At 41.1% G+C, this 140,513-nt stretch overlaps 13 protein-coding genes and 1 pseudogene across 21 annotated transcripts in view; 8 read left to right on the top strand and 6 right to left on the bottom strand.

The window, feature by feature from the left end:
• Window positions 1–199: 199 nt before the first annotated feature.
• On the bottom strand, window positions 200–9,678 carry pi4k2b (phosphatidylinositol 4-kinase type 2 beta). The gene is made up of 11 exons (XM_058077635.2): window positions 9,140–9,678; window positions 7,622–7,773; window positions 6,617–6,697; window positions 6,420–6,539; window positions 6,173–6,304; window positions 4,400–4,553; window positions 4,254–4,315; window positions 3,110–3,212; window positions 2,684–2,817; window positions 2,505–2,564; window positions 200–1,331 (listed from the first exon to the last, which is right to left on the bottom strand). The coding sequence occupies exons 1-11, from the start codon at window positions 9,492–9,494 to the stop codon at window positions 1,158–1,160; spliced, it is 1,527 nt and encodes a 508-aa protein (XP_057933618.2). The 5' UTR covers window positions 9,495–9,678; the 3' UTR covers window positions 200–1,157.
• An 899-nt stretch (window positions 9,679–10,577) lies between these two features.
• LOC131136531 (cysteine-rich protein 1-like) lies at window positions 10,578–12,452 on the bottom strand (annotated as a pseudogene).
• A 9,734-nt stretch (window positions 12,453–22,186) lies between these two features.
• Window positions 22,187–43,956, top strand: rnf38 (ring finger protein 38). The gene is made up of 13 exons (XM_058077191.2): window positions 22,187–22,295; window positions 23,318–23,961; window positions 30,461–30,522; window positions 38,621–38,823; window positions 39,627–39,975; window positions 40,048–40,209; window positions 40,417–40,587; window positions 40,670–40,849; window positions 41,876–41,979; window positions 42,061–42,145; window positions 42,231–42,352; window positions 43,417–43,516; window positions 43,715–43,956. Exons 2-13 carry the CDS (start codon window positions 23,415–23,417, stop codon window positions 43,775–43,777), a joined length of 2,148 nt encoding a protein of 715 aa, XP_057933174.2. The 5' UTR covers window positions 22,187–22,295; window positions 23,318–23,414; the 3' UTR covers window positions 43,778–43,956.
• Window positions 43,957–45,612: 1,656 nt separating this feature from the next.
• LOC131131727 (interleukin enhancer-binding factor 3-like) lies at window positions 45,613–56,653 on the top strand. 4 transcript variants are annotated; one of them, XM_058076937.2, is made up of 20 exons: window positions 45,613–45,751; window positions 46,091–46,222; window positions 46,781–46,892; window positions 47,930–48,123; window positions 48,234–48,396; window positions 49,545–49,695; window positions 52,038–52,129; window positions 52,503–52,598; window positions 53,166–53,277; window positions 53,338–53,435; window positions 53,520–53,628; window positions 53,713–53,847; window positions 53,931–54,121; window positions 54,285–54,389; window positions 54,487–54,618; window positions 54,684–54,833; window positions 54,909–55,035; window positions 55,132–55,170; window positions 55,522–55,893; window positions 55,973–56,653. In XM_058076937.2, exons 2-20 carry the CDS (start codon window positions 46,122–46,124, stop codon window positions 56,080–56,082), a joined length of 2,589 nt encoding a protein of 862 aa, XP_057932920.2. In that variant the 5' UTR covers window positions 45,613–45,751; window positions 46,091–46,121; the 3' UTR covers window positions 56,083–56,653. The 4 variants fall into 4 exon arrangements, with proteins under 4 accessions (XP_057932920.2, XP_057932696.2, XP_057932837.2 ...); XM_058076713.2 differs by having other exon boundaries at window positions 45,664–45,790; window positions 46,043–46,222; XM_058076854.2 differs by having other exon boundaries at window positions 45,669–45,751; window positions 46,043–46,222.
• A 2,895-nt stretch (window positions 56,654–59,548) lies between these two features.
• Window positions 59,549–62,284, top strand: acp5a (acid phosphatase 5a, tartrate resistant). Its single transcript, XM_058078224.2, has 5 exons — window positions 59,549–59,863; window positions 59,926–60,125; window positions 60,205–60,329; window positions 61,377–61,722; window positions 61,787–62,284. The coding sequence occupies exons 1-5, from the start codon at window positions 59,767–59,769 to the stop codon at window positions 62,024–62,026; spliced, it is 1,008 nt and encodes a 335-aa protein (XP_057934207.2). The 5' UTR covers window positions 59,549–59,766; the 3' UTR covers window positions 62,027–62,284.
• A 927-nt stretch (window positions 62,285–63,211) lies between these two features.
• LOC131132786 (uncharacterized) lies at window positions 63,212–68,888 on the bottom strand. The gene is made up of 4 exons (XM_078793171.1): window positions 68,754–68,888; window positions 67,997–68,152; window positions 67,657–67,909; window positions 63,212–66,438 (listed from the first exon to the last, which is right to left on the bottom strand). The coding sequence occupies exons 3-4, from the start codon at window positions 67,886–67,888 to the stop codon at window positions 66,152–66,154; spliced, it is 519 nt and encodes a 172-aa protein (XP_078649297.1). The 5' UTR covers window positions 67,889–67,909; window positions 67,997–68,152; window positions 68,754–68,888; the 3' UTR covers window positions 63,212–66,151.
• Window positions 68,889–68,901: 13 nt separating this feature from the next.
• On the top strand, window positions 68,902–70,947 carry syce2 (synaptonemal complex central element protein 2). Of its 2 annotated transcripts, none has more exons than XM_078793170.1 (6): window positions 68,902–68,923; window positions 69,349–69,421; window positions 69,749–69,833; window positions 69,961–70,022; window positions 70,124–70,238; window positions 70,342–70,947. In XM_078793170.1, exons 1-6 carry the CDS (start codon window positions 68,917–68,919, stop codon window positions 70,546–70,548), a joined length of 549 nt encoding a protein of 182 aa, XP_078649296.1. In that variant the 5' UTR covers window positions 68,902–68,916; the 3' UTR covers window positions 70,549–70,947. The 2 variants fall into 2 exon arrangements, with proteins under 2 accessions (XP_078649296.1, XP_057934635.2); XM_058078652.2 differs by lacking the exon at window positions 68,902–68,923 and adding an exon at window positions 69,041–69,062.
• An 868-nt stretch (window positions 70,948–71,815) lies between these two features.
• slc44a2 (solute carrier family 44 member 2 (CTL2 blood group)) lies at window positions 71,816–84,061 on the top strand. 3 transcript variants are annotated; one of them, XM_058090971.2, is made up of 23 exons: window positions 71,816–71,923; window positions 72,289–72,456; window positions 73,266–73,314; window positions 73,387–73,460; window positions 73,904–73,982; window positions 75,130–75,214; window positions 75,291–75,392; window positions 75,986–76,043; window positions 76,124–76,232; window positions 76,795–76,878; window positions 77,000–77,112; window positions 77,397–77,525; window positions 77,589–77,688; window positions 78,079–78,171; window positions 78,671–78,749; window positions 78,824–79,071; window positions 79,160–79,254; window positions 80,420–80,523; window positions 80,602–80,675; window positions 81,090–81,160; window positions 81,246–81,334; window positions 82,463–82,547; window positions 82,655–84,061. In XM_058090971.2, exons 2-23 carry the CDS (start codon window positions 72,420–72,422, stop codon window positions 82,885–82,887), a joined length of 2,190 nt encoding a protein of 729 aa, XP_057946954.2. In that variant the 5' UTR covers window positions 71,816–71,923; window positions 72,289–72,419; the 3' UTR covers window positions 82,888–84,061. The 3 variants fall into 3 exon arrangements, with proteins under 3 accessions (XP_057946954.2, XP_057946946.2, XP_057946925.2); XM_058090963.2 differs by having other exon boundaries at window positions 73,946–73,982; window positions 77,397–77,688; XM_058090942.2 differs by having other exon boundaries at window positions 77,397–77,688.
• Window positions 84,062–85,699: 1,638 nt separating this feature from the next.
• On the top strand, window positions 85,700–91,530 carry odad3 (outer dynein arm docking complex subunit 3). 2 transcript variants are annotated; one of them, XM_058077170.2, is made up of 13 exons: window positions 85,700–85,955; window positions 86,058–86,179; window positions 86,262–86,339; window positions 86,972–87,145; window positions 88,152–88,253; window positions 88,976–89,101; window positions 89,224–89,340; window positions 89,432–89,581; window positions 89,656–89,816; window positions 89,986–90,142; window positions 90,233–90,379; window positions 90,638–90,725; window positions 90,794–91,530. In XM_058077170.2, exons 1-13 carry the CDS (start codon window positions 85,880–85,882, stop codon window positions 90,907–90,909), a joined length of 1,614 nt encoding a protein of 537 aa, XP_057933153.2. In that variant the 5' UTR covers window positions 85,700–85,879; the 3' UTR covers window positions 90,910–91,530. The 2 variants fall into 2 exon arrangements, with proteins under 2 accessions (XP_057933153.2, XP_057933163.2); XM_058077180.2 differs by lacking the exons at window positions 85,700–85,955; window positions 86,058–86,179; window positions 86,262–86,339 and adding an exon at window positions 86,445–86,552.
• Window positions 91,531–92,819: 1,289 nt separating this feature from the next.
• On the top strand, window positions 92,820–107,261 carry rgl3a (ral guanine nucleotide dissociation stimulator-like 3a). 2 transcript variants are annotated; one of them, XM_058088840.2, is made up of 18 exons: window positions 92,820–93,142; window positions 94,040–94,298; window positions 97,877–98,166; window positions 99,016–99,060; window positions 100,170–100,339; window positions 100,748–100,890; window positions 100,978–101,289; window positions 101,397–101,500; window positions 102,174–102,258; window positions 103,157–103,225; window positions 103,466–103,546; window positions 103,623–103,655; window positions 103,740–103,861; window positions 103,949–104,044; window positions 104,417–104,543; window positions 104,653–104,904; window positions 105,854–105,968; window positions 106,064–107,261. In XM_058088840.2, exons 2-18 carry the CDS (start codon window positions 94,110–94,112, stop codon window positions 106,216–106,218), a joined length of 2,388 nt encoding a protein of 795 aa, XP_057944823.2. In that variant the 5' UTR covers window positions 92,820–93,142; window positions 94,040–94,109; the 3' UTR covers window positions 106,219–107,261. The 2 variants fall into 2 exon arrangements, with proteins under 2 accessions (XP_057944823.2, XP_078649292.1); XM_078793166.1 differs by lacking the exons at window positions 92,820–93,142; window positions 94,040–94,298 and adding an exon at window positions 96,859–97,024 and having other exon boundaries at window positions 106,064–107,260.
• Window positions 107,262–115,816: 8,555 nt separating this feature from the next.
• LOC131138458 (uncharacterized) lies at window positions 115,817–123,145 on the bottom strand. Its single transcript, XM_058087384.2, has 2 exons — window positions 122,814–123,145; window positions 115,817–118,509 (listed from the first exon to the last, which is right to left on the bottom strand). Exon 2 carries the CDS (start codon window positions 117,964–117,966, stop codon window positions 116,212–116,214), a length of 1,755 nt encoding a protein of 584 aa, XP_057943367.2. The 5' UTR covers window positions 117,967–118,509; window positions 122,814–123,145; the 3' UTR covers window positions 115,817–116,211.
• A 3,822-nt stretch (window positions 123,146–126,967) lies between these two features.
• On the bottom strand, window positions 126,968–129,080 carry LOC131134941 (uncharacterized). Its single transcript, XM_058080674.2, has 2 exons — window positions 128,987–129,080; window positions 126,968–128,255 (listed from the first exon to the last, which is right to left on the bottom strand). Exons 1-2 carry the CDS (start codon window positions 129,046–129,048, stop codon window positions 127,337–127,339), a joined length of 981 nt encoding a protein of 326 aa, XP_057936657.2. The 5' UTR covers window positions 129,049–129,080; the 3' UTR covers window positions 126,968–127,336.
• Window positions 129,081–131,007: 1,927 nt separating this feature from the next.
• Window positions 131,008–135,969, bottom strand: klf1 (Kruppel like factor 1 (erythroid)). The gene is made up of 3 exons (XM_058079505.2): window positions 135,780–135,969; window positions 133,184–133,904; window positions 131,008–133,115 (listed from the first exon to the last, which is right to left on the bottom strand). The coding sequence occupies exons 1-3, from the start codon at window positions 135,840–135,842 to the stop codon at window positions 132,940–132,942; spliced, it is 960 nt and encodes a 319-aa protein (XP_057935488.2). The 5' UTR covers window positions 135,843–135,969; the 3' UTR covers window positions 131,008–132,939.
• Window positions 135,970–137,527: 1,558 nt separating this feature from the next.
• Window positions 137,528–140,513, top strand: part of lg9h22orf23 (linkage group 9 C22orf23 homolog) — a 3,564-nt gene continuing 578 nt past the window's right edge. The window contains exons 1-5 of the mRNA XM_058089043.2: window positions 137,528–137,843; window positions 138,093–138,233; window positions 139,353–139,415; window positions 139,833–140,003; window positions 140,104–140,241. Of these exons, the coding sequence (XP_057945026.2) occupies window positions 138,140–138,233; window positions 139,353–139,415; window positions 139,833–140,003; window positions 140,104–140,241 (466 nt within the window). The 5' untranslated portion in view covers window positions 137,528–137,843; window positions 138,093–138,139. The remainder of the gene's footprint in view (window positions 137,844–138,092; window positions 138,234–139,352; window positions 139,416–139,832; window positions 140,004–140,103; window positions 140,242–140,513) is intronic.

Below are 140,513 nucleotides of genomic sequence, written 5' to 3'. Positions count from 1 at the left end.
TATTTTCCCTTTTTTGTTGTTTATTTCTACTATGTATGTATGATATTTGTTGAAAAAAAATGCTGTCACCACATTACATAACTTACAGGGAAAGCTTGTTGAAAAGACAAACCAAAATATATTAAAATTGTACAGTACAAGATATTCTACTTTGGACCACAAACAGAAAAATAGCAAAAAGAAAAAACATTACACAATATTTCCCAAAGTTTATTTATTTTGTTAAATATACAGCTCTGCTCATACAATCGTTATGTTGCAATAAAAACGTCAAGATGCATACATATAAGAAAACACCATGGCGCTCACCCTCCTCTTTATGTAGTATTCCACAAGGGGTGCATGCTGCAGTGTAAATACACGTCAAAAAACAACACATACATTCAGATTGTTTTGGATAGCATTTACTCGTATTGAAATGTTTTCGGAAAAGATTCCTAACAAGAATCAAAGAGTAGAAAGAGTAAACAGATTACATTCAAGCAACACAGTTTATCCCAAGTCCTCCGATGGAGGTTCATATTCAAGTTTCAACAACAGTATTTTTTCTTCAAGGTTCTGAAAACTCCTTCTGCAGTTTTTGGCAGTAGCGAGTGTTGGAGACACAGGCTTTGTGTTTGTTCTACAGATTTCACAAAGGACTGCTGGGTTAAGGGCAACTCACTTAAGTGGAACTAGTCATACACTCACATTTTAAAAAGGTATTCATAAAAAAGGCAAACAAAGTGACTGTTTTTGGACTTTATATTCTCAAAATGCACTTTCTGGTGCAATGACGGTGGACCAAGAGGGTGGGGTTATTTTTAGTGGAGCATGTAAGTGCTGTATATACTTGGAGTAACTGCAAAAACAACAGAAAAACTCATTTGTGTGTCTAAACAAACACAAGCCATATAAAGTAGCATCCAATTGAGTAACCATGGCAAAACCTCCAAACTTTCTCTGAGACGCGAGTGTTCTCTGCAATCACATGACTATTCTGGGTGCAAGCTGAAGCTCAAGTTCTTCAAAAAAAAAAACATTCTTCATTAGCCAGATCTTTCTTACATCAAGTTAAATATCATCCGTTTCCCTCACTTTCTGCAACTCGGGCAAAATTTTCTGAAGAAAAAAAAAAACACAAAAAAAAAAAACACAGTGGCTGATGTTCCTACTCTCTACCAAGAAGAGAAAAAAGGACGTTTGCAGTGAAAGGTCTGAGTGAAGGCGTTTCCCAGTGTGACCACACGACCCTGTCCGCCTGATCGGCTGCGCTCCACCACCACTCTGGGCATCTGCACCAGCTGGAGCGGACTCTTGCCGTCCTTGAGTGCCTGGCTGAGGTTCAGCACCTGATGCAGGCAGGGTTCAAGTCAATGACGCGCGGGGAGGACCACAATCAGGCAGGAGAAGTCACTTTTATTTAAAATATAAATAAAAGTCCAGCGAGATGAGTTATTGTGACAGGGCCTACTAAACAATTTCTTATTTTATTCAACTTTTATTTATATTTTAAATATTATATTATATTTTATAAATATTTATATTTTTAATATTTTATTTAAAATATAAATAAAAGTTGAATAAAATAAGAAATTGTAAGTCCAATAAGATGAGTTATTGTGACAGGCCTCCTAAACAATTTATTTTATTCAACGTGTATGTATATTTTAAATATTTATATTTTATATAATATTTTATACAATATTTTATATCGTGTTTTATATCGTGTTTTATATCATGTTATATTATATTATATTATATTATATTATATTATATATTATATTATATTATATATTATATATTATATATTATATTATATATTATATTATATATTATATTATATATTATATTATATATTATATTATATATTATATTATATATTATATTGTATTATATTATATTATATATTATATTATATTATATTAGGGGTTAATGTTAGGGTTCTATTATATATTTATAAATATTTATATTTTAAATATTTTATTTAAAATATAAATAAAAGTTGAATAAAATAAGAAATTGTAAGTCCAGTAAGATGAGTAATTGTGACAGGCCTACTAAACAATTTCTTATTTTATTCAACTTGTATTTATATTTTAAATTATTATTTTTTTATTATTATTTATTTTATATTATATTATATATTTATATTAAATTTTTTAAATATTTATATTTTATATTTATATTTTATATTTATATTTTATAAATATTTGTATTATATTATATATTTTATTTTATATTATATTTTATATTTATATTTTATAAATATGTATATTTTAAATATTTCATTTAAAATATAAATAAAAGTTGAATAAAATAAGAAATTGTTTAGTAGGCCTGTCACAATAACACATCTTGCTGGAGGATAATTGTCCTACAAATGAATTGCCAACTGTCAACATTACTTTTAGACCATTTTATCATGAATCTAACGATAACATTCCCACATTGATTATAAGAAAAAGAGACAATAAACTGACCAGACACAACAGAAGAAAGATGGTAAAAAGGCAACAACTCACCTGGCCCCTCATGACGGACATCTGTCTCTCAAACATGGTCTTGTCAAAACCTTTATCTCTCTGACAAGGCGGGAAGAAATGAATATTAGTGACGGTACATCCTTACTGTTTGGAGGTAAAACTCCATACGGTCAGCTCTCTATTGTTCAACTTAATAAAAAAGTCTTACTGCTCCGTACCTTAAACATCTCGTAGAGGTCCTCACAGAGGTCCTGCACAAAATTCATGTCTGAGAGACGGGACAGCACCAACTCTCTGGTCTCATGGGAGAAGGCCACCTTGGCCTGGGGGAGCCACGCCCAGTGAAAGGGGTCTTGGATGCGAGGACAAAGAAATCATGAGCTCACAGTACTTCAATGTCTAAGTTGTATATATTCTGAATATGCAGCTTAAAGCCAAAATATATACATAGAAAAAGTATGTGCATTGTCACTGAAATCCAGCAGAAGAAAAGTCAATTATACATGACAAATAACTTTTTAACAACTTTTGTTGGTGTGTGGAGCTGGTCACTGTACATATGTATTACTATTAATCATAGTATCATATCGTATATAAATCAATAACTGTGATTATGAATAAATGCTCCGTAAGCGCCAACATACAGGCTCTCCATTCGTCGGGGTGTTTGAAGGGAAAGGCCAGGCCGTTGTCGATGGCCGCTATCTTGATACAAGTCTCCGGACTGTTCTCCGGCCACTCTGGAACCTGCGGCAAGAGGAGAGAGACTGAATGATTAATGGCTGATGCCGCCATCATTTATTGATCTTTGTCCAAAGGGCTGATTAACTAGCCAGATAGATGACAGCCTCGTGCTTGTTAATCAATATGCGGCAAATAATGATTGATGGCTGGTAGTCCCGACAGAATCAGAAGGCTCACTTTGGCGTATTCCGACATTTATAGGGATGTACCATACATTTATAGTATTTGGGACTGGCAAAATATAAATGTCAATCAGACTTTTTTTTTTTTTTTATCTGCTTGGTGGCAACCAGAAAAGGTAGAATTACTTCAAGTTTGTTAACTAAAACGGTTGCAGAAAAAATAAACTGCAAAAATGAGTACTGCAGCTGATTACATCATAGACAGTCGTACTCATGCAATGTATTAATAATATCGTACGATAATCGGAAAATATACGCAAACTGAGGGCGTGATGCTAGCTCAGGTTGCGCTGTACCAGCCTTTGTTGTGGTCCATTTTGAAATATGAAATAAAGTTGCTTATCTCCGATACAGAGCGGCATGGTGGACGAGTGGTTAGCGCGCAGACCTCACAGCTAGGAGACAAGTGTTCAATTCCACCCTCGGCCATCTCTGTGTGGAGTTTGCATGGTTTTTCTCCGTGTACTCCGGTTTGGCGACTCCAAATTGTCCATAGGTATGAATGTGAGTGTGAATGGTTGTTTGTCTGTATGTGCCCTGTGATTGGCTGGCGACCAGTCCAGGGTGTACCCCGCCTCTCGCCTGAAGACAGCTGGGATAGCTTGACCCTCGTGAGGAAAAAGCGGTAAAAAATGATGATTATTTTGTGTTATGTTCTAAATCTGCGAATAAATGTAGTTACTTTGTCATCAAAAAATATTTTTTTCCTGTATTGTTTTTGTTGTTTCATCAAATTAAACCACATGTTTGAACCCTAGTAGTGACGGATGACTGTATTAAGCATGTACGTTATTTTGTATGTGCCTATAAAGTCCAGTTAAAGTCTAAAAGTAAACCTGAATAGCTCAATTTTCAGTGTTACCTTCAGTCCCTCGCCATCTCCTGGGTTCTCGTACTTGATCAACCAGTTGTCATTCCCCCGATCTGAGGATTGAGCGAGAAGGTGATCAGCAAAACAAAAAAAAAGGTTCATTATCCCATATATCAACAGAGACACGCCCTCCTCACCTGTGTTTCGGATGACATAATCAAGCACCACCAGCCGCTCAAACTGGGACTGGAGCTGCTTCCTGATGTTCTCGGGCAGAGGTTCCGCCTCGAAGCGTCTCAGCCAATAGTCGGCTTCACGGTAACCCTCCACAAAGAGCTGAAATGAGCCCACCTAAGCGACACACATTGACAGTTGAACAAGTGTGCTTTGCGGCTCCATTTCAACTCTATTGTGCATGTGGAATTACGTCAAAAGGAGGAAATGTCAAAACTTCCTCGTTCTACTTCCTGACAACTTGCCTGGCTGGATATACAAAACACACAATCCAATACAAGAGCTGCAGCAGTAGTTCTACTACATTACCAGTTATCTGTATTTTCATCAATAAGATGGGTAATTATTAAAAAAGAGCTCGCTGTGTGTACAGTAACATACTAATATACTGTTTCTGAAACACATCTATGACCATGTCAATCAGAATCGAGCACTTTAATCTTTTAAAATGTTGCTTTTTTTGGTGCGGTTTTTACATTGGTTTGTGTCAACCTACTGAAGTGTATACATACAAATGGCTTCTACTACAAAGAGAGGAAAATCAACCATATAGGTGAATTTAAAAAAAACAAAAAACACTATTTATAGCAATGATGGCTAATGATTCTACTGACTAAAAAAAAAAAATACATTTTATTTCAGGCAAGATTAAAATAGACACTTTGTAGTGACTCTTTCAGTCAACACAGCTACATCACAATCAGAATACCATGTACTAGTACAATTAGTAATAGTACATTTTTACATGATTAAGTATTTATGCGGGCGGCACGGCGGTCGAGTGGTTAGCGCGCAGACCTCACAGCTGGGAGGACCAGTTTGCATGTTCTCCCCGTGCATGCGTGGGTTTTCTCCGGGTACTCCGGTTTCCTCCCACATTCCAAAAACACATGCTAGGTTATTACTGTCCATAGGTATGAATGTGAGTGTGAATGGTTGTTTGTCTATATGTGCGCTGTGATTGGCTGGCGACCGGTCCAGGGTGTACCCCGCCTCTCGCCCAAAGACAGCTGGGATAGGCTCCAGCTGTCCGCGACCCTCGTGAGGAAAAAGCGGTAGAAATAAATGAATGAAAATAAATGAATGAATGAATGTTTTTGATACGGCCACACAGCTGGGAGACCCAAGTTCAATTCCACCCTCGGGCCATCTCTGTGTGGAGTTTGACAGCTGGGATCTCGCCCGATGACAGCTGGGGTAGGCTCCAGCACGCCCGCGACCCTCGTGAGGATAAGCGGGACAAAATGAATGAATGTTTTTGATACAATGTACCAATTTTAACACATAATTCACTTTAATAGTTGAATGAATGTTGTCAATATTGATTATCAACCAGCCCTGTGATTGGCTGGCGACCGGTCCAGGGTGTAACCCCGCCTCTCGCCCGAAGACAGCTGGGATAGGCTCCAGCTGTCTGCGACCCTCGTGAGGAAAAAGCGGTAGAAAATGAATGAATGAAGTATTTATGCTTCACCGATGTGTGTTTCATTCATCAAGCTTGGTGGTCCTTGAACACACCATAGTCTGTTCATTGATCATCTTACATGATACTTCATTAGCGGTGAAGGAGGATAAATGTTATACTTCAAATGGGTTCAGTTAAGCGTGTGAAAGCGGCGGTTCGAGAGCTGATTCTTGTCTAATAAGGCCATCAGTCACTTCTATTGCAAATGAAAATAATAGAACATTGTGTAGTCTAGAATATAAAATATAAAATATTTGGCAGATATTGTTACCTTCGGTGGCAGACCCACTCTGTGAAAGCGCCGTCCCACTTTGGGAACTTTCTCCAAAGCATACTTCTTCCCTCTGGATTTGGCTCTATCGATGGCACTGTAATGGAACGTCTCACTAGCCAAATACACCACCTGATAGAACGCGGGGAAGAATAGTGCAAAGAGTGCCCAGTTCACTTTCTGCAGCCAGAAACAGTAAACAAATGACAATACCATATAAAGATATACACAAAGTACAGGGGACAACCTTGGTTTTCGGCACAACGCCCAAGCCGAGTTTGCTATCAACCAACGAAGCAGCAGCCTCCGAGAGGTAACCCTGGTTTGGCAACAAGCACCCTCGCCCAAAACAACATGGACAGCAGAGCTACAGAAAAAGATAAGTACAGCGGTGATGTATCCGTTTCCATCTGATTTATATATTATTCAGATATTAAAGCGTACCTTGTGAAAGTATTTGGTCCATTTAGGATTGAGGTGACCGTAGGGCTCTTCTGACTTTGGTTTGAAAACACCGATGACTGTCTGTGAAAGAAGAACGATTTAAGTCTACTTCCATTTGGCGTATTATTCAAAACTAAGAGCATAATATGTGGAGCTTTTTAGCTCAGCACATCCCGAAAGAAAATACCAATAGGTAAAGTTATACCAGCTCCATTTTCATGCACAGTCATTTTGTGTCTGTTATTGGTGCCTGCTGCATTAAACGGCAAGAATACATACAGTATAAAGTGGTACCTCAGTTAAAGTTTTTTGGTTGACATCCATAATTTGAGCAAATCTTTTGACTTGGCTTGCGTTCGCCCGCATGGTTAGCATGCAACTGTGGCGTGTAACAAACTGCTGTATCTGTGCTTGGTTTGTTTACGCAGCCATCTTGGATCACGCCCCAAGACAGAATACTCACAATACTTCATAGTTCAGTACATGTTATCAGTACATGTAATGCAAAAATAATGGCGGGCCGCTATGAGTCCAAAGGATGGCATCCATGTACTACTAAAATATGTACTACTACTAAAGACAACCATGCCTCCAAACGAAGGGCGCCCACTAGAGGTAAAATTATGTTAAATGCTAATTTCTCAATTTCTCAAATAAATTTAATGTCAGGCTTGTGGCATTGTTATTTGTAAAAAAAATATTATTGTCCATAAAATGTGTTTTATGTTTAAATTGTTGGGTGTCTGGAACAGATTAATTGGATTTACATTATTTTGTATGGAAAAATTTGCTTTGGTTAGTGTCCGTTTTGGTTTCAGTCAGGAATAATGATGCTAACCAAGGCACCACTGTAAATCCTTGTGTATTCCCCGCGTTTTCAGTGAAGGCATCTGGGCTGTGATTTGGGCACGAAAGGTGCTTTATAAAGTTTTCGTAATTATATATTTCATCCCCAGTCTCTTGCTTTCTTCAACCTATCTGACATTCATGTCACCAAATCCTCACCCCCTTTGGCTCTTTGACGAAGTAACTCCCACTGGAACCCTGGGAAATCCTTTCTGGAAAGACACCGCTCTCAATGGCTTGTTCCGCCCTTTGGATAATATCCGCAAACTCGGGATCACCAGGGAAATGGTTGAAGGCCTCATTGTTGGTACCTAAAAGGTGAAAATTGTTATTTCCTTTGAAGTGGGGTTTTAGGTGGAGTCAACGCTGAGACATATGGATGGAGTCCTGCACGCTCATGGAAGTCATACACAAATTGTTATTCTTCTTACCAAGGCACACTGACTTTATACTATGATATTTTTGCAGCTTGTTTGTGTTTTCAAAGGACTTTATTTTGGTATGCTATGAGACTTTTGTCCATGCACAATTTGACCTTTTGATTCTGATTAAGTAAAAAAAAAAAATAATACAACACTTTATTTTGCTATAATATGCATAATATAGAGACTTTTGCCTTTCACATATTCTGTTTATGATTCCAAATAAAGCGACTTTTGTCAGGCACTGTAGGATCCCAGCTGAAGGGGCCATGAAGTGTTCAAATAAGCAAGTGAAAAATGAAGCTTAGACCATCAGACTGAAAGATAATATGATAACATGCAATAGAGCGTGAGAGTGAACAGATTCATTACATAAACACACGTCAGCAGTGTGTACAATTGTACTGCATCTGTCCTCTATTGGACTCCAACAGCCCAGAAGCAGGCACTCTCAACCAAAATTCTGAATTTGATCAAAATATTGATTAACAATTCAGCTAAGCAACTAGTTAAAGGGGAAGAAAGATGATGATGATGATGATAATGAAAATGCAATGTTTTCTTGCTGCTCTGTACAAAAGTATCAATAACAACATTCATAATGTAACACTGGGGCGGCACAGCGGACTAGTGGTTAGCGCGCAGACCTCACAGCTAGGAGACCAGGGTTCAATTCCACCCTCGGCCATCTCTGTGAGGAGTTTGCATGTTCTCCGCGTGCATGCGTGGGTTTTCTCCGGGTACTCCGGTTTCCTCCCACATTCCAAAAAAATTGGCCACTCCAAATAGTCCATAGATATGAATGTGAGTGTGAATGGTTGTTTGTCATTTTGCACATCCCGCCTCTCGCCCGAAAGACAGCTGGGATAGGCTCCAGCACCCCCCCCCCCCTGAGGAAAAAGCGGTTGAAAATGAATGAATGAATGAAAAAAAACAACACAAAGCAGCTTCCTGTTTAACATGAAATGGCAGAAATACATTTAAAACATTTTCCCTTATGAATGAATGAATAATGTAACACTTAGAAAAGACAGTGTGCAGTGAGCCCTCGCTCTATCGCGGATTCGCGAAAAAAAAAAAGAACATTAAAAAGACACCAAAGGAGTTAGTGCCTCACCTTACGTCACTGACTGACTTATATGGGACAAAGCTGGGAACCGGTGAATACTGTATTAATACCTGTTATACTACCTGTTATTATGCCTATTTACGTCACTATCCTAAGATCTCAAAGGCCTTGATTGAGAACGATTACCTGGAGAGGCTAAGGAGTCCTTATCCGACGATGAGCTGTGTCTGTTCCGCTTGCTCCTCTTGTCTCGGGCTCCTCTCGGCGGGGACGAGCCTTCAGTGTGGCAGGGAAGCAGCAGAGTGTCTTCACCAGAGCCTTCTGTTTCAAGTTCGATCAAGACGCTTTCACGCGAGTCCGAAATTCGAACAGCGACTCCCGGGGTTCCCTGGAGCCCCGACCCTGTCATGTTCTTGTCAAATAAAACGCTCGGAGGTCGCACGGTGTGGAAGTTGGACTCCAGCGTAGACACCTCGGCTGTTGCCGTCACCGCGTCCGACATTGGCTCGCATGTCTCTGCCGGATCGCATTCTGACATCATTGTCGCGCAACTTGTTCACTCTTTAAATTAAATATATCAAACGCTACATTCGGTTGGAGTTGTCAAGAATCCATTCTTAACATTTCAACTATATAACAACGCCCAAAATATTGCTCCGTGGCAGCTTAACTCACCGACAACGCATATCGACTCGAACAGACTGCTGAGCTTCCTGTTTCGCTCAACACGCATGCGCACCAGCGCTTTCGTCACTGTTGCCTTCGAGTGCGCTTTGTAAAATGTAAAACCTTTTACGAACGGTATTGTTTCATCATTGAAATAAATCAAAGCTGATTTCGTAAAGGTTTGATCGAGTCAGCATTTTGTTTATCGCCATCTGACAAACATGAATGCAACATTTCGGGAAAAAAAAGTGACGTCAATTGTACGTTAACCGCACACACAACTGTACACACCTGGTCTTGCAGCCAGTGGACATTTTTTTTTTAATTGACTACATATTAGAAAGGTTTCACTTCACTGTGCAAATGCTGGATGAAAGAAAACATCTAAAAGGACTAGGACAATTAATAAATAGTAATATGTAGTAGTATGCAGATATCTCAAATGTTAAAATGTGTTTTATTCGCTGCACATTCATTTCCAATTCGATTTGTGTAACATTCAGTGATTTCACCGCTAGATGTCGATACTAATACACAAATACAGACGTGCAAAGTGTTGTGTCCTGGAGAAATAATAATAATAATAATAATAATAATAATAATGTTCTCGTTTGGGTGCCACATGCTTGTCTATTATGCCATTGGATGTGAATTATACTATTACAACCATTACAATTCAACTTAACTATCCATCTCCCCAACTTTACTTTCAGTGCTGTTTTTGCCGAAGCTTAACATTCACCGGGTCTCTGCCTGGCTTTGAATTCAGACTGTGCAGAGGCCTCAATCATTCTATCCTCGCTACAGCTCCTTGCCAACCCCTGGCTCCTCTCCACCTCCATCCCTGCCCCTTCATCACCATCCCTCTCTCTAATAAGGCAGTGTATTTGAAACACATGCAAATGAGCAGTCAAGCAGCTGGTTTCACAGCAGTCATGTGATCTATCAAGGTAGGGGGTTACGAGGTGAAGGACACACGGGTGAGAGAAAGGGAGGAGAGAGCCGGGAAGGAGTGCTTCTCCTCATCTTGGGGGGATGAGAGGAAACAGTGGCGTTCAAAGGCATTCTGGAGACAAAGGCATCATTCAATCAAGCCAGCTCTCTCTTTGCACATTAGATGAGCTCTCTCCCCGGTTGTGATGGTTGTGATAGCAAAAAAGCACGTACTTGAAATATTAATTGTGAAGAACATGACTATGCAGAGATGACTTGGTGTCTAACCCTCCTGCATCATTTAAGGTGTGATGTCCATCATTCGTACCTTCCTCCAAGCTGACCATATGAAGGATGAAGGAGCTCCTCCATTAATCCTAAAGATGTCTGTTCATACTATTTATTCATTCATTCATTCATTTTCTACCACTTTTTCCTCACAAGGGTCACGGGGGATGCTGGAGCCTATCCCAGCTGTCTTCGGGCGAGAGGCGGGGTACACCCTGGACTGGTCGCCAGCCAATCACAGGGCACATAAGTATGGATTGAATTAGAATTGTAACTATATCATCATCGTTTGTCTCCTTACTAAGTTAGACAAGAGGGGCAAAATATTAGAAATAGCTTTGCACACATGAATGCTGTCAAACCTCAGTTTCGGTACGCCACAGATTCCGTTTTCATAAAAAAAATTTCCCCCAAAATGTTGCCTTGGTGGAACAGTCTCAGTTGCACGTATTGTACATAATGAAATCAAAAGCATTGCTGACACTGTATTGAGTAAATAACCCGCCATGGTGCCAAGAGCAATTTTTGACATTTTTTTATGCATGTAAAACATAAATTATTCTCTATAAAATGTATTTTTGTTAATAGTGTTGGATGTCTCAAGCAAATTAATTGGATTCATTCATTCATTCATTCATTTTCTACCGCTTTTTCCTCACGAGGGTCGTGGGGGATGCTGGAGCCTATCCCAGCTGTCTTCAGGCGAGAGGCGGGGTACACCCTGGACTGGTCGCCAGCCAATCACAGGGCACATATAGACAAACAACCATTCACACTCACATTCATACCTATGGATAATTTGGAGTCGCCAATTAACCTAGCATGTTTTTGGAATGTGGGAGGAAACCGGAGTACCCGGAAAAAAAAAACCCACGCATGCACGGGTTAAACATGCAAACTTCACACAGAGATGGCCGAGGGTGGAATTGAACCCTGGTCTAGCTGTGAGGTCCGTGCACTAACCACTCGACCGCCGTGCCGCCTCATATTTATTTCTTTGTAAATAAGAACCATCTATCCCAAAATCTTATAAATATAGCATAATGCATTTCTTACAAGTAGATGATAATGACCATTATTAGAAAGTACAATCTGGTTAAAAGTTGTCAACTCACAAACATATTTATATGATTGCTAAAGTTGATAAAATCAAATGCCGTGGGAAATTAATGATGTCAGTCAGTTAGGGTCAACAAGTTCATGAGTTGTTTTCAAGCTTGTTGGGTTCCTCACCTTTTCCCTATTGGGCAAAATTAACACGGGAAAAAGAAGGAAATTCAGTATTTGGATGCCAATATATATGTTTTTATATTCATACTAAGGAGAAACTATACCTCTTGGACCAAACATCTTCATGTAGCAATATGAACAGAATGGCTTGTCATCATACTGAAATACAATCAATAGGATGTATGTATTTACATAATTGATATTGACTTGTTTTCTCATACATTTCCAAATTGATTACCCTCAGTTACCTGTGCATGCTGTCCAACCATGAGTTGTTTTTTTTACAGTTTTGACACTTCAGACACAGAAGATGGTAATCCCTTCCTAAAGACCTCTTCTTCTCCAGGGTTCCAGACCAGGGTTCAATTCCACTCTTGGCCATCTCTGTGTGGAGTTTGCATGTTCTCCCCCGTGCATGCGTGGGTTTTTTTTCCGGGTACTCCGTTTTACTCCCACATAAACGGAGTTATAAGGGACGGCGTAGTAGTAAGGGACAATTTTCGGGAACATATTTTTGAACGATTTGTTCAAGAATATAAGCTTCTTTGAAAAAAACACAAAGCAGCTTCCTGTTTAACATGAAAAGGCAGAATTACATTTAAAATATTTTTCCCCTTATTACCCTGAAAATTGGCAGCACGGTGGTCGAGTGGTTAGCGCGCAGACCTCACAGCTAGGAGGACTAGGGTTTGATTCCACCCTCGGCCATCTCTGTGTGGAGTTTGCGTGTTCTCCCCCGTGTATGCGTGGGTTTTTTTTTCCGGGTACTCCGGTTTCCTCCCACATTCCAAAAACATGCTAGATTAATTAGCGACTCCAAATTGTCCATAGGTATGAATGTGAGTGTGAATGGTTGTTTGTCTATATGTGCCCTGTGATTGGTTGGCGACCAGTCCAGGGTGTACCCCGCCTCTCGCCCGAAGACAGCTGGGATAGGCTCCAGCACACCCGTGACCCTAGTGAGGATAAGCGGAAGAAAATGAATGAATGAAAAACTCACACGAGCTGTGAGAATAGAATTGAGAAGAGATATAAGACACTTGTTTTTTTTTTTTTCCTAACCCTCTGTCTCTCTCGTTCTTGCTCACTCAACACAGTCATGCACAGACAATCCTCAGTGACATCACATTAACAGGTTGCAGCCAAAAAGCAGGAGGAGAGGCAGTGCGAGCTCAAGTAGGAAGAGAGAAAATGAGTAAGAAAGAGAGCGCAGCCGACTCTTCAGTCAGTGCGGAGGCGGTTATTCCCTCAAGATAGGCATTGGAAGTGGACCTCAGGAGGGACATTTGTGAGGAGAAGGCATCAAGAAAGGAATGGATTCTGATGAACTTTTGCTGGACTCGGCCTCTACATTCATCGTGGAGAAACCACAATCGGAGTGTTTAAGCCAGGGGTCTCAAACACGCGGGCCGCGGGCCAAATGTGGCCCGCAGGACACTAGTTTGAGGCCCCCGCCTTGATATGAAAGTTTAATGTTTAAGTTTGATATGGATGCTGTATGGTATCATGTACCCAGAAAAAATTATTACATTTGATTAATGTTCATGTTAAAGCTTAAATAACTGTTAATAGTTATCCTCCCTATCCGTGTGGAAGTGGTAAGTTTTTGGCTATTCAAGTTTAAAGAAAATAACTTGAAGGCTACCGTTCAGGTCGCTAGCTCTCTAGTTTGCGAGTTAGCATGTGTCTCAAGACCCTGCAGTTGCGCAATATGTTGTAAATAAAAAGAGTATAAATGTGACTATAGTCGTGTTTTGTCATGTCTACAGGGCTCTAATAATGCTTTGTTCATTTTAATTTGAAAAAAATAATTTGCCAACTATATGTGTTTTCTTAAGTGTTTATTATTTGACGTTTTATTATTATTTTTATTATATTTATTACTGATTAATTAATTGTCTTTATTCTTGATTATTTATTTCTTGTTTATTTATTTTTCATCTTATTTTGTGTAGTAAAATAAAAAGTAAGATATTTGAGAACAGTGGAATGTTTTATCAGAGCTTTTATTGTAGAAAATCAAAACCAAGGCAAAGTTTATTCATTTTTCTGTTTTTAATAAATGCGTTTTTTGGGGGGGTTTTTTTGGAAAACCTGATGCGGCCCAGTCTCGCCCAGACCCTAGCTCCAGTGGCCCCCAAGTAAATTGACTTTGAGACCCCTGGTTTAAGCAGACATTCATCCACATGGACAAGCGAATACAATTCACGCATGCAAAGTATGTTGTCTCTGGTCTAACTCATCATTTCAATCACTGATGAATCTCAGAAGGTCACGAAAGAGAGGCATGTCATCATTTGCATATTTTCCAAGATTCTTCTTCTTTGTATCATGATTTGGAGAGGTTGGAATACCAAGTAGCTATCACATCTGACCCTATTGGATAACCTATCATGTTTCTGCATCAGCATTCATTGCTTCATATAATCCACCGTGTGCTTTGACGGTAAGGGAGTTGTCATAATTTTAGTACGGCATAACACTAAAAAATGGGAAATGACAGTGAAAGTAGAAGTAAAAGGAAAAGAAGAAACAGGAGCAATGTTGTTGAGAAAGGAGCGAATGAAAAGAAACAAGATGAGGTATGAGAGGGAGTGTTAAAACCACATTTCCCAGTGGATATTTTGGTTAGCCTGCCTTGAAAAAAAAAAAAAAATGCCAAAACTCATGACAAACACATTCCTGCTCTGGCACGTACAAATACAGGTTTCACTTCTGCCAAATAATACTAAATACACCAACACGCTGGATGGAAAAACACGCGGGACTATCTGTGTGCAGGATTTGTAGTAACATTGAATAAGCACTGTAAACAACCAGAATGAGCTTGCAGGGAGAGGGAAGGTCTGGCTCTTCTCCTTCGCCTCTTCTGGTGGGTTGGATCTTGCCAAGGCCGAACCCTCCAGTGCCGGATTTGAGAATTGTTGGGGGGGGGCAGGGGAACCGCATTGAAGTATTCCTTCTGCCCACACATAAATGCGCTTTTAATGTGCATACACCATGGAGGTATACTCACATTTGTGTACGCGTATACTGCAAAGTCTTGGAAAGTCTTTTTCTTCTCCATTCAGCCAATCACACCCACACTCATCATCGGGTTTTAGGTCTTGGCATCCCATTCTCTGCTCTGAGCCCAGTATATGGCGAGGATTTGCATCTCTGCTGCATACACACAACCAGCTCCAAAAATGGAAAACAAGCCAAACAAGAGAGATTCAACTCAATGAAGGACCGCATGGTACCGTAAAACGGAGTTATAAGGGACGGCGGGGTAGTAAGGGACAATTTTCGGGAAAATTTTTTTTGAACGATTTGTTAAAAAAAAAAAAACACAAAGCAGCTTCCTGTTTAACATAAAAAAGCAGAATTACATTTAAAACATTTTCCCCTTATTACCCTGAAAATTGGCGGCATGGCGGGCGAGTGGTTAGCGCGCAGACCTCACAGCTAGGAGGACTAGGGTTCGATTCCACCCTCGGCCATCTCTGTGTGGAGTTTGCATGTTCTCCCGTGGGTTTTCTCCGGGTACTCCGGTTTCCTCCCACATTCCAAAAACATGCTAGGTTAATTGACGACTCCAAATTGTCCATAGGTATGAATGTGAGTGTGAATGGTTGTTTGTCTATATGTGCCCTGTGATTGGCTGGCGACCAGTCCGCCTCTTGCGCGAAGACAGCTGGGATAGGCTCCAGCAACCCCCCCCGATTACCCTGAAAATTGTCCCTTATTACCCCGCCGTCCCTTATAACCCCCTTTTACGGTACATTACTTTTGGTTGAATTGAGTCCTTAATGCGGTAGAACCTGTTTATATCGATGTCATTTACATTATGTCATTACCGCTTATCCTCACGAGAGTCGCCCATCCCAGAGGCGGGGTACACCCCGGACTGGTGGCCAGCAGGGCACATATAAACAAACAACCATTCACACTCACATTCATACCTATGGACAATTTTGTTTTTGGAATGTGGGAGGAAACCGGAGTCAGACCGTTTTGCCTTAACTTAAGTGGGTTCCACTGTATTTAAAATAGCAATGTTGCCCACATTAACAGGCTCAAAAGTAGTTGGAGAATTGGACATACTTAGTCTGAAGTCTGGAAATCTGGAGTCCATTCACATCGGCAAATCGGTGCTTGTTTTTGTCTTGACTTTTGCCCCCTCAAAGGTATACTTTAATGGCAAAATCCTTATGGCACTTTCCAAAATTTCACCCCAAAAGAACCTTTATGGGGTATGTTTGTCACTATGTTCCCGCTGTGACCATCTAAAGAATATAATCCTCTACTTCGGCTGTCAGCAGATGGAACAGTAAGAAAAATAAGTCCTTGTTTTCCACAATTAATCTGGGAAAGCCTATAAATCCCTTAGATGGTTCTATATGGTGATATTATCATGGTGGCTTCATGCGTTATAGTTGATGTGAACGTTGGTTCAGTAAAAACAGATTGCATTACACATTATTCTTATCTTGTTTGTCCACAGGATACGGTATACCAGGTGGAATTTTCAACAATAGCTGGGATAGGCTCCAGCACCCCAATGAATGAATTAATGAAAATAAATATACTAAATCATTGCCTCCAGAGCTATAATTTGCAATATACAAATTTAGAAACACTTATACAATTGTAGTTTTATTATTTTGTAGCATGCACATCATATTCACAGACTCACCTACAAGTAACACAAACTGAAAACAAAAATGAATTTAATTTTAATGAATGGCAAAACATGCTGCCAAACAAACTGTACACTGACTACTCTAAAGTCTCTCATTTGTCGCAATGAGTCTGTTCTAGTTATTTGTAAATTAAATATTTTCATAGTTAAAGCATTACGGTTGAGCATGCGGTTTTAACAATATTAGAGCCCTGTAGACATGAAATAGCACCCCTACAGTGACTTTTGCACTCCTATTACAAAATGTAGTTGACATAATTAGAGGAAAAGGGTGGGTGGGGGGATTGGGTGGGTTGGGTAGGTGGGGGGGGGTCGGGTGATTGGATGGGTTGGGTGGTTGGGGGGGTGATTTGGTTGGTTGGTTGGGTGGGTGGATGGATGGATGGATGGATGGATGGATGGATAGATGGATAGATGGATAGATGGATAGATAGATAGATAGATAGATAGATAGATAGATAGATAGATAGATAGATAGATAGATAGATAGATAGATAGATAGATAGATAGATAGATAGATAGATAGATAGATAGATAGATAGATAGATAGATAGATAGATAGATAGATAGATAGATAGATAGATAGATAGATAGATAGATAGATAATTTATAGATAATAAAGAATATTTCATTACACAATCGAGATAAGTGTGGCACAATCAAAGAGGGAATCCATATGCAACCAACTTCAACATTCTCTTGGCTGGCTTTTGTCGGTCATTCCTATTGTTTAGATTTGCTTGAGGAAACAGAGAGGCAGAAGGAACGAAGCTAATGTGTTGCTTCATGTCTGTGCATTCTTGGCATAGTTCTTTGCCCTTTTTTATATTTTGGACTGTGTGATTTTTCTTGCTTGCTTTAATAGTGAAGCCAAGGGTTCTCAGTCAGCCAAGTCCATCGCTCCATGTTGGCAAAGCCTTAGAAAGCTGGGTTTCTTCTTCTCTTATTTGATGATGTTTCCTTTTCTATTGCTTTTCTTTGTCGATTGGCATGATTTCAGCTTTGTTTTTTTTTCTTTGTTTGGAACGGTCAATCGGCTCCATTGTCTCAATTTCTCCTCAATTCTCCCTCATTCTCTTCTACAATGAAACACACACACACCGTGATCTCTGTTTCCCTGTCAGTCATTCACAGTCAGTGAACTGGTTTAGCAGGCAGGGTTCAGATGGCCTCCAGAAACACATGCTTCACAATCTGCCTTCTGTTGTGAGTGGGAATAATATTTATGTTTCTGCGAGCATTGTGTGTACTCTTTTAGAGGCATACTATGCAAATGAAGTTGCAAACATGCGCAATACCACCACTGTGTTTCTTATTGTAAGACTGTGTTAATTCATTTAGCAAATATATTTCAATACAACATGAAATAACTACTATAATTCAAGTTACTGACTGCCAACCAATATTAGGTACACCAGCACTATCTAATGAAATACAATCCATGTGCTGTCTTATTTTTGTCAGAGCCTTCACTAAGATAATAATGTTCTCCTTTGAGTATTCAATATGTTCATTATTGAGGTTGTCGTTTTCACTCGACATTTAAAGGGGAACTGTTGCCCATCATTCACAATCCTTATGTGAACACATATTTCTCTTCCTTTTCTGTGCATTCTAGTGCAAGCTAATATGAGCTAGCTTACAAATGACATCATGAGGAATACCGATTTTGACAAAAACACAATAAATTTACATTTACATTACATAACTGACTTGTATATTAACCAAGCTGTGGTGATATTATTATCACAGCAGCTAACATAAAAAAATATTTTTTATATTCTGCGGACTAACACAACACGTTGATAACCGATAGAAGGAAGAGTGGATACCCGGCGCTAAATTTCACAACAAAAACTCAACAAGATGCTTGTTTGCAGTTAGCATTTGTTTACCTAGGGATTGGAGCACACGTCTCGTGCTGGAAGACACAGCCATCAGCGGACATCGTAAATATTGTATCTAGCATGGAACTAGCATAAGCATGTGTATCAATGGGGAAGTAGTTTCGGTGTTTAATGCATGATCACAGCATGTATATCAAACCATGCAACATTGTTAGAGGGTTTATTTAGAGGGCTTCATTGTCAAAATAGGTGTGTCCTAATAGCATGCATTGTTAGCTACCTTATGTTAACTCGTTTTCTTGTTCTATTAACTCCTTTTAATGCACAGAAAAGGGAAAGAAATATGTGTTTGTGAACAATGGGCAAGATTCTAAAAAAAGTTCCCCTTCTAATATTCTAATATTTTATATCCTTCTAATATTGTGGGTACCTGGCCCAGGTTCCAGACTATATATTTTACACGTAACAGTCCACCTGGAATTATTGTATCTGTAAAAGCGTCATGCAATCTGCTATATGTGTTTGTGTCCCTTTTTTCAGGAGCACTTTGTAAACAACAGACTACATCAAATAACCAAATTGATAAAACAGCTACTTAAACCATCAAAAGGTTGGCTGAAGCCATGATGCCAGATTGTATGTTAGGTTGAAATGAAATACTTTGGAAAGACCGGACGGTCCGTATTCAAACACTTGGCGGGCCGGATGTGGCCCCCGGGCCGTAGTTTGCCCGCCCCTGGACTACACGCTACGTTTAAAGCAGAACTAGAGGTTCCAACACCCTGCCGTTGGAAACGTGTAGTGTTGCTTTTTTAGCAAGGTTGCGTCTGGAAGGGCATCTGGCAACCCAAAAAATAGGCCCTCCAAATCATGCAATTTACTTGAAATGGTGACCCCTGGTGGGAAAAAAAATTTGGCCACAATATTTTGACCACGACAAGGTCAAAATATTAGATAAGAGCTCTACATATGGTGCGGTGTAATTCTATATCACTACAAACTACAACAATCATAAACGTATTGTTAAATTCCTACGTACCTGACTGTGTCATTCAATAGTGAGCATGAGATTGTTTATTGGATCTCATTAGTGTCCGGTTGCACCTACTTTTGTGGATGGTGGCAATATGAAACAGTAATTTTCTCCTTTCTATCTCTCAAGTCAATTTGAATAATAGATCAAGAAGCCATGCGTGTGCAAAATTCTTCCACTCCAACAAAAGCCTGCTCCTTTGTCTACTACGTGCTTCTATCTGATCAGCGCCATTCATTCTGCCTCTTAGACGGGAATTTAATTAGACGAGAATATCAACATTAAAACACATATCTGCAACCCCCCCTTTCACACTCTTTGTTTCTAGTACGCACTTCCCTACAGCTGGTGAGAGTATGGTTTGTGGCGGCCCCTCCCCAAGCTTTGAAACAAGCCAATAAGAGAGCGCGTCAGCAAAATAGACCCCCTTCCTCCAACACACACATCCCTCCTTTTCCCTTACTACTCACTCCATCCATTCCCTACCCCATCCCCCAGAGTCCTCTGTACATCCCATCCCCCTTTTCTACCTACTACCCCTAACCCATTTACTCATCCTGCACCCCGTCCCTTCACATCCTCCACTTTTTTTCCAGCTCCCCAGTCCTCTTCCCTTTGCTTTCCTCCCACTCACCCCTTTTCCTGGACACCCTTTCTTTTGGCTCCCTCCCCTTCATTACACCCACTCGCCATTTTCCTTATTCCCTTCTCTGCAGCGTCTCCTCTTCCCTCTCTATGGCCTTATCTTGTGAATATCGGTAGCACACTGGGTAAAAAATTGATCCTCCCCGCCTGTCTGTGGCCACTGCCACAGCACATTAGCCAGTGTGTGATGTGTGTGTGATGTGTGCATGTGTGTGTGCGTGTGTGTGTGTGTTGTTGCTTGAGGGAGAGAAAAGTAGAGGGAGGGGTAAGAGGGCTTATTTGCATATCATCAAAGTAGGAAAGGGGAGCATAATGAGGAGAGAATGCCTGTGTTATATGTGTATTAGGCGTGGTGCTGATGGGTTAAGGTTGAGTGTGAAATTACTGACCGAAACTAAAAGTGTTGGAGTGTTGAGGCGGAACGGTCCGGGGTTCAGTATACACACATAAAGTCATTTACAGTAATAAAATACAACAACATACATGCAAAGTACCAAAGCAGTACTGTTTTAATCTTTTCCGATGAGCACACATGCCAACACGCCTTAACAGGCGTGCAAAATCATGTCAGGGGTCTCTAAACCTTTACCACCTTTACCGAATACAACAAAATGGAAGGATGGAGGTTCACCTACAGCCTGCATCACAGCTTTGTGTTACAGGTGACAAATGAGGTCACTGTTATTGTTAATTTTGGTGTCAGTCCAATACACAGTCAACAGAGGACCATTATCTACAAAACTAATACTGCTACCAATACTTTTTTCTTCACTTTAAATTCTCAATTATTTTCTGGGACAGAATTCTTTTTGTTTTTTACTAGAGGAAGTGATTATATTTATTAATTTATCTGTACTGTACAGACTGAATTTGAAACTGAAACCAGGAAAATGCAACAAAATAGAGAGCATTCAAGCGTATTCAAGAGGCAAATTGTATGTTGACTACTATAAATTTGTATATGCTGGTAGGTCTGCATTTAAATGAAAGCCTCTAGCTTTATATCTAATAAAAACAATATCAACAAAACAATAGTTTTATTCACTTTTGTTAGATACAATTGTTTGAGGAATATAAAATCATAAAACATAGCTAATCAAAAGCAAAACCTATTGTTGGCTTTTTGACCTTAAAGCCTTCCAGTGTCCAGCAACATATTCCCAGACTTTTTAAACACTGCAACACAACACAAAAACAGAAATCTGTGAAAAACAGATACCAAAATCAATGAATAAATACATAAATACACATACTAGTAGAAGAGAACTGAAAAATGTCAGTCTCATCACATCGGTATTGTTCATATGCCGATACTACCCTGGGAAATTGATATTTAGATTGATCCACCACCCCCTTGTGACAAAGCTAATAATTTTTTATTGTTTTAATGTGAATTTAAGATTAATACTTAATGCTCAACATATGATGTGTGCCAACAGAAAGCCACAAATGGCCCCTGGGCCGGACTTCTGAGACCCTTGCCATAAAATGTGACCAAACTTTTCAAATGATTTAATTTTAACAACCACATTGCAATTGTTTGTACCCATAGAAAATAACAAGGGACTTCTCCAAACACGGCGAACTTTCAGCACTGAATAAAACCGCAGCAGTGGGTAGGTAGGTAGCTTGGTATTTGTAAATAAATAATTTAAAGCCCCAATTTTAGCCTGCCTCTTTGCCATCCAGCTTCTGTTTTAACAGGCACTTCTAATCAAACGCAGATCCAGACATTAGTTTTAGTGGCCTCTTACATTCATTCTTTGGACCTGGAGATAATATGGCAGTCATTACTCGGCACAATAACGTCTAATCATTTGTGTTATTTCACATTGAGGAAGTATTTAACGAGAAATGATGTATGTGTGCTTTGACAAAGCGGGGATCGATTGCTCTAGTCTGGTACAATCCAACTTGAGCGTAGAACGTTCTGTCACATTTCACGCTGACACCGAGAGCTCACACACACATGCTCTAATATCGACAGATTGGGAGCAACGTGTGCTCACATTACCGGTAAGTTCAAAACTCTAACATTTTAGAGAACATCTTAGACCCTGAACAGAGCTTATTTTAGCATAGATTCTGCGTTTGTAATTGTAGATTGGTCACTTTAACAAAAAAAAAAATCCCACCCTCCTTTGCTGTTTTTGGCTCCGAGGAGAAACAGGACCGGCTGGCAAAGTCAACGCTGATAAAGTTTTTATTCTCACGAATTTCATTATTTTTCCACTCACAACCACGCATTTTAAAGGTATTCTAGGCGTGGGTGGCAAGCAACTGGATTTTCTCCTCTTCGCTGTGTGTTGGTCGCTGTCGGAGGAGGAGGGGGTTGCTATAGCTTTTCAAGCTAGCGAGCGGAATTACGCAGGCGGGTTGAAACAAGTTTAAATTATTACAAAAGTGGTCAAAGTTGTTCTTAACTCAATTCGGATATTAACCGGGATTGAAAAGTGCCACAGTGTGTTTTCTTGTGTGGTAGAAAGGACCTTTACCACACACTACGTTCCGCGCACATACATCAAACATTAGCCGAGTGAGAATGGCTACATATAGTAGCTAATATGTGTTTTTAATGTGTTTAAAGTTGCTCGCTTTGTCATTTTACCTCTAAGGAGGTGGTGAGTTGTCGTTTAAGTCCACCCCAACCTCTTGTAGCTGACGAACGCGAATTCAATAGGTCAGTGGTGTCCATAGTGCGGCCCGAGGACCATTTGCGGCACGCCGTTGCTTTATTATTGGCCCACAGCACATTTTTGAAAAAAAGGGGGCGGGCATAGAATAACTTCATGTAAATATAAGTGGAAATATTGAGACTAATTAGTCATAACACTAAGGTTTATGTTCCACGATACATAGCCATTTTAGCCAGAAATATTTTATATAAAAATATCAAAGTGGTATCTCTGCATTCTTAGATTTTTCTGTAAGCGTTGCTCTGCTTTAGATATACCGGGGAAAGTAATAGATGTTCTTTAAGTAATAGATGTTGTGCTGCAGCTCAACTGAACTGTATATATATTTTTCATTTTAATCAGTGCCTATACGCCTACAAGCATCCTCTGTGAGTGCAAAGCAGTCAAACGCAAAAAAAAAAAAAGAAGAGAGGAAACCAAGGAAATCCCCAGAAAGGAAATGCCAATCGCAGCCACTGGACAGCCAACGACTCAAGAGCCCAGAGTTTACCCCCGGCTGCCCTCCACCCCGGAGCCGGTCCCTAAAGGGGCTGATTTATTCGATGAGGCGGGGGCCGCGGAGTCACCGGAGCGAACAGAGTACGGGGGCGTGGAGGGGGGCAGAGGAGTCGGGGGCTACAGTTACAGCCACAGCAGCACACGGAGCCTACAGCCCGCATCCATCAACAGTCCTCCACCGCAGTCTCCAGCCGCGTCCTCCTCTTTTCTTTTCCACTCCCTCCACGGCCACCAAATGGCAATGGAGCCCCCTAGGACTCGATCACGTTCTCGATCTGGATATTACCAGCAGTATAATGGTGGGAATGGAATTACTGGCAGCGGAGTCATAGGAACTAACCAGCAGCCGCACGGTGCCGGTGGTTGCTTTCCACTTGGGGCTCACAGCAGCCACGCAGAGAACCAGCAGCGAGCCCCGGGAAGTAACGCCTCTCCGGTCATCCAGAGACTTCACTCGGTTCCTGGTGCTCACCGCATCCCGGCTGAAGGTAAACAGTTTAGTGTCTCAATCAATGTGTACAAGTAAAATGTTTCGTTAGCTGCAGTATGAAGAGAAGAGTCTAACTCGAGACCAGGTTTAGGTACAGTACAGTCCAGTACCATCTTGGCTATGATGTCAGGACAGGAACACTTTCCCGGAGCCAGATTCAAAACACATGTAGCCATGAACTCAAAGCAAAGTCAAGAAAGTGACATATACACAAAAATAATACTATTCACTGATATTGTGTTGTGAGGAGTATGCAAAAAAAATGGCCACAAGTACTCTCTGTGACACTGACAGCTCTGTGCACACTGCAAAATGCGTGTCCAGGGAGCAGCGCTCGCTGCTTATTTAGCGCTGAAATAAAACCCCAATACAATTATTCCAAGTAGGGATGCTACGATCGATGGGCCACCAATTGGTATCGGACGATTTCCGGAAAGAAACATGTGATTGGCATTTGACGATAAATGCCTTTTCAAAACGGGCGGCGACGTGACGCGTCCTGACAACACAAACATGACATGAATGTGCACGTGCCGTTTTACGTCGTGTTGCTAATGCCCGTATTGAGCCGACAAGGGACGCACTCGGTCCCGTATTGCTTCGCTAGTTTGTAAAACATCAATGGTTTCACTTTGACAGCTTGACACAGGCTATGTCAACTGATGCCCCTTGTCAAACCTATTGGTGTTTTACTTTTCTCACATCTTTCTTTACACATTTTGCCTAGCTCTCAATGGCAGCAGCTAACCAGCCAGCTAGCTAGGATTATTCGCCGAGCTTCTCGTCTTCAATTCCAAATGCGATAATGGTAATGGTTTAATTTTATTTGAACATGCATCAGGTTACAATTGAGTGCATCACATAATCAATTCCCAGTTCCACATGTCCAAAAGGAAGAAGCAAAGCTTATTGTATCCTACCCCTCCATCTGGTACTTTTACAATCAGTAACTGTTACATTTGTTCACTTCCTGTCTTTCTCATATAATTTTTAATTTGTATTTATTTATTTTATTTAAAATTGTTTTATTTGTTTTATTTTTTTTGACACATACCAAAGTATGAGGTTATATGACCATAGCCAGTTACAACACTGCATTATTTCTGCCGGGGTACTGCAATGATGTCAGTCTCCCTCTAGGCTCCTTTGATTGACAGAGGCAGCATTTCAACGCCCCAGCAGCAGTAACCAATGAAATGCTTTGCTAGGATGAAATGCACTTTGGCATGAAGTTAAAATAGCTGTGTTTTTATTTTAAAGTCATATTGGTACTTACTTCTTACCTAACTTTTCAGTGGTAAGTTGTTGTTTGATGAGTGAGCGAAAAGCAGAAATACTTAGTCCTGTCCTGTGTGGTTGCACGAAAGCTAATGTCATTTAATGTAATTCCCTCCCTTTGTCTCAGTTATTTCAAACCCTTTTGACGCCAATTCTCCTTTCATATAGTGTGATACGTTTTGCTCTATTTCTGGTTTATTGTCATTTTTGTATATAACTTTACCTCCCATTTTGGATGATTAACAATTGTCCATACCTTTTTTGCCTGGAATACAAGATCCAAAGTGAAATGGATTAGAACATGGAACAAATGCTTCTAGCAGCCGCAGCAGTAGTCCAAATGTTTAAGAACATTTTTCTCAGCTGGTCATCCCAATTCTGGACCATTCTTCACCACAGTCATCTCTTGGTCCCCTTTGGTTCAAGCAACCCTCTCTGTACCCCTCTGCTCTATTTTTGTTGGCCTCCTCCTGCACATTTGTCTAATGGAAAGATCATCCTAATGGACTGCCTGGAGCAGCAGAGGGAGAGACCCTTGTGCCACTTTCTCTACCTTTATCCCGCCACTCTGTGCCTATCCACTCCATCCTTCTGCCTGCAACAGAATCGGAAACATGTACTCTGTTTTGTACTTTCCTTTGTCTTGTCGTCCAGGCAACCCCCTCTTGTTTGGAAAAGAAAATCTCCTTTGCTTGGGTTGACCATGTAGCCAGGGTTCCTGTTATCACTTCCAATAAACAACAAAGCATCTCGTTGGTCAGCAACAGTCACGGGAGAGGAGGTGAATGACCCTATGATTGCGTAATTGGCCAATATAAATGAAATCTACTGTTAAATGCGTGAAATAGACATAATGTCAGTGAAGTTGATAGGTTTTTTTTTTTATGCAGTAATCCCCCCTGGACCCACAGGTGATGAACTGAGTGAGTCACCAATGGGGAAAATAAAATTGTAATCTAAATCATTTGTTGTTGGTATGGTATGATTTGGTTATAATTAATGGATCCAAAATAAAGTGAACACATTTCCAAATATGAAAAGTTTACAGATACAATGAAATATAATGAAAAAAATCAAGGCAAGGCGAGATAATCCATGGTAAGGTAAACCATTGCGGAAAAAACGGCCCTACATTAGCCCCAGGTCCAAGGTTTGGGCTGCGATCTGGTTGGGGAGAAAAGAACTCTTTTAGACGTGACGGAGTGACTGCCAAAGGTCACTAAAAAGCCTTAAGCCAAGGGGGAGAAAGAAAGAGAACCAGAGTTAGTGGAAAATTGCAGTGCGTGGGTTAAGGCGAGGTGAATGTAAAAGAGGTGCCAAAGTCGGGGATAATAATGGAATGAAGGAATGATTAGTGCCAAGCTCTTCCAAAGGGGAGCAACCTTTTTAATTGAGATGAAGATGCAAAATAAAACTGTTCAGCCTTGAAGAGGTTAGGATACTATGATTAGGGAAAGAGCGGGAGTTGAAAATGATTTGCCGGAAGTGGCAACAGACATCACGGATTGTATAGAGAACGGAGACAGGAAGTTTTGTTGCACGGAAAGGCATGTATAATTGTTAAATGGGTTGAAATGGAGGAGATTGATTGTGATTTTGCAACTTGACTAATTAGGGAAGGCTCACCATATTCCCATGCATATGTTGGCCGCACAGTGATCTAGTGGTTAGCATGATGGCCACACAGTCAGGAGATCGGGAAGACCTGAGTTTGAATCTCTGCTTGGAGTTGGCATGTTGTCCCCATGCGTGGGTTTCCTCATGTTAGGACAAATATGCTCGAATGGTTGTTTGTCTATATGTGCCCTGCTGCTAAAATAAAGTGGGCCATTCTCCTTTTTAAATAAATATAGAAAAAGGCAACTCTCTATACAACAAACCTTCAGCTATACTCAAATCTTCAGCTATTAACAAAATATGGAGTGCCTGTTCAAGAGGACATTTAAAAATGTCTGCAACTCAAAAATAAATTAGGCAAATGTTTTCAGAAGACACAGGCACATCCTTATTTTGTGGCAGGACTGCCGACCTGTCAACTGCATCAGGCTTCGCAGCTGTCTAACTACCTTGTACATTTGTATATACATACATTAGATCTGGTTATGTAAATAATAATGACTTGAAAGTCTCACTGGACATCGCAAGTCCGTCATTTTCAGCAGGTTTTTAAAGCTGGTTTTTCCACTCTTGCAATGGGGACCATCTATTAGCAATGTGATAGGTTGCTTTTCCTTTTAACGAGGAACACAACAGGAGCGCCGTAGACATCGCACACATTCCTCACATTTGAATTACAAATACTAATATTTTCATTTGAATTACATAACTGTAGAAACTGTCTTGGGCCTGCACTTTACTCAACAACCTGACAGAAGGTGAAGTGAGAGAACAGTGATGGATGACATGCAATAAGTTATGAAAGGGACACACCAGTGCAAATCTAATCAACTAAGAGAATTTAGTTGACACTGGGACACTCAATGTTGTCAGACAGGTAGCTATAGCTCACGTCGGCTTTTCAAGTAGATGCCATTTCTTCAAAAGCTTAGTATTTGTAGTAGCAGTTGTTAAGCCAGTTGTTGCTGCTTCATCAAGGAAGTGGTTTTGGAGGCGAAATTTGACATAATGTTGCTGTATGCATGAATAAATTAAATAAGTGACTTTTCACCAAGTAGAATTCAAATTCAAATGGACCATACTGTATAAAGCATCACATGAAATAGAAGTTTATTTGCATAGCACCTTACAACATCCCTATGGTGCTTCACAACAATAAAAACAACTGAAAACAAATAAGAACATCGAATAAAATGTAACCAGAGCTCCGTGATAGACCGTAGCGCAGGTGGAAGGGATTTCCCTCAGCTTTGTATCATGGCTATTGAGAATATCTGACCCTTTCTGGCTACCAATTATCTACTGCCTGTCACTGACATTAGAGAGAGGGGCATTTTAATGGCGGGTGGCTGCAGGAGAGAGGGTCCGTGAAGATCATGGACACAGATGATGTGATAGGGAAAAGCATGAAAATGTGGATGCTGTGAGATAAAGCGGCAGGGATGTATGAGAGAGAGACAGGATGGCAGATAGGGAAGGGGGCTGGTGTCAGGGAGGGAGGGTGATGAAGTGATGGGGGAGTGCGAGTAGGGGGGGTGTGTGTGTGTGCAAGAAGTACGTCTGAGGGGAAGAGCAGAGGGGCCAGAGAGGAATGAAAAAGGGAGGAGAGGTGAAGGAAATGGATAGAAATAGCTGATGCACTCTGAGGCTTACAGAAAATCAATAGCAGTCAAGGGGGGAAGCCACAACCCCCACCCTGTGCCCTCTCTCTTCTCTTTGCTTAACTCGTTTCAGTCTCGGATTTTTCCCCTCAACTCATCCTTTCCCTCCTCAACCGTCATTTGTCTTTTGTGCAATTTGTCCTCTCCATCTCTTCCTCCACGTCGTGCTCTGCTTGTATCACACGTTTCCCATTCCCTGAACCTGTATGAGTTCACATCACACTTGTAGCGCAGCGCAAGATGTCTGTGTCAACACTCGGCGCTGTCATTTCTCCGAGATTGGACACTTTTGTATAATCTTTGTGAAAACAATCCTTGTTTTTCTGCTGCAAATGAGTGCCAACTGGTAGAAATGCTGTCAAGAATTGGCTTGCCGGTGGCCAACTCGTTTCACACACACAGTTGGTACCGGCTAAACTGACTTTGTGCCGGTAGCTGGCAGGATGAAGTGTGTTTTTCTCAATTGGAACACGCTGGTGCGTGTTTCTCACAAGCAGCTCCTACTTGTGGATAACATAGACATCAGACAGTCGAATGTAAAAATTTAGTTCACTGATTCTAAACGAATCCATAGCATAATCCTACTATACTACCTACCATCTACAGGCTCGTAGCAGAGAAGCTAAAGTGTGTGAAGTATGCAGTCCGTGTTCATCCAACAGGGACATGATGTCATCCAAACATTTTAAACCTGTACTCTAACTCCTCTGTTGTGCTTCCGAGGGTGGCTGCGACTGAATGACTGGCCTCTGACTCTATTTACCGGACTCTGACAATGTGCAAGCAAGACCTTATTCAAGAAGGGAGTGAGATTTTTGCCCATTGTGATTGGTGAATGAGTGTTCCGCACAAGAGTGCTATGCAGCGGCTCGATCCCATGAATACATCACCAGTCACCACCTTCCCCAAATCATCTCAATAGAAATGGGCTTTTAGTTGGTTTGCTGTACACTGTTACTGTTTACTTACCTCAACCTTTTCCATTCATTTACTTTTTCTTTTTTTCTGATGAAAAGCTCTTTTAAGGCTTGACAAATTCAGTGGTTCAAACCCTCACTCAGACAGCCTCTGCACCCCCCCCCCCCCTCTTTTGTTTTCAATCATGGATTTTCTTCAGAGGAGCACTGTGAACAGGAAAAAAAAATCAGCAAACCAAAATAAACTGTCTTTTTCATAGACATTTTTTGTATGTATTCCTTTTTTAGTTCTCAATTTATATAGTAAAGGTGGCCTTGTGTGGAGTGCCCTTGGGAGTGCTTACCCTTGGACCGTACTAATGCCACCATCTGTGGTGAGGGCGTCCCCAGCAAAAGGCGCACTCATGACAAAGTGGGAGGAAAAAAAACTAGCTATATTGAATAGACAACCAAGACAGTGAAAAGATGAAAGAATTGTGGATAAAAACAAAAGAGTAAAAGTCTTAGCCATGATGCAACTCCCGTTATCATCAGAAAGCTCTTCTAATCTGGGATTATTGTTTGTATTTTTCATGTGTGCACGGATGCGCATGCGTCTCCAGTGTCTCTGATCTGAAGCAAGACTATGCCATATGTGTTTGTCGCTTTGGTGCACCACAAATAGACATTTTGCACAAACATGTTTTTTTTTTTTTTATTGCTGTGGCCTACGGTATTATTCTAACCCTGCATGAGAACAATAACAACAAAAGGATTAAATGTACATCTGTAGATGGAGATAAACAAGAGACCCCCCACAGTGCTTGGCTATGACAGTGCTATCAGTTTCAACAAATGGTCTCATCACCATCTTCCCATACAGTAAACCTCATGATATGTAGAAGTACATTTTACATCTTACCATAAAGCCACACCACACACGTACTGTATGGCATTTTATAAATGTATGAAAATGCATTAAGCACTGGGCAATTTCAGATCTCCTGTCTCACTGTGTTTAAATTCTTCTTTCCTCTTTTTTTAGGAGCCTCAGGTGGGTCGTACCACTGCCATCCGGAACATGCATACGGAGAGGAGAGTGACAAGGTAAGCCACTCACCTTCTTATTATTTTAGTTAAATCAATTAAAAGTATGATAAATAACAACAAGCTCAATCATTTTGCTGGCCTTGATATATCAACGTGTGCATGCGTGTTTGTTTTCCTCCTCTCGCTCTCTACTAAAAAGACTGGATGACAACACACGGGTATGTTGGTTATATAGTGGAATGATCGGAGTGAGTGAACCCTCCTGCGAGTCAGTCCTGAGAATTATTATTTATTGGCGGGTTGAAAACAATTTGCATTTACACTGTGCCGGATTAGTAAATACGTAATTTCATCCAAACTGGAATGGATCACTGGTCGAAAACCATGTAATACACAAGGCACACGCAGATGGAAACATGTGACACACTAAACCACAGAAGAAGAAATAACATAAATCTGTCTTCCACATTCCAACGCTCATGTAGACTTATGACAAAGTGGAATTACTTCTCCAAGTCATTTTGGAGTTTAGAACAACAAAATATCAGGGAAATCGGTTGTTTCCGAAAGAGGTGGGTCGCTTGTCACATCAATCCGATATTGTCACGAATCATATGAATAAGTATAACTGATTTCGCCATGTGTGATGTTAGAAAAGGGTTGATGAGTTGATACTACTCAGAGAACAATAGTCATCAACAGGGGAGGGAGGTGTCTGTGTCGTCTTGCGAAGATCACTTTTTAATGGTGCGGCTTGGGATGAACGCAGGAGTTGGTTGTGATGAACTTCACTGCTTCTTTGCGATAGCGTGGTACTTGTCCAAGGATGGGGTTTGCCACTCCGTAGCGACGTCTGTTTCAGACTTTGTCGTTCCTGATAGCACATTAGCACATGTTATAGTTGTGATCACATGGGCTCTATCCGGGCGCTGCTGCGCGAGTCTGCTTGTATCAGAGTACTGATATCAGAGTTTTTAGATGCAGGTCGATAATGTTGATATCAGACAGATATCCGATATCAGTATTTCAGAGAACAGTAGTGTGTGAAATGGAAGACAATTGGTTATTTGGTCAGGACACAGGAAAGTACATTACGCCGATATGACAATCACAGAAGTACCGCATGTGCTTCTAATGCGTTCTCTCAAGCAAGTGCTAAAGTCTTCATTCACACATTGCGTATTTCATATGCCAGCCAAGGGTATTCGAAAGATAGTTTAGTCTTGGAGGACAAAAAGTTGTTGTACATCCACCTCGTGACATATTACTGCATTTTCAGTCAGAACAACATTGCCTGTACATGGAAAAAAGTGCATTTTTATTTGGTTGTAGTAAGCTGCACTGAAATGTCTTGAAACATTGGATGTCTGTTTTTCTGTGCTCTGTAAAACAAAGGTGAGCTTATTGTACATGTGTGCTATAGTTTTGGTTTGTAGCTCTTTTTAATATCCATATAATAATAATGTACCCGAAGCTGTATATTAAAAGCAAGCAGATGAGTTGCAAAGGAGTGGAGAAGAGGAAGGGAGGCAGGATGCTGAGGTGTTGCAAAGAGCTTGCAGGGGAGGGGGGAGGGACACAAGGCCAAAAGCAGGGAGGGGGTTTTGCTAATGATTTCACCTCCAGCTGTGGGGCTTGCTTAGAGTGAGAGAAGGGAAGGAAGGGAGAAACAGTGGCAGATGAAACAAAATGTGCTTTGAAATCTTGTTAATAGAAAGAGAACGAGTGGGGGGGGGGGGGGGGGGGTAGAGGTGTTTGTGGAAGCATACCTGTAAATATTAATGATTCTGTTCAAGCAAATAACCACATTTGCTTAGTGTGCTACACCCACAATTTTTTTTTAAGACTGTCAACTTGGACCTTGTGCTATGTGGAAGGTGTGTCTTGGCATTCATTCTAATTTGGCTATCTGCACTGACAGCGATGTCTCAACAGCTGCCTGCTACAGTAAGCCCACGTATGCCAGTGTGGACATAGCCAAGCAGAACATGGTAGGGTAGGGTAGGGTGTGTCTCTTCTCATGCTTCAGGATATCTTTCATGCCTGATGTTTGTTCTCAACTGAATGTGGACGCAGCGAAAGCAATGAGTGGAGTGTGTGTGTGTGTGTGTGGTCCTCATACAGAAGAATGTGCTGTACTATCACCACAGTGTAGTAGTGTTTCTAAGATGTTCCGTAAGGAACATTGTTGTTCTTTTTCCTTCATGTACCTACCCTGGCATTTTGGGACCAGTGGAGACGTGTTTAGACCAGACGTGTGTATGCGTGCATGTGTGAGCATGAGAGAGTTCTGGTACAACGTAAGGCCACGTTAAGCCCTATTGCTGGAAGATGCGCGCACACACACACACACACACACACTCTTTGTCTGACAACACTTCCCTCCCCCTAACATTGTCGGACAGGCCCATCAAACTTTCATACTAATGGGCAATAGTGTGTGTGTGTGTGTGTGTGTGTGTGTGTGTGTGTGTGTGTGTGTGTTATCTAAAAACCTCTTGACTTGTCCCCTCAGATTTCAGGCCGGGGTCTCGGACAGGACAGGCAGATGTAGCAAAAGGGGGAGGTATGGGAGACTGTTGTAGAGTTGAGCTTATCTGGCGTTATAACGGTGGTGGGAGAGATGGGGGTTGTCTAGTAGGGATTGGGAATGTGTGTGTGGCAGGGGGAAGGACAGGAATCTCAGGCTTGGGATGGAAGAGTCTTGCTTGGATATGAAAATGGGCACAGTGGATGTCCCAGGGGTTTTGGGGTTGGGGCAAGCTTGGAATAGGAAGAGAGGGGGGTTTTCTAGAGGCACATGGAGATTTGAGTGTGGGGGTTGAATGCGAGTGGCTTCTGTAGATATCTCAATACATATCAACTGTAATAAAATAATATTGCACACTTGTAGTATTGACAACAATATTATACTACTGTAAGCACATATCTACAGTGGTGTGAAAAAGTGTTTGCCTCCTTCCTGATTTATTTATTTTGCATGTTTGTCACATTTCGATGTTTAAGATCATCAAATAAATTTAAATATTAGTAAATGACAACAGAATTGAACACAAAATGCAGTTTTTAAATGATACTTATTATTAAATCCAAACCAACATGACCCGGCGTCGACAAATTGATGTTCCCCTCGTTAAACCATAACTGAGATTAATGAGATTAATTAATTGATGATCCCCAAAATCTTTGGGGAAAATACTTGAACTAATGCTGAGCGATATGGACCAAAACCCACATCCACAAAGTGAGTTTAGACATAAGTTAAAGCCAAATATGCATGCAAAGTTTTATTAAAATGTAAACAATCCTATACAATTCAATAACCGCTGAAATAAAATAGTATATTTAAATAAATATCGAAAAAAATTAAGCTAAGGTTAAATCTTTAGTGCAATAGTCTTGTAATTGTATCAGAGGCCAAAAAAGCTGATTCGGAAATCCCATTTGCTGCGCCTTCTCACTATATCGCAAAATGTTTTCTAATATATTGATCTGATTTGAGTTTCTATAACTTTTAATATATGTGGACTATTTAGAGGTGTCGCACAGTGCTATTGGAGGAGAAATTAAAAGTGGGACAGTGAGAGTACTTTATAGTTTTCCTACAGTGTTGCCTGCATACTTAATAGATAATGCGACTAGAATATATAAAAAGGCCACTGCAGAAGAGCATGGTCTCATTTTCCCCCTGAATTTCTGTTTTACTTCTTTGTTTTGAAGACAAATCAGTGTCTTTGTGTAATGACTTTAAACCTCAATTACAAACTGTTCCCAGGACATGTACATACAGATATTGTAGCACCTTGTGAGACTATTTTGCAGTGTGACACATACACAGTACAAGAAGAATTTTCTTTTTTTAAGTGAGTTTGTTCCCTAAGAGAGTCATTCTGTGTCCCTCCCCTGGTACTGGTTTGTGTTTTGCAAGGAAACAAGAGTCTCTTTAAACAGGCAAGACAACCATTACAAACAAAGTAGCAAAGCTATAAAAAATGTTCTGTCATTGGAGATGCCACCCACTACAGATCTGCACATCTCCACCCACACCAAGTAACACCAATGACAGCCTGGACCTCTGCCTCAGTGCTTCACACTGCGCTTTTATTATTTTAGCCTCACTTGCGTTGACCTGCTGTCACAAAAAGTGCTCTTTTTTGGGGGGGGTTATTTGCTGTTGAAGGGGTTTTGTTGGTTATTTGACTATTTGTTGCCGTCTGGTGTTATGTTACACTTAAAGGGGAAGTGCACTTTTTGGGAAATTTTGCTCATCATTCACAATCCTTATGTGAATCACAAACATATATTTATTTCCCTTTTTGTGCATTCTAGCACGAGACAAAAGTTCATATGAGCTAGCTAACAATGGGCGTCATGGGAATACCTATTTTGACACTAAAGCCCTCACAAAACAAATAAAAACATCAACAGTGTTCCATTTACAAAACTGCCTTGTATAACCAAGCTACAGCAATATTTTTATTGTAGCAGCTAATATGGAAAAATATATTTATCTAGCGGACTAACACGACGCCCGGCTCGCCGCTCACCTCAGTGACATTCACAGATGGAAGAGTGGACACCTAGCGCTCAATTTCACTACAAAGACTCAACAAGATGCTCGTTTGCCGTTAGCATTTTTTTACCTGAGGACTTGAGGACAAGTCTTGTGCTGGAAGACATTGTCAGTGTTGTCGCTGTATCTATGCTGTGGTTGTTGACGGAAGTATCAATACAAAAGAAGTTTCAATAGTGTTTTCAACAAAATACAGCAAGACATTGCAACTGTTACATGTTATCATCAAGCATGTTAATGCTTGATCACAGCATGTATATCAAACGATGCAATATTGTTAGAAAATTTTAATAGAGGGCTTCATAGTCAAAATAGGTGTCCCAATGATGTGCATTGTTAGCTAGCTCACCGTAACTCATTTTCTTGTTATAATGCACACAAAGGATTGTCACGTAAGGATTGTGAATGTTGGGCAAAATTACAAAAAATATTTGCAAACAGTTCAAAAACAAATGCTGATGCAAACATTAAAGTGGGGAAAAAGTAGACTACGAAGAAAATAATAACCCAAACATGCACCATGTTACTAGACTTAACACAGGGGACCAAACTCCATTTTATGTAACAATGTAGCTGGTTTCAAATCATAGAAAATTCCAACTAAATGGATTGCATTTAAGAAAAATAATTTAACAAAGGCATTAATTTGGGAATATATGAGACCCTGTAAATCCAGCATGGAAGTATGAAGTGAAGCGGGGCGCTGTGTATATCCTTATTTCACCTTTAAACGCTTTATAATAGTCTTATATTAGATAATGGTGGACAAGTGAAATGAGTTGCATCTGTGTTTGTTTATCTCAGAGATGCTACTTGCATGATGTTAAAGCGCTGTAACACGTTCTTGAAAACTTGCGTGGAAAAAAATGGAACGTTCTGTGTTCCTGTGTTCTATGTTTTTACAAGGTCACAGCTTACCATGGTGTAAAAACATGAAGTTTCTTTTGCTATTTGTCTCACCATTTCTCGGCTGCAGTCAAGTGAGAGAAACAGGAAGAATTGCACCTCGCTGGTCTGTGTGTTTGTGTGTGAGGGGGAGGGGCCAGGTACTCGGGCAGGGAGCAGTGCAGAGAGTAGCAAAAAAGGTGAATTTAAAATTTGTACACTGTGTGGCTATATTGAATTATTATTTGTTTTGTTTTTGCATCGTATAGTAACTTGTGTATGTAGATTGATATCAGAAGAGATGTACAACCCTACATTTTACTAGGAATAAACTGAATGCATGACAGTATGTATTTGGGTGTAATATGTCTTTACGTAGGGCTACACGACGCACGAGTGGTTAGCGCACAGCTAGGAGACCCGAGTTTGATTCCACCCTCTGTCATCCCTGTGTTGAGTTAGCATGTTTTCCCCATGCTACAAACAATGATTGTTTGTCTATATGTGCCCTGTGATTGGTTGGCGACCAGTCCAGGGTGCACCCCGCCTTTTGCACAAACACAGCTTGGATAGGCTCCAGCACCCCCGCGACCCTCGTAGTAGAAAATGAATATTTACCAATATTTACCTTCTACATTTGCCATAGGCTGGTCAAGCTTAGCTCTCAACTGATGGGTGACTGTCACAACACTGCTGCGTATTTGACTCTAGGCCAGGGTCGGCAACTTGTGGCTCTACAGCCTCGTTGTTGTGGCCCCCTTCTTAATGCACTTTTTTTTAAAACCATTAAAATATCCATCTTCCTGTAAGACTGTGAATGCATGGCTGAGTTCTGACTGGCCTTTGGATGACTGCGAAGAAGGCAGAGGAAGTAGTTTTTTCGCCTGCCAGTCCACTGGTTCGAGCAGCGTTAACACAGTGAACTAAAAGGGAGAGGCTGTCGGTTCACTGTGCTGCACATTTTTTTGGGGCCTCCAGTCGTGAGGTTTAACAAAAGTTCTATCATTTATAACCCCATTGGTTGGCATCTGTTACACATGTACACTCTACTTATGTTGTATTCTATTGTAACATTAAGGAAGCTTTTTAAAGCTTATAAGCTATTATGTTTTGCAGCTCCATACAATTTTTTTTTGCATGGGCGAGGGGGGCAAAATGGCTCTCTTGATAATAAAAGGTTCCTGACCCCCGCTCTAAACTGACAATACATTCAGTTCAGGCTTGTTCGAACAGCGCAGCGAGCCTCCAAGCAGGTTCAGTAGGTATTGTTCTTTACAGGCTGGAGAACACAAACAGTGGCAGCTGTCCATGTGTGACTGTATGTCTGCAGGCGTTTCCATAACTGTGTGTGTTGTGTGTGTGTGTGTGTGTGTGTGTGTGTGTTTCTGCAGCCTGCTCTCCAGCTGTTTCCTTTTAGCTTTCACACTGCTCTCAAGGTTGTTGAGTTGTGTGCGCGCATGTGTGTGTGTGTGTTAAGCCACAGCCGCGGAGTCATTTTTTTATCACACTTTACCAATGTGTCTCTCCCATGAAGGGGGTAGAGGTGTAAGCAGGGGTTGAGGAAGAGGCGGTGAGGGGTATACGTATGTCAAACTTGCCAGCCCACATTTTTTTTGTTTGTTCATGTGATCAAACATGTGACACCTGGGTCACACACGGAAAAGTGGAATCTCGTTGAACACACTACTCTACTGGTCAGCTTATACCTGTACATGGGGAAAAATTGTGAAACAATAAAACACTACTTTTGACTTTGATAACCAGAGACTTATGGGTTGCTGTGCTCTCCCATCCCTCTGGCCAACAATTCATACAACTGCTGAGACGGCTAGACGCAACTTTTGTATATTTTCTTGCGGTCTTGCGGTCGGTGCATTGTTTAAAAAAAAAAAAAAAGGTACCAAAAGACAAATAATACATCATACATAATACATGCTGAGATCATGACCTCATAACAATGGTTCAAACTCTTTTGTGTTTCTTTTTTTTTTTTTTTTTTTTTTTTAAACTGTGTCAAATTGTATGGCCTCAGAGGTTCCACTATATTCAAAGTAACACAGCAAAATACGACAGTAGTTGTACCGCAATTGCTGCCTGGCTCATGCACTGGCGGGATGACTCTGCGCTGACACATGAACTTGTGTGACTGTTGCTCCAAAAGTGAGAGTCACTGCCTTACAGTAAGTGACGTGAGTCACTGATGACTTGATAGTGCTGCTGACTGACCATTTATATTCTCAACCTGGAGGACTACTCGGTGTGTGTGTGTGTGTGTGCGTACGCAACAGGCGTGAGAGTGTCATGTGTCGCTGTCTTTTTGTCTTCTCTTTTGAGAAAGACGAGCCATCCAGTTGAGGGTGTGTATGAATGACTCCCTTATGGGGCCTGTGAGAGCCTGTCTTGCCTCTTGCATTTCCGCACTGCAAGAGGAAGTGACTCTGAACCCCGAGGGCCTCTGAGCACTGATGGTGTAATGTGCCCACGCTCTTGCGCGCACACACATGCACATAGAAGCACCAACATAGAGAGGTGTGCACATACAGGAAATACCATGAGTCACAAAGACGCTTAGTGTCTCAGCATTTGTACGGATTGTCGGCCAGAGGGATGGGAGAGCACAGTGAAATGGATTTCATTGGAGCGCTACGGGTCACTAACCGCAACAACCCAACCACTTTCCGACCCCTCCCTCCCCAGAGTGAAGAAAGCCCCAGTCCAAAGCGCCAGAGGCTGTCCGGCCAAGCTGTCTTGGAGCAGCTAACCTCTTCCGCCTCACCACCGTCCACCCCTTCTCCCCCCATCCGCCCCTGGGAGTCGGGGCCTCCAAGCAGGAGACCATCTCACCCCCACACACACTACCACCAAGAGAGATCTCTCACGCCTGCTCGCCACAGACGCAGGTACCACCTTACAGATTTCTACTTATTCCTTCTGTTAAAACGGCGCAAGTCAGGGGTGCTCACACTTTTTCGACCTGAGAACTGCATTTAAAATGACCACATCCCAAAGATCTACCTCCTAGTATAAACATAGCGAATATATTTTTTTTGTATATTTAGAAATGGGAGTTTTTACGTATGTACATTTTACATCTATATGTAAAAGGGTGCACACACTTTAGTTACAAGACGGAATTATATACTGCACCTCTTACACATATGTGTTTAAATATAATGTGTGTGTGTATATACGTATATATAATATACACACACACACACATACATACATCCAGTTAGCATTTACTATCAGACTTTATCCAAAATACAATGCAGCCGAAGTCGAGGCAACTGGTTTCAACAATGAGCAGATTGAAATGGTAGTTTCAGATACAAAAGTATAGAAAACAAACGCAGCCACCAAAACTAATTAATTTGATTTCTATATAACTAGCCGCTACAGATGAATGGATCATTTTTGTATCTGCCGCTTACCGCCGAGTTAGGTTTATCTGTATAATCTATAATAATAAAAATGAAAGTTCCATATCCATTTTGCTGGAGACATCTGTTCACCGCTTACGTTGGCGCAGAGGCACAAGAGCGAATCAGCAGGGGCGCTTGATTTCAGATGAGTGATGTCATATGACATCTACAAAGTTTATGTGCTATCGAACCACACTACCATCACAATCGACAGGTAGCTCGCAATCGACATAATGGACACCCCTGGCATAAATGATTCCTAAATGTGATCCTCCTCTCAGCCCCCCAGCCAGACGTCAGCGTGGCCGCATCTCGAGAGCTCCTCGCCACTTGCCTCCTCATCACCCCTCTCCTCAAGGACCTGCGCCAACAGAGTTCCATGACGAAAACTTGCACCACGGCTCGCATCCGTCGTTGCACCAGACCTACCCAACACACACCCCCAGCCCCTACAGCCAGCCCCCCACACCTGGAACTGGTTCAGAGGATCCCAGAGCTTTCCATCCTCCCACCATGTCCCCACGGCTACTGCACCCGGCTGCACACTCCCACCATAATCATCAGCAGCAGCAGCAACAGCATCATGCAACGTCGCAGCAAGATGCCATGGTCATGGATTTACATGAACAGGTATGCCTCATATCTGCTTATGTTGGCGTGTCCGTGCGTTCATTCGCTAACTGTTGCATGGCTTATCTCCAGCTCCAGCAAGGCAGTGTACCCGTCTCCTATACTGTGACTCCAGTTGCACCTCATGGCCTTGCAGCACCACTGTGCAATGGTCACCTTCCCCCCAGCTGCTCTACACAACAACAAGTTCCTGCCTGCAGTGTGGTCTTCAGCACTGGACAACATTACCACCCGGTGAGAGCACAGTCGACTGTTGGAGTGTGGGTGCTGCTTATTTAGGAGAAATTAAGTCTGCAATACTTAAACTACTGTAGAACATGGCAATGCAAGCAATAGTTTTCTTGTTTGACTTTGGTGCCACCTTGTGACAGAATGTGGTACGTCAGGATCTTGTGCTAATAAAAAAAATGTTTTTCCCTCCCCTCACCTTCCTTTTTTCAGATGTTGCAGGCATGTTCAATGCAGCATTTGCCCGTACCCTATGCCTTTCCTTCTCTACTGTCCAGCGACCCTCAGTTCCTTCTGCCCCCCCCACCCCATCTCTCTCATCACCCGACTCACCTCCATCCCCATGGCCAGTTCTTGCCTTTCCAAACGCAACAGCCACGATCGGTAATACACTGACACTTTTTTTAATGAGTCATTCTTGATGATTTCAGTTATGTTTCAAGGATTTATATTGTTTGTTTCTCAGCCCTTGCAGAGGATCGAAAACGAGGTAGAGCTTCTAGGAGAGCAGTTGTCAGTTGGTGGAGGATTCAGCTACGCACATCACCACCACCACCACCACCAGCCTCCGGCTACCCTCCCGCCATCCACACCACTCCACTTTCTTTCACACCACGACCACCTGTCACAGGAACTCTTCACAATGGTGAGTATGTTGATTTAGTACTTTCATCATCATCATCATCAAGGCCTCAAAAGGGTTGGGGTGGAGTAAGCGAATTACGAACGAGATCCGCCTTCCACCTAATATATATATGGATGACATGACCACTATGTAGCATGCACCAGGTGGTACATCAAGTATGCCAAGTGGGCCTGGAAGAAAATAAAGTGGATTGCGATGTTGTCTGTCTTACCAAGCAAGGACGTGCAAGGATGTATGACGTGGGAATGCTTAGACAGAAGAAAGGTCAGCTGGCCGGAGCTCTTGGAAATGGAGACAAAACATCAGCTTCACCATCAGCGCTACCTATGATGTGCTCCCACTTCCAAACAATATTACACAACATATTCTGACCAGTTGTGAGACTAGCCTCATAGAAGGCTGTGACACCTGGAGGCACAATCAGGTCCTAAAGAGTCTGGCTCTTCAGTACTCTTCAGAGTAAGCAGTGACCATCAATTTTTACCCCTTTGAGCAGGCAATTCCAGAATGGCATCAACATTCATTTGAGAGAGTGAGGGAAAGCCAAACCATCCTCCAACCAAATCAGGATCTTGGCCAGCAACTAATATTTCCACCGGCGATGGCAGCCACCACTCTTAGACCAGACATGGTAACCTTCACCGAAATCTGTATACATCAGACATCAATCCCATTGAAGAATTAATCTGAAGAGGCCTATGAGCACAGGAAATTGCACACACGCAGCAAGCAGGATGGAATGGAATCTATCCAGTTGAAGTGGGATGCAGAGGATTTTTGTCTTCCATCGTCAAGATGCAGAAGGAGCTTGGTATCCAAGGTCAGGTTCTGCGGCAGACAATTAAATCGGTCTCTGAAGTGGCCGAAAGAAGCAGTCAGTGGATATGGATTAAGGGGAAGAACGGGATGGGTTTGAGGAACACAAGATGACCCGCTCACGCGCCGCTCCAGTGTTTCATTACTCTCTGTGTAATTTTGGTCAGAATCATGAGGAATCAGTTTTCTCTCTCGTCTCGTCTTTATCAGCCATATCCCCACTTCATGCCTCGGCGTTTCACCAGCCGGCGCTACCGCTCCCAGCAGGCTGTGCCATCTTCAAGCTACCATCCCAGCTTCCTGCCTTACTTCTTGTAAGTAATTTTAACTTCTGATCGATCAATTCAGGGCAAAACGAGGAGAAAACAATTACATTACTCTTCTTTTCAACCCAGGTCCATGCTTCCCGTCCCACCAAATGTAGCTCCCACCATCAGTCTAGAGCTGGATGTGGATGATGGAGAGGTGGAGAATTATGAGGTAGTTGTGAATCCACACCAAAACGGTGGTTCATTCCTGAGTATTTTGTAAACATCGACCCTCTTACTGTACGTGCAACTTCCAGGCCTTGCTGAACCTTGCTGAGCGTCTAGGAGAGGCCAAGCCACGTGGTCTTACTAAGGCGGATATAGAACAGCTCCCATCGTACAGGTTCAACCCCAACAACCATCAGTCTGAGCAAACACTGTGAGTACCTAAAATCAATGCACTTGTTAGGGGCATCACAAGATCTTTTGTCACAAGATTAATTTGCAATCAATCAATTAATTAATCACAGAATAAATTCAAATGAACTCTATGCCGGCTTTCCTTTTTTTGAGGGTTCACTCGGTGGGTGGAAGTGGTAACATACACAAAGGGTGCAAGGGGGTAACATAGTAGAAATTAATTTAGTAGATTGCAATATACTGTCTTATGTTTATAGGGCTGTCATATGCTTAATTTCAAATTGTAATGAAATTAATCGGTTTACAAATTAATCGCGATTAATCACCATCTGAACTATGTGTGAAATATTCCCCATTACTGTATTTTTTGAACAAAAAGATAAATGACGGGACAAAATGTTATATATTTGCATCTGTTAACAGCTCCAAATCAACGGAAAATGTATATCATGCTAAAAGATACTACACATCTCTGAAAAGCTAAACCACTAGCCTCTTAAACAGTAGCAAAACATCTGAGACATACTTTAACCTTGTCATGAGCCACGATGGGTTGCGTTCAAAGACATCACAGATATCTTCAAGTTGAACTGTTTTCAGTAGATGTGCTTTCCAAGCATACTTCAATGTAGGAAAATGTACTTCGGCAGTATGAGTTACGATAGTCAGCGATAAGAATATCTGCACACTCACTGCAGAATATCATACACTCTAAATAAAGACATTTTTCCGAGTGCCCCTGAATGTACCTCACTGTTGTCCTGTGACAATGAGTGTAGTTCCAAGGAGGACCATAGATTTGTTTGTGAGTTGAAGATACATAATATATGGTGTTGGAATTACACCGCTGTTGATGTGTTAAGTTATAGAAGAACATTAGACACTAAAATTTTAACGTCATTAATTAGATGAAATTGTTACTGCCGTTAATGCCCTACTTTTGACAGCCGTAAATATTTGTAATTGTACTCTCTCGTCTCGACTCGTAGACCCAGGCTTGTGTATGGTCTCGTGTCTCCGCCAGCACTCGTGCTGAATAACTCTTCTTCTCGTGGTGTGACATGCTCCAATCTTGTCTTCCAGATGTGTGGTCTGTATGTGCGACTTTGAGTCTCGCCAGCTCTTAAGAGTCCTACCGTGCAATCATGAGTTCCATGCCAAGTGCGTGGACAAGTGGCTTAAGGTGAGTCAAGATTTGAATGCGCTTAAAATGTACCAACTTCTTGTTTCCACCCAACACGAGACACTGACGATGAGATGAATAATGTTGTAAGGGAGCTAATCATAGTGTTCCTGTTTTTAAAGCTGAAAGCTTTACTCCTAATGTAAAACTGGTCTGGACCAGCTTTTTTTTAATTGCATTATTCTGTCTTGTGTCCAGGCTAACCGGACTTGTCCTATCTGTCGAGCTGATGCATCGGCGGTTCAACGGGATTCTGAGTGACCCCAATAGACAATTGACACTCTTTTGGGTGCATCATCATGGACTTTAATGGGACCAGTATTCCTTTGTCGCACATGCAAGAGGAAAATAAACAGTCCAACTTTCTACTGATTGTTCCATCTTGGACTACTGTGCCCTCCACGCTGTTCTGCCTTGTGTGCACACTCTTTTTTTTTTTTACAATAAATGGCCTTTTGAAAACACGTATGCACAGCAGACTCACAGACACCACACTTCCACTTGAACAGGAAAGACTTATTTTGAAAGCTTCCATGTCATTGTCGGAACAAATTTTGTTTATCTGTGCTATTCTAGTGGAATGTACTGCAAGTATTTCCACGCTCCTCCAAACTCGTTTTAATTGACAGTCGGTTAATTACATTTCTGTCTGTGTTCCTCGGCATTCCTCGGTGGGAGATCAATTTGTACGGGGTGGGAAAAATATGTTGCACTGTGACTGAATGCTGAAGAAGACCGACTTTCCAACGGCAAATAATAATGTACTTTACTGTCTGTAAGCACGCGTGTGTGGTTCTGTCTTCCTGTATGTACACACACACACACACACACACACATCATCTCTGTAAGGCATAATGTAACTCATTCACCCCGGACACAGGAAAGGCTTTATGATGTAACTCATCACTATTTATCACGTTATTTGTCTCAATGTGACAACCAAATGAAGGCCTTACATAGAATGCACAGGTGCATCAGAGGTGATGTGAAATGATTTTTTTTTTTACATTATTTGCAGTACAACTTCTACCACACAGTGTAATCATAATAGGGTGGAGCAAATATAGTTTTACAAAAAAGAACAAAAATAATGAACTCTGGAAGTGTTTTTTTTCTGTATCATGTCATCCATGGAAAAGCAGGATATTATTTTTTTGCCCTGTGTGGTCAAAGGTAACTGGATGTATCCATTGTGTCTTTGAATAGTTTTTTTTTGTTGCTTGGTACACTAGCAATTACCTCAGTCTCTATTTAAGGCTTCCCTAAAATGTTATGATTTATTGCATTTTGCTTACTTTTTTTTCCCCCTCCATGCGAGTTTTTTATTTTTATATGAAACACCATTGGTAGTTACATGGTGTATTATGTGGGTAACCAAAATCATTTGAAGGCTGTTGATGAAATTTTTAACAAACATTTGTACATTTTGTATGAGAGTTATTACTAGTAATACTTTATCAAGTAGTGCAATGGACTTCTTTAATCCCCTGCCCTGCCTTTTGTATTGCAAAAGCTGGTTCAATAATAAATGTATAACATCGTCTTCTAAAATGTGCTTAATTTAAAACTGCCTTCGATGTTTGTGAAGGATTTCAAGGTTTTTGCTATTTTGCGTATTGCATTTTCCGCAGTATAGGTGGCGGTAGATGGACAACGCCTGTGTTTAAAGAGCAATGTTTTTTACCGCAAATAATGCATCCTTTAGAGATTTCATTTTTAAGAGTAACACGTTGGTATATATTCATATCTGTGAGACCTATTTCGTTTTAAAAGTTGATTAGTCCTAAAATGTCGTCTATTTGTAATTTGAATTAAATCGATTACACTGTTAATGTAGCTACAGTATATGACGACAACATCACTTTCGACAAAGTGGCCTTTAATCTCAAAGATGTTATAAGGCACAACGCGTACTAACAGCCATAATTTTGTTTTAACGTCATTGTGAGAATAAAACCTTCCATGTTTTCTACCTGCCCACATCTAAATCTGAAGAAACTTTGTTTTAATGTTCATTCGTTATGCAGAGAAGTGCACAACTGTACAACAGCAAACATTGTTATAACTAAAACTACAATTTGGCAATGTTGACGCCCCTATAAGAGTTTGATGACTATTACAATCTTTCTTTTGAGAATGTCTCTGACGGTCAGGCTGTTTTATGACGTCAAACGTGAGCGACCCAGCGTCGACTTGCAAATCGACAAAAAAGATAGGAGAACTCCCATCAAAAAGGTCGGCACTGTAGACTCAATTATTGGTTTCTTATCGACGGTAAGACCATGAAACGCCAAATAAAATGTAATTGTCTTGCAGCGATGGTAGTGACATACTGGGAAATGGCTACATTTTACAGCAACTTGACCAAGATAACCGTGATGAATATTAAGTCAGCTACCTAGCAAAAATATACGCCAGTGCTATCGTTAGCCTTGCTAGTTTCGAAGAAGAATATATTTGTTGCTTGCATATTTTGAATTAAGTCAACACATGAGCAATCATTGTTTGCTTTGAATTACACAATAGGAATACTATTCAACCACCGGTTCGACTGAAAGGACTTCTCAAATACAGGCGATAGCTTCAACAAGGAAAACGTGCTAGCATGGCTGCTAGGTGGGACGAGCACCAGGCTTATGAGGAGCTTTTGCACTGGGACAGCCTCATCAAACAAGGTCACCGGCTCCATCCGCAGGAATTTGACAGGTACAGTACACTTAAAGCAATTGCGCAGATTTTTCACAATAAAATTAATTGGAGATGTCACATGTGTTGCACATCAGCAGATTCAATCAAACACAACAGTCATGACCAAAAGTCTTGAGAATGAAACAAATATCAAGTGCCACGAAGTCTGATACCGCCATTTTTTACAGTTTGCATACACAGTACTCCAGAATTTTACTAAGAGTGATTTGATGAATTGCAAAGTCCCTCTTTGTCATGAAAATTCACTTAATACCCAAAACATCAATTCCACTGCACTGCACAATAGGATCAGCCAACATCATGTTAGTGATTCTCTAGTTAAGATATGACTGTCATGCTGATTGAGTTACAATAACAAAGTATGAAATGCTTAGAATTATGCTAACGTATATCTAAGTAACATCTGACAAAAAAATAACATACTTGTCATTCTCAAAAACGTTTGGCCATGACTGTACACCCCTCCCAGTATCAACATTCCCTTTAGTAAGATGTGCCAAGTAACCTTGGCAATGGAGTCACATTGGATTCATATATATTTTACACATTGTACAGATATGAGGAACTGCGTTACTGGTATGACTGCCGGTGCTACGAGGACGAGCTGAGACAGTACCATGACTATATTTCTGCAATGGAGACAGCGGAACATCCACAATATCACAAGGTACCTTCTTTACCTGATGAACATACCTCAGTCCTGTTTTTAGCTTCGACTTCCGCAAAGGTAGTCAGAAATGCACAATATGGTTCTTGGGAGACCTTTGGGGTTTTTAATTCCTTAATGTTAGAATTACAGTGGTGCCTGTAGTCATTAATCTCTTCCAGAAGGTCAGACTCGAACCAAAACAGAGTCTGACTAAAGCAAATCTTCCCATAGAAAGTAATGGATCCTTCCATTTTCAATGCTGGAGCCTATCCCAGCTGTCTTTGGGCGAGAGGCGGGGTACACCATGAACTGGTCGCCAGGCAATCGCAAGGCACAATCATGTTAATGAAGAAAATTATGTAAATCCATGATTTGCCGATGATTCTCACCGTCGCATAACTTGCATACCCCTGAAATTATGGTATGTACGTCTTCTCTTTAAGCACCAAAATTTGGAGGTCTTGGTACAGTCCAACGCCTTTCTCTTTGCTGCGGTCCATGTGTTTTGTTACATCGTATATCTCTCGACAACTCTGATGCAAACATCTGAAAATGGCAAGTATCGTGAGATTTCATTTTGCGCTCATGATCCAAGATCAGCGGCATAAACAAACCAGATAGTGACTGTGTTTGGATTTGGGGTCTGGATCCTAAAAGTGCACATTTGTAGGCTGCATGACGTCATCGTGCTGGGCGAAGGCTGTCCGAGTTGGGAAGTCCATGAAGGCTCCTCCAAATGTGTCCTCCTCTTGCATTGAGAAGAAGTCTACATTCAAACCAACCTTTGTGGCCCGTCATATCCCAACATTCTTTGCGTGCTTCTGTTCAGCCCTTAAAAAAAGTCCACATCTTCGCTGCCAATTGTTCCAGGAGTGTTCCCTGCATGTGTTTCAACCCTGACTGGGGCAGATATAGCTTTCCTGTGACCCTCAGGAGTGAAACCCATATAGAATATGAGTTGGATGCAATGGTTAATTAACGGATGCAAAATAAATGCATGTTCCACAACACGGCTAACTTATTCTGCTTGTTTTCCCCTGCCTCCCATCCCAAAGGATGCTTTGTCGAACCAGATACACGCGGGGCCAAACGATCGCCGCGTGATGGCAAAACACTCTGAGATTTACCCGTCTGCAGTGGAGCTAGAGGCGGTGCAGACAATCGTGTCCCATGTGGAATGTGCATTAAAGACTGTCTCCGACCAAATAGATGCTCAAAATTTGGGCAAAGGAAATCAAGAGTCCAAAAGGTAAGTTAACAAAATGGTAGATTTCTTTTTGATTCATGTGATAGACTTGAACCTTAACAGATTTTTTTCCCCTCTTCCATGTTTATGTTTGCCTTCCCTCGTCACAAAAGTGCAAAAAAGCGTGTCCTGCATGGCATTATGAGAGTGGGCCTGCTGGCCAAAGGACTTCTGCTCAAAGGAGACATGAACCTGGAACTGGTGCTCTTTTGTTTCAACAAGCCTACCGTCACTTTGCTTAAACAGGTGGCTGAGAGTCTAACTGCCCAATTGGAGGTACAGTTACACATGCTTGAATCAATTGTTTGTTATAAATGGGAAATGAATATGTACAATGACATTAAAATGACATTAAAACAGATTTGATTGAGTAGGTTCAAACTAGGAAACCTGCGCAAAAAATTGGGATCTCCTTTCTACTCCTCTGTGCCTGATTGGCTCATGTAAGGCCATAATGTCAGACACATTCTGCTTTTAAGTTTACTTTGAGACAAAGATGCACAATTTAAATATTTGTATCGTTTTAAATCTTTAAAGACATACATTAGGTAGTTAAAGCCTCGGTCCCAACCCAATATTTGCAACTGTGGGCAAATATTAGTGATGAGAACCGCCTCTATGGCTTTGGGAGCATGCAGACATACTGTATGTACCACTTTTCGTGCAGAAGGAACTTGCCTTGTGTGTCGGGACGTGGGATGCTTGTGCCCGCTGCAACCACTTCTGACTCGCACGTCGGTCTTTGCATTTCCCTAATTCCGTTGTCCGATGAGTGTGCACAGCTCAATTGGAACGTGACGAGTCAGCGTTTGCGCCGCCCTTGAAACACGCGTTGTACACACTGATATCAGCAGTGGTGCCAAGGTGATGTGCATTTCGTCTCCCCTCCGTGATGCAGAAGAGGGGGTCGGCTCCATCTGCGGTTCAGAAGGCAGCGGATGCAGCTGAAGGGGCACAGCAGAATGGGGCAAACCTGCTTTTCTTTCAGGTTTAAGTTAATAATATGAGAAGACTAGAAATAAATACATTGTGAAATACTCTATGTGAGTTGTGGATACCAGCATTTTGTTAATGTTTTGGTAACACAAGCATATTTGCTTTGTTTGGTTTGAAATAAGCTATGAAAATAAATGTTACAAAAACGAGTAGCACAAGAAATAACTTTGGTGGCCTCCAATATAGCTAGTAGTACATTTAAACAGTTACACTTCATGTATGTGATCGGTATCTGTATCGGCTGATTTCACTCATGGAATAACGGGATCGGTATTGTCAACATAAAACCCTGATTGGAACATCATTACAAATTTAACAAAAAGGGAGCAATAGCAATATATGTTTTTAATAGATATGCTGGTGTGGACATGGCTTTAATATGTGAGTCCATATTTGGCATTCTAATGTGTTGTTCCTCTTTGTGACAGGCTGAGGCTGCTGGGTTGTACACCGTGATCCCAAGTCCGACGGATGCAGTCATCAACGTGAAAAGCACCAAAGAGTTAGCCCTGACTCTCACCCTCCACCTCACGTCACCCCAGGTCAGGGTGGAGCATCAGAGTGAGCCCTCGGAGGAAAGTGAGTGTGATCTAGAAAGATCTGATGTGCGTGTGCATCGCTTGCACTGCTCCACAGATTTTTGTCCTGAAAACGCCACCTTTTCCTCAGGTCGGTGAACGACCAACGAACGTTGGCTGTTCACTTGCCTGAGAATTCTGCACCATTTGATGACAGTGCCCCCAGTCTTGTACTCATTCTCATGTTTTTATTCTTAAATGAAAGTTTTTATAAGCGCGCTCTGCACTGTCCTTGGTGCTAAAGCTTTGTATTTGCGCCCCACTGCAGCAAAACTGATCACCAAACAAATGGCCCAAACGGGGTACTGGTAGAGCATGAGTCAAAGGACTCTGCAGTCTCAAGTTCAGCTGAATTATTTATTATTATTTATTTTATTTATTATTATTTGTATTGGTTAAAGAGGGTTTACAGAAGTGGCATTTTAGGTGCACTCACGTGCACTGTATCCCACAAAAATTATTGTGAACTTGGTGCTCCCTTCTATGAGTCAGACTTGGAGCAGATGGTACAAATCCCCGGAATGAGTTCTGATAAAGATGATTATTAGTTATGGATAGTAACTACATTAATTGTCCGCTACAGAAGAGTAGAAATGTCCAAACGTCTGTCTGCATCTACCTTGGGACACCAAGGTGTTCCCAGACCAGCTGTGAGACAGTCCCTCTTAGACAGTGAGTAGTACTAGTAGTGGGTTGCGAAAATACCCCAATGTCACTGAATGCACCATGTGTTCCTGTGTGTGCTATTGACTTGTTATGGCGCCACGAGGTGCGTGCCAGGTTTAAGGGTGACTTTGTCATGCTTGAGCAGGACGGGGAGGACATGGAGTGGGGGGTGTTAAATATGCTGTCTGGCTGATACAAAAAAATTCTAAGGCTGCGGGGCCACTTTTATATTTTGAAACCATTTCTATATAGATATGCAAATATGTTTTGTTTTCTATTTCAAGAAAAAAGCCTGCATCACAGCTTTGTGTTATCAGTGGCAAAGCGTGCTATAAATATGTATGAAGATTTTTCATTGTCTTTTGACTTTTGACTACTATATAATATATCATATTATATGATATCATATAATGATTTGATATCAAATCATAATATAACTTGAACATAAAAACATTTTTCTAAAATTGACTATAGTCACATTTATACTCTTTTTATTTACAACATATTGCGCAACTGCGGCGTCTTGAGACACATGCTAACTCGCAAACTAGAGAGCTAGCGACCTAAACGGTAGCCTTCAAGTTATTTCCTTTAAACTTAAATAGCTAAAAACTTACCACTTCCACACGGATAGGGAGGATAACTATTAACAGTTATTTAACCTTTAACATGAACATTAATCAAACGTAATAATTTTTTCTGGGTACATGATACCATACAGCATCCATATCAAACTTGTGCGGGCCGCACTAACATTAAACTTTCATATCAAGGTGGGGGACCTCAAACTAGTGTCCTGTGGGCCACATTTGGCCCGCGGGCCGCATGTTTGAGACCCCTGCCATACAGGGTCTAAAAGGGAAATTGCACAGAATTTTGTCCATCATCCACAATCCTTATATGAGACATGAACACATGTCTGTCTCGTTTCTGTGCCTTTTAAATAACAACCGCTAGCATGAAGCAGCAATGCACATAATGGGATGATGCATGTAGTCCGCCTATAGCATCTTCTATTAACGTATTCAATCCCAGCTACTTTTCAAATATAGGTAAGTTTCAGCAAAATATCGATGTTTTGTTATTTTTACGGTCAGCGGCAATCCTTACATAGTGTTGTCAGTGCCGGATGTTCAATCTTTTTTTTGATTGCCCTGTCTAATCCACGATTGTAGAAAATGAGCTACAACGTTCTCTGTTTTACCAGGAAGACCAGGATGTGTTCAAAACTTTGTTCTGCCATCAGTTTTGCTGCAGAGTGGAGCAGACGTGAAGGTTTTTATCTGTGATTCACCTCTGATTGACTCCCTAGTTTGTCAAGTTTTTTTTTAGGACAACTGGACCTTTGACCAACTGGACACACTGTCTCAGGATGGGGGGAAAGCAGCCAACCCAAGCCAAGGAGCTGGGGGAGGAGTCTACGGTGTGAGTAGTTAACGGTGGGAGCCTAGTCATCAATTTGCTGCAAAACCGGATGTGCAATGAAGGCATAATTGCACTTTTAATGTCAGCTGTGTGTGCACATTTGGATAGCCTGAACATGTACACACAACTATTAAGACCTCCTCCCCCTGCTGCTTTGTGGTTTGCGGAAAGCTGCTGCTCCCTGAGCTGCAAGACAGAGCCAACCCCCTTGGTCAAACTGTACCTTTTCTTCTAACTCCACCTCGTCAATAGAATCGCGAACAGACAACGATCTGCCGGACGTTCTGGACAGACAGAAATGCCTAACTTCCTTGGCGTCTCTCCGCCACGCCAAGTGGTTCCAGGTTTGCATTCACGTCATTATTTGTACTACGTAAGGTTCAACTGTGTCTTTGAATGTCTTTGGGTTTTTCTCCTTAGCGAGGAAAACCAACATTTGAGTGTCAGTTGTTGATGGAAGTCATGAGAAATGATTGGCTGTTTCCTACCAAATTCCACACCGACATCAGTCATCACTCACTAGTCAATTTTGACCTCCTGGATCTATTTGATAACTTGCAGCGCATCCTCACATTAGCAGTCATTTATGTCAACGGCTCAATATTTTCGGCCTCTCTATGCTGCTTCCTCTCTCGGGGTGTAAATAGTAGAACAAAGAATGGAGATAACCTCGCATGCTTTAGCTCCTTAAGTCAAATATTGTGTTTGTGTCTCCAGGCAAAAGTCAATCATCTGAATTCTGCCGTTATTGTCATCCGGGTCTTGAGGGATTTGTGTATTCGTGTTCCTACATGGGCCCCACTCTCTGGATGGGTAAGTAGACTTTTTTTTGTAATACTGATTTGTTACTTCTGTTGGAAAAAAAAATAGTCGACTATCACCATCAAACCTTTGGGTTGCGTCAATATCATACTAGCCTGAAGAGTCGAGTCTCATATAATAATAATAATAATAATAATATAACCAGGCGGCACGGCGGTTGAGTGGTTAGCACGCAGACCTCAGGGTTCAATTCCACCCTTTGCATGTTCTCCCCGTGCATGCGTGGGTTCTCTCTCCGGGTACTCCGGTTTCCTCCCACATTCCAAAATCAAGCTAGGTTAATTAGCGACTCCAAATTGTCCATAGGTATGAATGTGAGTGTGAATGGTTGTTTGTCTATATGTGCCCTGTGATTGGCTGGCGACCAGTACGGGGTGTACCCCACCTCTCGCCCGAAGACAGCTGGGATAGGCTCCAGCAACCCCCGCGACCCTTGTGAGGAAAAGCAGTAGAAAATGAATGAATGAATAATATAACGATAATGCAGGCCGTGGAAGGTATGTGCAATGTTAAGAGTCCTGTATTTACATTGTGGTCTCATGCATTATTACCTCACAGCCTCTTGAACTGCTGGCAGAAAAGGCCATCAGTACATCTGAGAGGCCACTGGGCCCAGGCGAGGCGTTCCGCAGGGTTCTCGAGTGCATTGCCTCTGGAATCCTCTTGCATGGTGAGCCTTGATCTTTCGCTTGAGCATGACAATGCAACTACGAATAACATTTGTGCTTAGATGGTCCTGGAATTAAAGATCCCTGTGAGAAGGAACCTGTTGATGTCCTTGGATGTCTCACCTTACAGCAGCGTGAAGACACCACGCAGAGTGCACAGGTATGATGGCGTCACAGCTGGAAGCACAAGCACAAGCACAGCTAAATGTCTACTCATGTTATTCTGTAAAATATGTTTCATTAGTTGGCATTGCGACTGTGTGCATTTGGAATGATGTACAAAGTTTTGGGGATCGAGGCCAAGCCCGGCAGGCCCTGGAAAGCATTGGGAGCCAGTGCAAAAATCGTACCAGGTAATATTATCATTTTATGTTCTTCATATGGTTTTTATCTTCCATCATAAATAAGTTTGAACTGTTTGTCTTCATTTAACACAGACCTGATGAAACCAGCTGGACCTTCTTTACCAGCTAAAAGATCCTTCAGCGAAGTGGCCAAAGGAAAGGAGGACTCAATAAATAGCAAACAGAGGAAGTTCCTCAAATTTCAGAAGCGTTTTCCACGGAAGTCATGTTAGTAATAATTCTCAGATGCCAGTCTTTTTCCACGCTTCCACACTTCCAACAAAAAAAATCTTTCCTTTTTTTTGCACTAGTGACTGATGACTTAAGCATGAATGCTGTCATGCGTCTGAACCAGTACCGACCCGGTCTTGAGTACCGGCTCACCTCCCAGACTGGTCCAGTCCATGAGCCGGTTTTCACGATGGCTGTGGACGTAAATGGGAAAACGTACGAGTCCACCGGGCCTTCGAAAAGAACAGCCAAGCTTAACGTAGCCACCAAGGCAAGACTGTTTCAATATCATGTATTTATTTTTATTGTAAAGGTCACTGACACAAGCAATCAAATACTCATAGTGTACATTTTTTAGTTTTAATTACAATTATTACACTAATTATAATTATTCTAATTATATAATTCTTATACTATTTCTTTTTCTTTCAAAGGTCCTGCAAGATCTCGGTCTTCCAACAGGCTCGGATTCCAAAGTTGAACCCAAGGTTGAGGGGGGCCAGGAAGTAATTGCCAGCGCCTCCACTGCTTCAGAAGACGTATGTGCTATTTATTAAAATAACAAGCATAATGTCACCCATATCCAGACTTTGGCTTTCTCTCTTGGTCACATAGTTGTCAACTTGTTTTGGGTAGAATGCTCAGGGTCCTATTTTGACCAAGAATGGGAAGAACCCCGTCATGGAACTGAATGAGAAAAGACGCAGTCTGAAGTACGAACTCTCCGCTGAGACGGGTGGCTCCCACGAGAAGTGCTTCGTCATGGAGGTGACTTCTTTTTTTTGAACTATTTGAAGCACTTTAGGACTTTAATACCCGCCATTGTCTACAAGGTGGAGGTTGATGGACAGAAGTTCAAAGGTAGAGGTTCCAACAAGAAGGAGGCGAAAGCCTACGCCGCTCTTGCCGCTCTGGAGAAGCTGTTCCCAGACACCCCCCTCATGTCCAAGAAAACGTCCAAGAAACTCACATACACTGACATGGTATAAACATTAAAAAACGTGAATGCTCTGTACGGTAGCGGTGGCTTGAATCATCGGCCATTTTGTTTTCAACAGCACATTCCAGGATTCGGTACTATTCGCGGGATCCCTTCAGATCCCGGATCACCAGACTGGGGTCTTGGTAGAGGTCGAGGAAGGGGCCGAGGAAAACCCTTTTCTTCAGGCCCCACTTACAACAAAAGTAAGGCTCTCTTTGTGTTAGCATTTTTAGTATTTTGGATAAATTACATAACCTGTGTTAATGTGTCACGTGACTGATTGCTCTTTATTTTAAAAGCCAACTTCAAATATGAGAGCAACTCTGGAAGGGGTTATCGTAAGTATACCCTTTTGTTTCATTGGACTACTGAAGGTAATATAGAATCATTGCACTGTATTCGGGTTTGAGGTAGTGAAAGATGTTTTTAATTAAAAGGTATTAATTAGGGGTGCTCTGAAACCTCAGTTTTCAGCATGAAAACTTTAAAATTAAACTTTTAGAGAGAATATTAGAAGAATATAGAATAAATCCTACCTACTGTGGTCAGGTCGAGAACCAATTAACCGTGATAAACGAGGGACGACCATACTTGTTTTTCTTGCAGTATTATTTGAACAGCAACGATTGGACAATGCCGGACTATACCACTTTTAAGACTGCTGCGTATGACTCTTTTTTTTTTTCCAGACAAGTTGTACAGTAACAATGGAGCCGGGACCGCGGGTTCAACCAAAGCCGTCGGCACAGTCGCCGGCGCTGCTTGTGGCAGCACAGGAAGCAGTACTGGCTATGGCACGTTTTACCCTGAAAGCACCACCACCACTTACTCGGCCCCACCCATCTCCAGCACCAACACCAGCACAACCACATCAGGCAGCTACAAGTCCATGCCCCCGCCTGCCGACCAGCAGAGTCCTTACAGCTACGGCTACGGGGATGAGAAGAAGAAGATGCTCACTCAAGGTCAGACCGAGGCTTCAGCACAGGGAGCCAATTACTCCATGTACAGCACCGCTTATCCCAGCACTGTGGTGGGGGGCCAAATGTATAATAATTATGGTGAGTATTAGCTTTCCCAGTACTTCCACCTGTGTTTAGCGACAAGGTCGGACCTGCTGATTTGTATCTTTCTCCTCAGGATGGTCAAATCAGACAAACTGGGGAAGTCAGCAAGGCTACGGCTCATACCAGTCCTACACGGGACAAAACCAGACCTCATTTCCTGGAAACAGCGGCACAAATTATTAGTGGTATCCTCGTGCAGCGTTTCCCTACTCATAAACGCCACTGAGTGTTCAACCCGGACGACGACGACGACGATCCTGGAACAGGAAAAAACCTTTAAATGTCGCTCAAACTGGAATGTTGCTGTTTGTTGTGTCATCACATGTCCTGATTGGTTTGTCACATCTTTAATCCGCTTTAATGTTGCTCCATTTTCCGTTTTGATTAGCTGTACGTTAACTTTGCTTTGCATGATTTACGTTCCACTGCAGCTTCTTTATTAGTTACTGTGACAAACTGTACTATGCCTTCTTAATAAACTATTTTACTTTGGAGTAAAGTTCATGCCTGTCAGTGGAGCTGTGACGTGCGCCTTTTAAAGTGGAGCATCTAGGGCAAAGTTGACGTTTAAATGGGGGGGAAAAAAACGGGTCAACTTCAACCTTCTGGTAAAGATACCAAACATATCAGCAATACATGGAAGTGTTTTGTACAAGTGGCTTCTGACCTCTGTGGACAAACTGTTATACGTAGCATGTGTAGCTGACATGTCTGTTGATAAAAAAATTGCCTCACTGACCCTAGAGGAGGGGAGGTAATACAGTGAAGAAAATAAGTATTTGAACACCCTGCTATTTTGCTATTTCTCCCACTTAGAAATCATGGAGGGGTCTGAAATTTTCATCGTAGGTGCATGTCCACTGTGAGAGAGATAAACTAAAAAGAAAAATCCAGAAATCACAATGCATGATTTTTTAACAATTTATTTGTGTGATACAGCTGCTAATAAGTATTTGAACACCTGAGAAAATGAATGTTAATATTTGGTACAGTAGCCTTTGTTTGCTATTACAGAGGTCAAACGTTTCCTGTAGTTTTTCACCAGGTTTGCACACACTGCAGGAGGGATCTTGGCCCACTCCTCCACACAGATCTTCTCTAGATCAGTCAGGTTTCTGGGCTGTCGCTGAGAAACACGGAGTTTGAGCTCCCTCCAAAGATTTTCGATTGGGTTCAGGTCTGGAGACTGGCTGGGCCATGCTAGAACCTTGATATGCTTCTTACGGAGCCACTCCTTGGTTTTCCTGGCTGTGTGCTTCGGGTCGTTGTCGTGTTGGAAGACCCAGCCACGACCCATCTTCAATGCTCTGACAGAGGGAAGGAGGTTGTTCCCCAAAATCTCACAATACACGGCCCCAGTCATCCTCTCTTTAATGCAGTGCACTCGTCCTGTCCCATGTGCAGAAAAACACCCCCAAAGCATGATGCTACCACCCCCATGCTTCACAGTAGGGATGGTGTTCTTCGGATTGTACTCTTCATTCTTCTTCCTCCAAACACGCTTATTGGAATTATGACCAAAAAGTTCTATTTTGGTCTCATCTGACCATAAAACTTTCTCCCATGACTCCTCTGTATCATCCAAATGGTCATATGCAAACTTAAGACGGGCCTTGACATGTGCTGGTTTAAGCAGGGGAACCTTTCGTGCCATGCATGATTTCACATCATGACGTCTTAGTGTATTACCTACAGTAACCTTGGAAACGGTGGTCCCAGCTCTTTTCAGGTCATTGACCAAGTCCTGTCGTGTAGTTCTGGGCTGATTCCTCACCTTTCTTAGAATCATTGAGACCCCACGAGGTGATATCTTGCATGGGGCTCCACTCCGATTGAGATTGACCGTCATGTTTAGCTTCTTCCATTTTCTAATGATAGCTCCAACAGTGGACCTTTTTTCACCAAGCTGCTTGGTAATTGCTCCGTAGCCCTTTCCAGCCTTGTGGAGGTGTACAATTTTGTCTCTGGTGTCTTTGGACAGCTCTTTGGTCTTCGCCATGTTACAAGTTAAAGTCTTACTGATTGTATGGGGTGGACAGGTGTCTTTATGCAGCTAACGACCTCAAACAGGTGCATCTGATTCAGGATGATACATGGAGTGCAGGTGGACTTCTAATGGGCAGACTAACAGGTCTTTCAGGGTCAGAATTCTAGATGATACACAGGTGTTCAAATACTTATTTGCAGCTGTATCACACAAATAAATTGTTAAAAAATCATGCATTGTGATTTCTGGATTTTTCTTTTTAGTTTATCTCTCTCACAGTGGACATGCACCTACGATGAAAATTTCAGACCCCTCCATGATTTCTAAGTGGGAGAAATAGCAAAATAGCAGGGTGTTCAAATACTTATTTTCTTCACTGTAGGAGACTTGAGTTCGATTCCACCCTCTGCCATCTCTGTGTGGAGTTTGCATGTTCTCCCCGTGCATGCGTGGGTTTTCTCCGGGTACTCCAGTTTCCTCCCACATTCCAAAAACATGCTAGGTTAATTAGCGACTCCAAATTGTCCATAGGTATGAATGTGAGTGTGAATGGTTGTTTGTCTATATGTGCCCTATGATTGGCTGGCCACCAGTCCAGGGTGTACCCTGCCTCTCGCCCGAAGACAGCTGGGTTAGGCTCCAGCACCCCCGCGACCCTCGTGAGGAAAAGCGGTAGAAAATGAATGAATGTTGGTCAAGTGGTTAGCATGCAGGCCACACAGCTAGGAGATCCGAGTTCGATTCCACCCTCGGCCATCTCTGTGTGGAGTTTGCATGTTCTCCCCGTGCATGCGTGGGTTTTCTCCGGGTACTCCAGTTTCCTCCCACATTCCAAAAACATGCTAGGTTAATTAGCAACTCCAAATTGTCCATAGGTATGAATGTGAGTGTGAATGGTTGGTTGTCTATATGTGCCCTGTGATTAGCTGGTGACCAGACAGCTGGGATAGGCTCCAGCGACCCTCTTGAGATTAAGCAGTAGAAAATGAATGTCTTTAAATGCTGCGATTGGCTGTGTCCCCTGCCTCTTGTCCAAAGTCAGCTGGGATAGGCTCCTGCATACCCCTTTGAAAATGAATGAAAGTAAATTTTTTTTTTGCAAAATAAAAAAATACATATTAGAAAATACCAAAGTGGCATCCCTGCATCATTTTGATTTTTCAAAATATAAAGTTTGGACACCCTTGATTTAAGTCAATGTTGCTTCCTCCTTTTGTTGCGATCTCTGATTAGAAGTCACAAAAAACATGGAAGCACGGCTAAAAGTGGTACAAACGAAGAAAAAAAAAAAAGTAAAATAATGCTTGGTGTCTGGACAACAACTGTAATAATAACTCGTCTCCAGTTCCAAGACCCTGTCAGTCAGGCTATGAGCAACGATCATGCTCCTGTGGCGTGGCCCAGCTGATAAAAAGGAGGCGCACCGGGAAAGACAAAGGCTCTTGTTTGCTGCTCCGGAGTGTCCCACACCACTCATCAGCTGTGAGTGACTTTATTTGCTTTCAGTCTTCGTCTTGCATGTTTGAGGAAGAACTGCTTTGATTTTGATTCCACGCATGCTTTGATAGACAGGAAATATGTCACCCTTTGACCTTATCTTTCTCAGACGATGATTAGTTTATGAGCTTCAGCTGTGGGGGGGGGTATGTCAAGTTCAGGCTGTGGTTATCACGTGTCAAGATAAGACAGGAAAACAAGGAAGGCGTGTTGTTCGATGGCAGGGTAGAAGAGGAAGTGTAGGCGTGCACAGTCAGCATGCAAATCTTTGGCCCGTCACGCATTTCTTACTCTTCCTGTTTTGCTTGCGCTCACTTTGGTTGTTTTGTCTTGAGGGCCGCGGTTAAGGCAGCCGCTCGCTGATCATCTGATTTATTTGATTTATGAAGATGGCGCTGATTGGGGTTGCTATTGTGTTTGCTGCCATTCCTGTGAGCTACTGCTATCCTTACGTCTTCCAAGACCTGGATGGAGGCCGCAGTAAGTATCACCTTACACAAACTTTCGCATTCAGAATATCTAACTTTTCTATCCTCTAACAGCCAACAGAACCTCCATTAAGTTCCTTGCTTTAGGAGACTGGGGCGGTGTGCCTTACCCCCCCTACATGACTGCAGTGCAGAAGTCTACCGCTCGCGAGATGAGTAAGATAGCGGAGCAGATGGGAACGGACTTTGTCCTAGCCCTTGGTGATAATTTCTACTTCAAAGGTGTGGACAGCGTGGACTCCCCCAGATTTAAGGTCAGCCCAAGATGCTTTGCAAGTTGTTGCTGTGGAGTGGAACGGCCCCTGATTGTTGTCATCTGAATCTGTCACCCAGGACACCTTTGAGGCCGTGTACACGGGCAAGCCTCTCAATGTGCCCTGGTTTGTACTAGCTGGCAACCACGACCATGCAGGGAACGTCAAGGCCCAGATTGAGTACTCCAAGAAGTCTGCAAGATGGTAAGGCGATGATGCAATGTTGTCATGCTGTATGAGGTCGGAAAATAATAGAAATATATGCGTCATTTCTAAATACAGTATTACAGCACCTTCCATAACATTGGCTTTTGGGGTGATTTTTTTTTTTATTACCCTGGTAAACAAAATCAAAATGTTAAAACATTTTTTTTAAATATTAATACATGTCTACTGATGCCAAAACTAATTTTGTATATTCGGGGGATGCTGGAATCTATCCCAGCTGTCTTCGGGCGAGAGGCGGGGTACACCCTGGACTGGTGGCCAGCCAATCACAGGGCACATATAGACAAACAACCATTCACACTCACATTCATACCTATGGACAATTTGGAGTCGCTAATTAACCTAGCATGTTTTTGGAATGTGGGAGGAAACCGGAGTACCTGGAGAAAACCCACAGGGAGAACATGCAAACTCCACAGAGAATGGAACCCAGGTTCTCTTAGTTGTGAGGTCTGCGCGCTAACCACTCGCCCTCCGTGCCGCCCAATTTTGTATATATTTTTGTAAATATTTATAAAACCTACTGTTAAAAAAAACACATTTTCTTCATAATATGTTATGGTGTGGTTTATTTCAGACATTCTTAACAAGTTAAATTACGCCAATTTTTTGGGGGAAAAATTTTAAAAAATGTTGTGGCACACCACTAACCACTTCCCGTGCATCACTAAGTCTATTGGAGGAACCAGGCAATCTGCTACGTGTTGCCATGCGGACGAATATTACATCGCTCCGCCAGTCTTTACACCACAGACACTAAACAATGACAAAATATTTGCTGAAAATTATTCATGTTAATTTTTTTTTTAAATGATATTGGATAATTCCTCACGGCACACCTGAATCATCTGATGGATGCTTTATTATGTTTTTTTTTATGTTTATTATATATTATTTTATATGCAAATGTAAAATTATATGAACTTGTAATTGTCCGTGGACAATACATGATCTCATACTATTTTTCATAATTTAGTCCGTTTGCTTTGCCAGTGTCACTTTATGAGTAGTTGTGCCTTTTAGGAATTTTCCTTCCTACTACTATGAATTGGACTTCCGCATCCCGAACACGGACAAACTGCTGACCATCATTATGCTGGACACGGTGATGCTATGCGGGAACTCTCTCGACTTTGCGGATGAGAAGCCCAGGGGCCCCGTCCGTGCGGTGGATGCCAACCGTCAGGTGACGTGGCTGCAGGAGAGGCTGGCTCGGTCTAAGGCCGACTTCCTCCTGGTGGCCGGTCACTACCCTGTGTGGTCTGTGTCCGAACACGGGCCCACTGAGTGTCTCCAGCAGAGGGTTCGCCCCCTCCTTCTTAAACACAACGCCACCGCCTACTTCTGTGGCCATGACCACAATCTGCAGGTACGACGAGCGTGTTGCTTTAAATCTACCCGATAATTCTTAAAGTCAATTTCCTACCTTGCAGTACATCGAGGAGTCAGGAGTGGGCTACGTAGTTAGCGGTGCTGGAAACTTCCTGGATCCAGATGTCCGACACTGGAACAAAGTACCCAAAGGTTCTGTGAAGTTCTTCACTGGACAAGCTTCAACTCTGGGAGGTTTTGTGCATGCAGAAGTCACCAAGAGCAAAATGATCCTCACCTTCTACCAGGCTAAAGGCACTTCTCTCTATCGCACGGTGCTCTCGCAAAGGAATATTAACTAGACTCTTTTTATGCCTGATAAAGCTTAAGCTTTTTGCCGAAATGTGGCATTAATATATTTTTAAACAGGTTTTTAGTTGTGTAGTGGAAACAAATAAACATTAGGTTTAAAGAGCAAGGAAATCCTTGTTCTACATTAATCTGAAATTTAAAATTCTGATTTTAATTTCTTTGACATTTGACTGAATTTTATAGCACGGTGAAATTATGACTCAGGTGAGGTTTGTACAGTGGATGCCTTGTGTGCAGTCAGGTCAAAAACAATACAAAAACAGACTCAATCTAGCAACTGCTTTAAATTATTTGCAAAATTTAAAAAATATAGGGTATTTATGTGATTTTTTTTGGGAGCATTACATCACTTTAATCACAAGGGTTGTAGTGTAATGTAAAAACATTCTCTAATGAGCAGGAAAGGCTATCAGTTCTTTCCCACTTAATGTACTGTATATATTGTACACGATGTTAAATAAAATAAATCTGTTTGAGGTCACATTGTCAAAGTACAATAATGAATAAGCGTTTTTTTTTTAGTAAGCCCTACTGGGAACACGCTGTTTTGCACCTGCGGATTTAATGGGAATGAGTAGTTTGTCCATTTACCGTAACTTATATTGATTGGTTCCAGAAACGACCGTAAGTGAATTTCTGTTAAGTATAGTTTCTTATTTCTAAATTGAATATTTTCATAGAGCTGTTTAGGGCCTTCTAAAAATCCTTTTTTTACATTACAAAAGCCCTCTAGACATTAAATAACACACCCTTGTGCACTTGTATTACCCGATAAATTAGCCATTAGCCATTAGCCAAAACCGCTACAGTGCTAACATTTTAACTACACAACATGCTAGGTTAGCCTTTTTGCTGGAGAAAAATAGAATTTAACTTACTGTTTCCATGTCTGTTGCTGTCTGACAAGTAGTTGGTGGAGCTTCATTTTTTATTTTAAGATGTGCGGAGAAACCTTATTTTATTTATTTATTTTTTTGAAGGGAGGAATATCGACTAAGAAACATTTGACCCATTACCCAAGTTGTCACATGTAACCTGCAATTCTCTAACAAAACGCTAGGGGGCAGTGTTTTCTTGAAAGTGTCTAAGTGAGCAACCACATATTTCTTGTATATATAATAATAGCAACCAGGGACACTAATTGAATAGGACTATCAGTTCCGGATTCACTTCCGTATTCTTTTTATTATTATTATCATTATTAAAGACATGACATGGCGGCGAAATCAACACACCAACTTCACAATCGTGTGGAAAAATGTTTGCCTCCTATCTTTTATTTTTGCATGTTTGTCACAATTAAATGTTTCAGATTATCAAATATATACATTAGTCCATGACAACACAATTGAACACAAAATGTGTTTTTTAAATGGAAGTTTTTATTAAAACTCCAAACTTAATGTCCTTTTGTGAAACCCCTAAACTAATAATTGGTTGGCCATGCTTGGCAGTAACAACTGCAATCAAGCATTTGCATGACTCGCAATTAGTATGAATGCTTGTTTGTCTACGTGTGCCCTGCTATTGGCTAGCGACCAGTCCGGGGTGTACCCCGCCTCTCGAGCAAAGACAGCTGGGATAGGCCCCAGCATATCTGCAACCCGAGTGAGCATAAGCGGCATAGAAAATTAAGAGATGGATGGTTAGGCCACCCTTGGCAGCAGCAACTGCAATCAAGCATTTGCGATAACTTGCAGTGAGTCTCTGACAGCGCTGTGGAGGAATTTGGGCTTACTTATCTTTGCGGAAAAACAATAAAACATGTTTTGTGTTCACATTTTTGTCTTTCTAGAACAGATGAATTGGATTTATATTACTTTAGATGAGACAAATCGATTTGGTTTGAGTCTGACCTTTTTATGACGAATAAATGCCTGCTAATCAAGGTTCCATTGTACTTTTTATCGCTGTTACTCCCAACACGCATGCTGAGTAAGATCTTCATCCAAGATGGACACCTGGCGTTGAGGCCAAAGGAGGATTGGGCAGATTGGCAAAGATTCAACCAGGATAAATTTAGTCCACCAGCTAACAAGAGTCTCACGCCAGGCTGACACACACATTTGGAACTTGAATATCTGCAGGTATTCGAGTCTACACGTTCATTTAAAAGGATTATTTCATCTGTAGCGATGTTCATGTTCATTATATGTTCTTCATGTCTTCACCACAGGGCAGAATGAGCCCCAGGCCCGCCTGGTGCCATGATTGGTCTGACAGAAGTGAGGTGAGTCATGGCTATTGAGAAATCAAAGGTTAAGCTGTCAAGTGTGGATAAAGGACAGGTCAGGATCAGGTAATCCCCACTGACGCAAAGCCACTATACAAGCCTCGGCTCAAACTGCTGAGCACACACTTTATATGTTTGAATCCTTGAATATGTTCTAGTCTTGTATCTGTCCACATTTGTGTATCAGTACCAGTATCTCCAGGCACTTCCCATTTGGACCAGGTCCGGGACTATGCATCTATTAAAGCAAGTGTGTCACTCAGGGCCAATACTGACAAATTGAAAAGGGGGTACTCATGTGACCGTTGGCTTTTTTTTCTTGCAAATTTATGGCTTTATTCTCGTAAATGTACAACTTTCCCCTTGAAATGTCAGATTTGTATTTGTTTTTCAATGGGTCCCCAATACTGTGTTGTATGAAATACAGTAATTCACAATAGAGTCGTTAAGTTTCATTTGCAGTATGTGCTGCTCTTACTTTCCAAATTCCTTTCCAAATTCATCCCTAATAAATAACAAAAGCAGCTTTATTGATCACCCGTGTGTACTATTACCGACCCTGGACGTATGGAACGTGCATCATCTCTGAATTGGCCGCAATGTTTTAATTCCACAACTCAAAAGTAATAAAATTGTGGCGTATTAAAGGCTAAGCTGCTTTTCTAATCTTCTCTCCCTAATCTCCATCCCTCACTTAATACAGACATGCAATGAGTGACCTTGAAGACGATTCATTCCAAAAAGTTAACAATATATATATAAGTATTTAAATATATAAATTGATTTCCTATGCCGATAATCCTCATCAGGGTCACAGGGTATGCTGGAGCCTATCCCAGCTGACTTTGGGCCAGTGGCGGGGTACACCCTGGACTGGTCGCCAACCAATCACAGGGCACATATAGACAAACAACCATTCACACTCACATTCATACCTCATTGTGGGAGGAAGCTCGAGTACCCAGAGAAAACCCACGCATGAACCTGCAGACCCCACACAGAGATGTCCAGTAGACTAGTAGTAGTATAGTATAGTATAGTAGTATACAGTACAGGCCAAAGGTTTGGATACACACAACTGAGGTCCCAAACTCCATTAATAAGGAAAGAGAACACCAATGATTTGCAGTGCTATCATAAAAGCAAATGGTGGATACTTTGAGGAATCTAAACGAAACTTATTTAGCGTTATTTCATACTTTTTTTGTTAAGTGCATAATTCCACATGTGTTCATTCATAGTTTTAGGAATCTACAATGTACATTGAAACACATTGAATGAGAAGGTGTGTCCCAACTTTTGGCCTGCACTGTTGAAAATAGTCATTTTCTCATGTACAGTATATGTACATATTGTTTTAGCAGAACATTTGAATCACACTTTAACCATGTTATGTGTTTGAAAGACGTTATTTATGTTGCACCCAAAGTCAGCTGCCATTGGCTCCAGCATACCCCGCGATTCTGGTAAGGATTCAGCGCCATAGAAGATAAATAGATATGAATCTATTAAGGCAGGAGGACCATTGAGTTGTATTTTAAGTGTTTGAGTCCAAGTGATCAAAGCAGGTTGCAGAAATCTACGACACACTTGATGTAGACCTGGGAGTGTCACTTAAATACATTTTAAGTGATTCAGCTACACAAATTTGTTCCGTAGCTTTTTTTTTTTTTTCCTCACTTTTTCCACATAAAACATTGACCGTCACTCAAATAATTTACAAATACGTGGTAAAACAGGTAAAATTGATATTTGATACCAGATTGCCAGTTACCACCCCTTATCAGTAATTGAGATAAAGGGTGGAGATGTTCCACGGGCATTGTCAGTCACAACTTGGATCCAGCACAGATGAGGTAAAATGAGAAATAGACCAATTCCCTCATGCATCACTCTCCTTAGGCTGAGAGATAGGCTGAGTGAAAGACGGGCTGCCGCCGCTGAGGCTGCTGGGCAAAAAATTGGGTAGGTACGGCATGACTGCCATCAGAGGACTGGTCAGTGGAGTCTCAGCAGAGGGCGTCATGGGGATAATGACGTCGTCCTGGTCCCACACGTGGAAGGCATTGGGGTGCGAGTGGCTGAGGGAAGGTGGGATTTGGAGAGGGCTGACGCCTTCCACTTCGGCATCTTTTTTCACGTTCTCGTCGATCGGACCCAGTAAACAGTCTGTGGACAGCCGATAAAAGTACTGTTAATAGAGTCGTCCATTGCCGCATTGTCCCGTCAGTCTATCACGGTTATAGTACATATATTAATAAATTCGGGTAGTAGTATTCAATGTAGTATTCTACATTGGTCACTCGGTGTCAGTAACTCGGCGTGAGGCACACAAGCTCCAGACTTGATCACAGGAACCCCTTATGTCACTTCCTGTCCAACACCAGAACATATTTACAGCAACACTCACAAGCAGGAATCATATTTATTTTCTTATTTTCTGTGATTATTATTAATCAAAAATACTGAGTCATGTTGTCATATATAATATTCTGGTCACTGGGCGTCAGTAATGACATGAAAAAGGTTCTCCTCCCAATTTGTGTGGAAGTGGTAGGTTTTGGGCTTCTTCCTTTGTCCTTCTTCCACACTTCGTTTGAGCCCCTGGAACCAATTAACCTAGATAAATGAGGGACAACTGTATTGGGGTGTTATTTCATGTGTAGACGGCTCTAATTATGTAAAAAAAATATACAGTACAGGATTTCTATGCTCAGTAGAAAAATACTCAATTTACCAAACTTTGCGGAAATTTATTTAACATGATCGGGTCTGGAGCTGCTTAGTTACAAAGTGGTTAGCATGTTGGACAAACAGTCAGGAAGACCTGGGTTTGAATCTCCGCTTAGGGCATCTCTGTGTGGAGTTTGAATGTTCCCCCTGTGCATACATGGGTTTTGTCCGGGTACTTTGGTTTCCTCCCACGTTCCAAAAACATGCATATTAGGTTAATTGGCGGCTAAGAATTAATCGGGGTGTGAACACAGGAAACATCATGAATGTTTGGGGTTTTTTTGCATAAGGCCATTTATGTTCTGTTGTTAAATAAGGTTTAAAACACATGAAAAAACAAAAAGTTATATTTTACCCATCCACAAATCAGTCAGATTTTTTGAAAAATTTTTGCAACATTGACGATTAAGCAAATGAGGTTATTATGTCATCTATCTCCTGCAACCAATTGCCACAGGTAGACTGCAGTCCTGTGGGAAACATTCAACAGCTTTGTGAGTTCATTATTCTGGAATATTAATGGAGCTTCATATGTTTTCATTCAACCACTTTGAAGAATTCTTCAGTGAGCAAATAACAAGTACTATATATCGGTATGATATTGGAGATAGTACCTTGAGGGACAGAAATAGATACAACATGAGGAAGGATTACCTGTAATGTCCAGCATGAGGTCTTTGATGAGGTGACCCACAATAGCATAAGCCACAGCGACCACGACCACAGCAGCCATGAGGAGGTAAATAACTGATTTCGGTAGCTGGATGAGGTCCCTTGAAGGTGGCTTGTACTCCTTATAGAGCGGCTCCACATTCTGGACTAAATACTGGAATGAATGTACTCCTTCTGTGTCGTTAAAGCTGTCCATATTCCCAGAGTACTCCATTCAAAGTGTAGGATCCATCAGCTAACGTGTACCCACGTAAAAACAAAACAAAACACAGAAGTAGTCAAGGTTTAAGATAGTAAGGGAATGGAAAATGAGTTTACCCACCTTTTCACAACAGGTTTTTCCATTTTATAGAAGTTCATGTTTCTTCACAGTGTCTGTGATTGACACAGGGTTATTATCAGTTCATCCTGGAGGCATCGGGATCGTTCTGTGTGTTACTGCCATGTGTCCTCTAACACGGAATAATCCGACTGGCAGCTAGAAAAAATAAGGAGAGAGAGAGAGCTACAGAGAGAGTAGGGAGGAAGGAGGGATTACATTTTCCCATCAACAAGCCCCTCATCCCATCAACATTTCAGACCACACAGATTAGCCCACTTTATCCACTACAAATAACTGTTCCCCTGACCCCTACATTTGTTTTAGTAAAAATAACAGACACTTTCAATATAGTCTTGTAGCGGAGAGGCTTCTCGGGTTGTGAGATCGTCTCCCTCCCAGGATGCACTAGTTTGGAGCGGTCAAAGGTATAGGGGGTGTGTTCAAAGGTTGTCCTCTTTTGGTGATTTTATTTAGGTTATGATGTGGTACTGATGAGACATACATACAAAGACAAATACACAATAAATGATAAGTAACGTAATGTAACTCATATTACACAAGTATAACGATGAGCTAAAGGTACGCTACACACAGAAATTCAACAAAAAAAACAAGCAAACATGACACTTACTAGCATACCCGTTAGTCATAGTTAGCTTAAATACTGATATTAGCACCGATGAAAAGGGAGCCTAACTTTGTGAAAAGGGTGCCCAAACTACTCCACAGCTCCCACAATAAGCCAAAAAAAACTCACCTTTATGCATTCACGCACAGCATCAACCTGGTGATATGATATATGAGGCGCAATAAGGCTCAGAGATCTATATATTGTTCAACCGAAAAAACGTCCCGCACTGTGGTGCGTTTACTGACCGCTGAACACCGTAGGACAAACGACCCTCTACGCCGAACATACAATGCAATGTAAATTATGAGCTTTCTAACAGTCACAATGTTTATGAAATTAATATCAATGCGTTTTCTGTATACTAAGTAACAGAATGTAATCTTGAATACTGCCTGAGAACTAACACTGCACTCTAAGCTGAACATACAATGCAATGTAAATTATGGGCTTTCCAACAGTCTGATGGCTGTATATTTACTGTTTAAAATGTGGTTTACTTGTAAGCAACGTACCCCTGTTTGTATTTGCCACACTAAAGAAAAAACGCTATTATGCCATTGTGTTTAAAACAGAGCATTTCAGTCACTTATTTGCATTTATTTTCATCCACCACATTTAGAAGCCTCTAAAACAGGGTTACAAAAAAGTAAATACTCATATTGGTAACATTAACTACTACAAAGTTTGTCTGTTTTTGTTTTTGTTTAAGTTCGTTTATCAGATAAAGTTTTTACAAACCCACTGACGACAGCATGCACAATATTCTATACAGCGATCGAGTCAGCTGCTAGCAGGTAAGTAATCAAACTATTAAGTATTCACCGTCGACATAAAGACTTGTGTAGAAATTCTTTTTTAAGCTATATCATTTGGACATGTTTCGTGTACAAAATGAGTGTTTTCCACGTATGACTTAGCGAAAACAAGCAGCTAGCTAATCAAGCTAACACAACAAATCAAGCTAATCTGGTAGTTTTCTTTTATACACAAAGACAGTAATGGATTTGGGACAGCGATAAATTGTCATCAGGAGCTGATTTAGTACGTGTGATTGAAGAAGTGCACAAATCGGAACAATTTTATCAGAAACACTATTTGACTTAGATTGAACTCCTCAACAGAGTCCGGTTGGCCAGGATGGACTTTTTCTTCGACGAGTCTCCATCACATTCAACTCCAAATGTTGAGCGTGGAGATCCACAAACGGTATCTAATTATCTTTTTTGTGATATTTCTTCATAATAGGTGCTGTTTTTGTACTGTGAAGCTTTGCAGTCATGAATGCTGTGAAAGTGTCATGGTGAATGTTCATGGTGCCCTGGTGTTGTTACAGGTGACAGACACAGAGCTTGGCCAAAGTGTGAGCAGGCCTGAGATTCGAGAGGAAAATTCTAAGTATTGTCATATTTTTGCCTCCATTCTCTTTATGGGACATCCATGAATTCATATAGGTTAGTGTTTAAATGAGTCAGATGTTATGTTAATTGTCTCTGCAGTTCTGTTGTGAATGACATCAGCAGAAGAGTACAGGAGCTGATGCAGAAGGTTCACAACCGCCGCACCAGTGACCAAAAGGAAATTGAAGATTTCCAAGAGATAATACTGAAGAAGGTGAACCACTCCTTAAATATATATATATATATATGAGTGTGTAGCTGTTGATGTACAAATCTACAAGGGTCAGAAGGTGACCCCCCTCTTTGGCTTTCTCAAGGTGACCGAGATGTGCCAGCAGATGAAGCAGCTCATGTACACAGCCTATGAAGAGAACAGTGATGAGATGGAGGTGAAACTGCAGGAGTTGACTGAGGTGCTAGAGAGATGCACAATTCTCCACAATGAGCTTCTGGAAGCCAGTTGTGTTCTGGCAAGAGTGCGAGAGAGTCTCATCAACCAGCCATCGCAATCCGCAACAGACTAGATCAGCTTCATAACTTGATTTTATTCTCATGTTCTTGCACCAATTTAGTTCTTTCTTCTGCTTTTTGCTCGGAAGCTACTGATGGCCTTGAAACTTTTGGTGCAACAGTTCAGATTTTACTTAGTTTTCTTTAGCCGTGACTGATACTTTCCTATTCTACTGTGATGTCTAAGCATTTGTATGTGATGGTGGGGACAGCAGTTTTATTGGGGGCCACGCTCATTTTGCCGACCATATTAAAATATCACAAAATGAAATGCATCTCTTCATACATTATGCCATAACAATTCAAATAAATTAGCTACAGTTTTGGCTCCAGGCTTTGATGCATTACTTGATGTAATATTCATGTTTATATGTTTGTGACTTTTATATATTAAAGAAATGTTTGCACTTAAAGTGTAAAACTTTTTTTTTGTCTAAGCCTGCCATTAACAGCCATATGCTCGTCTGTTTGTAGTGTAGTCTGTTTGTTTGCTCATTCTTGCTAGCTAAAGATAAAAGCTAAAACAAGCACTTAGTCTTAAGGTTTTCTTTGTTAAACTTAATCGCTTAAACTAAGTTAAATACAAACACATAGTCTCACAAATACAGACAAAAGTATACGTCTGTATTAGGTATTGTTGTCAGGAATAAACAATCTGGTTCTCATTCTAGGGTTTGGTTCTTTATGATTGCCATATATCTTCTATTCGAAACCCACTCAACAGTTGAATATGCACTGTGATTAAATATTTGCTTATTCGTGCAAAATTGTCTCATTTTAGTAAGAAAAGTGTGATCTTATGTTTGAAGAATTTGACGTGACACATAAGAATAAGAACAACTTGTATGTCCGTGTGTATTGATGCAATGTAAACAAATTTTGTAAATTGTAAATTGTAAATAAAGTTTTAACAGGCCATTACGCCATCCACAAACAGCAGAACTATAATCCGTTCATGGTATCTCATACGGAGACCTTAACAACTGCTTTTAGTGTAAAGTGGGTAAAAAAGGGTAAATATGTCAGCATTGAAGCACTCATCTAATACAGCAAACATGTCTCTCATGTTATTTTCACAGCAAAATATGAAAAATATGAATATTTTAATCATATGTTATTTACGTCATTAACAGCAATCCGAGTGTTTTAGTCTAATTAAATAGACAAATGTATGTCAAATATCGTGTGTATATTTATATATATATATATATTCCATGATGACAGCTTCCCTTGAGCCAACGTCAGTGGACGCTGACGTATTCCGTATGAAAGCAACAGTCAGAGACAATGACATCAGTTTAACAATACGTTTATTACGCTGGTTGTAGTTTGCGTTTGTGTTTAGAACCACTGCAGCGTACTGACAAGCGTTTTTTGGAGCTGAATTATGTAAGTAAAACAACTAAGACGCTGAAATATATTTTACTTCTGTACCTTATTTTTTATTGAGACAAATGCAACTATTGCGTGGATTATCCAACCTGGCAACCAAACAAACACTTTTCAGTCAGGTGTGAAATAATACAAAAGTGAGGGTTTTTTGTACAGCAAAGTGGATTTAGGAAAACATTGGGTATGTTAATATTAACATCACAAATAACTAGTTATTTTAAACCAAAGGGCGTTTAAGGAATTTTTACTTTTACGATATTTACGTTGAACACGTTCAATTGACGCCACGAGCGACTAATTTACGTATTCATGATTGGCTGTATGTGCTGTCACTCATTAAGACTCCATTTTTTTCCCTCCAGCCTGCCTCAGTTTGGTTTGTGATGTTCCCTCCCTCACTGTTTTGGACCCGAAACCGCCGACCAGTGATATTGGTGTGCTTTTTCTACATTTTCATGTCCTATTTGAGCGTTGAGCCACAGCGAGCATAACAATGGAAGAGGAGGAAAAAAGACCCAAGTCTCAAGTCGGTAAGAAGCCATGCAGTGGATGGTTACAAAACAGCGTTTGTTTTAAATTGGGACCTGTCCACAGGGGAACGTTTTGGGGATTTTGTTGAAGTCAATAGCAGACCTCCAGGCGTACTTTGAGTTACAGTCATACATACAGCTTTGTCATCCATGAAAAGTCCATAGTCCAGTGGATCAAACCTATAGAACATCAATGTAATCAGGCAAACAATTTTCCCGCCAAAAACTGTTAAGCGTATTAGCTGCAACATTGCTGCAATGATGTCACAGTTCTTTTAAATCATGTCTAAACTACTATTTCTAGTGTTCTCCCACGAATAGGAAGCTTTCTTGCAGGCACCTCCTGTGGTTGTGGTGGAGCTACCCCTTGCCAGCCGGCACCAGTTTGATGACACCCACAAATAATCCCTAATTGCACACTTAGCAGCCTCTACTGACCAAAACAAATAGTGCACATTTATAAAACTATGGGGTAGCCTATTATTTTTAGATCATTGCCTTGATTCTGGTATGTTGTCAGTAATAATTCATAACACATACAGCACTGGGACAAAGTACATACATTTTAACACTGTCACATACATCCTGTAGTTATAAACCTGTACAGAATACAGTCAAATATACACAGACGTGATGTGAAAACACTAGAAAGAAATAGTGGATACCATCATTTAGTGAATGTTCTGGTAAAACAAGCATTGGCTTGGGATAAGCTATAAATGAGCAGGCACATTTTACGTGAGATCAACAGTTTAAATTTCCAGTGACATAGAAGAGACAATAATGAGCCTCTTGTTTTTTTTTCTTAGGCGAAGGCAGACACTTTGACCCAAACTTCAAAGGGCCCATTCAAGACAGGTACTATCTCGATTTCAATTAGAAATTGGTTTGAAAATAATACCATAAATAATGTAATGTTTTTCTCCTCAGGGGGTGTACTGATATTCTATGCTGTCTTCTTTTCATCGTGGCCTTGGGTGGCTACTTGGCTGTGGGGATCGTCGGTAAGAAAACTGAGGCATCAGTGTTTTGTGATACTATGTATACGAAAACCCTTAAGCGCCAACGTCGCAAAATTGTGACAGGCAATATTGCTGATGATAACAAGCAGAAATTTACCAATTGTTTTGTGACCCAGTTTTCAATCATTTTAATTATAACAGGCAGTATAGCGATTGGTCTAATTCCTAACACCTGATTTGAAAATTTGATTTGTTCCAGCCAATTAAATCAATAAAATTGAGTTTATTATTACTAATGTCGGGAAAAAATATATAGCTCTTGTGGGTTGTATTATATTTAGGTGTAACTTTTGGGCAGTACTACGCAAAACATTTTTTGTGATTTTTGTGATCCACCTTGTGTTGTACTGTGCTGGAATGAACACGCAAATGATTTCACGCTTATGATGTGCATATGCCATATTCTGAAATCTCTTCCCCTACAGCCTGGTCTCATGGTAATCCCCGAAAAATGCTCTATCCCACAGACAGTGATGGGAACCTTTGTGGGCAAGGTTCCATGGTGTGAGTATTTGAGCACTAAAAAAAAAAATACAGTACTCTTTTCACAAGAGTTAACATTTTACCCGTGTATTTGATAGGGGTGCAACAGTACAGGTAACCACAGTACCATCTGTACCTCTCTGTATTTTAGGCTACGGTTTTGGTATGTTTTTCCCCAAATTCTTAGTGTACTTTTTTAAATGAAGCATGAAATGAAATAGCAATCTACCGGAAGGCAAGTCTCCAAGAAACTGAAAAATTGAAAGTGGTGGCATGTTGATCTGTATGTCAAAGATGCTAAAAAACAATTCACGTCAATATATTGTGTTAGTTTGAATTTCGCAACTAAACTCTTACTACGTTTTTTTTTAAAATATAAATAAATGATGCTGTTTTGTTGTTGAATATGGCCTATTAGTAAGAAATAAGCATATTCACAATCAGTGTGTTCTGAAACAGGAGGCAGGCACTTAACGCATCAATACAAATCAATAAACATTGAGGCATAGTTATTCATTCATTTTCTACCGCTTTTCCTCACAAGGGTCGCGGGAGCCTATCCCAGCTGTCTTCGGGCAAGAGGCGGGGTACACCCTGGACTGGTCCAAAGCCAATCACAGGGCACATATAGACAAACAACCATTCACACTCACATTCATACCTATGGACAATTTGGAGTCGCCAATTAACCTAGCATGTTTTTGGAATGTGGGAGGAAATCGGAGTACCCGGAGAAAACCCACGCATGCACGGGGAGAACATGCAAACTCCACACAGAGATGGCCGAGGGTGGGAATTGAACGCTGGTCTCCTAGCTGTGAGGTCTGCGCGCTAACCACTAGACCGCCGTGCCGCCCAGGCATAGTTATCAACGTTTCAATTAAATCTTGCGATGCAACAATTTAATTCAACTCAATGGTGTTACAAGCCCAATTATATATATAACTACATTGCCACTTGAAGTAACAAACCACCATAAAAAAACAGGAAAAACTAACAAAAAAGGTTATCTGATCTGTCTTTCAGGTTTGGCTGCACATGTTTGGCTGTTTAAAAATAATACATTCGGGTATAAAATGGGATCCGGCGATCCACTGTGGAAGAATTCTCCAAAAGATTCATGAAAGTTCTTTGTAGATAATAATTATGTATTGCACTTGTCCCACAGGAATAAACCTTTCCTCTTTTACTTCAATATCTTGAAGTGTATCGGTCCACAGGTGCTCGTTGAGTTCCAGTGTCCCACCACACAGGTCAGCTCCAAAACGGGTTTACGTTTCTATTGCTACAGTGGTTTTATAACAATCGCCGTTTGTGTCTTATCAATAGATATGTGTGGAAAAATGTCCTGAGGACTCTATGCACCGGACAGACGCTCTGAGGTCCAATCACATGAGTTACAGGAAGTTCTGCAAGGAAGTGGAAGGCGAGGTGAGTTCATGCACTGAAAAGCAATAAAGGCATCAGCTCAAAACGCCAAAGTGCTAAATCATATTGTTCTGCTGTCATCCCCAAGGGAGCATTTCTGTATTATATGTAGGGATTGTGGCTGCACGTCAGCCAAGTGGTTAGCGCCTAGGCCACACAGCTCGGAGACCCGAGTTTGATTCCACCCTCGCAAACCATCTCTGTGTGGAGTTTGTATGTTCTCCCCGTGCATGCGTGGGTTTTCTCCGGGGACTCCGGTTTCCTCCCACATTCCAAAAAAACATGCTAGGCTAATTGGCGACTCCAAATTGTCCATAGGTATGAATGTGAGTGTGAATGGTTGTTTGTTTATATGTGCCCTGTGATTGGCTGGCGACCAGTCCAGGGTGTACCCCGCCTCTCGCTCGAAGACAGCTGGGATAGGCTCCAGCATACCCCCCAACCCTCGTGAGGATAAGCAGTAGAAAATGAATGAATGAATGAATGTAGGGATTGCTATGACAGCATTTTCCGGCATTTACATGCGTCTTCTGAGGGAATTGCAGACTCTCAGACAATAATCCTCATTAAAATGACATTTTAATCCTGTCACTCAGGACACCAGTGGACTCCCTGCCGAGTTATGCCCTCACTATATCATACCCATGGCACCCTGTGAGTAACAAGCTCGCCATAAATCAATACGGGTCAAGACAAGTCATGCCACTTTATAAGCTGTTATTCTTCTTTTGCAGTCACACGTCGCTGCCTTCCAGACCTGTCACCAAACAAAAGAAGTGAAGCGATGAACAATATATTAGGTTCTAATTTCGCCCCACCAGAGGATTTTCTCGACGCGTCACAGTGAGTTCTTTTCACTGTGCTAATATGTTAATGTTGTTCCCCATGTGAGAGCTGAACCTACCTATTATTATTATTACCTATGTTGCAATCACAAAAGTATGAGTAAAAGTATCTTATTCAGTTCTTTTCTAACATTTATCCTGTTATGGGTGAGCCTGGGCCTATCCCAGCTGACATTGGATGAGATGCAGGGTACACCCTGAAGTGGTCGCCAGTCAGGGGTGGGCTTGGGACAAAAATTCCAACTCCCGACTCGCCCCCACTGATGTACATACAGGTAGAAAATACAGGTAGAAATGATTACAAAGTGTGAAAATAGCTGATGTTCATGCTCCAAAACACGTAGTTGCAAGGCCCCGTCCACATATTTTACAAAAAAGAAAAGAAAAGAAATTTAAGAAATAATATAGTACTTTATACAGTGTATAAAGGTATTTTTTTTATTGGCTTATGCCATTGTCATAAGTGATCGCTTCAGGAATTCATTCTAGTCCTAGTCCTAGTTACTATTATTTTAGAATGTCAAGTTGAGTTTGAATTGAATAGGATTTTTTTTTTGCAGACAATCCAACTTAGTTGTTCAAGCTAATTTTGTGGCCATGAGAATCTTTGAGGACTTCGCTCAGTCGTGGCACTGGATAATGGTGTAAGAACACATCACATTAACTCTGGTCCTTTGTTCAAAACTATTTAAAAATGCATTTGTGAATGAAGTTTTGTACTGTAACGCATATGACTTCCAAGTCTTTGGTGTCCGCCATTTTTAGGGCCCTTTTGATAGCCACGTTGATCAGCTTTATCTTCGTCATGCTGCTTCGCTTCCTGGCCGGCCTCATGGTCTGGATCATGATTGTCCTGGTGATTGCAGTTATTGCGTACGGTAAGTCTTTTTGCCTCATTTTTAAGATACAGCACATGCACTGAAGTTGCCATGGTTACATTTTGCATTTATGTAGCATGTAGCACAGGAAACTAGAGCCCAACCAATATGGGATTTTGGGGGCAGATACCACTATTGGGGTCTAAAAAGGCCCATATATTGGTCGATGACCAGCATGGCACTTAAGTGTAGCGTTATATCGTTTCACAAAGCCACAGCTTACCATGGTGCAAAAAAAAAACAACCAGAAATGAAACACAACAAAATATGTCATGTGTTCTCAGGTATCGTCCATTGTAGCGTGGAGTTCAACAATCTCAAAGGAGTGAAGGAAACAGGACAGACCTCCAACATGGGCCACGGGACCAACCCCGGAGTCTATCTTGACATCAGAACTACCTGGCTCGCATTCAGTATGCTCCCATGTGCTTACAATCACCCACACTGTTTTAATTCCCCCATTCACTCTTTTGCAGTGATCACTCTCATCGTTGTGGAGGTCTTCATCATCATCCTTCTTATCTACCTCAGGATTAGAATCTTGGTCGCCATCGCCCTCATTAAAGAGGCCAGCAGGTCAGCGTAAAAAAAAAAAAATTACTCCATTGGCCTTTTTTGTTAAGTGAATATCCTTCTGACAGTGTCAATTAACATCACCCCCTCCCTTTTTTTACAGTTTTTCAAAAATTAATAAATGATCACTGTTTTGTGGTTGACTGTAGGGTAGGGTTTTGTCATTTTTAGAGGGATATTATGTTAAAATAGTATATACTACTATAAAGTATATAAAGTTTCATTGCCTCAGTATTGACTGTTATAAAAAATAGTTGCTGAAATATGTTGGGTCATCAACATAACAAACCGGGAAGGCAGTGGCACGCGCTCTGGATAATGCTAATAGTTTGGTTTGGACCCTGATCACGGAGCCAAACTTTTTTTTTTTTCACCGCTGATGTTCTTTTACAGAGCTGTTGGACAATTGACGTCAACATTACTCTTCCCCTTGCTGACCTTCACACTCTTGTCAGCGGTCATAGCTTACTGGGCAACCACTGCTGTGTATCCTTCCACGACTTAAGGTGACAATCAAGGATCATCCAGACAGAAGAACACTTTAAGGGGACAATTTTTTTCAGATGTGCAAAAGTGTTTTTCAATTGTATTCTATTTTGTACTATTTCCATTCTATATTTCTGGCAATCCAAATATCTTAACAAACGCACGGAAGACTGCCAGTTTGATCTGGTTTTTAAAGTGCTAAAAACAAGACTCAAAAACACCAAGTTTGATAAATCATGTTGCGGGTATGAAAGCATTGCATTAGCGTCTCTTCCAGCATTCTAATAATCTGCATGTTTTGCATATTGATGAAGGGGTTGCCAGTTCTATTTTGCTCAATCCTTGGTGCATCCAGTTAGACCAGCTTTGCTTTGTTGTACATATTTTGAGACATACCCTTACTAAATCGCGCTCTATGAATGATAGAATTTTGTTGATTCTGTGACCTTATCAAATATATTCTCATCCTGTTGTTGACCACCTTGACATATTGGATCAGTTTCTTGTCTACATCTAGTGAGCAGGTGTACAAACATTACTGCAACGAAACAAGCTCGTGGCAGACTTGTGACCCTAAGGTGATGAAGCGGCCCGCATCACATGCTTCCATGTTTTCTTGGATGAAATTGTTCACTTTTTTTTTTTTTAACAGATTACTGTTACCGACCACAGCTGTTCAGCGTGTGCCTTCGCCTTCTATGGCGGAGAGACTACCTTCCACAAATTTCTCACGGTGTTTCAGTTTTACAACCTCTTCCTCTTCTTTTGGTGCGCCAACTTTGTGTTGGCCCTGGGACAGGTCACCCTGGCCGGGGCCTTTTCCTCGTATTATTGGGCTTTCAACAAGCCTGACGATATTCCTGCCTACCCCATCATGTCCTCCTTGAGAATAGCCCTCAGGTTAGAAAATGGATATGCTGAATCGGTGGTTGGATAATAAATAATATACATGCATAATCACTTTTGATTATTATTTTGTCCTTGTCAGGTATCACATGGGCTCCATGGCGTTTGGTTCTTTGATCTTGGCTGTGGTCCAGTTCATCAGGTTTCTTCTGGAGTACATCGAGCAGAGGTTGCAAGGTAATAGGATTTAACATCTCGACAAAGTCAATCCACATGAATCATATTTACTTTTTTACACATATTTACATATTTATACATATGTATACGTTTTCTGCAGTGTGATGCAAAGTAAGGCCCGAGGCCCATTAGCTGCCCGCTGCTTGATTTTTATTGTGCCGCGGGTACACTAAAAGACAAAAGTTTGGATGGCCACAATCAATCGCATTCACTTAATGTCAGAATGGTGTGCCATCACAACTGCCATCTTGAAAATGTCCTTATCATTCTGTGCTGTACGAAGCACTTGAACGTCCTCCATTTGCAATTGATGGCCAACAACTTGTTTGACAACACAGTGCAAACAAGACAATGATAAATATCCATGTTATGACCCAAAAAATAACAGCACAACATCGAAGAGGTAAAGGCAGCTTGATGGCGCTTCAGCAGAACCCCCAGGAAAAAACTTTTTTTCCTCCAGTCTGACGAATCCAACCACTTTTTGCCCGCCTCTCCTGGGCCCCTCCAGCCGCACTTGACCCCCTCTTCTGTGTACTCGGCATCCCGGAGTTCCAGCATCTATCCGGCAGCTTGGACTCACTGCAGAAATCAGTGCTTACAATGCGTCCTGCAGGGCTGAAGCACTCACCGGGGTGCCGAGATGGATGCCGTACCCACCACCTGGGTGCTCACGGAGGCCGTATGCTGTGCGCTCAATGGCTGCAAAGGGCCACACGCAGCTAAAGTGTCTTCTGCACTAAAAGTACTCCCAAATCCGTAATGAGGCAGTACTCACAATGGCCGCATTTTGCCCACGGTTTTGCAAGTCAACAGCACGTACTTGAAAGTACAGCGGGTTGGGATGGGGGCTTTCGCCGCCGCTTGATGGATGATCACATCATGAATCTCAAACCACCACACCATGCTAATCGCCTGCCTCCTAAATGCCGCACCAAAATAAATACGACCGGTAGCTTGTCATTGACATAACGAGCACCCCTGATTTTAAACCATTAATAGGAGTTCTGACGTAAAGGAGCTGTCATGAGATTAGAGCAGAGTTCAAAGTGTTTTTTTTTTAAGTAGCGGCTTATACACTGGAAATTATAATATTTTTACATTAAAATGTTGATTTGTATACCAACATATTCTAACCTCTGGTGTCACTGTCCCCTTGTCTTAGGTGCTGAAAACAGGTTTACTAAATTTCTACTCAAGTGCATGAAACTTTGCTTTTGGTGTCTGGAGAAATGCATCAGGTTCATAAACAGAAACGCATACATCATGGTGAGTGTGCAAAAGCAGAGAAAACTGAGCTGTGAGAGGTGTCAGTGTCCCAAGGAGGTTCATAATATGTGTCTCCAGGTCGCCATCTATGGGAAGAATTTCTGTTCAGCCGCCAAAGACTCCTTCTTCCTTCTCATGAGGAACTTCATCAGGTTGGATTGTATCAGACACGTGTTTTAGACAAATGAAGTACATCTACACCATCGCAAAGATCCAGTAGAAGAGCTGTATCAACATTTCTAGCTTTTGCGAATATGATGTTCACTTGATTGACATTGTCACATATGAAGCACACACTGTACATAACATACATATTGCACTGCTCATATTGTACTGAGAAGACACTTTCCCATTCTGTTACTGCTTCTATGGTTAGCATCACACATTTTTTTGCCATCACTGGTACTCTTCTGTGATAGAATCACATTAGACACACAAACAAAAACCTTTCATAATCCTTTAAATGGTCAATGAGTATCATATAAAACGATGCACAATAATGCTTACACTAAAACAATATAAATGACATGTTTCCTTCACTTACACCCCGCCACTCCACTCCACAGGGTGGTTGTGTTGGGAGGAGTGACCGACTACCTTTTGTTTCTTGGAAAACTGCTCATTATTGGAATTGTGGGTGAGCAACAAGTGACTGTTGTATATTTCCACAACTGGCACATTATAAACATACTGAAATGAAGTACTGTACTTATTCCGCGCAGGCATCTGCTCGTTCTACTTCTTTACTGGAAAAATGAAATACGCTGAGTATGCAGCTCCTTCTCTCAACTACTACTGGGTGCCAATACTGGTGAGAAATGAACATTTTCAGACTTCTGCTATGGCTTTGACATTGGCTAAAATGTTGTTTTTTTATGGTTCCAAATCAACTCAAAAATGTAAGCATATCCTACAAAAACACAACCTGAAGTGTATACTCACAAATATACAGTACCTCACAAAAGTGCAAATACTATGAAATCAAACTTGAACAAAAACTAAAGTAGTGGGCATACAGTTTTTAGTTCAGTGTAAATTTACCATCACCTCGAAAAACATCTCTTCATGTGTCTGGTCTAAGTGTGTTAAACGGGAGGGTCATGGTCTGGGGCCGCATGTGTGCTGCTGGCACTGGGGAGCTATGGTTCCCCGAGGGCTGTCATGACTATGTCATTGTGACATATTGAAGCAGAACAAGAGCCACCACACCTCCAAGGCAACCACTGCGTTGCTAAAGAAGTTGAGGGTGAAGGCGATGGAGTGGCCAAGCATACTTCAGACCTAAACCTTATTTAGCAGCTTTACGGGAGGTCCAGTGAACTCCCAAGCCCAAAGAACGTTACGTTTAATTTCCGCAATACAAAAATTAATGTTAATGAACATTTTTTGTTAGAAGTTAGAACATACAAAGCAAGTTAATGACTTTGTAAATATGGGTTTTAACATTATTAGATCCCTGTAGACATGAAATAACACCCCAATAGTTACTTTCATTATCCTATTTTTTGTCTCCATCACATTGCTCAGCCTACGGGATCAGACGGCCGGTCAGAGGAGTGAAATACTTTATTTGTGTTCAACCTCATAGGTTGACCTTTACAAACAAGAGATAAATGTGAGAAAATGTCCTGGGAATGCCTGTCTGAGAAAAGTGTATGAAATGTATAACAAGGTTTAATATAATTGCATACTTTGCGGATTTCACTTATTGCGGGCTATTTTGTCCCCTGTGATAAGCAAGGGAATGCTATATTTGTGTTCCTTCGTTGTGTACTTTTGTGAGGTTCAGTACCATGTAGGCCTCTGACATCTTCTCATTATCACAGGTTAGCATAAGTGGTGCAAAATAAATAACATAAATGGAACTGTTGACATAAAGTCGCACACAAAGGAGACGAGTGTATTTGTGTAAGCTTTTAACGTGATTTTCTGTACCAAGACGGTTGTAGTTGGATCCTATCTCATCAGCACTGGCTTCTTCAGTGTGTATGCTATGTGTGTGGACACACTCTTCCTCTGCTTCTGTGAGTAGTTGACATCAACCTGGTGATTAATCGCCTAAATTCCTCCTCCTTTTAACATATCTACTGAAACTGAGTGGCTTTCTTTTCAAACTCACCACACTCACAAGGCGAGGACATGGAAAGGAACGACGGCTCCGCTGAAAGGCCTTACTACATGTCGCCCGAGCTGCATGAAATCCTCTCCAAAACCAAAAGGTTGCCGAAACGTACAGAGCCTGCCGCCAAACCAGACGATGTGGTGGTGGAGCTGGAGGAGGGAAGTAATGTTCAACACCAACCAGACGGAATGATTCAACTGAGGCAGCAGCCTGCGCTCAACCAGATGAACCTGGCCCTTTAGGGGGAAACCAAGGAGCGAGAGAAAGAAGTGTAGGGGTGGGGAGTTGCATGAGAGCAGGAGGAGAGCATGATGGAGGAGTTTTGAGGAGATAAAGTAAACGGGAATGCAAAGGAAATAGTGTCTTAAATAGGGCTGCACAATATTTTCCATTTAGTCTAGGTATTTTGTAAAAAAAAAAAAAGAAATCAGAATTTTTTTTTCTTAACCAAATAGTACAAACCATGACTCCAAGGGGTTTTTCGAGCCGTGTCCAATGTCCAAGTCACCGCACTTTCGGTTTGAATAAGATTTGATGCGTTACTTTTTTTGTTGCTAAACAATTGGTGCGAAATCCCACTCGCACTCGTTTGTATACAAGTGAGTTCGCACATGTCAGAGGCAGGTGGAAAAGAGCGCTTGATTTGCTCATAACCCATCTACAGCACTTCTTTTTTTTAAATGGAGCTATTTTTTTTTAGCAGATTCATTGCATGATGTCATCATTTTGCAATATCACCATCAATGATTGTTGTCTACTGGTGTCATTTACATTCAAATCAACAGATGTTTTTTTTTAACCCCACTGTTTACGATACCAGCTGACGCCAAAACGCTTCACATGGTTGATATACTTTATGAATCGTGGATTTTTCAGTCATTGTATTGCCACCGATTTGCCTTAGTATATTTGACACAGCCATCGTGACCTTTTGGACTCCACTAGCCCACCAGCCTTGCTGCACCCACACAAAAATGTATATATATATAACTGTATAATGATGTATAAAAATTGCTGGCTTTCTAAAAAATGATACATGTATCCTGTAAATGACGACCTACTTCGGGTGAATGACATGTTTTTGGAAATGACTGCTATGTATAGCAAATGGAATACGAACACAACGATTGATGAATTTTGTGTAAATATCTTTTTTTTTTAAGTATGCACAGCTAGCAGAAAGCTGCATCAGATATAGTTGTCCCTCACAAATGAGCGCTGTTTTGTGATAGACATGGCCTATCGATGAAAATATTGATATGTCGTATTCTGTTCATGAGACACAGTCGTACATTACCGTAACACTGCATTTGAGTCTAAAGGTGACTAGGCGTGTTATTTCAAGTCTACAGGGCAAAGTTAACCAGTAACTGAAAATATACAATTTATTAGTGTTAGTGTTGAATAAATGAACAAATTAACAGCTATCAGTGAGGGACAACTGTACATTTTAAAAGCTGTATAGAGTTCAATGTTGATAATTTAAATAAATGCACATTTTTAAAAGGCATGAATATGTATTTTTGTATTGGAAAAAATTGAATTGACAATCATTTTCTGAATTGCACCCCCAGTGCGCATAATCCTGAACTCTTTGTAAAATTGCCTTGCTGGACCAGCCTAAATTTGACTTGGGTGTCAATAATTAAATCATTAAGCCACAGGATTGGGAAGACGTGGATACTCCAGTTTCCTCCCACATTCCAAAAACATGCTAAGTTAATTGGCGACTCCAAATTGTCCATAGGTATGAATGTGAGTTTGAATGTTTGTCTGTATGTGCCCTGTGATTGGCTGGCGACCAGTCCAGGGTGTACCTGGCATCTCAGCTGAAGTCAGCTGGGAACTTAATGAGGATAAGCGCATAGAAGATGGATAGAACGTTTTTAAATCAGTCAGTGGAACTGCCACAGAACCTGCTAAGGAACAATGTACTACATCTGCAGACCAATGGGCGTCACACGGGAGGCTCTGTCCATTCATTTTCAATGGAACCTGAGCGATTGTGCGTTTGAGGCACCCACGCTGTCTTGCGACGCAACACCTGAACGGTAAAAAATGTTCACCTTTTCATCACTGTCCCCCAGACGAGGATCAATAAGTATAAAAAAGCCGCATGGGTGCTCATTGCTTTGATAAATTCACATTCCTTTCCACAGACATGTAAGTTAATATTCAAGTCAAGCATTTTCCTACTCCGAACTACTTTGATATTCCCAAAATTCCCTCCACATCTGACAGTCAATTAAAACCGCGGGAGACTCATACAAAACACCTGTGTTCATAGTTTGCTACATGTTGCCGATGAGTTCATCGTGTATTGCATACTTGAGATGCTCAAATGCACCAGATTGTTACCAGTTAATGTACACACTGCATAGAGCCATCTACTGTATCATATACTTTTGGGGCTGCCAGAGGTTAAACTATTTACATCTTGGGTGTCATGGGGGGGGGGGGGGGGGGGGGCAAGTTGCCGTCTGGTTTGGTAGTTTTGACTGATGGTGTTTCCGGTATGGATTGGTAGTGACCATAGAGTAACTTGCCTTGTACACAAACTAGACTCCCAACCTGACTGCTTCATGGGTAAGAGAGAGCCCCCCTACTGTACACCAAAATATCAGAAATGTATCAATAACAACTTTGTGAACACATTTGTGAAATTAAACAGATGAGATAATTAGTACAACATACAAATAACATAAAATTAACATAATAGTTTTACCAAGTAGTGAGCGGTGGCCGTAAAGGATAGCTAGCTTAGCCGTTAGCTTTTCATTTTATTTTGGCACTTCCTGTGAAAACTGAAGTTTATTTTGAAAGAATGCCGGGAAATTATATTAGAACGATTTTATGTAATTCACATAATTTGACGGGAGATTAAGAAAGAATGAAACACTGTAACCCTTACATAACATAGCCTGGTTGAAATTGTCATGAGTTTGTGTTCATGTGTGCGTTGGAACTTCCGTTATATTTATGGGACAATTGTCTTTGTGTAGGCAAATACTAGCTAAAACAGTTATTCATTTTCTTTTTTAACGGTGATTGTATTTTCTTTGTGCAGCGTGCAACAATGTATACGTCATTACAAAGTATTGTCATCAGAAAAAACACCATCAAGGGACTGAGCTTCGCCTTGAGTTGACTCGTTGCTAGGCAACGTGCCTCCAATTCCAAAGCTTGCTTTGACGGCGGTCAATTTTTGCTCAATTGGAAGTTCAAACGAAAAATATGTTGTTTGAATCGGATACAAAACCTTCCATATATGACCAAATAGCGGATCTGCAGCGGAAACTTCAACTTTTGGGTAAGTTTGCTCCGATTGATCAATCGATCGATTCCATCCATACACATCTTAAAAGTTTCACTGATGTAAAAAAATTGTTTATGAACCAAATGTGCCTCTAAGAAAGTGATAGGAGCGCCTACTATGAGAGCTCTCATTCCGCCCTTGAGAAGAACCGCCAGGCCATCTTGCAGCTGAGGGAGGAGAACAGGGAGCTACAGAAGAGAGTGACAGATGCCGAGGCCGTAAGGACAATTAAATCAACCCACTATACCTTTTTTTTAAAACCTTGGAACCGAACCCCAATCCACCCTGGTTCTCTTTTAGGGTGAACAACAATTGGTCCAGGCAGCCTTACATGGCCGCGGTGCTGAGAAGGACACTGGCTCCCAAATGTCAGGGAAGGTTGTATGCATACCCTTCGTTCCTGCATTGGCTTAGCTACTGTATGCAGCTACAATTTTTATTTCAAGTTGACATGTATGCAAACGTAACTCAGAATTACTACGCTGGTCGGGTACCTGAATGTATCACGGCAGCCATTTAGTTTCGGGAGTCGTTGTATTCACACGGACTTTGGGTCGATATATATATATATATTTGTGTGCGTCTATAAACGTGAGTAACTCTTATTCACACTTTTTTAATGTTAGCCGGAGTTTGATCCATATTATTGTGTTGTATAGTTTAATGTGCCTTCACATCCAACTACCAAGGTGGTTGCTAACTGCCTGGCTAGTTAGCATCGCCACTAGATGTGTGTTGCTGTTTAATTGTGCGCATGTTGCTAACTAATGTGCACTGTTGTAGGCCTTGTGTCCCTGTATATACTGTAATGACCCTTAGAGGTGTTATATGATACGTGTTGTATTTTTACATGTGTTGCCATGGAGAGAGATGTTCCGGGTTTGGGGAAGGGAAAGGGGTGACGGACAGGAAGTGACGGAGAAAGAACTGTTGTTCCGCCTATCTTGTCTAGTGTTTGGCTAAGCGCAGAGTGTTACATTACTTATTGTGAAACCTGGTCGTGTTTTCAGGACGCTCTAGCCAAACTTGAGCATCGGGTGGCGTCCAAGATGAAGCGTCTCAATGCCCTCAGGCACACAACTCAGACCCAGCAGCGCCGCCTGGACGACCTGAAGAGAGAGTGCCTCAGAATGGAAGAAGTGGGCTCCAATCTTGCAATGACTGAAAAGGAGGAAGTTACAATGGTGAATGAAACTATACCATGTCCTATATGTACAACCAATGCCAGGCGATGTGTCTGCATTGTGCACCTGTCAGCCAATTGACCATTATGCAGGCTGCGCTTCGCCTGCGCCCCGGATAGACCAGGTCGGAGCTGGTGATTTTTCACCGCACCTTTACCGAGCTGTTTTGTCACGAAATTGTCACTGCGCCAAAATGAAAATGTGGACTCCTGCCCTGGTGCGCCGCCACGCCCATCTCGGCACAGTCTAGTCTACCAAATTGGCTGCACACAGTGGTGCACTGCACCAAATTCCCACTGTGTTGGCTGCGCCACACTCCGACGTCTTGCACTGCGCCACGAAATTAGAGCCCTGCATGTTTCGCCCGTGCATGCATGGGTTTTCTCCGGGTACTCCGGTTTCCTCCCACATTCCAAAAACATGTTAGGTTAATTGGCCACTCCAAATTGTCCATAGGTATGAATGTGAGTGTGAATGGTTGTTTGTCTATATGTGAATGGAGGTGGGTGACATAGAAAATACTGCAGGTGGATGGATAACCCTGTTCTGGTGATCACTTCTCACATTCTAGCGACATCTAGTGGCCAATGTAGAATACTACATTCGCAAGTAGACTGCACCTTATGCCTTGTATTTGTATTGTACTTATTTTAGTGTTTGTTGAATGCCATTTTTATGCTTGGGAAAAAAAGCATAAAAAGGGATTGAGTAAGCAATTTTGGCACTGTGATGTAGTAAGGGACAATTACATTTACACTGTTGGATTGAATTTGGCTCATTTGAGAATATATTACTAAAAGAGTATCATGTGACTGTACTTATATTGATCAAAGAATATGACAATTCTTATCATTATGATGCCTTTCAAATCTGATACAAATATGCACAAATTTTGCTGTCAAAAATATCTTCTATGTGTGTATTCCTTGGGTGAATAATGCTTCTTCCAGGCAACTAAGTAAATAAATATTTTAGTCAATGTGCATGCACTTGTGTGTATTTGCAGAAGTTGAGGTCGCTACAGAACTGTCTGGAGAAGAACCAGCTCAAATGCAAGGAGGCCGCAAACATCATGACCAACTATCTGAAGCTTAAGCGTCACTTGCAGGTTAGTGGTGGTGAACCTCAAGCTCAACTCTTCATCCTGCCAGCACATTGTATTAATGCGAATGAATGAATGAATGAATGAATGAATGAATGAATGAATGAATGGTGGAGAGGCCGTTGACACAAATTGGCAGCCACGTTTCGGTCAGTCTACCCCAGGGCAGCTGTGAATGAAAGTACAAACACACACAATCAGTCCCAGAAAAGTTATGACCAATTTGCTGTAATGTTGATGTTATGGTACCCCGTACATTCAATGATAGCTAAACTTAGCCACATCTCTACTGTTAGCGGATAATACACATAACTAGTTGGGGTGTCATACTTTTGAGCCAATACCAATCAATATTGCAAAATTTAATATTGTCCGGTACAGACATCAGCAGGAAAAATACATACTTATTTAGTAGTATGAAATGTTGGAAAAAGCTTGATCAAGTGATATTACTCACACAGAACAATAATCAGCGACTTGTTTACTTCTTTAAGCATCTGAGTTTTTTTATCCACAATGCAGTAGCGGCTAGGCACAACATAGCGAGGATGGAGGTCCTGTGGTAATGAAAAGCATATTTTCTAATTAATAGATCATAACCAACCACCAAACAGAGATCATGTATCCATGTTTTAAAAACCATGATAGTGAGGGAGCAATGTTTGAATTGTGATGTCGCGAGGGATAACCTTGTCATTCACCTCTGCATCTCACCCATCATTTGACAGGAGGAGAGCCTGACTTTCCAAGGTCAGATAGACAGTCTGGAAGCAGAAATTCTGAAGTACAAGAAGGAACTTCAGGAAGTGCAGGAAATGAATAGCAAAGCCCAGCTCTCGAAAGAAACCGCTATTGTAAATTGTTTCATTTTACATTATTACCAATTACATCAGATAAAAGAACCATAACACCACATTCATGTAATAGTTCCTCTGACTATTTTATGTCCTGCTTTTGTTGTTGCTCATCTTCCCAGACTGAGTTACAGCAGCAGGAGGAACTCTTCTACAAGGAGCACCGAGAAAAAGATTTACTTTTAGCCATCTATCGAAAAAGGGTGCAGGAGATCAAGGCCCGGGCTGAAAAGTTAGATGTGAGTCCCCTCAAAAACAACATATAAATATCACTTTATTATCGAGGATCTTAAAGTTTGGAGTGCTCACTTAGATCATTCTGACCTCAAGGCCCAGAGGAAAACAGTACAACAGGATGAGCTAAACAGCGAGGCAGAGTGCTACGCTGCCAGAATGGCTGCAGAAATGGACAGGAACATCAACGCCTTTGAGGAGACCCTACAAAGGATGAAAGAAGCTACTGGTTATACGAATACGGAGGTAAAAGTATGGGAAAAAACGAATATATGCTTTGTTTGAATTTTGTACAACCATGTTTGTGTGTGTTTGCATAGGAGGTCATGGGTCGTTACATCGCCCAGAAGGAGACTCACAAACATCTGCAGCAGCTCAAAGCAGAGAATGAAAATGTTCTCCTGCAGCTGAAGGAGCAGAAGGAGTGCCTGAAGCAACAGTTTGAGGACATGAAGTATTCGGGAGAGACACAACTATCCAGGTCAGTTAGGCAACAAACAGGAAATACTAGCACTATACTAGCATATTTCTAGTTTGCAGTGGCGCATGAGTGCACTGCAAAATGCTGAAGGATTGTTGGAATATTTTGGTTACATAATGTAACACTTCTAGCATCTTTCCGAAGAGTAATTCCTGTTCACCATTTGTAGTGAACAGAGGTTGCTGGAGGAGTGCGAACAAGCTCTGCTGGCTAAACAGCAGGCCTGTGAAGCAGCCAAAGAACGTCTGGCTTCTCTGGTTAAAACCTTAGGCACCATCCAAGCTGGAGTGGAATACCTAGCAGACAAACTCGGTCACATCTCCCTGGTAAATAAAAAAAAAACTTGCTTTGAAACTCTGCGTGCCTTAAAAATGAATAAATAAACATTTCTATGGCGGCTTTTCCTATCCTTGAAGAATCAGGCACCGTCAGATGTGTCTCCAAACTCAGAAGAGTTTGTGGTGGAGCTGCTGAGCCAGTGTCAGCGAAAGCTGCAGTTACTGCAAGATAAGCTTCACGGAAAAGACCTCAATGAGATTGCGAAGGACATGGAGGAAGAGGAGGTGAGACAAAACATGTGGTACAGCATCATGTGCGGGTTTGCGGAGATCATAATACACCGGAAGTCGTTAAAGGTGTCCCATCCTACTCCGATGCACAATTATAAAGTCACCTTTAACCATAACATGCATGTTTTTGGGATGTGCAGGAAGCTGGATATGGTAGAAACAGTTTAGTTAAGTTCCCCATATTCAGTGACTGGACAAAGCCAAAACATTGAGAGAAATATTTTCACTAATTTCTTCTTGTCTTTGAACTAGTTTTATTTCATGATTGAGAAACAACTGCCGGCTTACAACAAACGAGTCACCGCGTCTGAGGACCAAGAGATGGACCTCCAAAATATTGGTGAGTTATAAACACACACACACACACACACACACACCATTATTTCTAACTGGGAATGTTGGTTTCAGAGGACGAGAGCGAAGAGGATGACGGTGTGCTCTCTCGAGAGGCACTGAAGCGCCGCTCGCAATTTATTATTGACTCCATGTCCAATAAGAAGTCCTGGAAGATGAAAAAGAAGTGATGAGATCCCGAGAGGCCGGTGATAAACAATGGCTGGTGAGATCAGAAGACAATAAATGATCTTTTCCTGTTCAGGCATCATTTAACACGGCTCATCAAGGAACCAAACAATCCAAAATATAGCTACACTAGTAGGTAGGTAGGTAGGTAGGTAGGTAGGTAGGTAGACAATTGCAAAGGTATACATAGGTTATCTAGATCACTAGGGAGAGTTCTAGAACAATGTAGAAATGAATTCCATACCCGACTGAGGTAGTCAACCAGACAAACAAGTTTTTACAGTGAACAAAACCCTCATTGACTCGCCCACTGAGTCGCTGGTTCACCTGGATGCTTGGATTTGTGCATACGTACTTTACAGGGCTCCAGACTCAAAAGTTGTTTTATTTAAACTATAAACACAGTGGCCCCTAACACAAAATTTACTTGCAAAGTAAATATTCACATTTCCTCTCATTTTCACTGCATTACTGATAAAACAATTGAGCAATAAATGGCAACTGTTTTCTCTCTAACCATCCTGTTTCTGTCCTTAGCTTATAGGTTAGCTTATAATAATTAGCTTATAATATCATTACACATTTTTTTAAAACCCGGTTAGACCACTGACTGTGTGGGAAAAGGCTATTAGCAACTCCTGACTTTTGCCTCACACTCCCTGTATGCACACGCTATAATGCTACACAGACAACTACATACACAAAATAATAAACACAGGACACTGATACATTTTTACTTACAGCTTGGCGCCTCTGATTCTTTTTCTTGGCCAGCTTTTTTGACAGCAGCAGCACCAGCTGGAGAGTAGTCAAATTCATTAGCTCTGTCTATGTGGCTGTTGAATGATTGACAGCTAAGATGGTGGATTACATATCCAAATGCAACACAAGGGGATGAGTTTTACAAGTATTCAGTATCAAGTATCAGAAGTAGAGAAGGTGGATGTGCAGGTGTTTCATATACAAATAAAAGGTAAGCAAAAACTTCCCAAAAAAAAGTGCCAGTGTCTCACCAGCCATACGACGTATATTCACGTGTTTTACATTTTCGCAGTAATTGTGTTTGCATATGATATCACTAAAGTCGATTCACTTCCCGTAAGTATATTTACGGCTTATGGAATAAGTTTTTGTAAGCAATGAGTTACTTGTTTGTTTTTTTTAAGTTTTTTTTTACATCGGAAAAATCTTGCGGCACACCACTAACCAGTAACCAATAAGTATATTGGAGGAACGAAACAATCGGCTACGTGTTAATAACAAAAATGATATTGGACAATTCCTCACCGCACACTAGTTGAAAATCACTAGCCTATTACAACAAACGCATTGTATAAAGATAAGAATCCATTTCTGAATATTTCACTGATTACATTCATATATTTCATTTGGTGAAACTTAGACCTCAGTATCAATAGAATGGGAGTTTATCGACCAATCAAAATAAGGGATGTCTCACGACACGCCTCCTCACTTCCTGGTGCTGGCTGAGGAACGAATGGGAGTTTATCGACCAATCAAAATAAGGGATGTCTCACGACACGCCCCCTCACTTCCTGGTGCTGGCTGAGGAACGAATGGGAGTTTATCGACCAATCAAAATAAGGCATGTCTCACGATACGCCCCCTCACTTCCTTGTGCTGGGGATGAGCGATCCTGAAAATGTTGATATCAATCTGATACCAAGTAATTACAGGCGCAGCAATGCTGATACTGTTTTGTTCAATAACTTAATTTGTTGTTTTGTTCAGTAGCTTTAATTTTAACATTAAGTGAATGAAAATTAATCAAAAAATGAATAAATACAACTCATTTGATAGTGCAGAAGAACAATACGACTAAAGTACCGAATCAATACTGATACTATAAATGGAATGAATATTTGGATCGATCCACCCAACTCAACTACTACTTGGTGCAGCACAGGAATTAGCGTTTGTGTGTTTGAAACATGCAATACAATACATCCGCATTGTGCTTTTGAAATGACGCTTGACTTGAATCCACGATATGTGATTAAGATGGACAGCCACTGCTTGTTCATCACATTTTAATGATGAATGACGCGATATGAAGGGGAGCATGATGATGATAATGATGATGTAGGCAAGCAGGGAGGAGTATGGGAGGCCATTCCAGCACTGAGCATCATCACCCACCCACAGTCTAAACACGACACTCCACAGTCGTCCTCTCCATACAGGATCCACCAGAAGTTGATTCGACAAACAAATGTAAGTTGCCGACGTGTTTTATTTCATTTTTGAATGCCGCTTTCATTTACACACTAAAATGTATCAGTAACTAAAATGTGTACTCTTTACATTTGAACAGACATACTAGTTGTGTACTATTTGATATGGTGACGGATTGAATGATTAGAACTAAACCTAATCTGATGAAACACGTGTCGATTATCTGCAAACATTACTGCAAAATCTAACACTGGGAAGTTAATGTTTCATTAAAAGAGGTCCAAAACTAAAGTTAGTAATAAAACTATATTAATTAAGTTAAGAAACGTAACTATATGTTATGCAGATAAGTTCAAAATCATGCACAGAAAAGATATGATCATGAGAAAATCATGCTGATGAATACACCAGCATTACAGTCTTCACTTTATTTTCTTTGCTATTTCAGCTCTGCAACAACATGTAATGTAAAAGTATTTTGCATCCAATTAATCTGCCAATCACTTGTTTTTATGAAATGATTTCTAATAAAGTAGTTGCTGAGGCCTCTCAGAACAATATGCGTTCAAAAGAGTAATATATTTGCGATTGATTTGGAATAAACGTTGGACGAATTGAATGATTAGAACGAAACCTAATCTGATGAAACACGTGTCGATTATCTGCAAACATTACTGCAAAATCTAACACTGAGAAGTTAATGTTTTATTAAAAGAGGTCCTAAACTAAAGTTAGTAATAAAATTATCAATAAAACTACCAATCACTTGTTTTTATGAAATGATTTCTAATAAAGTAGTTGCTGAGGCTTCTCAGAACAATATGCGTTCAAAAGAGTAATATATTTGCGATTGATTTGGAATAAACGTTGGACTAAAGCAGAGAATCGTGTTAGGAATACTGCCGCACTCTTTTCACACTCTTCTCTCCGACACAGATGACGCAGCAGGTGTGGGCGAGATGTGCTGAGGCGAGCCGGCCTGTGTAGTGTCGACACCGTGTGGGAGATGAAGACGGTTCTTCCGGTGAGCGGAGGTAGTGATGGCGGGGAGTCCCACAGGCTCCGCTCAAAGGTAGGCAGGATGAAGAAGCTGCTCGGGCTGAGGCTGAATCGCTGCGTGGACGCCCATGTGGACACGGAGCCTGGCGTGTGGCTTAGGAGCTTCCAGTTGTTGGATACCGATGGGCAGTGTGAGGTGAGCTTAAAGTGAACCAAACAACATTGGCTATATTCAATTCAAGCTAAATGTTATCCATACTACAAATATATAGTGTATCCTGTATGTATGGGTGATTATCCTGAAAGGGGTGCTGAAGAGAGGAAGAGATAACAGACTACAGTTATTGGCAGCTCTAAGCAAGTAAAAATATACTGCAAGTACAATGAATAAACACAGGAAACCGTCAAATAGTTTATTCGGATTTAATTGGTTAATTGGCAACTCCAAATTAGGTATGAATGTGAGTGTGAATGGTTGTTTGTCTACATGTGCCCTGTGATTGGCTGGTGACCTGTCCAGAGTGTATCCTGTTGTCATGAAATATACCAAAATGTGATATTTTCTTTGCAGTTTTACTTCATAAACAGAAGTACTTGTTTTAGTATGCATAAAAACTTCAATTTTTACTTGCTATGTCCCACTTTTGGTACCCTTTTCAGGAGAATAGCCAATATAAATGAGAAATTAAGCTAAGATTCAGTGGTTTGTCGTGTTTTTCTTCTGGAACTCTCATCGTTGAGCCCCTTGAACGCAACTTTTATTTTTCACACACCTGTTCTTATGGTGCCATGCTTTCTTTTCAGCTCAAGTAAGCAGTTTGAGTTACTTCCATGAAGTTATTTGGGAATAAACGTGTTATCCTCCTGTCACTTTGTCACCAGTCATGTGACTAATCGGGAATAATTGCAGTCTTTTCTGCACTTTTGTTCCAATTCGCTGAAAAAAAAGGGTGCATGGGCAAACTTGAATACGTGATGCTTGTTTTGCTGCCATTCATGGGACGGAATCTCATTAAGCGAACAAAAAGCTCATTCTTGGACTCAGTGGTTGAGTGCCTAATTATGTTTGTCTTCTCTGTTCATTAGTGTGTTGATGCAGTCTACCGGCTCAGTTCTTCACTACATGTAGTGTCATACAGTTATAAGATGAGTTTAAAAAAAAAAAAAAAGTTTATTAAAGTTTGTTAGTTCACGCAGAACTGTAACAAAGATGATGCCTGGCCAGTAATTGGTGATGTCACTTTAATAACAAACTCGACTCAGAAAAGTGAGTACACGCGTCAGATTTCAGTAACCGTTTTTATTACATATGTTAGCATAGACATTTTACCGTAGAATACCAAGATACTGCATGACTTCTGCCGTCATACAAACATGAATTTCAACATGTTCTGCGACATTCTGAAGCAGAGCATGATTCCCTCTCGTGGCAAATCGGGCCAGAGGGCGGAGTCAAAACACAATCAGTTCCGTTCAATTGGCTAAGTTGACTATTATGTCAACCCCTACAAAGGACACAGTCATCAGAGCACAAAGCCGATGTTACGTTCGCAGATGGTAACATACCTTTTTCATGCAGTATGTACGTCCCCGCCCTGACACGAGGAACATAGGCTACAGGCAGGTGAAAAAGTGGCCCAACTGGATTCTTTCTAGGCAGCAGCGCTGAAATGATGCTGGCTTCATACCACCCTGTCACTGAACCTTGCCCTTTTAAGATGAATTTCTCCCTCAATCTACATTAATATACACTGTAAGGACGATTATTGTACTGCAAGGTGACTGTTGACATGGTACCCTTATGGGTACAGTACTATTTTGTAGAGAAGGTATCATTATTTAACTTCAAATTGTTCATAGATGAGCATGGATGACTGTAGTAGTTGCTGGGGTCTCAAAACAATATGCGTTCAAAAGAGCAATACGTTGCTAATACAATCTCTCAGTCACTCTGCATTATTTCTTCCCCATTTTTATGACTACGCACTCTCACCTGTTTATTGTCTATTGTGCAAAACACAAACAATGGAGGTAAGAATGCAAGACAAAAGTCCAGATGTAATTATTATGCTGTCTAGAGGCGCTGGCCTAGATAAAATATTAGAATTCAAAGAAGTCAATTGAGGCCAATTTGAAATGAGCAAACAGTTTATTTGTACTTGCACACATAATTTGTGTGTTTACCTACTTTTTTGTCTGGGGAAAAAAAGTGATTGAACAGTGACAACATATTTTCTCAGTATTTCTCAGTTATAGTTTTTTTCTCAGTCTCCATATAGTTTTTGCTGGAGCCTATCCCAGCTGTCTTTGGGCCGAGAGGCGGGGAACACCCTGGACTGGTGCCATGATGTGGATGAAAGTACACATTCCTATTACATTATATTCACCAGAAGAGTGTGCTACTCACAAACCACACCGAGTCTTAATGTGAGTCATAGAATAAACACAGCGTAATCTGTTATCAGTTTTGATAATTTAAAAAAGCGAGATTTTTTAGTGGCGCTGGTGAAAATTTTATTTTATTTTACTGAAATGATGGTCAATTTTAAATGAACAAACCAAGAATCGACGTTTTTGTAGTTTTTCCTACGTTTTACAACATACTATGCAAATGATATGTCAATTAAACAATGACGTCATTGCTGACCTCCATTACAGCCAATAGCTACTTTTCTTACTGAAAGGTTAGCCACAAGGCTGCCAACACCTGTCACTCCTACCTCGCGCTGACTTCCTCATTTAGATACTACGCTTCATCGCTTTTATTATTTACCTATTTGCACCAGTAAACACCGTTTTTTTTAAGAAAAAGACTGAACTAAGATGAAAGCATATATTTCATGGCTTGTAAACTATCCGAGGACAGACTCGACTCCTAACTGATCATCCGACGCCACAATGGGAGAGTGTCAGTTTGCGCTGGTAAGTTAAGCTAACTGTCAATCGGCAACTGTGATTCATTGTCAAAAAAAGGCACAGTTGGTAAGACAATTATTCACGTACTTTTGGAAAAACTTGCTAAATCCACCACTGCTTGGTTACTGCAGTGATTTCATTGCTGATGCTTGTCACTTTTTTCTTCAGCGTACATCAGACGTGTCTACAGTGACCCTCAGCAGACAGTAAAAATTCAATTAGCACAAAGTGAAATATGTTAGTATATTACACTAATTTTATTTATCACCTATAACACAAAATTAAGACGTGGATGTTTTATTTTAACGGCTTAGCATACTGTATATTACATTGGAATGGTTTTAGCATATTTAATATACCAAAATGTGCCAAAAGCGCCCCCTGTTGGCTTTAGCATGTCACGATCCTAGATGTTTTGGGTGTGAATTTTGAGCTTTGACATTGTTCTTGTCTCATAACAACTTGTTTTTCTGTTTTGTCAATGCACACATTATTCATTGGACAAGTGGTGACAGTGCTGAACATTTAATACTCCTTTATGGTCCGGTCGTAGTCATGGTTTCAGGACTAGGCCACAAGCTGAATGACAAGAATTTGTCGCAATGTGTCAGTTTAAGCAATGTAATGAATGGGTCAGTTTGTCATGAGGTTTGTATCGCATATATGTGGCATTGTCACCGTAATTCAACCAAGCAGAAGGTTTAACTGAGGTCCTTTTTTAAATTGAAGCCGACAATGATTGTATCCACAGCAAGTATCGGCAAGATGTAGAAAAGCATGTTTTGTATTTCGATGTTTGTTATATATAGTGACATGTTTTGTATACACTAATATGAGCTCTTGGAATTTCCTCTCCAGGACCCAGTGCAGGAATGGGGGGAGGAGGAAGAAGATGGTGTTGTGTTTGGCATCACACTGCGTCGGGAGCCTGTCCTGCCAAGCTTGGACATGGCGGATGCCTGCGTGGGCTTCAGCAATTCCCAGTACCGCACAGTGAAGTTGCGCAGAGTTAAAGCTGGCACCCTTGAGCGACTGGTCACCCACCTGCTGGATCCCAAGCATCGGGAGCCTGACTACGTCCATGTTTTCCTCTCCACTTACAGAACCTTCACCTCTCCAAATAATTTAATTCAGCTACTCTTTCAGAGGTGAGACTTTTTATCATGACAGACAAATGGAGGATCCAAGTGGAGCTTGGAGCTAATTTAACTTAAGGGCTTAAGTTAAATTAAATTCATAGTTTGAAGTATTTCCCAGATTTTATTTTCCTTAACTTACTTGTTTTCTGGGTGACACGTGCTATCGCTGATGATATGTTATTTGACAAACAGTCACCCTCATACCAGCGATACTGGTGGCAACAGGCTTGCTTTCCATTAAAGGACACTCTTGAAACAGGACACACAGGATTCTGTGTAAGATGTTGTTAAATTTAATACCAACTGCATAATATCTTCCTCATAAATCAATCTTGAAGTAATTCCCTTGCTTCCAAAACCACATGGTCTGCCATTATTGGTTTGTATTTGGATGTCATAAAGTAAGACCACATGGTAACACGGGGTGCGGTCTCATTGTTATGATGACACTTATTCCCGAGGGGGACATTTGTCTTTTGACACGCACAAGGCCAATGTCGCCGCAGTCAGCAAGGATTCAGAGTGTTGCAGGACATTTCCGAAGAACAAACCGTTCTAGAGGATCGACACCTGGCTTCATTTATTACTGTGTCACCATACACACCTCCACAAGAAGATGTCCAAACGCTACTTTGTACTTCACTTTAAATGTAAACTATCTACATTAAAGTAGTCTACTTGACTAACAATAGGTTGAGCCTGCACATCTTCAATATTGAATGTTAATAAGTTTAACAATGTTCATAAACTGGCAACATGTGATGATGATAATGTCCAAAGTAAGCACCACTGTATTTCGTGAGAATGACAAAAATTGTGTTTTTGAACCTAACAGCGACCGTTTCCCTTTTCTTACAGAGATGACTCAAACACCAGTCATGATAAAATTGTCTCCTCGCAAAGGTGAGTGTACTTCTTAAATTCGACTTCGGCTTAAATTCACACTACGCAGGCGTGCAGTGGCAAACCCTACATGTCTGCTGTGTTCATAGGCTCGCCAACTGATTCATAACATGTTTAGAAACGCGGGACGGAGCTGATAAGGGAATCATGAGAATCAAAACCAGTCTGTAAAATGTCAGTGGCTTCAGTTTGACAGCTTGCCACAGGCTATGCCACTCGATGCCGTGTCTGATCACTCCCCTGGACGTTCAACTTTTCTGACATATTTGTTTGAACGGTTTTCCGAGCTGTCATTCGACCTTGGCGACAGCTCGCTAGCTTGCCAAAGTTATTCACCTAGCTTCTGGTCTTCTGACTCAAAATGTTTTTTTTAAACAAGCAATGCGTCTGGTTTGGCGCTTGTTTTTGTCCCACGAATATCACGTTCATGGGGTACATACTAACTGAACAGCTTTACTCCCTTGTTATTCTAATTATGTCTTGTCCTCAAGACACCGGTAGTGTGTGATTAGTGTTTCCAGCCTTATGATGGTATACCTGCAAGGGTATCCTTGCTCGCTAGCTGATTTTGAGTAGCTCATCAAAGGGTCAAATAATATATACTTTAACTCTTAGTAGTTTTTATTATAAAGGTGATAAAGGTTAAAGATGACGGCCTGAAATGTTGCCAGTCATTAATAAAACACAAATGGTTGACAGCTCTGAAAATGATACTTGTTTATATAGTTTCATTATGTATAATATTACTTGTTAATTTTGTTATCTTGAGATAAACAGTTTATTTCCCATATATTCCCATTACTACAAAACATGCATCAAATTCAATTCAGATTTATGTCAAATAGTACAAATATAGTTTCACACAAATAATGACCCAAAAAAGCCGCCCAAATGTTGTTGTTTTTTTATGCTTACCCATTCTCTAGGGACCCTTGGAATTGTCCAACATTTCCCTGCATGTGGCAACATATACTGAATATCATCACAAGTAATTGGAATATGTACAATTAATCCATGTGATCGGTATCTGAATTGGCAGCGTAAAACCCTGATTGGAGCATCCCTACTGACTCCCTAGTGATGCCTTCTTTTTCTCACCCTCTCTTCAGTGCTTTACTCCCAGTGATCAAAACATGGCTGATGGAATACAGCGCTGACTTCAATGAGCCTCCTCAGTTCCAGGCCCTGCGGCTGTTATGTGTTCACCTGCGACGTCGCCTCTGCTTTAGACGCTTGGCTCAGACTGCGGAGAGCCTTCTCAAGTCGCTCCAGGAACAAGGTACCAGGTTCTCATTATGGAGATTTCTGTACTTTAGAACTGGCTCTAACAGGCCACCTATTCACCGTTACAGTAGGCATACAGCGCCTGCACAAGCTAATGAAATACCATGAAAAACTATCAATTTTGTTTTTGTTTTGGAATGTCACTGTTGGTGAGTCATTATGGAAGCGCATCTATGATGGTGGGTATCTTTGAAGCTATACAGTATGATGCTGTGCCAGATATGTGTGCCCCATTAAGAGCCCATGGAGTTACTTCTTTAACGCCTACGGGTCTGGTTACCATTACATTGTGCTGGTGTATCGAATGCTATGTTGTCAGGATGATGAATGATTGTCTTTTCACACTCTTTGCTTGACGTTTGACATTGTGTGTGTATGTCGTTCATATGTGTGTGTTTGATAGATTGCAGCCAGTCTGCATCAGTGGACGACACCGACTCACTGCAGCGGGACCACAGAGAGCTGCTCTGCAATGAGGAAGACAAACACATCTTTATGAACTTCCCTGTCAGGGACTTAGCGGAACAGCTCACCAGATTGGACATGGTGAATTTTCTCACCAGTCATTTCCGCCCCCCTTGTGAAATCGGTTATATTCAACCTTCTACCTGGCTATCATTGCTTCTTTTACAGGAACTGTTCGTCCAAGTGGTGCCTTTCCACTGCCTGGGCTGTGTGTGGTCTCAACGGGACAAGAAGGAAAACCGGAATCTGGCGCCAACCATCCGTGCCACCATCTCCCAGTTCAATGCCGTGACCAACCGTGTCATCACTTCACTGCTTTGCCCGTCCTCTCTGTGCCCCTCCACTTCCTCTCCAATCTCATCACCTGGCTCCTCTTTGAGGTTCCTTTACCCTTTGAGTGGCCCAGGTTCACCTCAGCCCTCTCACACCAGTCCTTCCCGTAGAGCATGCATCATTGAGTGGTGGATCAGTGTTGCACAGGTCAGTGTAGTGGGGGGGGGGTAGAACAAGTGAGTGCCATAACTGTTTATTTTCAAAGGGACAGAAGCTTATGGTGATTTTTCTTTCCTCATACTGGACTCGTGCAGGAGTGCAGGCGATTGAAGAATTTTTCTTCCTTGCGGGCCATCCTCTCAGCCCTACAGTCCAACGCTGTGTACCGCCTCAAGAAGACCTGGGCGGCTGTCAGCAAGTAAGCTGCTTGCAAAACACAACCTGGGATCATCTATGGATTTTGCACAGCGTAAACACGACACATAAACCGACAAAGCGGATTGACTTGATTGGAGTCCTCCAGAAGTATTGAAACACTGAGGTCAATTCTCCTATTTTTGATGTAGACTGAAGATGAATATGATTTCAGCTTTTATTTCCATCTGGATTGGATGCACAACGCAGAAGATAGTACCTTTTCTTTTTTTATAGGTTGATAGGTTTTGCCTTTGTAGACTGCATTCAGAAGTAAAAACAACATGAAAACCAGAGGATGGGAAAACATCCATCCTTTTTCTATACTGCTTGTCCTCACTAGTTCCATGTAGGCTGGGGCCGGTTACCGGTTTCAAGATATGCAACGGTATGAAAAAGTCACGGTTTCAAAACTGCTATCATCCCGGCCATTTTGTAGTCCATATTTCCCAGCTTCACTCTATCACAATTTTGAAACTATATTAATTAGTAAATTGTGGCAGGTTCGAATTATCTCACAACAGAATAGCCTCGTAAGCGTAGGTTATAGCAAACCTTTGCCCCTCAAAACCTGATTATTTCCATTTTCAGCTAAGGTAGCGCAGATTATGTCAAAGGGCGTACCTACCGTAAAGGCCATTCTGATTCCGATGGACAAAATGAACATTTGTTTACAGGGGAAGCATGGCCGCCTTTGACCATCTGTGTGAGACGTTTCCTGATGAGAACTGCGTGCTGGCCACCAGAGAGATCAAGGAAGAGGTAGTAACATTGTGACCTTGGATAGATATAAGAATGGCGCTTTTTTGTTGTGGTTTTAAAAATATATAGATTTTTCGGTTTGTTTTGTTTTTTGGTTTAAGAAAATAGAATTATGAACCTATTGCAAACAATTGCATGTTTGTCACACTCCCGTAAATGTTCCAGATCATCAAATACACTAGTCATTACAACAGAAAATGCAGTTTTTAAATGAAACTTTTAAATATTAAGGGAGAAAAATCCAAACCTACATGGTCCTGTGTGGAAAAAGTGATTGCGCCCTAAAATTAATAACTGGTTGGGCCACCCTTAGCCGCAACAACTGCAATCAACCGTCTCTTACAGCACTTTGTAATTCAGCCACGTTGGAGGTTTTTCCAGTGCAAATCACCCTTTTAAGGTCATGCAGCAGCAGGTCATGAATTTGACTAGGCCACTCCAAAGCAGCAGTCAATTTTCCACACAGAGCCATGTAGGTTTGGATTTTTTTCTCCCTTAATAATAAAAAGTTTAATAAAAAAACTGTATTTGTGTTCAGTTGTGTTTTTAGCGCCTAATATATAATTTTGTTGGATGATCTGAAACATTTAACTGTGACAAACATGAAAAAAAAAGAAATAAAGGAGGCCAAAAACACTTTTCACACCACTGTGTGCTGGTGTATTTAGCGAGGATAGCCTTTATCAGCAGCCAATAAAATCACCAAGACTGCAACTATTGGGTGTGAGTCCCTTTCCTGTCCGAGACAGACACCTTTTTATAAACTGTCAGCAGAGGCTCAACCAAGGACGTTTATGTAATGTCGGTCTGCTGTGCTGTCATGTGCTCCATGCAGCACTCACTGTCACATGGACATTCTTACACCCGAAGTTGACTTGTTACTGTGTTTTTTCTACAGGATGGGATTCAGTCAGAGGGTTGCATTACTCCCAGCTCAAAAACACCACCTTTCTGTTCCAAACAAATGGTGAGGGACAATTCTTCACCAACACCACTCCTGCCTTCTGGATGTTTCACCAAAATGAATGAATGTTGACCTGAGTCACTAAAGTCGGATGTGTTTATCCTATACACTTTTTCACATAATAACAAATTGGTTATGGCTGACATACGAAGCAATCACACGGTCTACAAAGTTTTTTTTTTTTTATTGATTTGATCTAGCAAGGAAGTTAACTAAATAAAATTTGTCTTTCATCTTAAATAGAAAGGTGGTATTATACCTTACCTGGGCTCTTACCTGACTATGCTCATGATGCTGGACACAGCTTTCACGGACACTGTGGAGGTGAGTAAAAACTACACACACAAACCCCACTGCTGGTAGTACTTACCATGTGTCCTCTTTTCTCTTCTGTCCAAAGGGTGGACTGATCAACTTTGAGAAGCGCAGGCGGGTAAGTGCAGCCCCCTAGTGGCAGTTCATTTAAATGCCCTTTTTTTCCAACTTGATTTATTCCCTTCTGTCCTGTGTGCTTTAGGAGTTTGAGATTCTCGCTCAGATTCGACAGCTTCAAGCTTCCTGTTCCCACTACCAACTTCCCGTCGACCCTCCCATAACCAAATGGCTGGAGACACACACGCTCCTCACCGATCAGGAGAGGTTAGAACATCGTTTGTGTGTCAGTCACATTGCTGAGGAAACAACTGTGGCGGCAGCATAGCGTTGATGAAGCATCTTGTTTTTAAGCTACGAACTGTCTCGTGAGCTGGAACCTCCTATTGATCCTTGTCCCAGCTCCCCCAACCTGTGGAGCAGTCGACTGCTGACTAAGAAGCTCACTTCGTAAGTATGAAAACATTTAGAAATACATGGCAAAAATATTCAAAATTTAAAAAACAAATCCAATGCAAATTGCAACTGGTATGTACAACTGGATTGAATGAATTTCACAGAAAATGTTTTTCAGTTAAGAAAAAGTCAACTAATGGGACTAAGAATGTAAGAAATGTAGAAAACATGTTTTTAACCAAAGCAAAATATTCTTTTTTTTTTGGTTCATCTCTAACTGATCAACATGAATTACAGTATATTAACAAAAACAACTCCTTTGGAGTCTGACGCCGCCATGAACCTCACTGAACATCACATGTTGGTATCATTCTTGAACCGATATGGTCACATGTATTTAAAAATACCTTTCGGCTCGGTGTGCAGATTGCGCAAAAGCAGCGACAGTTCTCTGGAGAAGACTCACGCCGACCAGATCAGCGTGTCATCGTCCAGCTCCAGCAGCTCAGACATGGACGACCTCAGCGCCTCCCCACTCGGACTCAAACTCAAGGTGTGAATTTTTGTACATGACTTCAAGTACACACACATTGTACTGCATCACAGTCATCGCAATTCAGCCTCTCCAGATGGCGATGTTTAACATTGTGCCTCGTCCATAGTCCCTCTCCAGCTCTCTGCACAACGTCACCGAGGGCTACGCTTCCATGTCCTCCTCCTCCAGTCTCTGCAGCTCCCCCTGCAGCTCCTCTCACCCGGACCTGAGCTGCTCCTCCATGGCGCCGAGCCCTGACTCCCCCGGTATCTCCACGCAGTCTGTGCAGCCAGTCTACAACAAACAGCTCGCTGACTCGTGCATCATCAGAGTCAGCGTGGAGTGCGTCAGCAACGGCAATGTCTACAAAAGCATTCTGGTAAGCAAACACATGTTCACATTGACAACCCTACCATTACTGAAAAATATTGATTGCACTATTTTGGTTACATGTAGTTACAACATTTTTCACTCCTCTACGTTATTGTGTAGTAAAACAAGAAATAGCAACTAACAGTAGTCTGTGTATTATCCTTTATGACCCAGGAAGACAGATGAAGCTGCTCCAAATAACCTAATCAAAGAAATATGTTTCTCTGTTGAACAGGGGCTCACAATAGCGAACAAGATATAGCAGTAATACTGTATTCAACCTAAATTACATGATGTCTTTGAGCGCTCATAATAACACGGTTAAAGTGCGATGCAAAGGTTCGGCTACTGTAAAGAAGCCAGTGTTACAATAGATAAACAGATATTTAGACATGTCTGGTGTCTTTTAGCTTGATTTAATTTTATAAATTTAAACACAATTTATGTCTTCTCTGTGTTTGTGTATGTGTTGCGTGAAAGATGTGTTCTGGGGAGGGATTGAGAGCGTAGCGGACGGGAGTTGACGGGGGAGACAAGGGTAAAAGTCCAGTATTGTAGTCTATCTGTGCAGCATGGAAACGTAGAAGGTGCATTTCAGGACTGTCAAATAGCTGCTGGCATATTCAAAATTCGAACATCGTACATTCAAAAACTAAGGGATTTCTACGTATGTTATTTTTGAATAAAATACTGGCATGCGTATCGAATCATTTACCACAAAGAGATTTACATCTCTACGTTATAGATAAAAACAGAAGATGTGGACTTTGATGGATTTGATGGAGAAGATTAATTAAAAAAAATACACTGAGCGTATTGTGTACAGGGAGTGTGTAGTAGACTAAAGTTCAACTAAACTCGCTGTTTAAGTACAGAAATAGACCCCATATTTGAGACTGTACCTTATGGTGCAGAAAATGCGGTATATCCTTGTGATGTTTGTTTTTGTCCCTCAGCTGACCAGTCAGGATCACACACCTCAGGTCATTCAGAGAGCGCTTGACAAACACAACCTTGGCAATTTCAACTGTCAGGATTTCAGCCTCTGCCAGATGCTCAACGATGGAAAAGGTAAAATCCAAAAATCTTTTTTAAGAGATAATCTATACATGAAATATAGAAATGGCATAGATAACACTGTATGATTTTTCATTTTTGTGATTCAGAGCTCCACATTCCTGACAAAGCCAACGTTTATTACGCTATGTGTACGAAAGCCAACTATGACTTTGTCCTGCACCAACGCTGGAGAAGCCACGGGAGACATCAGGGCTCCTCCTCCAGCCCTGGAACTCAACCCAGGTTCCGCCACACTAAGTGAAAAGCATGCGTCCTAGCTAAAACAGAAAACCACACCCCAAACCAACAACAACCTGTTCTGGATCTTTTCTTCTCAACTATTTTTGATGGATTGGAAGAACAGAACACGGATTAAAAGTACACACAGTGCTTGAATGAATGCATGTTGGTGCAACTTCCTAAGCCTTCACTGCTTCATCCAAGCAACCATGGTAACACCAGAACTGCTTCACCTCAGCTGGACCTTTTTGCACTGGTACACTCAAGTATTCTCTCATGAGGACAGGAAGTAGAAGCGCTCTGAGACACAGCTCACGAGGCAATGTGCAATATCTGCACGCTTTCTTCGGATTTTAGTATTTAGTCACCTGTTTTTCTTTTTAAATGTTAATTTATCAACTAAACTATCATGTTGATGTCAGTATTCTGATTCACAGCATTATTTGTTTTGTTAACTATGTATTTGAAATCTCCATGAGACAGTTTTAGTACAAAGTGAATGTTGAAGTTCATGTGTGCCATTGTCAGATGAAGGAGACCATGACTTGTCAAAGTGGATGATCAAGGTCGCCCGTTCAATATGAAGAACGGTTCTCGTATGTGAAAGTGCAAGTGTCCGAGTACGTGTGTTGACATGTCAAATGATGCGGAAGTGGAATCAGTGCACCGTGATTCACATCGCTGGTCAGCGTTGTGTTGTGTGCACGGGTCAACACGGGGTCAGGCTTGAAAATGACTCATGTGGAAGAGCTCGAAATGAAACCGGCTATGCAGGAAGTTGTTTTGTTTCTCTCCTGTCTGTGTTTTATATATGTAGTGACGTCATATGTGTTACTGTTTGCACATCTTTTTATTTAAGGTCATCAAATGATAAACATTTTTATCTATGCACTTACTGTTTTGATGTTAATATGAAACATCTGCTAATAAAGACATTTTATTATTTATCATAATGCTGGGAATGGAATTTGAAATTAGGTCAAAGTGCAACATTTTTTTATTGAGCCTCTGAAAATCTCATTATTGGATTATGAGAACACTACGGTTGTCAAATGATTAATCATTTGCAACTGTTTGAAATATGTCCATTTTATGGACAGAAATATTATTAATATTGGTATGTTTGAACAGCTCCAAATGACCTGAAAATGAATCTCAAGCTGCAAATACCACACACATCGTCTCTTTAACGGTAACACAACATTTGAATCACACTGTAAACGGGTTATTATGAGGGGTTGTGTTCAAGGACACTGCGTAATTTATGTACAGTTTACATTTTGAGTGTATTTTGAGGGATTTCTGAGCATACTTAGGCGCTGATAAGAATGTCTACTTAGTCTTTATTTTATGACAAGCAAATGTTATGCAAAACCTGAAGGTATTATGCGCTAAAAGCAGCAAATTAGAACCCAAAGGCATGGAAATGAATGTCTATCATTAAACACATGATTGATAAACTAAACAAAACGCTAGTTTTTTTGCTTATCGAAAACTATAAGTTCACTCACAACCCCATTGGAAAACAGAGGAGGTCATTATATATAACAGTATAACAACAAAATAGTAAATAGTAAATAACAAATAACACTGAGTCATCTTACCAAATCACTTTACTAACAACAATAAACTGATCACGTACTCGAAAGGACCTCGGAAATATGCAAACATGTGTCAATACAAGTTTTGAAATGAAAAACAACTCTTTTTTTCCCCCCATAATGCATTACATCTGAGTAACCATTCATTGGGGCGCTGCAATGACGTTAGCCTCCCATTGGGCTCCGGGTCTTCTGTCTCCCTCTGGTGGACCGAGGCAATGTTGCACCATTTTCTATGCTGCTTGTCCTCCAAAGAAATTGTTTTCTCAAACAAAATGGGGGAAGGGGGATCCCTGTTTTTTAACTTGTGTTTACACATGTTTGACGGCCATTACTGTCCTTAAAAAAAAAATAAAACGTCTTCTGCGAGGGAAGGGCTTCAAAAAAACCTTCATATTAAATGGTCACATGAGAAAGTGTGTCCAAACGTTTGACTGAATATGTATTTTACTTTTGTTTTGCAGAATAAAACGATATATGTGTGTGCTTCTTCTCCACAAACATTACATCTGTCATATACGAGGGACAGTGAATGCGTCTTAATTATAACAACACGGACAAATTAGATTTCATGAATGTATGCTGTTGCTGTAATGGCAGTGAACGCAACATCAACATCAATTTCATGTTAGCAGGTGTGGCTGCTCACGTGATGTTTGCACGCTCCAGTTAGTCACGATGACGTCATCAGGACGTGAAAGACTTTGACCACAAGAGGGCGCAATCTGCCGCAGTATGGTTTTCAATGCGGGCAAAAGTAGGAAGAGATGAGCTAGTCGATACTAGCGTGATTGTGAGCGATATTCTCTTCTGTGTTTATTTATTTTTTTTTACAAATATCTGTGTGCTTCCAAGAAATATTCTGGTAAAATTAAGTCGAGCCGTAATGTTCTTTTTGTTCAGCAGTAGTTTTGGTCTTGGAATGTGTGTGTGAGCTGTAACAGTAGACAGATGGGCTAAACTAAATGGGTTAATCCACTTAATGACTGCAGGTTAATTACCTCACTCATCTTGTTGTTGTTTGTCTGCCTTGAGGGTCGACATGATTAGTCATACCTAATCAATTGGACCCATACATGAAGGAGTCAAAGGTCCAACTCAGTTTGTTCCCAATATAATTTATAATGGAAGGTGCTTGTCAATGCCGTCCTTTCATAGAGAGGAAAAACTGGCATATTAGAGCAGCTGTTTATCAACAAGTCAAATGCATGACATATGTACGTACATATATTGTATGCTCTGCTGAATGAATGAATGAATGAATGATCTTGACTGCCAAGATGGTGGATTATATACCCAAGCTCAACAGAAGGCAATCTGACTTTTACAACAAAGTATCCTTTTCCTGGAGAAGGATCGGGTTCATTTTTCTTCTGTAAAGTGTCTTTGACTATTTTGAAAAGTGCTATACAAATAAAATTTATTATTATTATTGTTGTTGTTGTTATTATTATTGTTGTTGTTATTATTATTATTATTAATCTTGCTCATCATTCACAATCCTTATGTGAAACATGAACACATATTTCTTTCCTTTTTCTGTGCATTATAAACAAAAACATGTTACTTTCAGCTAGCTTACAATGCTGTCATTGGAATACATCAATTTCCACTATGAAGCCTCTAACAATGTTGCATGCACAGAAAAGGGAAAAGAAATATGTATTCATGTTTCGCATGAGGATTGGGAATCATGGGAACATTTAAAAAAAAAAAGTGCAGTTCCCCTTTAAGATGTTTGTGTTCCGCTTATGAAAAAAGGAAGCAAAAACAAAAGTGTTGCATTGATATTTTGTTAAATATAAGAAAACTGTTTGAAGCCAACAATGAATGTAAAATGTAGCATAAGATGAATTGCGTGCCACTTTCCACTTGTACTCCCATAGACCAGCAGGTCACTTCCTGCAGCACAAGGCCACAAGATATGCTAATAGGGGCCCCCGGGGGTGGTTTGGTATTGCATAACATGACGCTGATTCATCTCTCACGCACGCATACACACACACAGACTTATTCCGAGTGGCCTACTTTTTATTTTACATGTGCACAACATTCATGTGGCCTATTTTTATGTCTTCCATTTGAAGAGGTCAGTGTGTGTGTGCGTGTCGGTGAGATCACGCTTCCTCAAATGATTGTTCCGCACACACCCTTAGTAATGTATAAACACACACACATCGACACACTGACCTATTTTACAGCGGCGTGTGCGGAACCAATGCGGCGCGACGGCATGGGTCACGACAGGCAACGTAACTCTCTGCTGAAACGCCGCCAAGCCTGATGAACACGTAACTTATGTTGCATTCACTTTCAATTCAGTGTTTGTTAGACTTGGAACGTATGTTGGCGAAAATCACAGATAAAAAAAATATACGTTCATGGAGCCGAGAGCTTATCACATATCATAGTAGAGTATTTATTTATTTATTATGGATTTGTACTAAATGTGTTAAATTAGACATAATTAGGTCAACATTCTGCCTTGCATAATTAGTATTTAATGTAAAACTGCATGACATCATACGTTTATGTCCATCCACTGTAATGGTACAGTCATATCCTATATATTGTAAAGTAACCCAAATACAGTCCGGATGCACTTTTTGTGTTTGAGTACTATTTTTCACATTTTTTTTTACCAGCATATTTGTAATGGTAATGGTTTTATTTCAGATTACAATTGAATGCATCACATAATCAGTTCCCAGTTCCACATGTCCAAAAGGAGTAGGAAGAAGCAAAGCTTATTAAATCCTACCCCTCCATCTGGTACTTTTACAATCAGTAACTGTTACATTTGTTCACTTCCTGCTTTCCATAATACAGTTTAAGGTTTTTTTTTGTTTTTTTTTTAATAATGCACCTCGTACCGTATTTGTAAGTATTTGTGATTTTAGAAATAAGGAGTTAGTATGTTCTCTGTAGGCGGCATTATGAATTATCCTGACTGACCTTTTTTGCAGTACATTTAGCGAGTGAAGATATTTCAAGCGTGACAAATTTTATGAGTACAGTAATCATCAACATTTACAGTTAATTAGTACCAGAAAAAAATAGAGCTGGAATATTTTACATAGGAAAATCTGTTTATGACTTCTTTTCAATATGATTTGTAACATTCTTAGAGCCCTCCAGACATAAAATAACACCCCTATAGTCAAATTTAGCCAACAGAATAAGAGTAAATAAGCAATTTATGGCATAAATAAGACTGATACTGATGTGTGTTGCTATAAATGTGTGCCTTGCGGGCAGACAGGAAGTGAAGTCGGGGGCTCTGAATTGAGTTTTAACGATTTCAAATGTAGTCTGTGTTTTTATTAGGGATTATTCTAATTGTGAGATAATTGTGAGATCATTCAAACCTCCAATAAAAGCCTGTTGTTGTCCGGCTAGCAAGTCTGGGCCAACATTACAGTAACATTACTGACACCTAGTGACCAATTTAGACTACTACATGCTTCTGCTTCTGCTATACCCTACACTTTTTCAGTACTTTGGTTCCGGTTTTCCACACCAAAATATCTGATAAAACATTCCGCTGTTCTCAAATATCTTATATTTTATTTTTCTATACACAAAATAAGATAAAAATAAATAAATAAAAAAATTAAGAATAAAGACAATAAATCAGTAATAAAGAAGTAAAATAATAATAAAACAGCAAATAAGAAAAATAAGAAACCACATACAGTTGGTAGAGAAATTATTTTTTTCACATTCAAATGTACAGTATTAACAGTTATTTAACCTTTAACATGAACATTAATGAAACTTAATAATTTGACCCAATTAGCAAGTTAGCATCGTAGCATCTCAGTTCCATCTGGGAGCAGCGTGGTAACTTTAACAACATGTTTGATGAGATGCTTTATCTTGACGTGTATTTTCCGTTTTTTATTCCAAATCATTTCCTGCATTTATTTGTACCCAGCGTCATAAGCATTTAGCTTTATTGCTAATCCAAAGCAAAACAGGGCGGGGTAACAGTATGGGCGGGGCAAAAATCATGTTAATTGTGTCCGGTATGCACACAGCTTTAAGGTATCATTTCAACATTAAACTTTGGTATCAAGGTGGGGACCTCAAAATAGTGTCTCGTGGGCTGCATTTGACCCGCGGGCCGCGAGTTTGAGACCCCTGCTTAAGACACTATTTTTTTCAGTGGGCATGTAGGGGCATACCGTAGGGCCAGCATTCCCTTAAATTATTGACATCACAAATTAATTTTGGTCTCGTAAACATGAGACTCATAATGTCATGTCCGCGGGCCGCAAGTTCGAGACCCCTGTCCTAAATGCATGATGTGCTTGTCCAAATCCCGTGTCCAGATGAACTAATGGGACATTGCAGTCATACAAGGGATAATATGTTCCTTTGGCAATGCAATGGCATTCACAGTCTGTTCAAGACGTTTAGCTTATATGACACACACACACACACACACACACACACACACACACACACACATGCATTCTTTTACACACTCTTACCCCATCTTTGCGTCTCTCCGTGCTGCTGACCTACATACAGCAGCATCCGAGTTACATAACCGGGTTGTTGATGACTGCAGGCGATGCAGGGCAAACACACACACACACACACACACACACACACACACACACACACACGCAAACGTACACACTTTTGGTTACACAAACTTTATTCTTACATTGCGAATCTCACCATCTTAAGGATCATCATGACATAACACAACTCAGGACTCGCTTCTCAATTATTTGCCTGACCGTTTACTCTCTAGAGTGAAATGATGTAACCCCCCACCCCCACCCCCACCTGCTCCGCCACCCCTCTATTTCGTCCTCTTCAATCCCTTCTCAACTGACCTACTTTTACTCCCCTGGCCCTTTTTTTTTTTCCATCAGCCTCGACATAAGTACACAACCACGCATGGTCGCCTCCAGCCAAATTGGGACATTAGTTATAGAATATCATTTTACAAAATGACTCTAGCATGAACGTAATGACACCAGGAATCCCGGGCACATTGTGCACCACAAGTTACCAACCCATGAAAAGCTATTTTTACACTGTGTAACTGGAAGCTGAATTTAGTGAGATATGTTTTTTGCAGTAATATGAATAGAGCAGAAATAAATTGACAAACAAAAGCAGGGGAATTATTTTCGTGGTTTAAGTCACAAATAAAGAAAAAGTAAGTCACAATTGCAGAATGTGTATCATTTCCAAGATACAGTATTGCAGGGTTCTCAAACACGCGGCCCGCGGGCCGAATGTGGCCCGCAGGACACTAGTTTGAGGCCCCCCGCCTTGATATGAAAAGTTTAATGTTAGTGCGGCCGGCGCAAGTTTGATATGGATGCTGTATGGTATCATGTACCCAGAAAAAATTATTACGTTTGATTAATGTTCATGTTAAAGGTTAAATAACTGTTAATAGTTATCCTCCCTATCCGTGTGGAAGTGGTAAGTTTTTGGCTATTTAAGTTTAAAGGAAATACCTTGAAGGCTACCTGTTTAGGTCGCTAGCTCTCTAGTTTGCAAGTTAGCATGTGTCTCAAGACCCTGCAGTTGCGCAATATGTTGTAAATAAAAAAAAGTATAAATGTGACTATAGTCGTGTTTTGTCATGTCTACAGGGCTCTAATAATGCTTTGTTCATTTTAATCTGAAAAAAATAATTTGTCTACCCACCAACTATATGTGGTTTCTTAAGTTTTTATTATTTGCCGTTTTATTATTATTATTATATTTATTTATTACTGATTGATTGATTTGTTTATTTATTTTTCATCTTATTTTGTGCAGAAAAATAAAAAGTAAGATATTTGAGAACAGTGGAATGTTTTATCAGAGCTTTTATTGTAGAAAATCGGAACCAAATCACTGAATAAATGTGTTTTGTACTGTAGTTTATGAGAATGTACAGTGTGTCTACAAGCAAGCAGTTCTATCGGAAAGCCTGTCTGAACATTTCAATATATTCATTTTATATGTATTTTATGTTTTCATATCATTTTTATTTACTGAAAACTCTCTTGGAAGTGCATGTAGTGAAAAAAAAAAAACCGGTATCAGAAATTGACTTTTGCATCAGAGTTTCTTGGAAAACTACAAGGCCGATAATTTATAATAAGCAGCTGGTGGCAAACCTCCTGAAGTCCTACAAAGCCCTTGGCTGCAATATGTCACTGAAGACCACCACGAACCTGACCCGGGTCACTGGCCCCTCATGTCCTTGCCATCATCTCCTGATCCATGAGAGCCAGTTGGACGCTTTTATCTTCAGAACTGTTGTGTAACTGTTCCGGTTGCTCAGTAACAATAAAGTTATGACGTTGCAGTTGGGCAATTCTTTCAGTCTTATTTATGCGGAAATGAGTTTTCTTCTCACAAGGTTGTGTAATTTGCATCTAATTACATTCCATGTGTGTTTTTTTAAGGACTGCACAGTGGATAGTGGTTAGCACGTAGGCCACACAGCTCCGAGACCGGGGTTCAATTCCCTGCTTGGGCTACAGCCTGACTGCACAACAGTGCATGAGTGCAGCCCGAGTTCTGTAAATTTCTGTGAGTATTCATTTTTAATCTCAGTTAATGGATATTTTTGCAAACCTTTGTAATGTTAATCACATTTATAGCATTATTAGCTTGAAGAGAATGGTATTTGAGTTGCTGTGATTGGCTGGCGACCAGTCCAGGGTGTAGCATGTCCAGTTGGGATAGCCTCCAGCGTACCCCCGCGACCCCATTGATAGAAAATGGATATTTGAGTGATGGTCAGTTTACCTTACACATATCTATTTGTTGTACATTGTGTTTACATTGGCTTAGGTCTTTCAAATGAAATTTGAAATAATTTGTGATTGAGTTAACTACAAAAATGGGATTAATCACAATTAAATATTTTAATTGACGGCCCTTATGTTATTAAAGGCATTTTAAACATTAAAGCAATAGCGCAGATATTTTGACATGAAGTTCCCCATCAGTAGTGTAGGGATCAACGGTCATTTATCCTCCACTTAGTCTCTCAAGTTTTGATTGGATATGGGATATGGAAACAATATGCGTTCAAAAGAGTAATACATGTGCATTAGTGTCAGACGACTGTGATGCCTGAGAAGTATCGGGAGTCAAATCAGAAGAAACATTTCAACAACCTTTTATTCTTCCCCCTTTTCCAACCTTTACAATCAAAAATAAGGTTTTTTTTTCTCTCTCTCCTCCACAACCATTGCTCAAACCCATGTGAAGCATAGCCATAAATGATGACAACATATGGACAAGCTTATCTCATCTCATCTTATCTCAACGATATAGGTAATACAGTAACACAGAGTACAAATAGTTGCATGGGGGGTAGCATGGGGGGAAAAATACACAGCACAACCAGGAAGAGCATCGATCAAAAATGACAACAGGGACAATAAAATTACATGTAATAGACAAAAAAATAATAAGCCAATATAATAGAAAATAATAAAAAAAAAAATAACAGCAGTATACAAGTGATAGAGACAACTTTACATTTATACAGTGGCCAGAGGCAGGCACCAGGAAGTGAAACTGTCGACTTTATGACGTAGACCGCTAAAAAGCTCAGTGCACGGGTGAGTGGGCTTGATAAGACGTTGGCCAATGTGTGTGTGTGTGAGGGGGGGGGGGCAGGAAGAGACGACACAAATTCAAAAGAGGCACCTTATGAGAAGCGAGAGCAGCTTTGCTGGTTAGCGATGGGAGAATCATCGTTTTATTAGACACCCGGGACGCTAAAGGTGTACGGATTGGAATGCGGCAAAAGAGGGCGAGGCTCACCTTTTGTGCTTGTCAGCATTGTAAGACTGCATAGTCTTGACTGATATGACAACCGGACTCACTTTAGGATGTTTTTTTTTTTTTTTTTTAGTGTTGAGATTAAATCTTCCCAAACAGGAAGCCAAAAGGGGTCGGTTATTATTTAACACAAAAGTTGTTTTGAAATTTTTGAGGCATTTTACGAGTTGTCTGAACAACAAACTGAGTGCTTTAAAATAATTTTTTTTTGTTGTTTTTGCCACTTTTTCTTTGTAAAATATATACGTCATATGTCACAACAATATACAATCTAAGTGCTTGAGAGGTGAAGAGGTTCACACAGAGGAACAATGGTATATGTATTAAAAGAAAAAAATGAATATTCTTTGGTCAAATAAATGTTCTTATAATGCCACAATTAAATGTGAGCGCTGGCCAGAATCAAAAAAAAAAAAAGTATCCCAGAAATGTAAAATATTTCTTTGTGTTCGCTCCTTCAGTAAATGATTCCAACTGGAGGAGTATGTGGGAGGTAGGAGAGAATAAAGGGAAATTGATGAAAGTGAAAGTGAAAAGGGTCGACTACTTGTTAACTGGAACTGGAGCACCCCCCAGTTTTTAGTTTTTTTTTTTTAGATACATCTCTTACTGCCCCCGCCTCTTCCGCCGATGGAGGACTTCTCCGACTCCAATGTCTCCTCTGACTGAGCTTTGACCTCCTCGGTGTACTCCGCTTCATTTTCTGTCTCTCGGCTCTCACTGCTGGCCTGGCCACTATTTGGCAGCGCCAGGTAAGGGTGCTGGGGCAGGGTGGGCGACGGAGACATTGATGCGCTGACGCCGGCTTCCATCTGTGCTTTCGTCACCATGGTGCTCAGCGCTCGGTTCTTAAGGCGCAGCTTGTGGGGCAGTGCTGTACCTTTGACCTCGGTCGGGCATTCTGCAGCTTCTGAACCTTTCTGGTGGTAGCTGCTGATGTCAGAGGAGGAAGATGAGGGGGATTCGTCGTCAGTGGAAGCCTCCTTGTCGGAGCTCCGAGGGTCCCCGTCGCTGGATGATGTATCTTTAGTGGAGGAATTCTCTTGGTAGAAGGCGTCGTCAGCTCTGGGGCCTCCTTCGTACGTAAGAACGGGGGGTTCTTCATCCAGTGTGTTGAGGTAGCCGTTGTGCTGCGTGAACACCGACATGCCCTCCTCGGTGCTGTGGATCAGATTGGGGGCAAAGGGGTTCTGGGTGTCGGCTCGCTCAAGGCTGTTCTCCTGAGCCCGGTAGCTGTAAGGTCCGTGATGGTTCTCACGCTGCTGCTGCTGCTGGCTAGTGTAGCGTTCTTGCAGCTCCTCACTGGCGTATTCATACTGCTCACAGTCTACAGTCTTTGTCCTCTGGAGCTTCTCCGCGACCTCCGTGATCGTCGCCGAGCAGTCAGAGAATTTGGAGTGCTGCGGCCTGATCTGCTGTTCGCTCGGCCTCTGGCTCTCCATGGGGTAACAACCGCTGCTAGAACGATACAAGATGACACTCCTTTGTGAGGAAGTGCTTTGGGGGGCGGAGCTGGAGGCTTCCATGTACCCCTGCTGCTGCGACTGCTGGTAGTCTGCGTTATCTTCAGCCAGCGACACGGTCTGCTGGTGAGGGGACACCAAAGCCGGGTGGTTGCCGTGGTAGACCCGACTCGCCGCACCATTGCTTTCCAGTCTAACCATCTCCATGCTTGAAGGCTCCTTCTTTATATTGTAGCCCAACGGTTCCGGACTGTCCCGGGAGGAACCGTCTGACATGTCCGACACGGAACCCCTCGGAGAGTACTTGTGGAGCGTATTGTGGCGCTCGCCGCGGATGGACTGCTCCGTTTCAGAAGAGTCCGAGTTGAGCATCACCTGGGAGGCACTGGAGTAGCCGCTACTTGAGAGGTAGGCGTTACTGTTGGGGGTGCCGTTGGTGCTGCTCAAATTGCTACTCGTGTTCCCGCCAGCAGCACCGCTGGAGATCTGCTGGCTTTTCTCCATGTAGGACGCCGTGCTGATGAGGCCGAAGCGCAACTTGAGCTGAAGTAGTTCCGTTTTTAGACGTACATTCTCCTCGTTCAGGGCCATGACACGGTTCTCCAGGACCATGTCATTTAGGCGCCGCTTCTCCCGCGAACGTTTCGCCGCTTCGTTATTCTTCCTCCGTTTTTCCCAGTACGAATCATCCTTTTTCTCATCGGAGATGAACTCCCGCTTGCGACGAGACGTCACAGTGGGCTTGGAACCTTTACTCGGGCGGCTGGCCCGCGCCCCGCCCTCGGGAACAGGGGATGGGAGGCCATTGCTGTAGGTAGTATAAGTGTCCACTTCCATGGCGTTGTTGGTGCTGGCTGATGGGTGGTGTAGACTCTGGTTTTCCATTTTTGCCCAAGTAGGGCCAGAGTGAAACTCCAGCAAGGTGACGAAAGAGAAAAACGCACAGGAATAGCAAAAAGTTTTGTTATAAAGAGCGTTTCAACTTATGTTGTGGGACCAGCAAAAACTTCAAAATGAGGTATACGTGTACTTCTAAAAGACAGCCTCATTGATATTTATGCATTTATGCCAATTCTTTTCTCGATTGCAATGCTCAAGTATCCAAATTTGCCAAGAAGATTAAAAAAAGATGGACTTCCATGAACATTTTAGACATTGAACTAGACTTCAACAAAAAGCTAAGAAAAATAAACTTTTATATTTGGAGTTCCAAAGGTTGTATAGCCACACACACAACGAGTCTCTGGGGTCCTTCAGGAGGTGAACTGGAGTTTATAGACGTCTTCTCAAATGTTCTAGACAGCTTAGAAGCTCGTCGGGCCACAAGCGCTTGCTCCTCACGGTGTCTTGCAGAGGAGATGTAGGTCAGGCTGTCTACTTCTTAGCTCCCTGAGGATCCAGCGTCAGTGCTGCTGCGTTATGGAGGTACTGTGAAGGGACACATGGAGAGGAGGAGAAAAGAGTCAGATTTGAGTAAAAGTTAGATTTTGAACATCTGGAATAATAATTATGTTAGAAGCTTCATCACTACGTTTATCAAGTCTTTATGTTGTAATATGCTAAAAGATATGTAGATGCAAAGCGTAGGCAGCGGTATAAAAACCGTGGTTCTGGTTTTTCTGGCTCCGTCTCGTCACGTAAGAAGAGGGAATCTGACCTTGGTGCTGACGGAATACAATAAAGAGAACAACAGGCAGCATTTTTAAAGTAATTACAGTACGTGTCATAACAACTGCTGTATTCCACGCCGCCGTTGCTTTGTCCTGACTGGCATTAGATCACAGGCTTCTGAACAACCATTAGCACAGGTGCTCAACAGGAAGTCCCGCTTTGCACGCAATACATCTTGTGCCAATGTTAATATTGTTGCTGAATGCAGTCCACGGTTACGTAACGCCTGTCTTACACGAATGAGACTAATAACATATCAATAATAATCAAATAACTGAATAAAGTGGATGCCTGCACGCTCATATTTCAGCACCACAAATTCACAGATATTTTGGTCAAATCTTTTTTTTTTCCCCCTCTGAAAATTGGCCATTTTCCTCACAGAGAATACATCTCATTCACCCTATGTTGGTAATTAAAAATTAAGTGATGAAAATGAAGTTAATTAAGTGAATTAAGGAAAAGTGATGTCTACATGGATGAGTATTGGTTCAATTAAGGCCCTATTCTATGACTGCAATGTCAAAATCCGCCAACATAAACTAAATTTACTGTTAACCCGGCAAAAGTTGGCAGGAAAACTGCTCTTACAGAGCGTGCCTGGGAGCTAGCCGTGTTAGCTTAGTTTATCAAGGCATGCTCGTGCTGCTATATGCAAGCGACTCTGTATGTGTGTTTTACTGCTTTAATGTAAGACGAGAGGACCCTTTATTTTTGCAGCTTGTCTGAATCGTCAACACGCATAACGCACACATTCAAGCCTTCAAAACAACAGCACCGTTTGCCAAATCTTGTCTAATTGTGTAAACAAAATCGAGGGTGTCATAAAAAATATCTTACATGAATAATGCAATTGGAATTGTGACTTAATCACAAGCATGGGCATTACACTGTGTCGGGGATGTGTGCCCTGTGACTGGCTGGCAACCTCGTCTCTTGCCCGAAGACAGCTGGGATAAGCTCCAGCACCCCCGCGACCGAAAATTTATGAATTAAAAATGGAAATTGGAGTCAAATAAAACATTTCATAAGAGGGAGGCACTGTTCTAAAGCAATAGTTTTTTTAACATTTTAATAATGAAGCAGGGTGGCACGGCGGTCTAGTGGTTAGCGCGCAGACCTCACTCAATTCCACCCTCGGCCATCTCTGTGTGGAGTTTGCATGTTCTCCCCGTGCATGCGTGGGTTTTCTCCGGGTACTCCGGTTTCCTCCCACATTCCAAAAACATGCTAGGTTAATTGGCGACTCCAAATTGTCCATAGGTATGAATGTGAGTGTGAATGGTTGTTTGTCTATATGTGCCCTGTGATTGGCTGGCGACCAGTCCAGGGTGTACCCCGCCTCTCGCCCATAGACAGCTGGGATAGGCTCCAGCATCCCCCGTGACCCTCGTGAGGAAAAAGCGGTAGAAAATGAATGAATGAATGAATAATGAAGCATTGGAAAAAGCTACAGCAGCTAAAGAATGAGCTCGGTATATTATAATAAATATTTCATATTAAATATCTCAGGTGGTGATAATTTATTTTTAATATTTATGATAAATTATTAGTTTAAAAGAAATATATGCGCCCTGAAATGACATTGATATCCCAACAGCGTCTATGCCACATAAGTATTAAAATGAGCGGTTAGTTTGAGCTTGAGATACAACGAACATGTTACATCATCTAGCAGCGGAAAAGAACAGTAACATGACGTGACCTTGAAACAGCAGCAACAACAACAACAACAAGAGCTATGTCCTGAATACCGCAGCATAGCGCTCATGTACACACACTGTTTTTATTATAACACAGTGGGGGTGGGTGGGGCCTAGACTAACCAAACTAGTATGACTACTGAAGTGGAGTAACGCTACGCAGACGAAATGGATTTGGATACCTGCCAAAGATGTGAATCCCCCTCGACCCCCCCACCCCTCAGGAATATTTTCAAATATTTTCATCAAGACCAATGAGGGAGCAGGAACGAACAAAGGCAGCTGGGTAGGAAACACGCATGTACGTCTGCGCTGTCCCACTGACCTAGAAACGACGCTGAGCAGTAAACACTCCGCCCGTCTTTGACAGTGCGCCATAAAATAGGTCAGTGGGACTGCAGGAGAGGGAGGGCCGGCCGGGGGAAGGTAGGAGAGTATTAGAGTGCATTCTATAAATAGTCCGATAGAAAGAGGTGGGGTGGGGGTTGAATGACAGGAGGAACGCAAGAGCTGGAAATGAGATTCCTCCTGCGGTAAGAGGAGAAGACACAAACCTGGATGCGTCATGAGCCTAAAAATTATGAAAGACCTTATAATTTTCACGCAGCAATCAATCCCTACGTGCTCGAGACGGAGCCTGTAAAGCTTCGCAGAAAAATTAGCATCAGAAAAATATGAAAAATTATAGCGATGGTGTTGACGTCAGAGCGCACACCCATCGCTGCAGCCAAACTCACACATAACAGCCTCTCTCTAGACGGCACGGGGAGGGGCTGTCCCCCCCTTCTTCTCCTTATGTACGTGCTCTGAATTACTTCTGTTGCACTGCAAAGCTTGTGTAACGCTCACATTAGGTCACAGCACAAGTTACTGTTCGATTCCTTTGAATTGCTGCGACGTCTTGTCTGCTTTTGTCGTCGCAGTTAGAAGTTCCCAGACACTTTCTACTAAGGGGGGGTGTGTTTCACCTTTGACCCCGACTGAGAGCAAATGTGAGTCAACAGTCAGGCACCCTTGCACCCCTCCTCCAAGCTTTTAAGCGATCCAACCCGCGCACACACACGTGGAGGGGGGCCCCCTAGCTCGGAGCGTCCATTTTGCCGTATAGCTTTGTGTCAACTGAACAAACAGGGAGACTGGAATTCAGACATCCAGATCATTTCTATAGTAACAGCAGTAAGCGGGCCTGCGGTTGCGGGTTTTGCGGCAGGTTCTAAATCACCCAAAAGGGCCATTAAAAAAAGGAGAGTGTCTTTGCAATTTCTTATGAATGTCCTTATAATGAAAGATTCAACTTTCGGTAACAAAATGTGGAATTTGTGTTGCTCACTTGTTAGAAAATAAGCAAATCCGACATAAATATGGCGGACTTGCGTTCTCGAGATCAGCCAGACTTTGTGCTCAAAGTCATCCAGAGTCGCCTTGGATGCCGTCACCCACATTCAGGTCTGACCTACATTCAGAAATCTGGCCTTGTAACGAGCAACGCAGATGCTCTGAACTCAGACCAGCTGGCAGCAGGTGGACTAAAAAGGGCTCACCAAAAAACTGTCTCGCCAGATTGAGCTTTTTTTTTCCACGCATTGCATCACATCACATCCTGAATGTTCCTAATTTCAGTAAAGTCACAACAAGGCCATGGCGGGCATCTTTAGATGCTTCTCCATAGCCTCTGGGTTAAATGTGGATTACATAAAATTTTGGCAAGCTTATTTAAAAAAAAAAAAAAAAAGTGGGTGTGAGCAGGAATCAATTACAGTCCAGAACGTTTTGTCCCAGGAGAGAGATGCTGTTTATATGCAGAACTCCCTGCTGTGTTCTGGTTATGTCATCCCCAAGCAACACTCTTGCCTTACTTAACAGCCATTTCTCATGGAGATGGGCACCAGAATCGCGGTAATTATGTCAAATAAACAGTTTCAGGCTTTAAGAGTTATCTTTGTACGACACTCCTTGTTGTTAATGTCATGATAAGCTAGTAGTATTTAAATGACCTCCATTGAGCTAGCTAAACAGAAGCTGCCATGTGCATAGCCTTAATAAGCATTATTAGCCTCCTAACAGCTGGAAAACACACCACCTCGATTTAACATTGAGGATATTTCATGTATATTGTTTAGCGGGATTTTTAACCAGAAAACTAAAAAATTGAGGTCTAAATGTACACAAGGCGTAACATTGTGTTACGAGACCAGCCTATGGCTAAGTCGCCATGTGAACAATAACCGGCCATGACCGGTGTGTCCTCGCCCCTAAACACACTCAATAAAAGTAATCAAATAGGGAAAAAAATGATACATTTTATGAATTATTACACGTATAGAAAGAAAAGAGTGCCGCTCCCGCCGTCAAACATACCTTCGATATGGTGGAGGAGGGGAACACAACGTTCAGGCTTCCCCGACACAAAAGCTGTCTCGCTGCCGTTTCCTCCTTCTCCGTAGACAAAAAGCTCCACAGGATAAAAAAAAAAAAAGTTGCTATTTATTAGCTCTCGGCGCTCGGCTCAGTCGATTTTGTGTGTCCGTGTGTGTCCACTTTCCGTCTCTTGGCTCAGGCCGCCCCGGTGTTGTGTGGTGTCGGACACTTTGCTCTACTTTGTGCTGCTGCCTTTCTAGAAATATGTGTTAGTAGGTCAATGGTTGCGTAACAGCTCCTCTGCTGCCTCGTCACGTTTGTGTCCTCTGTGTTCTCGCGAGACGATGCGAGGACCTGACATAGAAGTGGGCAACACTGCACATTTTGGTATCGATCCGGTAGTAAAAGTAAAAACAGGGCCGATGATTTGTGATTTTGCATTTTTTTTGCATTTCATAAAGCTAAAAAAATCATTTTTGAACAACTAATAAAAATACAAGTATTATTTAATAATATAATAATATAATCATATAATCATATAATCATATAATCATATAATCATATAATCATATAATCATATAATCATATAATCATATAATCATAATAAACAGTAAAATAATAAATAATAAATAATAAATAATAAATAATAAATAATAAATAATAAATAATAAATAATAAATAATAAATAATAAATAATAAATAATAAATAATAAATAATAAATAATAAATAATAAATAATAAATAATAAATAATGCGATTATTTCCATATTCCCTTTTATCACATACAGTTACTTGAGCGAAACAATAATGTAAAAAAATTAACTAAAAAACTCAAATGTAAACTATTGTCTCTCATTCAAATCCTATGACTTTGTGTGGAGTTTGCATGTTCTCCCTGTGTGTGGATATTCCGGTTTCCTCCCACATTCCCAAAACATGTTGAGTTAATTGGAGACTGTAAATCGTCCATATGTATGAATGTGAACGTCAATGTTTTTTTTTTTGCCTGTATGTGCTCTGGGATAGGCTCCAGCATACCCTCTCGATCCTAATGAGGAAAAATATCACAAATGCAATTTTGTGGGAAAGTAACTATAGCAACAATAACTAATTATTTTTTTCAAGGAGATTGCCCCAAGTGGTTATTTTATCAGTAATATTGATGATTATGGCTTAGAGTTGATAAAGGTAAATCTCCTATCTCATAAAATATGAAAAATTGTGAGAAAGTGGGACAAGCCGGGAAAGCGTGTTACATATATTCGTACTCCATTCTCCTATTATTCAACACCACTATTCTCACCACCATTGGTTACATCAGCGCCGCTTCATCCCACATTCTCTCACAAATCCCCCCCCCCCCACTTTGTCTCCTCTCTCTCTCTCGCGTCTACACACATCCACTCATTAGACCATGTCAGAAACAGTGGCCTTGAACTTGTCTCCTCCCCCCATTATTAGTATGTTGTTAAAACCACCAACCCCCAACACTCAGTCGACATTCCCATGGTTACCGTGATATGGTGCCTGCCTAGCAACCGAGCCTTTTGTAATGGCTTATAGTGGGGGGGTCGTTCCACTACACCCCATGAAGATGGATCACATAGAGACATGAGTATGAATGAACCAATGTGTCGAAGATACAAGAAGAAAACATAATATACTGCTTTTGCGGCGTCTTATATAATCCTAAACATGTTTAGAATGCGTGACAAATACCTCACTCCTGTGCCGTCACAATATGGACAAAAGTATCGGGACACTGGCCATTACGGCGACACACCGTGTCGGTTCACACCAATTGATTGATGATCAGGTTCTCCTCCAAGTATGCCTTTATGGACATTGAGAAGATAATACATTGGCTCTTGCATCAAGCTCTCAGACTGGAGCTGTCCTATCTCGTCTGACCAGTGTGTGTCCTACCTAGTCTTTTAGCATATCGGTCCGATTGTGATTAATTCAATACCATGAGAATACATTCGTACCCTTCTCACTCTGGAATTGACCTCCTGCAGGGAGGTTGAGAAGTGTGACTTCCACGCAATGCTGACGAGACGTGTCAACCAAGGTGTTTGGTACCTAAATCTGGATCTGGGTCAGATAAATGAGCATAAATCGACGTAGATTAGAACAAAATGATGTGGTCTTATGACTGATTGATGAATCGATGAAGTCTCTGAGCATTGGTCCTCTCTCCAGGTGTTAATATCTTCTCAAGCTGCATCCTTCCCATTGGCAGCCGGCACAAAAAAACTGCTTGAAAGCTAAAAATAGCTTTTGTGCAAATGACGTGATTGATGACTCATGCAGTTTTGTTTTTTTTTTTTTGCTCCTCTCCCTGAGTCTATTCCCCATTGCTTCTTTCTCTTTTGGTTTCAGCTGCAAGGATAGTTGAAAAACACAACTTTGTTCCTGACAGTTCAACATGTTTGGTGATATAGGCTTTTGATATAGGCTTTTCAATATATTGCAATATACAGAGAATACTACATCACAGTTTCTACTACAGTATTAGCTAATGTGTACACTTATTTTACACTCCAAATTATCTCAAATCAAAGGAGCAAACATTTTTCCTAGGTTAAACCAATATGGTTATGTGAAGTAATATGTAAAAAAAAATAACTTGCCAAGCACCATTCTACTTTGGTAAGTGTTCTAATGGCTTCTCTTTTACTTATTTTAAATGATTTATAAGATTTTAGAATACACAGTCGTCCCTTGTTAATCGCAGTTAATCAGTTCCAGACCCAACTGCAAGAAGTGAATTTCCTAAGTAGGATTCAATATTAATAAATGTAATGTTTCTGTAGTTACAGCATACAAAACTTGTTTACCACCTTCTAAATACTGTTTTTAACATTCTTAAAATCCTCCAAACATGAAATAACATCCATTTAGTCACCTTTACATTTGTATTACCCAATAAAGTAGATATAATCAGAGAAAATACGACATATTGACACTCACACGTTAGTAGTTCCTTGTTGTTTTTATTCTGGACAGCGTACTTCCTGCGGTGGCTATTGTCTCATCAATGTGTTATAATGGTGGCTTTACATGCCTGTACACTTGTATTGCCCAATATAGTAGACATAATAATAGTAAATAAGACATTTAAAATGTAAATAAAACTCCTGCGTCTGTGTGTCACACTAAATGTGTTCCCTAGGTAATGTAAGTGGCAGGTGGGCAAACGTGTGTACGACAGGAAGTGACGTCAGATGTTTAGAATTGGGTTATGGTCCCAACATTTTATTGTTGTTATTATTTATTGTTACTAATATGTTATTATTATATGATTATTATGTTATTGTGACTGTTGTGGGATAATTTAAACCTGCAATAAATGCCTGGTTCCTCTCACCGAACAATTACTGGCACCTAGTGGCCAATGTAGACTACTACATTCACCATTAAAACGATTCTTCTGCTTTGTATTTCTAATTTAGCTTCTTTAGCTTAATTTAGGCCACAAAAAGTACAATTGGTTAATAAAGTAGAGTACAATTTAAATGTTGCCAGTCGTAGATAAAATGCAAATAGTTGACAGCTAGTGATGAAAGTTGGAGACCTGGCCTGCGATTGGTTGTCGACCAGGCCATTGTGTACATTGCCTCTCGCACAAAGTCAGCTGGGATAGGCTCCAGCACCCCCCGCGACCCTTGTGAGGAAAAGCGGTAGAAAATGAATGAATGAATGAAATGTTATTGTGACTGTTGTGGGATAATTTAAACCTGCAATAAATGCCTGGTTCCTCTCACCGAACAATTACTGGCACCTAGTGGCCAATGTAGACTACTACATTCACAATTAAAATGATTCTTCTGCTTTGTATTTCTAATTTAGTTTCTTTAGTTTGTCCAGTTAGCCATTTTTAAGTTAGAAAATGCCTAATTTAGGCCACAAAAAGTACAATTAAAATGTTGCCAGTCGCAGATAAAACACAAATAGTTGACAACTAGTGATGAAAGTTGGAGACCTGGCCTGCGATTGGTTGTCGACCAGACCATTGTGTACATCGCCTCTCGCCCGAAATCAGCTGGGATAAGCCCCAGCATGCCCTCGCGACCCTAGTGAGGATAAGCGGCATAGAAAATGGATGGATGGAAGTCAGAGACATTGAAGTGAAAAAAAAACTGGAAGAAAAAAATGATTGAACAATTTATTTTCCATGTATTTGTATTACTCCAAAACATACATCAAATTAAATTCAGGTTTGTGTCAAATAGTACAAAAATTGTTTCATTCACACAAATAAAGGCCTGATATTTTTTTTTTAATAATTATCTATTTGCCTCATCATAAATAATTAAAAAATGTACAGTTAATCCCTGTGATCGGTATGGGCAGATCTCGTTCATGGATGAGAATCAGCAGAATCATATCATAAACTCACTGATTGGAGCATCCCTACTTAGCATGTATTATATTGGATTGCTACTAGCATCTGTACTGCCATAATGAGCTGAAAGCATCAGCATGAAGATGAGTGTCCAGCATGAAGATAGTGTCAGCGTTCAAACGTTCTTAGTGAGCAGCTGGTTGGAGAAAAGCTGCTTCAGTCGAGCGACTTCCTGAGACAAGCAACTGATCTGAGACCTGAGACTGACGTTCTGTGCTGGATCACCTACTACACACGCCTCCTCACCGGACCAGACCTCCTGACCAAAATTTTGAGCACCCCATGCTGAATGTTGGTGCTTCCTCTCAACGACGTTTGGCCCACTACTTATTATTGGAGATGTTTCCCCACCAGGAGCTTTGAAGCGGAGCTTGAGTGGAAGGTTCCTTAATGAGTTGGGTGAGTCTTGGATGTTTGCATGTTTATCTCCTGCAGATGGCGCTGGACTTGTCTTTTCACATGTGGTGTCTTGTTGATGGGTGCCACTCAGGTATGGTGGCTCATCAGAGTCAGGTTGAGTCGACTGAGTGAGCGGCAGGATGGAAACGTCAGAAAAGTCTTTAACCAGGCCAAAGCGGAACTTGATGGCGAGCATCTCCGCTCTCAGACGAGCGTTCTCCTCCAGCAGGTTCAGGACACGCGTCTCCAGGACCATGTCATTGGCACGCCGCTTCTCTCGGGAACGCTTGGCTGCTTCGTTGTTTTTTCGCCGCTTGTCCCAGTAGCCTTCATCTTTCTCCTTGTTTTCGATCAAGTGACGCTTACGGCGTTCAGTGTTGACAACGTGTTTATTTAGCGCTTTGGGCTTCAGGGCAGGGCCGCAACCCAGCAGGCCTCTGGTCAAGATGGCGTCACTATGATCATCGATCGAGACCTGGTGAGGTCTAGTGTGCGGTCCCTCCTCTCTGAGGCGAGATGGGGCAAACCTGTCACCCTTGGTGCCCCCCACAGTGTCTCCTTTCATGCTCACAAAGGGACAGCTCAGACACCAATTCAGTGAGGACTGCAGGCTGAGGCTGGTGCGATGTCGCCCTCTAGTGGCGACAAGAAAAAGTCACCACAAGGTTGTGAAAAAGTCATGTAAACTGATGTTTGTCAAAGTAAACGTAATATTTGTGTACGTTTTATATGTGACTCAATAATAATCAATAATGACTCAATACAGTGACTCAATAATAATAATAATAATGACTAAATAAGAATCAACACCAAGATGCCTTTATTACAGTTTATTACAATCTTGACTGATATTTACCAACAATATGGCATTCAATGTTAGCAATGTCTAATTTTAGAGGAACAACATTAAAATAATAAATTAATAATAAATAATAAATTATTCATCTCCACCACAGAAGTATTTTTGCTAATTATTACAATGTAAAGCAACATACTTATTAATTGTTATTCATACATTTGTTTACATTCGGCATTTAGTCATAAATGTATAAATGTTTTTTATTTATTTGCACTTATTGAAGTCAATTTTATTTTATTTATCACTTTTTTTTATCACTGCACAAGTTATACCCTACTTCCATTAGATTTTTTTGGTATTTTAAATCTTTCACTTTTATTGTTCTCTATTGTTTTCTCTTCATTTAGAAAACTGACATCCAAAGACAGGAAGTGAAGAAATAAAACCGTATGCTCACTATGTCTCTATCACATATAATGTAAACTGTTAAATTAGAGCAATTGAAAAAACGGTTATTTCCAATCCCAACGCATAAAAAATATCATAAATTCATAAGCGTTTACTCACCGGTGACCCGATTGTTGGAGCTTGGGAAGGACTCTCCAGTCATGTGGAGACGTCTGCTGCATCGGAGTCTCCACATCAAACCTTCTCCTCCTCCTTCTCCTCCTCCTGTTCTGCCCCTCAGCCCCACTCCTCCCTCTTCCTCTCCCCCTCCTATAAGAACAGTAAACATCCCATAGACCAAGTGAACATAAATGCACCTCAACATGTTATAATGTTTGCATACTGTATGTATGCATATATGGAAATTCATATTCCCCCTTTCAGAATACATTGGATAAGATTGTGTAATGGCATGCTGTTGTCACAGTGATGGAATAGCACTTGTGATAATGTAAAGACTATTCAGACAGGGCTTCTATTAAAGAATTCAATGGAAAGGAACTGAAAGCCAATTAATGGTCAGAACAGGCCAGCAGTTATGTAACAGATAAAAACACAAAGTGAGGGAAAGAGCAAGCGAGGACAAGGTAGTGTGGAAAGAGCATCTAAGGTTACACACACACACACACACACACACACACGCACAAGCTTCATTGTTGTTCCACAAACAAGCAGCCGGTTGTCCAGCTCTAGTCCTCTGGTCGTGTCCAAACTGCGGCGCAGGGGTCATTTGTGGGCTGCAGCTTTTTTTTTTTTGGCTCATGACATACTTTCTGGGTCCACATTAAAACATTACAAATAAAAAACAGAAATAGTGGGGTGACGCGGTGGACAAGTGGTTAGTGTGCAGACCTCACAGCTAGGAGGACCAGAGTTCGATTCCACCCTCGGCCATGTTCTCCCCGTGCATGCGTGGGTTTTCTCCGGGTACTCCGGTTTCCTCCCACATTCCAAAAACATGCTAGGTTAATTAGCGACTCCAAATTATCCATAGGTATGAATGTGAGTGTGAATGGTTGTTTGTCTATATGTGCCCTGTGATTGGCTGGCGACCAATCCAGGGTATACCCCACCTCTTGCCCGAAGACAGCTGGGATAGGCTCCAGCATCCCCGCAACCCTCATGAGGATAAGCAGTAGAAAATGAATGAACGAATAAATAATTGAAGTTGTAAATCAGTGTTTCTGGTAGTGATTAGGCCAGCAGAGAAGGATTTGCTGGCCTAAGTGCACACCAGTGATTAAAAAATATGATTATTAATTATAACCGAAGAGGTAATGTATATGTAAGAGAACCCAAAAATATAACTAAAATGTTACTATAAAATTAAAATGGCCTTTCAGGCTGCAACACACACACAGATCCCGTGTCATATCGGCCTGTGAATGTGTGTCTGTGTGTGTGTGTGTGTGTGTGTGTCTGTGTGCATGTCCAAGTTCAAATCAGGACACCACCCCCCCAACCCCCACCATGTAGCTCCCCATGCACTTGGGATCACAGTTCCTGTCGTCTCACTGCTGCAGCTGCTTTTAGCGCTTTAATCCTGCCTTTGACATGTGGCCAACTTTCCCATTACATGAAATTGTGTAACAGCACTAAAAATATTTAGTCTTCTGCCCATGAAAGCGACTTTTAGTCCGTAACACAAACTGGAAATATCAAAAAGAATGTCATAATTTAGGATATAAATGAATGTTTCATGGCAGCACGGTGGTCGAGTGGTTAGCACGCAGACCTCACAGCTAGGAGACCCCAATTCGATTCCACCCTCGGCCATCTCTGTGTGGAGTTTGCATGTTCTCCCCGTGCATGCGTGGGTTTTTTTTCCGGGTACTTCGGTTTCCTCCCACATTCCAAAAAACATGCTAGGTTAATTAGCGACTCCAAATTGTCCATAGGTATGAATGTGAGTGTGAATGGTTGTTTGTCTATATGTGCCCTGTGATTGGCTGGCCACCAGTTCAGGGTGTACCCCGCCTCACGCCCGAAGACTGTTGGGATAGGTTCTTGAGGAAAATGAATGAATGAATGAATGAATGTTTCATCTGTACAGCAACACAAAATGATTGTTGACATTTCCTTACAAACAGTGACAAATACATAATGATGAATGACTAGTAAATGACTAATGGAATGGATAAATGATCATTTTCCTTTATTGAAAAGTCATATGGAAGATGTCAAGGATGGGAGAATAAAGAGGAGAGTTAATGACTTGGAAGGGGAATCCCATTCATAAGGACTTTTCAACATCAAGTAGTGACATTTTTTATTGGTTTAGGTCATTAATAAAGAAAGGTTAAAGAAATTAACCCCCAACACCCGTAATAGCCAAGATAGTAAACCTAAACATAAATAACACTCATGCTCGTGTCTGTCAGGAGGTGACGTCATGGGTTCAGAGTTGAGTTTCGGTTTGGTGTGGGTTACAGTCGCAGCAGTAGCCCGTGTTTTTTACGAGGGATTTTTAATAGCTATTATTGTGTTATAATTCCAACCTGACGTGTCCTGTTCTTGCGGCGATAAAGTGTTGTGGTTTTTCCCACTAGGCTATGCCAATCGATGACAGCGTTATTTGCCCAGTTTCTTGTCTTCCTACTCTATCAATGCAGTTTTGTTCGGAGCTTGTTTTTATCCCACGGGCAAACTATGAGTGGATATCATATTCATATACTAACTTTTTCAAGTGTAAACAACTTTACTCGCCAGAAAAAGTGAAACACAGCTAGCCTGTTTGCTCTTTTTGTGGGTCACACCCGGTCAAAACGCCTCCTCTGTCCTCATGTCACCTTTAATTCCAATCCCTGTTGAGCAAATCAGTACACGGAACCTTTTAGGGAGGAGTCATGAGGAATCTTCTCATGCATCAAGCTTTAAAAAGGACGTAAATGTAGAGATCTTAATTTCATTTCATGTACATATTTAGCTGCGTGGTGCCGGTGTGCGTACTTTGGGTCACATGTTCACCTCGCCACTTGTTTGCAAGTCAGTGTGCACAGTTCACATTTTTAACTGGATGCAATCCGTTACCAGTCAGTGGATGTTGAAATTGGCTCGTCATATAGTTCTATGAAAAGTTGGAAATTAATGGGAATATATGGGAATTTATTGGAATAAAGGTAACAGACAACAACATAGACATATATATATATATTATATATATTAGGGCTGTCAAATGATGAAAACTTTTAATCAGATTAATCATAGTTTTCAAATTAATTAATCATGATTAATCACCATGTCGCACTATGTCTGAAATATGCCATTTTTACCATATTATATATATATATATGTGTGTGTGTGTGTGGGCGGTTAGTGCGCAGACCTCACAGCTAGGAGACCAGGGTTCAATTCCACCCTCGGCCATCTCTGTGTGGAGTTTGCATGTTCTCCCCGTGCATGCGTGGGTTTTCTCCGGGTACTCCGGTTTCCTCCCACATTCCAAAAACATGCTAGGTTAATTAGCGACTCCAAATTGTCCATAGGTATGAATGTGAGTGTGAATGGTTGTTTGTCTATATGTGCCCTGTGATTGGCTGGCCACCAGTCCAGGGTGTACCCCGCCCAAGGACAGTTGGGATGGGCTCCGGCGCCCCCCGCGACCCTCGTGAGGAAAAGCGATAGAAAATGAATGAATGAATGAATGAATGTGTGTGTGTGTACTTTATGTTATCAAAATTACATTATTTTCTTGTAATATTACAAGTTTATTCTTGTTGATTCTTGTTTACCTTAATATTTAGATTTATTCTTGTTTATTCTTGATTTTTTTGTATTTCTGCTGTTTTGATTTTGTTCAATTATAAATTTGTGCCACAAAAAAAAAAAAAAAAAACTGTCCATGCACCTGGAACGTCCCTGATTTCGACAACAAAATGGCTGCTATTGTGGTCGTATAGTTAGAGACGTTTATAATAATATTTCATCAGTGATGCGACTCATCTGTATCAAAATCAAAATATGCCGCTACATTAAAAATAACCAGCAATTTATTGTCTTTTTAAAGTCATGGAGCGCTGTGTCATTGGATGGCTTGCTGTTCCTAATGAAGTGGCTGGACACCATGCCGAGCTTTAAGTGTGTCTCTTCATATGCAGCGCCAAGTGATCGGAGCGGGAGAAGGCCCTCGGGCAAAGCACGCATTTGTAGGGTTTTTCACCCGTGTGCTTGCGGTAGTGACGGGTCAGCTCATCAGAACGGGCAAACTTCCAGCTGCAGCCCTCCCACGAACAGCGGTAAGGCTTCTCCCCTGAAAAAAAAACCAGCACCAATTCCCTGAGTAAATAATAATCGGAATCAGTGCGGCGTTGAGGTTACCTGTGTGTGTGCGGAGGTGAGCCTTGAGATGGGAGCTCTTGGTGTAGGTCTTGCTGCATCCTGGGTATTCACAGCTGTGAATGGCCGCCTTTTTTTTCCCGGTCGACCGCCGCCCGCGCTTCACCTCCACTCCACTAGGGGGCAACTGCGGTGCAACTCTTTGTTGATGAAGTACCAAACGTGTTGTCGGCTGAGTGTTGGTGTGGTCACAAAAAAGGCTGGCGTTATAGTTGAAGTGAAACGGATAGCTGTAGCGGCGGGGGTCGGAGGTCACGGATTGGTTCGGGTCAAAAGACACCAAAGAAGGATGCTGCGAGGGGTAATATGGGTTCAGGTCCCATGATGGTACCTCACTGAGGGCCCCTCTGTTGTGTCTCTCCTGCGAGAACCCAAACTGGGGTCGTCCAGCTGGGTCATTGTTGAAACATTGGAGGTACGCTTCCTGCTGGGATGTTGACTTCATGAACCCGGTCATCATGTGCTCCTGGTCCACTTGGTCCCTAAGCATGCCCCCTTCCTGGTACGCTCTTTCTAGGTCCACCTGCTGTTGTAATCTGTCATCATTGTGGTCCACGGAGAGGCTGAGTTCAGGTGATGGGCTGCTCCACTCGGACAGAAGCAGCTCAATATCCCAGCTCGCCTGGCTGTCGTCATCCAGGATCTCCTCGGTCATCTGCTGGGGGGGCTGCAGCTGCTCAGGGCAGCCCTCAGAATTCCACACCTAGCATGATTGGGTGCATGGGAAGGAAAACTTGAACCACACAGGACACCGTTGCACACCACTGTTATACTATGTCATTGAAACATTTATAAAATTTTTTTTTTTTTTTGGGGTGAAAATCATTGCTGAAGGGTTGTAGTCAGGAGCAGCAATTTGCTTGCAACCATGAATGTAACATGTTGTATAACAAACGCCTCAGAAATGGAACTCATATGCCTCAATAAGAGGCAACTGTGAATGAGGGCAAGGTGCCGCTGTGCCCCACCGGATCCAGCACTCAGCTCTATTTTTCCATATTTTATATTTAATACAGAGCAGCGATTCAAACCAGAATATATATAAATAAATATAATAATTAATACACTAATTTCTACAGCAAGGGTCGCAGGGGTGCTGGAGCCTATCCCAGCTGTCTTCAGGCGAGAGGCGGGGTACACCCTGGACTGGTGGCCAGCCAATCACAGGGCACATATAGACAAACAACCATTCACACTCACATTCATACCTATGGACAATTTGGAGTCGCCAATTAACCTAGCATGTGGGAGGAAACCGGAGTACCCGGAGAAAACCTACACAGAGATGGCCGAGGGTGGAATTGAACCCTGGTCCTCCTAGCTGTGAGGTCTGCGCGCTAACCACTCGACCGCCGTGCTGCCGACAAACAACATAAGTACAATAATGTGTTATATCATATGAGTAAAGCTTCAGGGTGGAGGAGTGGTTAGCAAGTAGGCCCCACAGTCGGGAGATCGGGAAGACCTGGGTTCGATTCTCCGTGTGGAGTTTGCATGTTCTCCCCGTGCATGCGTGGGTTTTCTCCGGGTACTCCGGTTTCCTCCCACATTCCAAAAAACATGCTAGGTTAATTAGCGACTCCAAATTGTCCATAGGTATGAATGTGAGTGTGAATGGTTGTTTGTCTATATGTGCCCCTGTGATTGGCTGTCCAGTTCAGTCCAGGGTGTACCCTGTTTCTCGCCCGAAGACAGCTAGGATAGGCTCCAGCACGCTCATGACCCTTGTGAGGATAAGCGGTACAAAATAAATGAATGAATGTTATTTGTGTTCTTGTCTTTAAACCTGCAATAAAATCCTATTGTTTTGGTGATCAAGTCTGATCACAAATTACTGACACCTAGTGTGCAATGTGGAATACTACATTCACTAATTCAATGCATCTCCTTGTATTTGTGTTCCAGTTCACTAACAGAGAAACATAGTTCAGTTCCAAATGTTAAAATGGTAAATAGTTCATAGTGTTATATTTATAAATAAATTGGTATTCTCATGTAAAAACAACATTTTTTGTGTTATGTATGTTGTAGCATATATTTCTTTATATATTATGGCTAAATATACATGGCTACATTTGTGTCAAAATGAAAGTTATGCTTGAAATTTTCACAAAAAAATTCCCTTTTTTGTTGAGAAGTGATTTTTGCTGAAACTTACCGATGTTCTACTGCTGTTTACTAAAGAACAGAAGAAAGTAGAAAAAAAAAAAGTTCTGACGAGAGTCTAATCTTTCTGGGATTGAATGAGTAAAAACGCTTGGTTTAAAAACACTTAAAAAATATTTGCTTGAATATGCATATTTTTAACTAATAGTCATATTCAACCACGAAACAGCATCATTTATTAATTGATATAGGTTTGAAAAACCATAGTGTAAACATGCAAATTCAAACCGCAATTTATATGCATTTATAATTATGATTATAAATGAATTATAATTCTGCCTAGCAACAGGCTGTCACCTGGCTTTATGTGAGCCCCCAGTCCCCCAGCTGGAACAATCGCATATACGTATATATATATAAAAAAAAACGCATTATGAGTGAATCTACTGAGTGAAATCCAAGCGATACTTACTTTCATATCAGTGAGGTTTGAGAAGGAGCTGAAGGAAGGGAGCACAGCTTGGATGGCGGCCATTGAGCAGCCAGTTTACTTTTCCTTTTCCTTTTCTTTAACTTTTCTTTTTATCCAGTCGGGCCCTTGGCGAGCAGACCGCCACTCACAAGTTCACGACAAGACACCCTTCATACACTAACTAAAGATGCCCCTCCGCCCCCCCCCCATCCCCCATTCCTCACTGCTATCTCTCCCTCCTTGAGCTTGTCTATCTCTGTCAGCTGGGTCTTCGATTCCAAATCTCTCGTTTTCACATCGCTGTTAACCGTTAGGAGGTGGAGCATCGGCGTGGCCAAGAAAACTCGAATGTAATTCTGCAGCCTTTACGCCACAAAAATGATCCAGCACTCTATTTTTCCATATTTTATATTTAATACAGAGCAGCGATTCAACCCAGAAAATATATAAATAAGTATAATAATTCATTCATTCATTTTCTACAGCTTATCCTCACAAGAGTCGCGGGGGGTGCTGGAGCCTATCCCAGCTGTCTTCAGGCGAGAGGCGGGGTACACCCTGAACTGGTCGCCAGCCAATCACAGAGCACATATAGACAAATAACATAAGTATAATAATGTGTAATATCATATGAGTAAAGCTGCAACAAAACAAAAGGTAAACAAGGAAACACTTTTTGATTTTCAAACTGTATATTATTTTTTGGAATAAAATAATAGCCCATATTTCCAAAACGGATATGCATTTACATGAAATTCAATGTAGTTTACCTTTTTAAAGTCTTTATTTATTACATTATTTATTGCGTTTATTAAGTAAGCATCAAAGTTTTCCGCCCACTGACATGTGATCTATTTTACCGATCAGTAAATCAGCAGTTACAGATCATAAGCATCAGGCAACATGATTTCTACTACGCATTTGCAATAAACGTCACGCCACCACCCCCCATTCCTAAAAAAATTTTATTTAATTCATCTTTTTTTTTCTTATGTCATATCTTTGGGGCAAGTGGATAAATTTGAAGCCCTATTTTCTTGGTTGCATGAATTATTTGACGTTTTTGAATGAATTGTCTGAACGTCTGAAACTAATAAAGTTGTTTTTGGAGGTGCTCCTGGGCTCCTGAGTGGAGCTTGCGGGTCACCTGGTTGGTGACCCCCTGTTTTAAGTCGAATATGAAAATGAAAAGTGATCAAGATTGTACCATTCTGACTACATGGGGGACTACAGAGTCAATAACTACGTCTTTCAATGTGTCTTCTGAATGCCTTTTATATGCATTTCAGTTATTTTAGTTATAAAATGCTCAATTATGGCTACAAAATAAATGTTCTAAATGTGCTTAACCATGCATATTCTTTGACTAATAGTAGGCCATATCCATCCACAGTATAAGTACTACAAAAATATTGATAATTGATAAACACAGTTAATGGGAATGTGTACTGTGGTGCCTTTTCTAGTATGAAAATATCAATGAATAAAGGATCATTTGAAGAAGTTTCGACATTCAGGTAGCCCACATGATGACACGTAGACTACCGAGAAGAACTGTGTGTGAGAGATGATTATGTTCTCTCTAATGTCTATCTTCTGCTGACATGGAGTGAAGATAAGCAGCTGCCTCTGTACAGATAATGGATGTCCAGCCCTTCATTGAGTACAGATAAAACACACTCTCGCCTGCCTCCTCCTCAACACATACACTTTTACTATTGACTTATTTGCTACAACAGAACATCTCAACGAGATTATTGTCGCGTCCTTGTTTTACCTCACAATTAGTGACGAGAGATATGATAATATATATATCAACATAGTGCACTGTGTCTCCCTCTAGTGGTTATGTATAGCTCTGCTAGGCTAAAACATAACCAAGTATAAATACTGTAATGCACTGAGTGATATTTAAATTTTGTAATATTGTGATTTTTTTTAAAAACACAGTTCGAAACAAAAAGTCAAAATATTTATGTTGCATTATTGTCTTGTTTATTGGTTGCTATGGAGACGACTACTCGGTTGTTGTGTACGTACAGCGCCAGCAGAAGACCAAAACAGGTAAATTACAGCATTACTGCAGCTGTATTGTTATCTTTGTTTGTTTATTTCGTTTTTTTCCTGATTATGGAGTCGCAACAGTGGACTTATCATATTATAATTCAATATTTGGGCTTTGGTCAACTTTAGTCGATTAGTCAACCTTGCATAAAACAACAAAACATAGAAAACGCCGATATTAAGCTATTATTTCTAACTGTGGTAGTACTACTATAATCATTTCTAACATTGTTTACTGTAATTGTGCAGAAATAAATTGCAGTATAGAGTCTAGTTTGGAGACGTGTTCCGCACAGATGGACGGGTCCTCACAGTGCAAGGTCAATGGGGGACGATGGAGGAGCCCAAGTTGCAGCCAGTATAGCAAGAACACCCAAGACCTGCTGAGATGTAAGATGCACACAGACACAAATAAGAAGGTTGGGACGTTACTTGTACTTGTCTGTAACAGAAGTGTATCATATTTGGTAATACATCTGTTTACAATTTACAATTAATGTTTACAATGCAATGTTTCTGGCTTCCGCTCACCATCATGGCGGCCAAACCCGTGAAGGGCAACCTACGGAAGTCATTTTCTTAATCAATGAGTGTCCCTTGCTACCTAGCAGTATATATATATATATATATATATATATATATATATATATATATATATATATAATGTGACCGTTATTATGCAAACGTCTAGCAAGACAACACGTTTCCCCACTGAATCTGCTTCATTGAATGCATCTATTAACGTCCAATTAGGTTTAAGAACAAGTAATAAGGGCGTGGCTTACATTGACTACATTGACAAGACATTGACTTCCGTAGTATGCCCTGCACGGGTTTGGCCGCCATGATGGTGAGCGGAAGCCAGAAACATTGCATCGTAAACATTAATTGTAAATTGTAAACAGCCATTAAAAGAACGAGACAAGATCAGATTAATTAGGAAATTAGTGACACTAAAATCAAATTAGTAAAAGTTGTGAAAAATTATTAAAAAGTACAATTAAAAAATATGACTAGGAAAACTTTTTATTGAACCACGCCACAAAACAATGCAGGTGTCTTTTGAAATGTTCAAAGTAAACAAATGCTTCTTGAGGTAAATATTCAACTTGGTTCAGTATATTTTTAATCAAAAATATGCTCTTATTTATTGTTTGTTGGCTTTTATCTTGTATTTTATATTGGTGCTTTTATCTCCTGTACAGCGACCTTGGGTGTCCTGAAAGGCGCTTTTAAATAAAATGTATTATTATTATTATTATTAAAATAGTACTCATGCCAAAAACATTGTGTTGCTGCTGGATGTTTACAGTATCCAAGTGACGCTGAAAGTTTGTTTTCTTTTTCTAAAGAGGAAAGTTTCATTTCACTAATGACTGCTATGAAGGAACATCTTTACAAGAAGAATTTGTCTTGAAAGTAGTAAAAATTTGGGATGAAAAACTCGAGACGTACAAAACACTGACATTCTCCCACCTTGTTTGTATTCATTACTTTGTATGTGCACAGCAATGATGCGGGAGTTGAACCTCACCAACCTCCAAAGAAAACACATCGATGAGTGCTTAAAGAGTAAGTTTGAATTTTTTAAATTATAATAATTACCATAGAGTCACTTTATGTTGCTGGGAAGTATAGTAATTGTGGGGTGTCACCAGACACACGGTACATGAGACGAGACGATACACAGATCTTTACTTTGTACTTGAAAGTACAATGAAAAAAAGTATATCACCATATATGATGAAGTATATTACAATATTTTGATGTGTACTACTATCAATGGGACCTAATGACTATTGGGAGTGTCACAAAATTTTGCAAGATTAAAATATGACAAGATTGTTATTCAGAAAAAAAGACCACGGAAAATAATAAATGACGTAATCACAATAAATAAAAATGAAATTGATCATTTTGCCCACAAACAGAGCAGAACAGCACCATCTTAAATATTGCTGCATTAAAAACACGGCCTTCCCACCACAGATGGATGTGCCTTGCCACGGACCACTCAGCCCGCAGCATCAATTTCCCCCCGTCAGCCGAAAGGCAGCAAATGCATCCCTAAGCTTCTTTCTGGTCGGCCGCAAAGACGCAGTGCTGCTTCCTGCCGTTCTGGGAACAATATCAGAGAAAAGTTCTGCCCTGCACCCACAAGTATGCTAATACAATGTAAATGCATTTTCATAGCTTTTTTTTTGGTGAATTCCTTGTAAAATTGTTGTATTTATCTGTATTCTCCCGTGATGTAATTTAGGAGACTTGGAAAAAGAGAAGAGGAGGCTTCAAAGTATCTTGGCCACAGGACAAGAAGCAGCAGCAGATGATGCACCTTCGCAAAATGTTATGCGTGTGAAAGCTGCAGTGACAGAGGAGAGGGACCGTTATCAAGAAGGTAAGGCTGGAACTTCAATTGGGACACATTCATGGGACACTTTTTGGGAACTTTTCCATGCAGGCTGTTTTGCCGGTGTTTGTCTTTTTTGCTGGTGGAGTCATGAACACTGACCTTAACTGAAGTGAGGCCTGCAGTTCTTTGGATGTCCTTGTGGGGTCTTTTGTGACCCCTTGGATGAGTCGTTGCTGCACTCTTGGGGTCATTTTGTCCCGCCACTACTGGGAAGGTTCACCACTGTTCCGTGTTTTTGCCGTGGTCCGATGGAGTCC

Source organism: Doryrhamphus excisus, linkage group LG9 (genome assembly GCF_037039965.1).
Source record: "Doryrhamphus excisus strain RoL-2023G ecotype Guam linkage group LG9, RoL_Dexc_Guam_v1.1, whole genome shotgun sequence".
Taxonomy (NCBI): domain Eukaryota; kingdom Metazoa; phylum Chordata; class Actinopteri; order Syngnathiformes; family Syngnathidae; genus Doryrhamphus; species Doryrhamphus excisus.
The sequence above is the reverse complement of the archived record's forward strand: the minus strand, read 5'-3'. Positions and strand labels throughout refer to the sequence as shown.

Coding starts and splice junctions, on each gene's coding strand:
- acp5a (XM_058078224.2), top strand. CDS start 59,767: ATGAAGATGGCGCTGATTGGGGTTGCTATTGTGTTTGCTGCCATTCCT. Junction 60,330..61,376: donor TCCAAGAAGTCTGCAAGATG/GTAAGGCGATGA, acceptor TGTGCCTTTTAG/GAATTTTCCTTCCTACTACT. Junction 61,723..61,786: donor GCCATGACCACAATCTGCAG/GTACGACGAGCG, acceptor CCTACCTTGCAG/TACATCGAGGAGTCAGGAGT.
- syce2 (XM_078793170.1), top strand. Junction 69,422..69,748: donor ATCGAGTCAGCTGCTAGCAG/GTAAGTAATCAA, acceptor ACTCCTCAACAG/AGTCCGGTTGGCCAGGATGG. Junction 70,239..70,341: donor AAGAGATAATACTGAAGAAG/GTGAACCACTCC, acceptor GGCTTTCTCAAG/GTGACCGAGATGTGCCAGCA.
- rnf38 (XM_058077191.2), top strand. CDS start 23,415: ATGCCAATCGCAGCCACTGGACAGCCAACGACTCAAGAGCCCAGAGTT. Junction 23,962..30,460: donor TCACCGCATCCCGGCTGAAG/GTAAACAGTTTA, acceptor CTCTTTTTTTAG/GAGCCTCAGGTGGGTCGTAC. Junction 40,210..40,416: donor CTGGACAACATTACCACCCG/GTGAGAGCACAG, acceptor TCCTTTTTTCAG/ATGTTGCAGGCATGTTCAAT.
- LOC131138458 (XM_058087384.2), bottom strand. CDS start 117,966: ATGGAAAACCAGAGTCTACACCACCCATCAGCCAGCACCAACAACGCC.
- LOC131134941 (XM_058080674.2), bottom strand. CDS start 129,048: ATGCAGCAGACGTCTCCACATGACTGGAGAGTCCTTCCCAAGCTCCAA. Junction 128,256..128,986: donor CTCCAACAATCGGGTCACCG/GTGAGTAAACGC, acceptor TGTCGCCACTAG/AGGGCGACATCGCACCAGCC.
- klf1 (XM_058079505.2), bottom strand. CDS start 135,842: ATGGCCGCCATCCAAGCTGTGCTCCCTTCCTTCAGCTCCTTCTCAAAC. Junction 133,905..135,779: donor CAAACCTCACTGATATGAAA/GTAAGTATCGCT, acceptor CAATCATGCTAG/GTGTGGAATTCTGAGGGCTG. Junction 133,116..133,183: donor TCACCTCCGCACACACACAG/GTAACCTCAACG, acceptor TTTTTTTTTCAG/GGGAGAAGCCTTACCGCTGT.
- rgl3a (XM_058088840.2), top strand. CDS start 94,110: ATGAAGACGGTTCTTCCGGTGAGCGGAGGTAGTGATGGCGGGGAGTCC. Junction 100,891..100,977: donor AGCTCACCAGATTGGACATG/GTGAATTTTCTC, acceptor CTTCTTTTACAG/GAACTGTTCGTCCAAGTGGT. Junction 101,501..102,173: donor ACCTGGGCGGCTGTCAGCAA/GTAAGCTGCTTG, acceptor ATTTGTTTACAG/GGGAAGCATGGCCGCCTTTG.
- LOC131132786 (XM_078793171.1), bottom strand. CDS start 67,888: ATGGAGTACTCTGGGAATATGGACAGCTTTAACGACACAGAAGGAGTA. Junction 66,439..67,656: donor CCTCATGCTGGACATTACAG/GTAATCCTTCCT, acceptor GGCTGTCCACAG/ACTGTTTACTGGGTCCGATC.
- slc44a2 (XM_058090942.2), top strand. CDS start 72,420: ATGGAAGAGGAGGAAAAAAGACCCAAGTCTCAAGTCG. Junction 73,983..75,129: donor TGTGGGCAAGGTTCCATGGT/GTGAGTATTTGA, acceptor CTTGTCCCACAG/GAATAAACCTTTCCTCTTTT. Junction 77,113..77,396: donor GATTGCAGTTATTGCGTACG/GTAAGTCTTTTT, acceptor ATGTGTTCTCAG/GTATCGTCCATTGTAGCGTG.
- pi4k2b (XM_058077635.2), bottom strand. CDS start 9,494: ATGATGTCAGAATGCGATCCGGCAGAGACATGCGAGCCAATGTCGGAC. Junction 6,698..7,621: donor TCGTCAAAGAGCCAAAGGGG/GTGAGGATTTGG, acceptor CTTCTTTCACAG/ACAGTCATCGGTGTTTTCAA. Junction 2,818..3,109: donor CCCCGACGAATGGAGAGCCT/GTATGTTGGCGC, acceptor CTCGCATCCAAG/ACCCCTTTCACTGGGCGTGG.
- odad3 (XM_058077170.2), top strand. CDS start 85,880: ATGTTGTTTGAATCGGATACAAAACCTTCCATATATGACCAAATAGCG. Junction 85,956..86,057: donor GCGGAAACTTCAACTTTTGG/GTAAGTTTGCTC, acceptor TGTGCCTCTAAG/AAAGTGATAGGAGCGCCTAC. Junction 89,582..89,655: donor CTGGTTATACGAATACGGAG/GTAAAAGTATGG, acceptor GTGTTTGCATAG/GAGGTCATGGGTCGTTACAT.
- LOC131131727 (XM_058076937.2), top strand. CDS start 46,122: ATGGCTGCTAGGTGGGACGAGCACCAGGCTTATGAGGAGCTTTTGCAC. Junction 48,124..48,233: donor GGAAATCAAGAGTCCAAAAG/GTAAGTTAACAA, acceptor TCGTCACAAAAG/TGCAAAAAAGCGTGTCCTGC. Junction 53,278..53,337: donor CTCTGGAATCCTCTTGCATG/GTGAGCCTTGAT, acceptor ATTTGTGCTTAG/ATGGTCCTGGAATTAAAGAT.